Source organism: Sphaeramia orbicularis, chromosome 8, assembly GCF_902148855.1.
Source record: "Sphaeramia orbicularis chromosome 8, fSphaOr1.1, whole genome shotgun sequence".
Taxonomy (NCBI): domain Eukaryota; kingdom Metazoa; phylum Chordata; class Actinopteri; order Kurtiformes; family Apogonidae; genus Sphaeramia; species Sphaeramia orbicularis.
Genome location: NC_043964.1, coordinates 34,141,642 through 34,284,797, shown reverse-complemented (window position 1 = coordinate 34,284,797; position 143,156 = coordinate 34,141,642). Strand labels below are relative to the sequence as shown.

Here is a 143,156-nt window from a genome sequence, read left to right as displayed (position 1 = left end):
TTGCATGAAATGATGAGCAGACAATAATGAATAAAAACTGGTGTTAATGTGAATATTTTTGGTTTAAAAACAATAAACTATACCTTCCAAACAGTGCCATCAGTCATGTGTTTTTTTTCTGTTCTGGAGATTTTGATAGTAAAAAAAATTACATGCATTAACTGTGGCATACATTGGCAATAATAATAATAATAATTATTTATTTATTTATTTATTTATTTATTTATTTATTCAATTCCAGTCTGAGGTTTCAGTTTTGAGAATGGATTTTTCCTTTGAAGCTTCATGGTAATTTCCATATTTATGGCTTTAAAGCATCTGTAATTGCTGTCCAAATGTTTTAAATCTGTGCGTCTGCAGCAAAATCTTAGATGTAATAAATTAGAACCAAAAAATTAACATACATACACAATAATCCCACATAATTTAACACTGATGAATATAATCCATTAATTTCTTTCACTTCCATTTAAATAACATGAAATTATGAACTGAATGCATTTGAGCCATTTAAAATTTAGATTAAATTCATGGTAAGGCAAATTAAACATATTTTGATTTTCAGTTTAACCTTTGAATTTAATCTGCACCTTTATGAACTTCTACACAATCAGTAAATAAAATAAAAGAACATTTCTGAGAGTAATATAATGAACAGTGATAAAGGAAAAGTTAAATTTAGGAAGTCACAACAAAAATAGTTTTATGTCTTTAAGGGTAAATAATATTCTCACAACTTCTATTTACTGTGTTGGAGGTGAAAGTCTTTTTTATTTAATATTAAAATAACCTGATTATTATTCAGTAGGTTCACTATGAATCTGATGTAGGAGGAGCTACTGTAAACAAATTGTCCCCAGAGTCCAGTACAGATTCTATTTAAAGCAGAATCATGGATTTCAGCCTTAAACACACTGTAAACATGGCTGACAGAATGAGAACATTCTTGGTGTTTGCTGTATTGGTGTTAACAGGTGTTCAAGGCTGGAGCATAACACAGTCTGACCCAGTTGTGACCAGACCAGGAGAGTCTCACAGACTGACCTGTACAGCAACTGGACTAAGCTTTAGCAGCTACTGGATGGGTTGGATCAGACAGGCTCCTGGAAAAGGACTGGAGTGGATCGCAACTGATAGGCATGATGGTGGCACTAACTATTATTCGCAGTCAGTTCAAGGCCGTTTCACCACCTCTAGAGACAACAGCAAAGAGCAGATGTATCTGCAGATGAACAGTCTGAAAACTGAAGATTCTGCTGTTTATTATTGTGCACGAGAGCCACAGTGACTGGAGTTAGTGAAGCAGATGTACAAAATCTATACCCTGTATGCAGTATTATGAACTCATCCCTTTGTAACAGAAACATATACCTCTTTTTTCTTCAAATGATTTTCCATTTCAGTATTATTATCTGCATATCTCTCTGTGTATTTTTTCTGTATGTTTACTTTAACATCAAATGCAAACATCTTCAATTCATTCATAGTTTTTCATATAAAAAATACAAACCTCCAAGGAGTTACAATATCATGATTCAGTGATTCTTGGGTTAATATATTTTTGATGTGAAAGAAAAAGAAAGAATTCTGATAAAACTTATGAAATATAAACACATTTTCCACTCAATAGTTGACTATAGTTGGTCTTCATAAACTGATTCAGTTTATACAGACTTAAAGCAAATGATGCTTTAAACAATAAATTTATCTGGTCTTTTATGTTGATAAGGAAATGTGTGTGGAGAGACCTTTAGAAAAACACCACTAGGGTATTGGACTGCAGTATTTCACTTATATTCATCTCTTGTGAAATATAAAAGAACTGAAAAGTAACACTATACAATGAATGGCAGCATTTTAGAGATGCACAGATTATTAATGGATATTATCAATATAACAGTATAATTTTTGCCAATAGCTGCTACTGATGCCTGTGTTACTTTCTGTTTCTTTACTTTGCTTTTTTGTTATTTAACCCTCGTGAGAAAATTATTTTTAATATGTATATGTAACATTAGTTACTGTTTTAAAGTTTTTAAGTCTTCACTACTTCATCATTGAATTAATATAGAAATAAACATACACATTTATGAAAAAGAACTAAATAAAAACAAAACATTACACAACAGATAAAAATGCAATCAGTGAAAATATATTTAATGTGAAGATACTGATATTGGCTGATAGCAGGAATGTCAGCTAATACTGGTATGTACCCAATATATCACTGTATTTCAAAGCATTTTGATTATAAATTAAAATTTGAATGACACTGATTAACAAGATGAGGAGATTAAAAGATAAAATGAGAATGATATACAGATAAAGGCGTTAACTTTAGTGAATATTTTTATTTTGTACAAGTTGCTTGTTTACTTATATTTATAATTTTCTCCTCACTATTTGACATAAGGGAATAGACCTAAAAAAAAGATTCATTTGGCTGAATTCTGTGCTGATTTTTTAAGAACCAAATGTTTGTCTGTGAACAGTTTGTTTTTTAGGTGGAGTCGATGCAAAACTCAGAAGTCCTCCTCCTCTACTTATCTGACTGCAGGAGGCATGTGAGAACAGTTGAACATGATGGACTGTAGGACAGGACTGCTGCTCTTAACTATCTGCTGGGCAGGTCAAGATATTCACCAGTCTGAAGATCAGGTTCTTATTAAAAGACTAACAGCTTCTAAACATTTTCTGTTTTCTCATTTGTCTTCATAGGTGTTTGGGGTCAGACTCTGATAGAATCTGACCCGGCAGTAAAAAGACCTGGAGAATCCCACAGACTGACCTGTACAACATCTGGATTCTCCTTCAGTGGCTCTCACATGGCCTGGTTCAGACAGGCTCCTGGAAAAGGACTGGAGTGGATCGCTTGGATTCAGAGCGATAGTAGTAACATCTACTATTCCCAGTCAGTCCAAGGTCGTTTCACCATCTCCAGAGACAACGGCAGAAACCAGCTGTATCTGCAGATGAACAGTCTGAAAACTGAAGATTCTGCTGTTTATTATTGTGCACGAGAGACACAGTGACTGGAGTTAGTGAATCAGCTGTACAAAATCCTCAACAACGATGTTGTTGTTATTTTATATGAACACTAGTGGGTTGTGGATATCAAGTTGCTGTTTCCTGCATCCACAGATATTCTAATAAATCCCATTATCAGGAATTTATACTTGGATGAGTGATCTGTGAAAATAAATGATCAAATGTTCAAATTTATTTTGTGTGAAATTGTGATTAAAGTTAATGAGGACATTATACTGCATTAAAAGAGCCTGTAGTGTACCTAATTTTTTTTTTTTCTTTTTAGATATGAAGCACAGACCTGCAGAAAAACTCACAGTGAATGAAAATTTATTTTGAACCTTCAACAGTGACTGAACACAACTATAACATTTATATCAAAATTAGTTTTTATTTATTAAAAGTGCATGATTACCTTCAAAACGGTACTGAAGATGATGAAAACCCAGATCTTAATATTAATGAAGTACAATTAAAAACTGTAATACTTATGAAACATTTGCACATTTGTTTTTATTTACCAGTCAAGAAAAAGCTCTGCTAAAGGTAATTTAATATAAAAAATAAAAGTCATTTCCACTCTCACTGCTTATTTTACGCTTATTTTATACATATATATTGGTTTTTAATTATATAAAAGTTAACTCATGCAGTTTTTTGTTTCATGGATAGCTGTTCTGAGAGTTGTTTTTTCAAAATAACTTTATTATTTTGTTGGACTAAATTCTAACTCTGTTGTTCACATCTTAACATAAAACTACAGATGATGTTCAAAATCACTACAACAGTTCATTCTGTAATGGTTTATTATTGTCATTCATTATCATTTATCAGGTCAGTACTGTCAGTAGTGTGACAGTTTATTAGGTTACTCCTGTTGCTACAATTGCCTTTCACCTAGTATTTTTTCTTTCATTTGATAATGTTTTGCTTATTGTATTTTAGTACTGATGCTTGAATTGATCCTCTATTTTGTTTGTCACTTTGGAAAAAAGTGTCTGCTAAATGCAATATAATGTTAAAAAAAAAAGAAAAGAAAAAAAAGAAGCAAAGTAATTAGGTTGTAAATCAGACCATTTTGACTGAAATATTGGAAGTGAATGTACAATAAGAGGTTCAGTCACCAAATCCACAGAGTTAATTCAACCTTTTCACCTCTGTTTGATATAAAGTAAATACTACAACTCCTACTTTTACTACTAATAGTAGACATAATAATAGTACTAATAATAACAAACTAAAGACTGTCTTTGAAGCTTTTTATGCCCCTTCATGTGAAAACCAAAGGAGGAGTCGATGCAAATCTTAGATGTCCTCCACCTCTACTTATGTGAGTGCAGAGAGGACAACAGAGAACAGAGCAGTTGAACATGATGGACTATAGGACAGGACTGCTGCTTTTCATTATCTGCTGGGCAGGTGAAGATACCAAACAATTAATAACAGATCCATCTGGAGTCAAACTGTGATGCAGGTCTAATGCACTTTTTCTCCTTGAACAGGTGTTGATGGTCAGACTCTGACTGAATCTGAACCTGCAGTAAGAAGACCTGGAGAATCCACAGACTGACCTGTACAACATCTGGATTCACATTCAGCAACTATGAAATGGCCTGGGTCAGACAGGCTCCTGGAAAAGGACTGGAGTGGATCACTTGGATCAGCACTGGCAGTAGCAGCACTTACTATTCCCAGTCAGTCCAAGGTCGTTTCACCATCTCCAGAGACAACGGCAGAAACCAGCTGTATCTGCAGATGAACAGTCTGAAAACTGAAGATTCTGCTGTTTATTATTGTGCATGAGAGACACAGTGACTGGAGTTAGTGAATCAGCTGTACAAAATCTATACCCTGTATATAATGAACTTATTCCTTTGTTACAGAAACATACATCTCTTTTATCTTCAATTGATTCTCCCTTTCAATATCATTATCTGTGGAGCTCTTTAGCATCATATACAAACATCTTCAATTCATTTAGAATTGTCATGTATAAACTAAAAACATAAACCTAAAGAGTTACAATTTCATGATTTAAAAATGTTTGGCTCTCTTTACCTTTTGATGTGGAAAAAAATTTATTTTGAGCAAATGTATAAAATTTAAACACACAGATTCCACTCTTCACTGTGACCATAGTTTATATAAACTGATTCAGTTTATAAAAACTTAGAGTAAATGATGCTTTAAAGAACACATTTGGCTTAAACAGGTCAGTGTACAGTGACACCAACACCAACAGATCAAAAAAAATTTGAGCAAATTTTTCAAAACAAAAACACGACTGACATGTTGAACATGATAAACATGATTCCATTCTTCATCATGACCATAGTTAGTCTATATAAACTGATTCAGTTTATAAAGACTTAAAGCAAATGATGCTTTAAAGAACACATTTAGCTTAAACAGGTCAGTGCACAGTGACACCAACACCAACAGATCTGCACAAATATCCAAACCATCCAGACTTTAATGCACATGACCCCTGAAACAAATAAAGAGTACATATAAAGTAGAAAATTACAATGCTTTTTTTTTAAGATATCAGTTACATTTTAACTCAGGCCTAAAACAATTCTTAAATAATTAATTCTCTTCCTGTGTCGCCGTATTTTGTTTTTTTAAAGTGATATCAGTTCCCAAACCTTTGTTTTTGTTTTTTTCTTGTCTTGTTTTTTTTTCTCATTACATAATCAAGTAAAATGTTTCAGGACTCCTGAAGGAATCGATTACTTATGAGAACAAGTCAAGTTGTTCCCTTTTATACCAGTAGGGGGAGGTCTATGCAAAGTTTTATCGCTTATAAATGCAACACAATCAACTCTCACAGCATTTGTCAAAGAACAACTGGGAGAGTTTTTCATCTAAATAGAACTGATCATCATTCATAATGGAAAATACACTCACATGGACTGTATTTGTGTTTATACTTCACATACATGGTAAAAGGATCATCTACTTGAACACATTTAAATGACTCTGTGTTAAATATCGAACCTGTGATACAGTGTATTTGATTCATTTTTTCTTTGTTTACAGGAGTTTGGTGTGAGATCAAACTGGACCAGTCATCCTCTGAGGTGAAAAGACCTGGAGACACAGTGCAGATGTCATGTGTCATTTCTGGTTATAGCATGACGAGCAACAACATCCACTGGATACGACAGAGGCCGGGACAAGCTCTGGAATGGATTGGGAGAATGGACACAGGCAATAATTCTCCTCTCTATGGCAGCTCTTTCCAAAGACGTTTCACCATGACTGAAAATGTTCCCAGCAGCACTCAGTACCTGGAAATCACCAGTCTGACAACAGACGATTCTGCTGTTTACTTCTGTGTCAACACAGTGACTGAAGACAGTGGAGCAGCTGAATAAAAACCTGTACACACACACACATTAAGGGTTTGAGTCAAACAATATTATCTCAGAAGTACATGGATGAGTTTCACAACATATTTGTACAGTTTCCACTAAATATAATGTCCAGAAATGTTTAGAACTAAAGAGTCGACTTCACATGAAGAAAAAATAACAGGAGAAACATTTGACCAAAACATGACTTTGAGGTTTGTTGTCATTCTAAAATATATCCCAAATGCTAGTTTATTGTATGAAATGATGAGAAGACAATAATGAATAAAAACTGATATTAATAAATATTTTTTCATGGTTCAAACAAACAAACCATCTCTTTCAAACAGTGCTGTCACTGCAGTGTTTTTTTTTTCTCTTTTTGAGATTTTTAGTAAATGACTATATGCACTAACTGTGGTGCATTTGAGAATGTTTTTTTTCCTTGAAGCTTCATGATTTTTTGCATATTTATGACTTTAAAGCATCTGCAATTACTGTCCAAGTGTTTTAAATCTGTACGTCTGCAGAAAACTCTTGATGTAATAACAAAATATAATCAGATAATTAACATACATACACAATAATCTTGTATAATTCAGCACTGATGAATATCATTTATTAATTTATTTTACTTACTTTTCAATCACATGCAATTATGATGCATTTGAGTCAGTTAAAATTTTAATTAAATTCATGTCATATGTAGTGACCAAAAGCATCTATTGATCTAAAATGTTTCTCCTGTTAATACATGTAAATAATTGTTGTGAAATGCAGTTTCTCAGATTTTCATGAACATCAGATATGACCCATTTGGACGTTCACAGACTCTTTAGTGAATGTGGAAACACTTTCATCTGCTGCAGCATTGATTCACCAGTAAAACCCATGGAGTTTGACAAATAACAGTAGTTGTAGAAAGTTGTTTTTAGGTTAAGTTAATCATATATTTTAATTTTCAGTTTAACCATTGAATTTAATCTGCACCTTTATGAACATCTACACAACCAGTAGATGAAATAAAGGAAAATTGCTGAGAGAAATATTATAATAAACAGTGATAAAGGAATAGTTAAATATAGGAAGTCACAACAAAAATAGTTTCATGTCTTTGAGGGTAAATAATATTCTCACCACTTCTATTTACTGTGTTGGAGGTGAAAGTGTTTTTTATTTAATATTAAAATAACCTCATTATTATTCAGTAGGTTCACTATGAATCTGATGTAGGAGGAGCTACTGTAAACAAATTGTCCCCAGAGTCCAGTACAGATTCTATTTAAAGCAGAATCATGGATTTCAGCCTTAAACACACTGTAAACATGGCTGACAGAATGAGAACATTCTTGGTGTTTGCTGTGTTGGTGTTAACAGGTGTTCAAGGCTGGAGCATAACACAGTCTGACCCAGTTGTGACCAGACCAGGAGAGTCTCACAGACTGACCTGTACAGCAACTGGACTGTCCTTCAGCAGCTACTGGATGGGTTGGATCAGACAGGCTCCTGGAAAAGGACTGGAGTGGATTGCTGCTATAGATTATGACAGTAGCGAAATGTACTATTCCCAGTCAGTCCAAGGTCGTTTCACCATCTCCAGAGACAACAGCAAAGAGCAGCTGTATCTGCAGATGAACAGTCTGAAAACTGAAGATTCTGCTGTTTATTATTGTGCTCGAGAGCCACAGTGACTGGAGTTAGTGAAGCAGCTGTACAAAATCTGTACCCTGTATGTAATATAGTGAACTCATCATGAAACATTCCTCTCTTTTATCTTCAACTGATTCTCTCTTTGAAAATCATTATCTGTGGAGCTCTTTAGCATCATACACAAACATCTTTGATTCAGCTAGAATTTTTATGTATAAACTAAAAACATGCATCAAAAGAGTTACAATCTCATGATACAATGATTTTTTTGGTCACTTGAGCTTTTGATTTGGAAGAAAATGAATTTTGAGTAAATGTACAAAATTTAAACACGCAGATTCCACTCTTCATTGTGACCATAGTTAGTCTATAGAAACTGATCCAGTTTATAAAGGCTTAAAGCAAATGATGCTTTAAAGAACACATTTAGCTTAAACAGGTCAGTGCACAGTGACACCAACACCAGCAGATCTGCACAAATATCCAAACCATCCAGACTTTAATACACATGACCCCTGAAACAAATAAAGAGTACATATAAAGTAGAAAAGAACAATGTTTTTTTTAAAGATATCAGTTGATCTTTTTTTTTTTTTTAATTTAACATCAGTTCCCAAACATCTGTATTTTTTGTCTTTTTTTTTGTCTTTGCTTTTTTTTGCTTTTTTAACTGCTAACACTTATACAATAATTATCATATTTTTAGATGTGTATATTTACAAATGTCTGCACCTTTACTGAACAGTTTGAGACAAATCAGTGATTTCTCATCTCAAGTAATAATCACATTTGAAACATCAACAGTCAATGTACTTTTTTTTAAACAACTCTCAATCTTGATTTAATTACTGTTTGCTGCCAAATTATTAGTTTTTCCAGTTGTTTTGTTTTGTTTTGTTCATATGGCCTAGTCTTTTACCATTATGCAATCATCATTGTTAGATCAAAATTGTATTTGTATTGTAATTGAGAATGTTGTAGCCTAAAAAAAAAAAAAAGAGCAGCTTATAGACATTGACTGTTTTCTTGTTTGTCTTCTAAGGCAGGGCCGGACTGAGACTCATTTTCAGCCCTGGAGTTTCATACCTCAGACCGGCCCACTTTAGATCACGACCGATTATTATTAAAATCATGCAATTATAACCTTACATGTTAGGTCTACACACTGTTCTGCAAAGCCTTCTAATTCAGTGTATTTTCTAAAATATTTCCAATTCAGCGCAAGTAAAGGTTGCTTCACAATGTGGATTTATTTCAACAGTGAGTGCACATTGACTTCTCCAACATTATTATTCCTCACAACACAACAATAACAAAATCTATATTTTTTTTCTTATAAGTGTTAACATTTTTCAAACCTTTAAAATGTTTGAAATGAAATTAAAGTATAAAAATATTAAAAATTAAAAAAAAAAATAAATAAATTAAGCTTGCTGCACTTTCTAATAACTATTATTTTGGTATCCTCTGCAACAAAAGATTTCCATCACAACTTACTTGCGGTTTGTTCCATCGATGCTATTGAAAACTTTTGGTACAGTGATATTAGGGGTTTGATGAGGATGATAAGAAAAAAATATGTGTATCCTGTGACTGAGGGTGAGCAAAGCAATCAAAGCTAACAACAGACTCCTCTTCATCTGTGTCATTTGTGCCTAGTGGTTCAGGGTTGTGCTGCTGAGCTGCTCCTCTGTCATCAGTAGACTCTGCTCTCCCTTTCACTCTTCCTCTAGTTTCTCTAGCCTCGCCTGCACCTGGATCACAATAAAAAATAATATCTACAGACATTTTGACTTACTGAACCAGTTCAGATCTTTACACTGGCTAAATATGCAGGCTTATTTAATATGACTTTATACTATTGCCTTTCAGTTGTGGGCTTTGTGTATTTAATGTCTCACTTTTAATAATAAAAATTAAAATAGGTCAGGACTATGGTTTGGGTCTAGAAAGTGGTTTTACGGGAACTGATGCTTGTTCACACAGTCTGTTCCAACAGCTCACCTTTTCCTTCCATCCTGACAGGAACAATCCCCTCATCACTACTGGCTCCTGGCTCTGCTTCTGACACTAAAGCACAGTTTAAAAATGCTCATAATTCTCAACACAAATCTTCTATTTTCAAAGCCTTGGTGTCAGTTTCATTCATGTAGTGCTGAATCCTGGAGCATCTCAGAGCACCTTTCATACTGAACAGGCCTACACCATACTCTTCATTGGAGCCTATTTATTCTAATCCTCTTCCCTCTCTGAGCAGTCCTACCTGCCCACTCTGGACTTGTGGGCTCATGGCAGGTGCTGGATCTGGTTTCTGAATCTGAGGAGCTACAAGACAAAGTTTCCCACTTTCGTGGCGTCGCATCATACTATTATTTAAATGACATAACGTTATGTTCCACGTCACAATGCCACACAATTCACTGACTCGATAATTAACTAACTTGAAAGGTGGTTTACCCGGTTCATCGTCCTTATTAGTTGTTTCCAACCGGGAAGTCGTTTTTGTGAAAAAGTTGCCGATTTTGTCACATTTGGCTGCGTTTGCTTCCAGAGCTTTCCTCTTTTTAATTCTTGCTTCTCCACACCACCCTTGCTCTTTCTATTATCCATGTTTCAAACAGCAAACACAGCTGACCATCGACATAGCCTACAGAGCACAGATCGTAAAAGCTCCACAGCTACAGTACAGAGCTACTAACCGTATGCAAGGAGATGTTACGCCAGGTCACGGTGTGTCCGCAAAAAAAAACAGGAAGAAAACAGTTTACTTTTAGAGGGGGTGGGGCCCAGGAACAGCAGCTGCAGATTACGTGGTCAACTCAGTGCTATGACTTAACACCGGCCCCAAAAAAATAAATAAATAAAATATTAAATACATATTTAAAGTGAACTCCGGCCCTCGCGGCCCAAATATTATACCGGCCCACCGGGAATTGTCCCGGTCCTCCCGATTAGCCAGTCCGGGCCTGTTCACAGGTGTTGATGGTCAGACTCTGACTGAATCTGAACCTACATTGAAAAGACCTGGAGAATCCCACAGACTGACCTGTACAACATCTGGATTCACATTCAGCAGCTACTGGATGAACTGGATCAGACAGGCTCCTGGAAAAGGACTGGAGTGGATCGCTGTTATGTACAGTAGTAGCAGCATTTACTATTCCCAGTCAGTCCAAGGCCGTTTCACCATCTCCAGAGACAACGGCAGAAACAAGCTGTATCTGCAGATGAACAGTCTGAAAACTGAAGATTCTGCTGTTTATTATTGTGCACGAGAGCCACAGTGACTGGAGTTGGTGAATCAGCTGTACAAAAACCGACTTGCCAGTTATACAGAGATTAAAGGATATTTCATCTTCGCAAACCAGTCAACAACATATGTTGTAGTATATAATAGCAAGTAATATATTACAAAGTTGTCCATTGCACTATAAATTGCCCTTATAATATTATGATACAACATTTTCAGCAGTGATATCTTCACACATAGCAAATCAATGAGCAATAGTAATGTCAATAAGGCATATATTTTTAAATAAAATTCAAACTGCTTTAAGATTTAATACAAGTGACCATCAATAAATGGTGTATGTGTCTTCCATTTAAGTATGTGTTCAGTAATATGCAAATATAGAATGTGTCATCTATGTAAATGTGTAACTGTACTTTAGTTATAAGGAAGTGACGTGTGTTTGTGTCAGTCAGAGGAGATCCCTTCAGTTCATCTTCATCATCAGTCATGTTCTCTGTAGCTCTGATACTGCTGTTGGCATCTGGATCCTGTGAGAAACTGTGACTTTACTAAACACATGGTAAACATGTATCAGTCAGATGAATGATGGAGATAATGTTGGTTTGTGTTTCCACAGGTGTGTACAGTATAGACCTGATCCAGCCAGACTCAGTGGTCCTGCAGCCTGGACACACTTTGACCATCAACTGTCAGGTCTCTGGTTATTCTCTGACTGACGGCAGCTATGCAACAGGTTGGATCAGACAGTGTGAAGGAAAACCAATGGACTGGATTTTCTATCAGTGGGGAGGAAGTAGTGGCAGCTTTTATAAAAACAATGCATTTCAGAACAAGTTCAGCTTCAGCAGAGACATGTCTGCTGGAAGAGTGGCTATAAGTGGACAGAATCTGCAGCCTGAAGACATAGCTGTTTATCACTGTGTACGTTGCCCCACAGTGACACAAACACCAACAGACCTTCATAAATACCCAGCAGCCACTGCAATACCAGAGAAACTATGAACAATGTGAACTGTATAAATCATATAATATGAGTGCATGATGCTTTCACCTCAGCTTCAAGTTTGGGAAATGTGATAAAGACAATATATATTAGTAATGTGAAAATGATGTCATCAAAAAGAAAAAAATTGAATTACATTGTTTTATCTTTAAAAAAGTGAAATGTAATATTGAATGTGTTTTCTTTATATCTCTGAGGAATTCATACAGAAACATTTCCCAACAGTTTTAACATGGTATTCTTTTTTTGCAGCTCAAAAATTGAAAGACAAGACTAATAACAGCTGTTACCAAATGATAATGACTTTAAAAGTACAAAAAACCTAAATAAAATAAAATAAAATAAAATCATGTAAAAAAAAAAAAAAAAAAAAAGTACATATTATGCACCATATTTCCGCTTTTTCTAAATTGAAAAGATTAATGAATGGATCTTAATAACGGTACAAGTTCACTTAAGTTATTTCCTGCAAAAAGGAGGAGTCAATGCAAAACTCCAAAGCCCTCTACCTCTACTTATCTGACTGCAGGACTCATACCAGAGAACAGTTGAACATGATGGACTGTAGGACAGGACTGCTGCTCTTAACTATCTGCTGGGCAGGTCAGGATATTCAACAGTCGGAAGATAATGTTGTAGCTAAAAAAAAAAACAAAAAACAAGCAGCTCATAGACTTTTTTTTTTTTTTTTCTTTTTTGTCTTCACAGGTGTTGATGGTCAGACTCTGACTGAATCTGAACCTGCAGTAAAAAGACCTGGAGAATCCCACAGACTGACCTGTACAGCCTCTGGATTCACATTCAGCAGCTATGCCATGGCCTGGATCAGACAGGCTCCTGGAAAAGGACTGGAGTGGATCGCCAGGCTCAGTAGTAGTGGTGGCAACATTTACTATTCCCAGTCAGTCCAAGGCCGTTTCACCATCTCCAGAGACAACAGCAGAAACCAGCTGTATCTGCAGATGAACAGTCTGAAAACTGAAGATTCTGCTGTTTATTATTGTGCTCGACACCCACAGTGACTGGAGTTAGTGAAGCAGCTGTACAAAATCTATACCCTGTATGTAATATAATGAACTTATCCCTTTGCTACAGAAACATACATCTCTTTTATCTTCCATTGATTCTCCCTGTCAGTATCATTATCTGTGGAGCTCTTTAGTATCATACACAAACATCTTCAAATTATTTAGAATTTTCATGTATAAACTAAAAACATAAACCTAAAATGGTACCATTTTATGATTTAAAGATTTTGGATCACTTTAGCTTTTAATGTGGAAAAAAAAAATATTTTGAGAAAATGTATAAAATTTAAACACACAGATTCCACTCTTCATCGTGGCCAATGGAGTTGGTTTGATTCTGACCTTGGTGGGGACATAGAAGTGCTCCAAGGCAGCACTCCTGAAAGTTGATGTTTTTTTGCATTTGCGATCATAATTTAACGTCATGTAGAGCTGATCAAACAAGGAAACAATCATAGTAAGTTGGTTCTAACCATTTTGGCACCCTAGGCGAGATATGAATTTGGTGCCCCCCCTTAAAAAACACACATATGCACACATACATATGGGGGGGGCACAAAGAGGAGATACATGAAGCATGAGAGGAGATGCACAAAGCAGCCAGCAGAAAACCACATAGAAACACATATCAAACAGCCAACTAGCAGTAAACCATATAGAAACATAAATAAATCAGACAGAAACATTTATAAACCACCCAACCAGCAGTAAACCAGATCGAAACATATATAAACCACATAGAAACATATATAAACCAGTTCAGCAGTAAACCACGCACCTTAGCAGATATCTCATATCTTCATCATCTACAGTTCCATTATTAGCTAACTTTGCTTCATTTCAGATCAGCTAGCTTTTGCTAGAAACATGAAACGTTTTTTTTTAACATTATAAAAGGTTCCATACCTCTGTAATTGGATTATTTTTCTGCCTCCTCTTTTCTCCTCTTCTAAACTGTGCAGCTAAGGCCTTGGAAGGCCTTTTCATGCTGATAAACTCTCCATCCTTTACCTGGATGCTTAGTTCTACACCTGTCTGACTGTCATTCAGCTCCACTCTGTCTCTGTCACTGTCACACAGTGAGCACCGGTCTGGGAGAGCTCACCTGAGAAATTACAGGGGGGGTTGTTGTTTTGTTTTTTTTTTCCTCTCATGTCTTTATTTTTAAGACAGTTAATGAGAAATTATCACGTTATCAGTTATCAGCCTATGCCATGAACCGGCCCTGCACGCATGGACACGCATACCCACGCACATGCAGGCAAACAGACACATGTACAAATGTAAATGCAAATGACATCTCTGATATTACATCCGTCTAGCTGACGTGACCCAGGCAGAAAAAATGCAAACATGTTGAAAACTTACATTAAGCGGTTGGAGATATGAACTGTCTCCTGTCCAGTCCAACTTTTTTCTTTTTTCCTGTCCAACTAGCAGTAACTGTAGCTTTTACAAGTAGATGGAGTAACAGCGGGGACGGCCAATCACATGTACGATAGCAAAATGGCAGAGCCAATCGGAGAGTGATAATTAGGTTAAAGGCGGGACTTCTAGCAGAAACCGACTATTAACCCTTTGTGTGCCATAATTATTGACTAAACACTACGGACAGCGGTTGGATTGGTAGGGACAAAACAGCAGTAGCTGGATATTGGTGGGGAAGTGTCCCTAACGTCCCTACGCAATTCTATGCCCCTGATCGTGGCCATAGTTAGTCTATATAAGCTGATTCAGATTATAAAGACTTCAAGCAACTGATGCTTTAAAGAACACATTTAGCTTAAACAGGTCAGTGCACAGTGACACCAACAGATCTGCACAAATATCCAAACCATCCAGACTTTAATACACATGACCCCTGAAACAAATAAAGCATACATATAAAGTAGAAAAGAACAATGTTTTTTTTTTTTGTTTTTTTTTGTTTTTTTTGTTTTTTTTAAGTTATCAGATACATTTTAGCTCAGGCCTAAAACAATTCTTAAATAATTAATTATCTTTCCTTTTTTGTGTTTTATTTATTTATTTATTTTTTAATGTGATATCAGTTCCCAAACCTTTGTTTTTGTTTTGTTTTTTTCTTTTTTTCTTTTTTTTTTCTCATTACATAATGAATCAAGCAAAATGTTTCAGGACTCCTGAAGGAATCGATTACTTATGAGAATAAGCAGAGTTGTTCCCTTTTATACCAGTAGGGGGAGGTCTATGCAAAGTTTTATTGCTTATAAATGCAACACAATCAACTCTCACAGCATTTGTCAAAGAACAGCTGGGAGAGTTTTTCATCTAAATAGAACTGATCATCATTCATAATGGAAAATACACTCACATGGACTGTATTTGTGTTTATACTTCACATACATGGTAACAGGATCATCTACTTGAACACATTTAAATGACTCTGTGTTAAATATCTGACCTGTGATACAGTGTATTTGATTCCTTTTTTCTTTGTTTACAGGAGTTTGGTGTGAGATCAAACTGGACCAGTCATCCTCTGAGGTGAAAAGACCTGGAGACACAGTGCAGATGTCATGTGTCATTTCTGGTTATAGCATGACGAGCAGAAACATCCACTGGATACGACAGAGGCCGGGACAAGCTCTGGAATGGATTGGGAGAATGGACACAGGCAATAATTCTCCTCTCTATGGCAGCTCTTTCCAAAGACGTTTCACCATGACTGAAAATGTTCCCAGCAGCACTCAGTACCTGGAAATCACCAGTCTGACAACAGACGATTCTGCTGTTTACTTCTGTGCTCGTCAACAGAGTGACTGTAGACAGTGGAGCAGCTGAATAAAAACCTGTGCACACACACACATTAAGGGTTTGAGTCAAACAATATCATCTCAAAAGTACATGAACGAATTTCACAACACATTTGTACAGTTTCCACTAAATATAATGTCCAGAAATGTTTAGAACTAAAGTGGTGACTTCACGTGAAGAAAAAAAAAACAGGAGAAACATTTGACCAAAACATGACTTTGAGGATTGTTTTCAGTCTAAAATATATCCCAAATGTTGGTTTACTGTATGAAATGATGAGCAGACAATAATGAATAAAAACTGATATTAATTAAATAATTTTTCATGGTTCAAACAAACAAACCATCTCTTTCAAACAGTGCTGTCACTTGAGTGTTTTTTTTCTCTTTCTGAGATTTTTAGCTAATGACTATATGCACTAACTGTGGTGCATGTTGATGAGAATTAAAACATTTTCAATTCCAGTCTCACGTTTCAGTTTTGAGAATGGGTTTTCCCCTTGAAGCTCATGATTGTTTCCATATTTATGACTTTAAAGTATTTGCAATTACTGCTCAAGTGTTTTAACTCTGTACGTCTGCAGAAAACTCTTGATGTAATAACAAATATAATCAGATAATTAACAATCATACACAATAATCTTGTATAATTCAACACTGATGAAAATCATCCATTAATTTCTTTTACTTACTTTTCAATCACATGAAATTATGATGAATCTGAGTCATTTAAAATTTAGATTAAATTCATGTCATATGTAGTGACCAAAAGCATCTATTGATCGATGGGTTTTTTTCCTTGAAGCTTCAAGATTTTTTGCAAGTTTATGTCTTTAAAGCATCTGCAATTACTGTCCAAGTGTTTTAAATCTGTACGTCTGCAGAAAAGTCTTTGATGTAATGACAAAATATAATCAGATAATTAACATACATACACAGTAATCTTGCATAATTCATCACTGATGAATATCATCCATTAATTTCTTTTACGTACTTTTAAATCACATGAAATAATGAACTGAATGCATTTGAGTCAGTTAACATTTTTGTTTAAATTCATGTCATATGTAGTGACCAAAAGCATCTATTGATCTAAAATGTTTAATAACCACTGAACCAATTATCCTGTTAATACATGTAAATAATTGGTGTGAAATGCAGTTTCTCAGCTTTTCATTAACATCAGATATGACCCATTTGGACGTTCACAGACTCTTTAGTGAATGTGGAAACACTTTCATCTGCTGCAGCATTGATTCACCAGTAAAACCCATGGAGTTTGACAAATAACAGTAGTTGTAGAAGGTTGTTTTTAGGTTGAGTTAATAATATATTTTAATTTTCAATGTAACCATTGAATTTAATCTGCACCTTTATGAACATCTACACAATTAGTGAATGAAATAAAGGAAAATTGCTGAGAGAAATGTTATAATGAACAGTGATAAAGGAATAGTTAACTAGAAGCACTCGGAGAGCGCAGACCTCCGCCAAGGCTGATCAGTGCTCCCCCCCCCCCCGTGGGCCCCCTCACCCCCGATCACCACCAAAATTTAATCATTTCTTCCTTATCCCATTTCCAACAAACCCTGAAACTTTCATCAAAATCTGTCCATAACTTTTTGAGTTATGTTGCACACTAACGGACAGACAAACAAACAAACCCTGGCAAAAACATAACCTCCTTGGCGGAGGTAAATATAGTAAGTCACAACAAAAATAGTCGTATGTCTTTGAGGGTAAATAATATTCTCACAACTTCTGTTTACTGTGTTGGAGGTGAAAGTGTTTTTTATTTAATATTAAAATAACCTCATTATTTTTCAGTAGGTTCACTATGAATCTGATGTAGGAGGAGCTACTGTAAACAAATTGTCCCCAGAGTCCAGTACAGATTCTATTTAAAGCAGAATCATGGACTTAAGCCTTAAACACACTGTTGTGATGGCCCCGCACCTTTCGGGCACTAGGGGCACTGTCAGTTCTCTTTTACAGACGGCGATGGCATAATTGGTAACACCTGTGGCGGTCCAGGCGTGACTATATAAGCAGCTCGTCCATGATGATCATTGGCTCTCTGGTTCTCGGGCTCTCTGGTTGTCTCTCTCTGGTCCGGCCTGGTCTACATGCTCTCTGTCTGGTCTGGTCTCGGTGCTGCTGGCTGTCTGGTCTGGTCCTGCTCTGACCTGCTTTGCTCCTCCTGGCTGGCGTTTCTGCAGCATTCTGTGTTTTTGTTATTATTAATTTATTTAATAAATCTTTGTTACTTTTTCACCACCTCCGTCTCCATTCTGGTCACCACCTCAGAGCCGGGTTGTGACACTGTAAACATGGCTGACAGAATGAGAACATTCTTGGTGTTTGCTGTGTTGGTGTTAACAGGTGTTCAAGGCTGGAGCATAACACAGTCTGACCCAGTTGTGACCAGACCAGGAGAGTCTCACAGACTGACCTGTACAACAACTGGACTAAGCTTTAGCAGCCGCTGGATGGGTTGGATCAGACAGGCTCCTGGAAAAGGACTGGAGTGGATCGCTATTATCCGTTATGACAGTAGGGAAATTTACTATTCCCAGTCAGTCCAAGGTCGTTTCACCATCTCCAGAGACAACAGCAAAGAGCAGCTGTATCTGCAGATGAACAGTCTGAAAACGGAAGATTCTGCTGTTTATTATTGTGCTCGAGAGCCACAGTGACTGGAGTTAGTGAAGCAGCTGTACAAAATCTATACCCTGTATGTAATATAATGAACTCATCATGAAACATTCCTCTCTTTTATCCTCAACTGATTCTCTCTTTCAGAATCATTATGTGTGGAGCTCTTTAGCATCATACACAAACATCTTTGATTCAGCTAGAATTTTTATGTATAAACTAAAAACATGCATCAAAAGAGTTACAATCTCATGATACAATGATTTTTGGTCACTTTAGCTTTTGATTTGGAAGAAAATGAATTTTGAGTAAATGTATCAAATTTAAACACACAGATTCCACTCTTCATTGTGACCATAGTTAGTCTATATAAACTGATTCAGTTTATAAAGGCTTAAAGCAAATGATGCTTTCAAGACCAAATTTAGCTTAAACAGGTCAGTGCACAGTGACACCAACACCAACAGATCTGCACAAATATCTAAACCATCCAGACTTTAATACACATGACCCCTGAAACAAATGAAGAGTACATATAAAGTAGAAAAGAACAATGCTGTTTTAAGATATGAGTTGATTTTTTTTTTTTTTTTAATTTAACATCAGTTCCCAAACATCTGTTTGTTTGTTTTTTTTTTATTTTGGTTTTGTCTTTGTTTTTTTGCTTTCTTAACTGCTAACACTTATACAATAATTATCATATTTTTAGATGTGTATATTTACAAATGTCTGCACCTTTACTGAACAGTTTGAGACAAATCAGTGATTTCTCATCTCAAGTAATAATCACATTTGAAACATCAACAGTCAATGTACTTTTTTTTTTAAACAACTCTCAATCTTGATTTAATTACTGTTTGCTGCCAAATTATTAGTTTTTCCAGTTGTTTTGTTTTGTTCATAGGGCCTAGTCTTTTACCATTATGCAATCATCATTGTTAGATCAAAATTGTAATTTCACTCCTCGAAAAAAGACATAATTCACTGTAGACATGAACTGCATAGAAAGTATTTCTAAAATTTTAAGCTCTTACTCTTACTTTTAAAAAGACTCTAAACTCACTTGACTGTTGTTGTAACTCTTTTAACAATAGGTTCATGCACAGTTTTAGCAGTTTTGGTAACTACTTGTACAGTAAATATTCATGAGATGATCATTACCACACACATTACCCACAACATTATGTGTCCAAGTCAGATGTTTTGCAGATGTCCCACATTCAGACATGGAGGACTAAACACGATGCCTGTCGGTTCCTTCTGTGGGGAGGAGTCAATGTAAAACTCTGATGTCCTTCGCTTCTACTTATGTGACTGCAGAGAGGACGATAGAGAACAGCAGACCCACAGTTTAACATGATGGACTATAGGACAGGACTGTTGTTTTTAACTGTCTTCTGGACAGGTGAAGATATTCAACACTGTTGTGATAACATTTTCAATAAAAATGTACTAGTTTGTAGACACTGAGGCACTGTGTTTATGTCTTACAGGTGTTGATGGTCAGACTCTGACAGAATCTGGATCTGCAGTAAAAAGTCCTGGAGAATCCCACAGACTGACCTGTACAACATCTGGATTCACATTCAGTAGCCACTGGATGCACTGGGTCAGACAGGCTCCTGGAAAAGGACTAGAGTGGATCGCTGCTGTTGACTATGGTGGTAGTAGCAAATACTATTCCCAGTCAGTCCAAGGCCGTTTCACCATCTCCAGAGACAACGGCAGGAACCAGCTGTATCTGCAGATGAACAATCTGAAAACTGAAGATTCTGCTGTTTATTATTGTGCTCGTGACCCACAGTGAGTGGAGTTAGTGAAGCAGCTGTACAAAATCCTCAAAAATGCTAGTGTAGTAGTTACTTTATATAAACACTAGTGGGTTGTCAATATCAAGTTGCTGTCTCCTGCATCCACAGACATTACAATCAGTTCCATAATCATGAATTTCCACTAGAGTGAGTGATTAGTGAAAATAAATGATCAAATGTTAAATATTATTTTGCATGAGGTTGTGTTTGAGGTTAATGTACAAGTTATATTGTATTAAACAGAGCCTGTAGTGCTCCTCATTGAGTAAATATAGTTTTAAAACACCCTTACAATTTTACACAAGCTCAAATATTATCATGAAATACTTGTGGAAAAATCTTTTTTGCATTTTAAAATGTGTGGCTGCATCAGACAGGCACAAACAAAAGTAAATGCTTATTATTATTATTATTATTATTATTATTATTATTATTATTATTATTATTATTATTATTATTATTATTATTGTTAACATGAAAACATTTACAAAACTAAATTCTTAACAGTTTCAACATGTCATGACCTATCTGTGTTTCATTACGTTGCTGAAACATCCAGATCCCACCTATGGAACAGAGCATGTGCAGAAGGGAGCATGTGGGTTTGAAGAATGAAACAAAATGGACTTCGACATAAGAGTGACTGTTTGTGCAATATATCACAAATGCGTAGGTTATCCAAAACCCCTTTTCACTACTGTATATTGTACTTACAGGACGTGCAATACAACTCACAGTGAGTGAATGAGAACTTACTTTGATCCACACATCACACACTGTTACTGCCACTTTCTCACAAACATGCCCAAACTGGCTGATCACACTTAACCCTTAAAGACCCAAAGAGCCACTGGCAACCAAAAGCATCTACTGATCTGAAATGTTTAATACCTGTTGATCCACTAATCCTATCAATACATGTAAATATTGGTGGAAAATGCAGTTTATCATCTTTTCATGGTCATCAGATATGACCCATTTGAACGCTCAGAGCCTCTATAGTTACCGTGGAAACACCATCATTTTCTACAACATTGATTCACCAATAAAACCCATGAAGTTGGATCAATGACAATGGATGGAAATGCTTGTTTTTATACTCAGTTATTTATATCTTTGCTGAAAAAGTCACTTTTTCTTCAATTTTCTCTGTTTTTGTTATAATATTTTTAGTCTGGATTGAACCCATAAAGACCCAAACATCCACTAGTGACCAAACCACCTCTTGATCTAAACTGTTTAACACCTGTTGATCCACTAATCCTGTCAATACATGTAAATATTGGTGGAAAATGCAGTTTATCATCTTTTCATAGTCATCAGATATGACCTATTTGAATGTTCAGAGGCTCTGTAGTGAACCCTCAACTTTAATCTTAGTTTTAATGAACTACATGATCAGCAAATTAAATATAGGAAAATACCTGATACACACTTATAAAATGCAAAATACAGAGGATAAAAATATAATAATTGGTTTTAAATCACTTAAGAAAGGTTAAATAGAGAGAAAAAATAATTTGCCACATAAAAGTAGCACTGGGTCTTTTAATGCTCAGTTTTAGCTCTAATAATAAAGTACAAGTTACGACTACCTGATAGTGCTGCTTATTTTCAATTACACACATGCTAACGCCACAAGTCAAAAGTACACTCACAAGCCCTGGTGGGAAAGATGTGCAATGAGAAACAATAAACCTCTTTTCCACCGTTCTTTCAGCCTGTTTTACTTCTTATTCAGAGTCAAACACTTTGTTTCAATGACTGATGCTCTCATATCTTGGTCCTTCTAGTACTGCATATTCAAAACCTCTGGTAAAATGCAAATTCACTCACTGGTGCACACTCCCTTCCTATTCTACCAGCTCTATATGTATACTTCATGTTGACTTTTGCTGTTGCAGACTCAGTAAAGTCCCCACTATGACATTTGTACAGAGCGTCTTCATCCTGGCTCTTCTTTCAGGTGAGTGAAGTCGAGCTGAGGAAGAAGAAGGATGGATGTTGACTTCCCTTCATCTAAACTCTGTGTCTCTTTCAGCTGCTCAGGCCCAGACTCTGACCTCCTCAGAGCCGGTGGTCAGCAGACCTGGACAATCAGTCACATTGTCCTGTAGAGTCCAAGGACTTGCTCTAGCGTGGCTGCACTGGATTCGCCAGAAACCAGGAAGAGAACTGGAATGGATCGGACGCATCGACGATGGAACAGGCACTATATTTGCCTCAAGTCTCCAAGGCCAGTTTTCTATCACCAAAGACACTTCCCAAAATACTGTGTCTTTACTGGTGAAAAGTCTCAAACAAGAGGACACCGCTGTTTATTACTGTGCACGACAAGCACAGTAACACAGGAGTCCACAAGGCTGTACAAAAACTGATCTGTGTATGAGAAGCAATGAAGCATGTCAGGGCTTTGAAAACACATTTTTAGATAAACAAAAGCTGCTTTTGAGAGAAGCACATTATTTAAAGGGGTCATATTTAGGTAAACCCACTTTTATTAGTCTTTGCTACAATTATTTGTGTATTTCGACCCTAACAGTTCAAAAAGTTTGAATTTGAACCCTCCAGGTGCTGCAAAGCTATCTTTATATTAATTTTGGCAAAAATGGAGTGGATTTCCACAAACCATTTTAATTCCTTCTTAATTTGTTATGTCTGTAACTAGTTACGCCACAACATTTGCACATATAAGGACGAGACTTCCAATGAACATTTCTCAGAGTACGACATAATTGTTTGTCAGCAGCAGCAGTTGTAGTCCATACTGAAAATATGTCCAAACTTTGAGCAGATTACCTAAAATGTTCAGTTGTTGGTTGAACGGGACAGAGCAGCACAGTCAACAACCTGGAGGGGGTGGGGAGTGAAGTGGCTCGTGTGCATTTAAAGGACCAGCGCTCAAAACAACCTTTCTGGTGTCATTACTCAGTAATAGGGTTGAAGATTGACCTGTGGAGTTGAATTAATGAAGAATTCAGACCCAAGCATAGCATTTACAGTTCATGTAGACCACAGGGAAATATTTTAAAATGCTTAATTCCATTAAAAATAAACAAAATATCACTCCTTTAATTATGCAAAGTTAGTGATGTGTAGAAAAAGTAGCTATACCTGAAAAAAACATTAAGTATAAAGCAACATAATGGTGAAAAACTCTGATATGTAGAAAATAATGGGTAGCTCTCCTTGGATATACTGGATCTGTGGCCCTCGACCCTCCTTGATGGATGAACTTGTGGCTCTGGAAACATACACAAAACATAATTTATTTTGTCCTATAATTACACAGAAAGTAAAAGCCAGGTTCAGTGTTGGTTTTGCAAAACCAAAAGTCTGCACTTTTGCTTATCTGACTGCAGAGAGGACGACAGAGATAAAGCAAGTTCAACCCCATGGACATTTATTTTATTTCATTGTAATTTCTTCCTTTTTTTCTGCCCAGTTTACTCAGTTCTGGTTCTGGTTATTGTTACCTTTATAATTATCACCATGGTTGTTATTGTTCGTATAATTGATATTTTCTTGTGAGGGTCTTCGCTGTCTTCTCCTTCCTTTTTCTCCTCCTTCATTCTTTCTTTCTTTTTGCCCCCTTTCTTCTCCTTTCCCCTGTTCCTTCATGTCAGGTCCGGCATCGAAATGTGGCTCAATAAAACTCAAAATAAAGACCGCAGAATATCAAGGCAAGCCTCAAATACTTCATGAAGTTTCTCTTGGCAAAGCAAATTAGTTCTGTACCAAAAGGCAACCAGACTACCATTCTGCTGTTATGATGCTGGACAAGACAAGTTAAAAAAAAAACAAAAAAAAAACAAAAAAAACATGGACAGTAGGACTATGGGACATCTGATTTAAAATATCTAAAGGACATGTGAGGATTAACGTTTCATGTGAAAGTCACCTTCAAATATTGGTTAATGCTCAGTTTTAACTCTAATAATAAAGTACAAGTTACTACTACCTGATAGTGCTGCTTATTTTCAATTACACACATGCTAACGTCACTGTCTCAAAAGTACACTCACAAGCCCTGGTGGGAAAGATGTGCAATGAGAAACAATAAACCACTTTTCCACCGTTCTTTCAGCCTGTTTTACTTCTCATTCAGAGTCAAACACTTTGCTTCAAAGACTGATGTTCTCATTTCTTGGTCCTTCTACTACTGCATATTCAAAACCTCTGGTAAAATGTAAATTCACTCACTGGTGCATACTCCCCTCCTATTCTACCAGCTCTATATGTATACTTCATGTTGAGTTTTGCTGTTGCAGACTCAGTAAAGTCCCCACTATGACATTTGTACAGAGCGTCTTCATCCTGGCTCTTCTTTCTGGTGAGTGAAGTCGAGCTGAGGAAGAAGAAGGATGGATGTTGACTTCCCTTCATCTAAACTCTGTGTCTCTTTCAGCTGCTCAGGCCCAGACTCTGACCTCCTCAGAGCCGGTGGTCAGCAGACCTGGACAATCAGTCACATTGTCCTGTAGAGTCCAAGGACTTTCTCTAGCGTGGCTCAACTGGATTCGACAAAAACCAGGGAGAGAACTGGAATGGATCGGACGCATCGATGACAGAACGGGCACTAGATTTGCCTCAAGTCTCCAAGGCCAGTTTTCTATCACCAAAGATACTTCCCAAAATACTGTGTCTTTACTGGTGAAAAGTCTCAAACAAGAGGACACCGCTGTTTATTACTGTGCCAAAGCTACACAGTGACTCAAGAGACTATAAGGCTACACAGAAACTAAACACTGATCTGTGTATGAGAGGCACTGAAGCATGTAAAGGCTTTGAAAACACTTTACATGAAAAACATTCAACAAATGCACAAAAACATCCACATGAATATTTTGTACTCTGTGATTTAATGTGGTCACTTTCAGCAATATTACTCAATTTCAGTTCAATTACTGATTCACTTCATTGATGGACACATCTAAGATGCCCTCTTTTTGACATCTATAAGGGCACATAAATATATATATATGTCACAATGCCACTTTATTTCATTGTTTCATTGTTGCTGCTACATGCATCATCCCTTTAACCTATAGTTTTGCTGTTATTTTATTTATTTTTTTAATTTTGTTTGCGCATTTTATGGTAGTTTTTATTCTACCCTATTTGCCTTTTATATATTTTATTTTAGATTTTATCCCTTTATCCTCTATGCTACAAACCAAACTTGGGTAACTATATTTTGTTCTATCATGTACCACTGATAGAATGACAATGAAGCAGTCAGTCAGCATAATGATAATCTATAATAACAGTAGTATAATATAATAATCAGTATAAGGAAACCACTCTTTATCAGCTCTATAAATGAAAATAGTGACAGATAAAGGAAAAAAAATTAATGATATGGTCCATTTGAGTTGTTCCTTGTGAGGAGGAGTCAATCCAAAACTGATCTCATCCATCTCTACATATTTGACTGCAGACGACAGAGAACAGTGGGCACAGTTTCATCTGATGGACTATAGGACAGGAGTGCAGCTTTTATCAATCTGTGTTTGATGTATAAGTGTTCTACATTATTTCAAAGTAATTTGTCTTTGAAGCTCTTTATATACACACTGAGACCACTAATGATCATGAGTGTTTATGTGTATTTATACAGTATTGATTTTGATTTATTTTGCTTTTTTACATTTATTGTTGAAGCAAAATTAGTTTGAAGGGAAACATGATCAATACTGTATAAATACTGGATATTCTGACACAGTAAAAATGTCTTATGTCTTTATATTTCAGCCCTGCAGACATGTCCAGGCCATGACTGTTGTAAGGATTAAATGGTTCAGAAAATGGTCTGATGGAAAAAGGGATACAGGCCATTATTTGTTTATTGATAGGTCTGTATAGAAATGCCACTGACTTGTGAAGTGTGCACACCACCATGAATACACTTGATGCATGTTTCCCATATGAACCTGTAGGGGGAGGTCTATGCAAACTTTTGCTGCTTTATAAACACTGTTCCAGCAGCTGTGAATTCATTTGAGTCACAACAACCAGGAATTTTATTGTGAGCAGAAAATATTAACTTGCACTTTCTGCCACAATGGAAGCTACAGTTATCTGGGGTTTAATGATTATAATCAGCATTAATGGTACAGTAAAACTTTTTTTCTTTTTATTGTGTACAAGTTTGATGGGTTATGAACAATGTTTTGTTTTGTTTTGTTTTTTTGTTTTTTTGCTTTCAGGAGTTCAAAGTGAGATCAGAATGGATCAGTCGTCCCCTCAAGTGAAAAGACCTGGAGACACAGTCAGAATGTCCTGTACCATGTCTGGATTTACCATGACAGACTACTACATTCACTGGATACGCCAGAGGCCAGGACAAGCTCTGGAGTGGATCGGGAGGATGGACACAGGAAAAAATTCTCCTCACTACGGCAGCTCTTTCAAAAGTCGTTTCACTATGACTGAAAATGTTCCCAGCAGCACACAGTACCTGGAAATCACAAGTCTCACAACTGGAGATTCTGCTGTTTACTTCTGTGCTCGTGACCACAGTGTCTCAGAACAGTGGAGGAGCTGCATAAAAACCCTGACAGACCACAGTAGTGATGTGATGATCAGTTTACCAATGTACCATAACTCACAGTGTTCTGAATATTTATTTAGCACTACTAAATAGTTGAGTCTTGTGGTTCTGACATGTGATATGAAAATGTGAAAAAATAAAAATAATAAATAAATAACATAACACAAAATGAATCTTTTTTTTGGCAATTTTCTGGAAAATAGTGAATGAACTGGAAAAAAAGAGAAGATGTTTGAAAAATTTGTGACAATGATATCTAAATATAGGTCTGTACAAAATTAAGATTATGACATTGCTTACTAACATATTTTAATTTTTAAAAAAATCTGAAAGTGCAAGGACAGACAGACAGACAGACAGACAGACAGACAGATAGACAGATAGATAGATAGATAGATAGATAGACTTTACTGTCTGTCACAAGTGACACAAGAACCCTTAACACTACACAAAAACCAAACACTCATGTATGAGAGGCACTGAAGCATGTTAAGGCTTTGAAAACACTTTACAAGGAAAACATTAAACAAATGTACAAACTCATCCACATGGATATTTTGTCTGCATGAGAAGCAGATTGTATTACGTTAATAGCCTCTGATATGTATTTATTTCCGTTAAAATATGTCAGTATAATGAAACCAGTCTTCATGAGCTCTACGTATTAAATGAAAATAGTGACAGATTTAAAAAAACAAAAAAAGCTTAATGATATGGTCCATTTGAGTTGTTCCTTGTGAGGAGGAGTCAATCCAAAACTGATCTCATCCATCTCTACATATTTGACTGCAGACGACAGAGAACAGTGGACACAGTTTCATCTGATGGACTATAGGACAGGAGTGCAGCTTTTATCAGTCTGTGTTTTATGTATAAGTGTTCTACATTATTTCATAGTAATTTGACTTTGAAGCTCTTTACATACACAAATTGACCACTAATGATCATGAGTGTTTATGTGTATTTATACAGTATTGATTTTGATTTATTTTACTTTTTTACATTTGTTGTTGAAGCAAAAATAATTTGAAGGGAAACATGATCAATACTGTATAAATACTGGATATTCTGACACAGTAAAAATGTCTTATGTCTTTATATTTCAGCCCTGCAGACATGTCCAGGCCATGACTGTCGTGAGGATTAAATGGTTCAGAAAATGGTTGGATGGAAAACGGGATATAGGCCATTATTTGTTTATTGATAGGTCTGTATAGAAATGCCACTGACTTGTGAAGTGTGCACACCACCATGAATACACTTGATGCATGTTTCCCATATGAACCTGTAGGGGGAGGTCTATGCAAACTTTTGCTGCTTTATAAACACTGTTCCAGCAGCTGTGAATTCATTTGAGTCACAACAACCAGGAATTTTATTTTATTGTGAGCAGAAAGTATTAACCTGCACTTTCTGCCACAATGGAAGCTACAGTTATCTGGGGTTTAATGATTATAATCAGCATTAATGGTACAGTAGAATATTTTTTTTCTTTTTATTGTGTGCATGTTTGATGGGTTATGAACAATGTTTTGTTTTTTTGTTTTTTTTGTTTTTTGTTTTTTTTCTTTCAGGAGTTCAAAGTGAGATCAGAATGGATCAGTCGTCCCCTCAAGTGAAAAGACCTGGAGACACAGTCAGAATGTCCTGTACCATGTCTGGATTTGACATGACAGACTACTTCATTCACTGGATACGCCAGAGGCCAGGACAAGCTCTGGAGTGGATCGGGAGGATGGATGCAGGGTCAAACTCTGCTATCTACGCCAGCTCCTTTCAGAGTCGTTTCACCATGACTGAAAATGTTCCCAGCAGCACACAGTACCTGGAAATCACAAGTCTCACAACTGGAGATTCTGCTGTTTACTTCTGTGCTCGTGACCACAGTGTCTCAGAACAGTGGAGGAGCTGCATAAAAACCCTGACAGACCACAGTAGTGATGTGATGATCAGTTTACCAATGTACCATAGCTTACAGTGTTCTTAACATTTATTTAGCACTACTAAATAGTTTAGTCTTGTAGCTTTGAAATGTGATATGAAAATCTGAAAAATAAATACATAAATGGATAAACAAAAAAAAGGTTTTTTTTGCCATTTTCTGGAAAAAAAAAGTGCATAAACACAATGACAATGACATGCAAGTATAGTTCTGTACAAAATTAAGATTATGATTTTACTTACTATATTATATAATATGATCTTTTCAAAAAAATTCTGAAAGTATGTTTTGACTTTTTTTTTTTTTTTTTTGTTACAGTTAATTTTCACTCCATCATTCTACCAAATGCTATACTGGCCAAAAGTTTGAAAATGACAGAACTGGTTAAATGTAATTTATTTGTCATTAAATTTCTAAATTTTATTTCAATCTACCTCAGAATCATAGGGAAAAAAAGGAGGAAAAAAAGGAGCGCTGTATCATACAAACATATCTCATTCAGATTTACTTTGAAGTCCTTGATGTGACTGCATAGAAGAAGTCAGACCAGAAGACACAGTTCAACATGATGGACTAGTAGTAGTAGTAGTAGTAGTAGTAGTAGTAGTAGTAGTTTATTCAGTCATGACAACACCAAATATTGTACACAGTATTGACATTTCATGCAAAGGAAAGCAAAAGAATCACAGAATCACAAAATCAAGAATCTTGTGTTGAATAATGTGTTGAATAATGTGTTGAATAATGACTGAAAAGGTATAGGCAGAAGCAGACTGCTTATCAAGGCCTATCCTATATTACAACTTTTTAGGCTACCAACCTCCAAAGAAACAACAACAACAGATAATTAATCGTATTTATAAGCTTCAAAAATAGCTTTACAAACCATTTTCTTAAAAACCAAAAAAGAACTACATGTTTTTAAATTTATGTTGGCATCATTCCAAAATTTAACTCCAATAATGGACACACATCTCCTTTTCATACCTTTTTTAGCTTTTTGTACAGTAAATTTGCAAACACCTCTGAGATTATATGGAATGTCCTGAATTGAAAAGAACCTCTGTATTGGGTCAGGGAGCATTTTTGATTTTGCTCTGAATATAACTTGCATTATTTTATAATAAAAGAGATCATAAAATTTCATCACATGAGAACTTAGAAAAAGTGGCTCCGTGTGAGCATAATAATCAGCCTTATTGATAATACGTATAGCTCGTTTTTGCAGTTTTATTATTGAATTTATAGTGGTTTTGAAGGTGGATCCCCACAATTCCACACAGTAAGTTATATAGGGAACAATCAATGAGTAATAGATTAAATGCAAGGCCTTGGAATTCAATACATTTCTAGATTTATACAGGATTGCAAGTGATTTTGAGATTTTCCCTTTAATGTATTCAATGTGTTGTTTCCATGTTAGCTTTTGATCAACGACAACTCCAAGGAATTTAGTCTCAGAAACTCTTTCAATATCAACATTACAAATTTTTAATTTAACATCACAATCACTTGCATTTAGATTCCCAAAAACCATAAATTTTGTTTTCTTAATGTTTAAAGATAATTTATTGACATCAAACCAAGTCTTAAGATTTTCCAGCTCCATTTCTACACTACACAGAAGTTCCTTTAAATTCTTTCCAGAGCAAAATAAATTGGTATCATCAGCAAATATTAAAAATCTAAAAAAATCTGTTACATTTGTAGTGGTCGGGGTTTTACCGCCACCTTGTAGGGGTTATTTAATTGTTTCTATCTGGGGAGAACTGAGTGAGGCGGGATCTGGGTCCCCCTTACCCAATACTTAAAGCCTCAGTGCTCAAGAGTATGAGCAGGTTGTATCCTGTTCAGTAGTCTAGCCTTAGCGCAGCTTAGATTAGATGAGGAGAAGAGGGCTTCAGGATAAATCTAACATCCGGTGGCAGCCTGAAGGGTGTATGGTGTATGAGAGTTGGATGCTGAACTACTTTGACACCACCCCTATTTCCAAGATCTAACTGAACAGGCGAGGCGCCCCTACCCCCAGTTAGACAGAATATCATGAACAAGAAATGGTAACATTTATTACCACAGTAATGAATAAAATAATAGCAGTGTTTTAACCCATAATGACAAGGCTAAAGCAGTTTTTTTTTAAAATAATAATAATAACAATAAAAAACAATATTCTCTTCCACAAATAGTCAATGAGTTTCAATACACAACCCTACGTTCACTTAGAACAACCTTTGAATCGCTTTTCAAAATAAATTTCGCCGCGTGAGCTCTCATCTCTCTAAGACAGATAACATTCAGCTCCAATCACATTCACTTATGTCACCAAACATGTAACAACAAAGATAAAACATATTCCGTTCAAACTCTTTCAAACAGAAAAAAAAATAACATTCTGCTGAGCAATTAACACAATGACAGAGTGGGTTTGTTGTCCAATATGTGTGTGTGTAAATGGAGAATGCACATGAAAGCAGTTCTGGTCCTTTCTCCAAGCGCAAATGTATTTAAGTGTGTGAATGTAAGCAGCTTCAGTTCAGTTCAGTCAAACGCTGCGTGTGTGAACGTGTGAGTGTATGCGCTAGGTGGCAGTCCAGCGTCTATCCCAGCGCAACAAGGTGTGTATGTAAATGTGTATTTAGTGCGGCTTCAGTTCAGTTCAGTTCGGACCGCACTAATACACATGGATCAGTCAGTGTGAATGGTGGCGTGTGTGTGTGTGCGAGTTGATGTTACCCACAAACTGCCGAAGTCACGTCCAGAGTGTTGGGAGGATGGCAGGGTAATCCCCATCAAAGACTTAACCCCGGACTCACAGAACAGATGCCAGCTCCTCCACTGGTCGGAGGGACAACAGGAACTCAGGATAACAATGCCACTTGCAGCAGTCCAAGGGAAAGACGGTATTCCACTATCAGCGCTCCACGGAGTGATTACACACTTGACTAAACGGAATCACGCCGGAGTAAAACTTTTATACTATTTCAAGCGGTCTACGCGACAAACATGTGCACTAAACGCACTTCTTAACACTCTTCCAGATGTCCTCATCGTTGCAGTCCATTAGCGCGCCGCCATTGTAACTCCACATGGCCGTCGCAGCACATAGCTTAGCCTCTATTCACTTCAGTGTCCGAACTACCAAAGAAAACGGGGTTTAAACGTAACAGTCTTACTGACCTCTCACTTAGGTATCCACTAAGACGGTTCATTAAACCTTATTTTTTCTCCGGACTTTAGCACAGTGTAGCATTCACATCGCTATCACTCCGTTCGGCGCTCCATCACGTCTCTCTCTCTCTCCGTGCACGCCCCACTTCCTCGTTCACGAGGGCTCCCGTTCCTTAAAGGGACAGCGCAAATTTGCACCCGCTACACATTGCAGATGTCATTGATATAAAGAATAAACAGTTTTGGACCAATCACTGATCCTTGTGGTACACCGCATGTAATCCTTCTCAGTGCTGACATCGTATCATTAATTTGTACACACTGGTGTCTATTACCTAAATAACTCTCCAGGCAAGAAAGAACAACCCCTCGTATTCCATACATCTCTAATTTCTTCAATAGCTGACTGTGATTTATGGTGTCAAACGCCTTCTGTAGATCAATATACAGACCAATAGAACACTCACCATTTTCATTTGCATTTGCTATTTCTTCTACCATTTGCATTACTGCAAAAGCAGTAGTTCTGCTTTCTCTAAATCCATATTGATTTTCGCTTAGTAATTTATTTTTATGAATAAAGGAATTTAATTGTTTCACGAACAATTTCTCTAAAATTTTAGAGAATTGCGGCAAAAGTGATATTGGTCTGTAATTTTCCATACAGTGTTTATCTCCATTTTTATGAATTGGGATCACCTTTGCCAGCTTCATATTATTAGGAAAGATTCCTTTTTGGAAAGACAGATTACAAACATAGGTCAAGGGTCTAACAATATAATCAATAACATCTTTAATAATTACTGTATCAATGGAATGTATGTCACATGATCTCTTGTTTTTAAATTTTCTTACAATTTCAATAATATCAGTTTCATGTACCCCCGTTAGGAACATAGAACTAGCATTAGTGTTAATCAAATTATTAAACTTATTTTTGTTGTCATCAGATACAGTGATCTGTTTTGCCAAGGAAGCTCCAACATCTACAAAGTAGTCATTGAACTCATCAACAATATTTTTTAAATCATCCACTTTATTATTAACTTTATTTATAAAAAAATCTGGGAGTTCTGAATTATTACTTTTATTCTGAATAATACAATTGATTACTTTCCAAGTTTTTTGTACATTATTTTTACTGTCCTCCAACATTTTACTATAGTATTCCTTTTTTTGAGTCCTCATAATGGTAGTTAGTTTGTTCTTATAGCGCTTATATTTTTCCTCACTATCACTAGTTCTCTGCTGTAAAAACTTTTTGTACAGTTGATTTTTTGTATTACATGCCTTTTGCAGACCTTTTGTAATCCATGGTTTACCTTCATATTGATCTTTCACCCTACACATTTTTATAGGACAATGCTTATTATATAATTTTAAAAAGGCAGACAAAAATGCATCATATGCTAGGTCTGGATCATCAACATAAACCTCGTCCCAGTTACAATTCCAAAGATCCATTTACAGACTACAGGACAGGACTGCTGCTTTTACCTATCTGCTGGGCAGGTGAAGGTATACTTAACACTTGGGGAAAAATACATTTCATTGATGTAACTGTATGAATAAATGAATTTTTCAGTCTTTACAGGTGTTAATGGTCAGACTGATACAATCTCAACCTGCAGTAAAAAGACCTGGAGGATCCCACAGACTGACCTGTACAACATCTGGATTCACATTCAGCAGCTACGACATGCACTGGATCAGACTGGCTCTTGGAAAAAGGACCAGAGTGGATCACTTAAATCCGTGGTACTGATGGCACCACTGTCAATTCCCAGTCAGTCCAAGGCCGTTTCACCATCTCCAGAGACAACCACAGAAACCAGCTGGTTCTGCAGATGAACAGTCTGAAAACTGAAGGTTCTGCTGTTTATTATTATGTACAGCAGTCACACTGACTGAGGTTTATGTACCAGCAAAACAAAAAGATAACTGCAACACAAAACCTGCATTAATTAATTTTTATGATCAAATGTGATATACAGTCGTGGAAAAAATTATTAGACCATCAAAAGTCATCAAAGACAATGGTTTTGCAATCAGGTACTAACTCCTGTTTGTATCATGTGACTAAAACAGACAGAAAAGAAAGCATGGAATGAATAAAAGCACATTTTTTGTCAGTACAGTGCCATAGCTATTGATGTAAGAACCTAAGTGATTTTGGTTATTATCAAGAAAACATGGAAGATGGATAGATATTAACTCTTAAATTAAACTCTTATGAGCTTGTTTTTGTTATATTTGTCCAAACAAATGTACCTGTGGTCATATCAGGCATTAAAATGAACAAGAATTTGAAGAAAACAAAGGTGGTCTAATTTTTTTTTTTTTTTTCGCAACTGTATATTTATAAAAATAAACAATACCCGAGAAAAAACACTTCAAAATCTAACATATTTGTGGTTTAATTCATTCTCTTCATGTATTGCTCATAAATAAGACACAAAACCAATCTGCATAGAACTAATGAACCATCACATATAAATAATGTTCAATCAATATAACATCAAGATAGAACTTCACATGTGTGTCAATGACAAATTCCAAGACAGTTCATAGTATTGAAAATACTAACTGATATGTAGCTCCTTAGACAACAGTTAACATAACAAATATAATTTAACCAAATGTGATGACTACTGGGACTAAACTATGTGTCTGCACTGCATCAGAAAACATCACATCTCATGTCTGCTGAAGGTGGAGTCAATGCAAAAGCATTTTGTTTGTCACCCAGTTTTATTGGACTGTAGAGAAGATGCCAGAGAACAGTGGACACAGTTGAACATGATGGACTGTAGGACAGGACTGCTGCTCTTAACTATCTGCTGGACAGGTCAAGATATTCACCAGTCTGAAGAGAATTTTGTAGCTCAAAAAAAAGAGCAGCTTATAGACATTGACTGTTTTCTTGTTTGTCTTCACAGGTGTTGATGGTCAGACTCTGACTGAATCTGGACCTGCAGTGAAAAGACCTGGAGAATCCCACACACTGACCTGTACAACATCTGGATTCACATTCAGCAGCTACTGGATGGCCTGGATCAGACAGGCTCCTGGAAAAGGACTGGAGTGGATCGCTGCTATGGGTACTACTACCACTCGCTATTCCCAGTCAGTCCAAGGCCGTTTCACCATCTCCAGAGACGACGGCAGAAACCAGCTGTATCTGCAGATGAACATTCTGAAAACTGAAGATTCTGCTGTTTATTATTGTGCACGAGAGCCACAGTGACTGGAGTTGGTGAATCAGCTGTACAAAAACCGACTTGCCAGTTATACAGAGATTAAAGGATATTTCATATTAGCAAACCAGTTAACAACATATGTTGTAGTATATAATAGCAAGTAATATATTACAAAGTTGTCCATTGCACTATAAATTTCCCTTATAATATTATGATACAACATTTTCAGCAGTGATATCTTCACACATAACAAATAAATGAACAATAGTAAGAATGTGAATAAGGCATATATTTTTAAATAAAATTCAAACTGCTTTAAGATTTAATACAAGTGACCATCAATAAATGGTGTATGTGTCTTCCATTTAAGTATGTGTTCAGTAATATGCAAATATAGAATGTGTCATCTATGTAAATGTGTAACTGTACTTTAGTTATAAGGAAGTGACGTGTGTTTGTGTCAGTCAGAGGAGATCCCTTCAGTTCATCTTCATCATCAGTCATGTTCTCTGTAGCTCTGATACTGCTGTTGGCATCTGGATCCTGTGAGAAACTGTGATTTTACTAAACACATGGTAAACATGTATCAGTCAGATGAATGATGGAGATAATGTTGGTTTGTGTTTCCACAGGTGTGTACAGTATAGACCTGATCCAGCCAGACTCAGTGGTCCTGCAGCCTGGACACACTTTGACCATCAGCTGTCAGGTCTCTGGTTATTCTCTGACTGATGGCAGCTATGATACAGGTTGGATCAGACAGCGTGAAGGAAAACCAATGGACTGGATATTCGATCAATGGGGAGGAAGTAGTGGCAGCTTTTATAAAAACAATGCATTTCAGAACAAGTTCAGCTTCAGCAGAGACATGTCTGCTGGAAGAGTGACTATAAGTGGACAGAATCTGCAGCCTGAAGACACAGCTGTTTATTACTGTGTACGTCGCCCCACAGTGACACAAACACCAACAGACCTGCACAAATACCCAGCAGCCACTGCAATACCAGAGAAACTATGAACAATGTGAACTGTATAAATCATATAATATGAGTGCATGATGCTTTCACCTCAGCTTCAAGTTTGGGAAATGTGATGAAGACAATATATATTAGTAATGTGAAAATTATGTCATCAAAAAGAAAATAACTAAAAATATTGTTCTATCTTGAAAAAATTGACATGTAATATTGAATGTGTTTTCTTTATATCTCAGAGGAATTCCTACACAAACATTTCCCAACAGTTTGAACATGGCACTTGTTTTTTGTTTTTTTTTTTCAGCTCAGAAATGGAAAAGCAAAAACCAGTAACAGCTGTTACCAAATGATAATGACTTCAAAAGTGCAAAAAATAAAATACAATGAAATAAAATGAATCAAAATAAAATAAAATTAAATTAAATTAAGCTAAAGAAAAGAAAAGAAAAGAAAAACAAAGAAAAAAGAAAAGAAAAGAAAAGAAAAAAGAAATACATTTAGTTATGGGAGGAGTAATTTCAAACTCAGGTGTCCTCTCCCTCTACCTGCAGAGACAATGACAGAGGTCAGTTCACACACAGTTTAATATGATGGACTATAGGACAGGACTGCTGCTGTTAACCATCCACACACATGGATGGTTAGACTGACGCAACTGGACTCAGAAGGAAAAAAAAAAAAAAAAGACCAGGAGACTCCCACAGGCTGACGTGGACTCACATTATCCTAAAAACTACCTGATGACTCAGATCAGACAGGCTTCTGGAAAAGGACTGGAATGAGTTACTAATAACAGATCTGATAGTGCTTGTATTTACTCTCAGTCAGTCCAAAGTTGTTTCACCATCTCCACAGACAACAACAGAAATCCTACTTCACTAAGTTTACAGAAAACAGACCTAAAATATTCCACAGCTCAATTCTATGCTGAGTTTTATGCACCATATTTTTGCTTTTTTTTTTTTTTTTTTTAATTGAAATGATTAATGAATGGATCTTAATCAGGGAACAAGTTGACTCAAGTTTTTTATTTATTTTTTTTTTTTTTCATGCAAAAAGGAGGAGTCAATGCAAAACTCCAAAGCCCTCTACCTCTACTTATCTGACTGCAGGACTCATACCAGAGAACAGTTGAACATGATGGACTGTAGGACAGGACTGCTGCTCTTAACTATCTGCTGGGCAGGTCAAGATATTCACCAGTCTGAAGAGAATGTTGTAGCTCAAAAAAACAAGCAGTTTATAGACACTGATTTTTTTTTTTGTCTTCACAGGTGTTGATGGTCAGACTCTGATAGAATCTGGACCTGCAGTGAAAAGACCTGGAGAATCCCACACACTGACCTGTACAACATCTGGATTCACATTCAGTGAATACCGGATGAGTTGGATCAGACAGGCTCCTGGAAAAGGACTGGAGTGGATCGCTTATATCAGTCAGCCTAGTGGCAGCACTACTTACTATTCCCAGTCAGTCCAAGGTCGTTTCACCATCTCCAGAGACAACAGCAGAAACCAGCTGTATCTGCAGATGAACAGTCTGAAAACTGAAGATTCTGCTGTTTATTATTGTGCTCGACACCCACAGTGACGGGAGTTAGTGAAGCAGCTGTACAAAATCCTACATGTCAGTACAGCAGAGATTCCTTAAATGATGTTCCATATTAGCGAACCATTGCAGTCGACAACATGTGTTTATAATTGTACATAAACTGTGTAGAATATGTACAAAATCCAAATGTTGATAAGGAGAGAAATTGCACCAGAAACAGTCCTGAATTATTTATGAAATTAATACATTAAAGTTAAACTTGAAGCAGGACTGAGTTATGGAAGAGACAATCGCTGAATGAAATTTTCAGAGGCCAAGAGTCAACAGTAGAGAACATGAATGAAATGAAATCCTAATTACAGGGAAAATCAAAAATTGTAAATGTATATGTGTTTGTAAAATGAAAAAAAATAAATAAATAAAAGCTTTATATTTAGTTTATTTCAAACTATCAAGAATCTGATTAATCAATCAATCAATCAATCAATCAGTAATCAGTCTTTGAATAATCCTGTTCTGAGTTTTGTTTAGTGTTAGAAACAAGTGACAGACAAGGTTTCAGTCCTAAACCTTTGGGGTTTTTCATGTCATTTCTACAGTAAAACAGTTTCAGTTCCTGGTGTTAAACTCTAGAGGACACACAAACAACTGATTAGAACCTTTTCCCTGTTTGTGTCCATCTGTCTGTCTATTGGTCTGTCTGTCTGTATCTAAGTATGTTTGTTTGTCTGCTTATATTTCTGTTTGTCGACTTATTAAATTTTTCACAAGGTGTGTCTCTACCATATTATTGCCCTCAATGGGACAATGTTCTGTAGTTTGTGATCGTCTTGTTCACTGATGGGTAAAAGACAAGTGATGTTTCCACATGTAATTTTATTGCTTATCTTTCATATATTAACTGTTTATCTTATACTGATGTTATTTGTTGTATTTTTTCTGTCATTAAAAGACCAAAAATTTACCTCGATGTTTCTTGTCATCCATCACACCCCTGCTGAACAGATTAATTTAATAATAAATCCATTTAATACATATTCAGTCACATGACACAATTGTTTCTTGTATTATTGTTGCCATGGTTTTGAAATTTGATGCTGAAATTAAAGCATATGTGGACACTTTTAAAGTGCATGTAAAGAAATTCTTCCTGAAACGTTTTTGCTGATGTCACTAAACACTGAAGTGAACTTTCAAACTCTCAGGCCTGTGAGGAGGAGTCAATGCAAAACTCACACCTTCCACATCTACTTATCTGACGACAGAGAAGAAAACAGACAGAAGTGGACCCATAGTTTAACATGATGGACTACAGGACAGGACTGGTACTGTTAACCATCTACTGGGCAGGTGAACATATCTGCTTATAATAAACTAAAGGGTGTCCTTCAAATACTGGCAGCTTATTGTATTTACTTGGTTTTATTTACAGGTGTTGATGGTCAGACTCTGACAGAATCTGGACCTGCAGTGAAAAGACCTGGAGAATCCCACACACTGACCTGTACAACATCTGGATTCACATTCAGCAGCTATGGCATGCACTGGATCAGACAGGCTCCTGGAAAAGGACTGGAGTGGATTGCTTATATTAGTGGTGGTGGTGGCACTATCTACTATTCCCAAGCATTTCAAGGCCGTTTCACCATCTCCAGAGACAACAGCAGAAACCAGCTGTATCTGCAGATGAACAGTCTGAAAACTGAAGATTCTGCTGTTTATTATTGTGCACGACACCCACAGTGACTGGAGCTGTTGAAACAGCTGTACAAAATCCTACATGTCAGTAAAGCAGAGATTCCTTAAATGATGTTTCATATTAGTGAACCATTGCAATCGACAACGTACGTTTATAACTGGACATAAACTGTGTAGAATATGTACAAAATTCAAATGTTGATAAGGAGAGAAATTGCACCAGAAACAGTCCTGAAGTATTTATGAAATAAATTCATTACAGTTAAACTTGAAGCAGAACTGAGTTTTGGAAGAGACAATCATTGAACAAAATTTTCAGAGACCAAGAGTCAACAGTAGAGAACATGAATGAAATGAAATCCTAATTACAGGGAAAATCAAAAATTGTAAATATATATGTGTTTGCAAAATAAAAAAAAAAAAGCTTTAGGTTCAGTTTATTTCAAGCTATCAAGAATCGGCTAAATCAATCAATCAATCAATCAATCAATAGTCTTTGAATAATCCTGTTCTGAGTTTTGTTCAGTGTTAGAAACAAGTGACAGACAAGGTTTCAGTCCTAAACCTTTGGCGTTTTTCATGTCATTTCTACAGTAAAACAGTTTCAGTTCCTGGTGTTAAACTCTAGAGGACACACAAACAACTGATTAGAACCTTTTCCCTGTTTGTGTCCATCTGTCTGTCTATTGGTCTGTCTGTCTGTATCTAAGTATGTTTGTTTTTCTGCTTATATTTCTGTTTGTCAGGTTGTTGAATTTTTCACAAGGTGTGTCTCTACCATATCTTTGCCTTCAATGGGACAATGTTCTGTAGTTTGTGATCGTCTTATTCACTGATGAGTGAAAGACAAGTGATGTTTCCACATATGATTTTATTGCAGATTTTTCTTATATTAACTGTTTATCTTATATTGCTGTTATTTGTTTGATTTTTTCTGTTATTAAAAGACCAAAAATGAACCACAATATTCCTTGTCATCCATCACACCCCTGCTGAACAGATTCATTAAATAATTAAAGCTGCAAGCCACACTGGGCAGGACCTCGCACCGGGCGTTCCACCTACCCCGCGATCCGCCTCCCGTGACGGTCAACACCTCAGCTCCACTCACACCTCTCCATCCCCATACCAGTTCCCACCCTTTAGTGTCCGTCCTCCTTACATCTGTACAGAACACCAGCAACCCTCTGCTGAAACCACCATCACCTTTAAATGAGAGTTTTATTTTGGAAACCCTACTGTGTGTATGTGTATTTGTTTTGTATGTGAGAGAAAGAATCAGTTTGAAAAATGAATTGAAATTGTATGAATAATTGAGCATAAAAGTGATGATTTATCACATTTAAGGCTATTATTTTGGAAAAACCCTATTGTGTGAGGATGTGTGTCTGTGAGAAAGAGTACTTTTGAATGAAGAAACATTGTACAAACAGTTGAGCGTTTGGTCATAAAAATGAAAAGAAGTTATGTAATTGACATTATGTATTATTTTCAATAGGGGTTTTATTTTGAAAAAATTTACTCCGTGTACTTTGTAATTTGTGCAAAATGTCCAATATCCACAATACAATGTAGCAAAATGTGTTTTAAAATGTGAGAGGTGGGGGGGAAAAAAAAAAAAAAAAAAAAATCAGTGCCCTGCCTGGGTTTTGAAGTCATGCCTCCTGCTCAATAGACCAGCGCTCTGTCCACCGGTCTATTATCAAACATGTACCTGTTTGCACTGGTGAGCCTTATATAGGGATTTTGCCATTGTGAAAACTGAAACTAAACATAGTCTTCAAAAAATCACCATTATTCCATAACCGTAGGTCATGTCTGAAAAATTCTTTCACGTTTGGATTCTGCAGACTTGTGGGAATTTACTGAGGTATAACTTTTTTATCAAAAGCCTGAAATGAATAAGCAGTAATTGGAGAAACGTAGAGTAACTTTCAAAGGCAGATTGCCAACTTCCTGTTGGAGTTAGCTCATGAGTGTCAGTGTATGATTTGTCGGCTCAATCAGACCAACATTTTGGCATTTGTTTCATGTTTCTGTGACATTCCTACTGGCCGCTAGGGCAGATTTTGTGTGTTTTTTAGTACAAAGGTGGCGCTACAGAGTCCATTTTGGCACCCAAGGGGTTAATTTTGATATTGAATCAACGTGTTCAGCAGCCATGACAATGGCCATGGCAAATTTGGAGAGTTTTGGAGCATGTTAAGGGGGTCAAATGGCAGTCTAAAGTGGAAAAAGTATAAAAATAAACAAATTGCTATTAATCAATAACCGTACATCCTATCTCAAAAATTTTTGCATCTGAGCGTTGTGCTGAGTCCCCTGAACGTGTAGATGTCACATGTGGGGAAAAACTCCAAAGTGAAAAATGAGTTCCAAACATCGCAACTTTTCGGGCTTCTAAAAAAAAAACTAAGACAGTTAAGACTAAGTTACGAGATCACTTTTTTGAGGAGGGTTCACTCTATCTTTTGGTGCTATTTAGAAGTCAATACGAAAAACGGTGTAATCGGAGTTAGTTTTAAAAATTTTATTTTGAAAGGCATATTGCGAACTTCCTGTTGGAGATAGCTCATAGGTGTCAGCACGTGATTTGTTGGGCTCGATTAAATGAAGGTTATGGTGTTGGTTTCGTGTGTCTATGACATTCCTACTGGAAGTTTGCAATTTGAGCATTTTACTTTGAAAGGCAAATTCTGAACTTCCTGTTGGAGTTAGGTGATGAGTGTCAGCACATGATTTATTGGGCTCAATGAGACGAAAATTTTGGCGTTTGTTTCATGTTTCTAGGACATTCCTACTGGCTGCTAGGGCCATTTTTGTGTATCTAGGGGGCGCTAGAGAGCTCATTTTGGCACCTATGGGTTTAATTTTTACACTTTATCAAATTTTTCGCCAGACCTGAAATGTGTGCCAATTTTGGTAAGTTTTCGAGCATGTTTAGGGGGTCAAAATCCAGGTCAAAGTGATGTGTGAATAATAATAATACCATAACGAACGAAAAACAATAGGGCTTTACTTGCAGGCAAGGCCTCTCACTGTGTGAGAGGGCCTTACCTTTCGGCTCGGTCCCTAATAAACCCATTTAATACATATTCAAAATACATATTCACATGACAAAATTTTTTTCTGTATTATTGTTGACATGGTTTTGATAAATGCTGAAACTAAAGCATATGTGGAAACTTTTAAAGTGCATGTAAAGAAGTTATTCTTGGAACGTTTTTGCTGATGTCACTAAACACTGAAGTGAACTTTCAAACTCTCAAGCCTGTGAGGAGGAGTCAATGCAAAACTCACACCTTCCACATCTACTTATCTGACGACAGAGAAGAAAACAGACAGTAGTGGACCCATAGTTTAACATGATGGACTACAGGACAGGACTGGTACTGTTAACCATCTACTGGGCAGGTGAACATATCTGCTTATAATAAACTAAAGGCTGTCCTTCAAATACTGGCAGCTCATTGTATTTACTTGGTTTTATTTACAGGTGTTGATGGTCAGACTCTGACTGAATCTGGACCTGCAGTGAAAAGTCCTGGAGAATCCCACACACTGACCTGTACCACATCTGGATTCACATTCAGCAGCTACTGGATGGCCTGGATCAGACAGGCTCCTGGAAAAGGACTGGAGTGGATCGCTTGGATCAGTAGTGGTAGTGGCAGCACTACTTATTATTCCCAGTCTGTTCAAGGTCGTTTCACCATCTCCAGAGACAACGGCAGAAACCAGCTGTATCTGCAGATGAACAGTCTGAAAACTGAAGACTCTGCTGTTTATTATTGTGCACGAGAGACACAGTGACTTGAGTTATTTCAGAGGCTGTACAAAATCCTACAATACTCCTATCTTCAGTTTATTGAAAAATGACAGTTCAGTTGTTGATTATTGTGCTTATATTTTACATGAAGTTGTTTTCCTTCAGAGGCTAAAGGTTTCTCTTCATGTCTGAGGTTTTAAACATGTGCAAACACTAAACATATTAAAAACTCAAAAAAGCAAAACCTTAATTAAGGTGGTTATTCAGTTGTCACATAAAAGGAAACACACAAATAATACAAAAAAATATATATATATATTAAAATACTTTCATTTTAAGTTCAGTTCTAACAAATTTGTTAGGTCTCTGTCCATATATATTCAGACCAACAGTTAATTCACCAACAAATATAGTGACAATATATGAGAATACATTAAAAAAAAAAGTATGAGGCACATAAAATGAATAATAAAAGCAAATCAGAGCAATAAATATAACTGGGTAAATTTAATAATAATAAACATTTTCAGCAGTGATATCTTCGCACATAGCACATTAATGAACAGTATGAATAATGAGGATAAGGCATATATTTTTAAATAAAATTCAAACTACTGTAAGATTTAATACAAGTGATCATCAATAAATGGTGTATGTGTCTTCCATTTAAGTATGTGTTCAGTAATATGCAAATATAGAATGTGTCATCTATGTAAATGTGTAACTGTACTTTAGTTATAAGGAAGTGACGTGTGTTTGTGTCAGTCAGAGGAGATCCCTTCAGTTCATCTTCATCATCAGTCATGTTCTCTGTAGCTCTGATACTGCTGTTGGCATCTGGATCCTGTGAGAAACTGTGACTTTACTAAACACATGGTAAACATGTATCAGTCAGATGAATGATGGAGATAATGTTGGTTTGTGTTTCCACAGGTGTGTACAGTATAGACCTGATCCAGCCAGACTCAGTGGTCCTGCAGCCTGGACACACTTTGACCATCAGCTGTCAGGTCTCTGGTTATTCTCTGACTGACAGCAGCTATGCAACAGGTTGGATCAGACAGCGTGAAGGAAAACCAATGGACTGGATTTTCTATCAGTGGGGAGGAAGTAGTGGCAGCTTTTATCAAAACAATGCATTTCAAAACAAGTTCAGCTTCAGCAGAGACATGTCTGCTGGAAGAGCGACTATAAGTGGACAGAATCTGCAGCCTGAAGACACAGCTGTTTATTACTGTGTACGTCACCCCACAGTGACACAAACACCAACAGACCTGCACAAATACCCAGCAGCCACTGCAATACCAGAGAAACTATGAACAATGTGAACTGTATAAATCATATAATATGAGTGCATGATGCTTTCACCTCAGCTTCAAATTTGGGAAATGTGATGAAGAAAAAATATATTAGTAATGTGAAAATGATGTCATCAAAAAGAAAATAACTAAGAATATTGTTTTATCTTGAGAAAAATGACATGTAATATTGTATGTGTTTTCTTTATATCTCAGAGGAATTCATACAGAAACATGTCCCAACAGTTTTAACATGGTATTCTTTTCTTTTGCAGCTAAAAATTGAAAGACAAAGACTGATAAAAGTTGTTACCAAATAATAATGACTTCAAAAGTAAAAAAAAAAAAAAAAAGCATCAAAATAAAATTAAATTAAATTAAAGAAAAGAAAAGAAAAGAAAAAAAAAGAAAAAAGAAAAGAAAAGAAATACATTTGTTATGGGAGGAGTAATTTCAAACTCAGGTGTCCTCTCCCTCTACCTGCAGAGACAATGACAGAGGTCAGTTCACACATAGTTTAATATGATGGACTATAGGACAGGACTGCTGCTGTTAACCATCCACACACACGGATGTTTAGAATGACAGAACTGGACCCAGAAGTAAAAACAAAAAAAAAAAAAAAAAAAAAAAGACCAGGAGACTCCCACAGACTGACCTGGACTCACATTATCCTAAAAACTACCTGATGACTCAGATCAGACAGGCTTCTGGAAAAGGACTGGAATGAGTTACTAATAACAGATGTGATAGTGCTTGTATTTACTCTCAGTCAGTCCAAAGTTGTTTCACCATCTCCACAGACAACAACAGAAATCCTACTTCACTAAGTTTACAGAAAACAGACCTAAAATATTCCACAGCTCAGTTCTATGCTGAGTTCCATGCACCATATTTTTGCTCTGTTTCTAATTGAAAAGATTAATGAATGGATCTTAATCACAGAACAAGTTCACTTGAGTCTTTTTCCTGCAAAAAGGAGGAGTCAGTGCAAAACTCCAAAGCCCTCTACCTCTACTTATCTGACTGCAGGACTCATACCAGAGAACAGTTGAACATGATGGACTGTAGGACAGGACTGCTGCTCTTAACTATCTGCTGGGCAGGTCAAGATATTCACCAGTCTGAAGAGAATGTTGCAGCTCAAAAAACAAGTAGCTTATAGACACTGACTGTTTTCTTGTTTGTCTTCACAGGTGTTGATGGTCAGACTCTGACTGAATCTGGACCTGCAGTGAAAAGACCTGGAGAATCCCACAGACTGACCTGTACAACATCTGGATTCACATTCAGTGACTACTGGATGTATTGGATCAGACAGGCTCCTGGAAAAGGACTGGAGTGGATCGCTGAGATCAGTCCTGGTGGTGGCAGCACTACTCACTATTCCCAGTCAGTCCAAGGTCGTTTCACCATCTCCAGAGACAACAGCAGAAACCAGCTGTATCTGCAGATGAACAGTCTGAAAACTGAAGATTCTGCTGTTTATTATTGTGCTCGATGGCCACAGTGACTGGAGTTAGTGAAGCAGCTGTACAAAATCTATACCCTGTCTGTAATATATTGAACTTATCCCTTTGTAACAGAAACATACATCTCTTTTATTCTCAATTGATTCTCCCTTTCAATATCATTATCTGAGGAGTTCTTTAGCATCATACACAAACATCTTCTAATGATTTAGAGTTTTCATGTATAAACTAAAAACATAAACCTAAAGAGCTACAATTTCATGATTTATAGATTTTTGGATCACTTTAGCTTTTGATATGGAAAAAAAATGTTTTGAGCAAATGTTCTTAATTTAAACACACAGATTCCACTCTTCATCGTGACCATAGTTAGTCTATATAAACTGATTCAGTTTATAAAGGCTTAAAGCAGATGATGCTTTAAAGAAGATATTTAGCTTAAACAGGTCAGTGCACAGTGACACCAACACCAACAGATCTGCACAAATATCCAAACCATCCAGACTTTAATTCACATGACCCCTGAAACAAATAAAGAGTACATATAAAGTAGAAAAGAACAATGTATTTTTAAGATATCTGCTACATTTTGACTCAGGCCTAATACAATTTTGAAAGAATTTTATTCTTTCTCTTTTTTTTGTTTAGCATCAGTTCCCAAATCTCACTTTTGTTTTGTTTTGTTTTTTGTTTTTGTTTTTATTTTGCTTTTTCATTTCCTTATATAGTGAATTTTACAAAATATTTCAGGACTCTTGATGAAATCAATTACATAATAATTGTAATAATAATAAGAACAAACTAACTCCTGTCTTTGGGGCTTTTTATCCTCCCTCATGTGAAAACCAAAGGAGGAGTCAATGCAAAACTTAGATGTCCTCCACCTCTACTTATGTGAGTGCAGAGAGGACAACGGAGAACAGAGCAGTTGAACATGATGGACTATAGGACAGGACTGCTGCTTTTCATTATCTGCTGGGCAGGTGAAGATACCAAACAATTAATAACAAATCACCATATTTTTGCACCATATTTTTGCTTTTTTTTTTTTTTTTTTTAATTGAAATGATTAATGAATGGATCTTAATCACAGAACAAGTTGACTCAAGTTTTTTTTTTTTTTTTCCTGCAAAAAGGAGGAGTCAATGCAAAACTCCAAAGCCCTCTACCTCTACTTATCTGACTGCAGGACTCATACCAGAGAACAGTTGAACATGATGGACTGTAGGACAGGACTGCTGCTCTTAACTATCTGCTGGGCAGGTCAGGATATTCACCAGTCTGAAGAGAATGTTGTAGCCAAAAAAAACAAGCAGTTTATAGACACTGATTATTTTTTTTGTCTTCACAGGTGTTGATGGTCAGACTCTGACTGAATCTGAATCTGCAGTAAAAAGTCCTGGAGAATCCCACAGACTGACCTGTACAACATCTGGATTCACATTCCGAGACTACGCCATGCACTGGATCAGACAGGCTCCTGGAAAAGGACTGGAGCGGATCGCTTTTATCAGTCAGCCTAGTGGCACAGATACTTACTATTCCCAGTCAGTCCAAGGCCGTTTCACCATCTCCAGAGACAACGGCAGAAACCAGCTGTATCTGCAGATGAACAGTCTGAAAACTGAAGATTCTGCTGTTTATTATTGTGCACGACACCCACAGTGACTGGAGTTATTTGAGAGGCTGTACAAAATCCTACAATACTCCTATCTTCAGTTTATTGAAAAATGAGAATTCAGTTGTTGATTATTGTGCTTTAGAGTAAGAGTGACTGGAGTTTCTGCACCTCTGATACAAACACCTGTATCATTCATTCATTCTGACTGAACATAAAAGTAAAGAAAACATAAATTTCTCATATGGATCATAATTGTCATTTCCTCCTACCAGAAAACTAAGCAAAATAAATGCATAATATTAAAACAAAGAACACATGGACCTTCTCCAAAAGCATGTACTTCTCTTAATTTGTCTCTGAATTGAGATCACACATCATCTACTCAGTCACTCAACTTAACCACATTAAAGCAAAAGACTTTAAACACTGGACGTACAGTGAAATGTTCCACATACAGTGTTTATATTTTATATAGCTGCTATGACAAAGTTGTGGGTTTGCTTTAAGTAGTGCATCGATTTTTCCATATTTTGACATATGACTCATCAGGAACAGTGCTTCTATTTATTCACTTTGAATTCAACTTCTAAATATATCAATATGACATTATGATTAAAATCCAGCGAATTACTTGACAATACAATAATAAGTAAATGGATTAATTTTTTTTTTTCTTTATTCATTTATTCATTCGTTCAACACACTTGTATCCCAGAATGCAATAGGTAAAACAAATGATGAATCACATGACATTATTTACTGTATTGCCATTTAATTGTGTTAAATGAATGAAAACAAGGTGCAGTTGTCCATTTAAAACATTAGAGGGCAGAAAAGAACTGAGGAGGATAATTACACCAACATCAGTAAAGGACAACCACTGCATGTGATGGAAAGAAAGAATCAGTCATTTGTATCAGTTAAATTATGGATTTTTTATGTTTGATGGAAACTTAAACTGCAAATACAGTTCACATTAACAATAATTTAATGTTGAGAAGTTGATGTTGTACTTAAAATTTAAAACCTACACTAATAGAATAGAAAACATTATATCTTCTGCTTTGCATGTCATTATATTTTCCGTTAACTTATGTTCCTTCAGAGGCTAAAGGTTTCTCTTCATGTCTGGGGTTTTAAACATGTGCAAACAATAAATATATTAAAAACTCAAAAAAGTTAAACCTTCATTTGGGTGGTTATTCAGTCGTCACATAAAGGAAACACACAAATAATACAAAAAGCATTTACCAAAATATTATGATTTTCAATTTAGTTATGAACACTTTGTTTATTTGGTCTCTGTCCATATATGTTTACTCCAACTGTCAATTTACCAACAAATATAGTGAATATATCAGAGAATATATTAAAAAAAAGCATAAGGTAGGAAAATTGAATAAGAGTAGTAAATCAGAGCAATAAAAACAGTAAATAAAACTGGCTAAACATTTCTCAATATTTTTTCTATTCAACCATATGATTTCAATTGCATTTATAATATTATGATAAAATATTTTCAGCAGTGATATCTTCACACATAACACATTAATGAACAATAGTAAGAATGAAGATAAGGCTTTTTTTTTTTAACATAAAATTCAAACTGCTTTAAGATTTAATACAAGTGACCATCAATAAATGGTGTATGTGTCTTCCATTTAAGTATGTGTTCAGTAATATGCAAATATAGAATGTGTCATCTATGTAAATGTGTAACTGTACTTTAGTTATAAGGAAGTGACGTGTGTTTGTGTCAGTCAGAGGAGATCCCTTCAGTTCATCTTCATCATCAGTCATGTTCTCTGTAGCTCTGATACTGCTGTTGGCATCTGGATCCTGTGAGAAACTGTGACTTTACTAAACACATGGTAAACATGTATCAGTCAGATGAATGATGGAGATAATGTTGGTTTGTGTTTCCACAGGTGTGTACAGTATAGACCTGATCCAGCCAGACTCAGTGGTCCTGCAGCCTGGACACACTTTGACCATCAGCTGTCAGGTCTCTGGTTATTCTCTGACTGACAGCAGCTATGCAACAGGTTGGATCAGACAGTGTGAAGGAAAACCAATGGACTGGATTTTCCACATGTGGGGTGGAGGAAGCCTCTTCCAGAATGATGCTTTTAAGAACAAATTTAGCTTAAGCAGGGACACATCTGCCAGAACAGTAACTATTACAGCACAAAACCTACAGCCTGAAGACACAGCTGTTTATTACTGTGTACGTCGCCCCACAGTGACACAAACACCAACAGACCTGCACAAACACCCAGCAGCCACTGCAATACCAGAGAAACTATGAACAATCTGAATTGTATCAATCATATAATATGAGTGGATGATGCTTTCACCTCAGCTTCAAGTCTGGGAAATGTGATGAAAACTATATAAATTAGTAATGAGAAAATGATGTCATCAAAAGGAAAATAACTAATTATATTGTTTTATCTTTCAAAAAAAGTGACATGTAATATTGAATGTGTTATCTTTATATCTTAATGGAATTCATACAGAAACATGCCCCAGTAGTTTGAACAACATGGTGTTCTTTTTTTGCAGCTGAAAAATGGCAAAGTAAAGACCAGTAAGAGCTGTTACTAAATGATAATGACTTCAAAAGTGCAAAAAACCTAAATAAAATAGGAAAAAATAAAATAAAATCATGTTAAAAAAAAAACTGTACATATTACGCACCATATTTCTGCTTTTTCTAAATTGAAAAGATAAATGAATGGATCTTAATCAAAGAACAAGTTCACTTGAGTTTTTCCTGCAACAAGGAGGAGTCAATGCAAAACTCCAAAGCCCTCTACCTCTACTTATCTGACTGCAGGACTCATACCAGAGAACAGTTGAACATGATGGACTGTAGGACAGGACTGCTGCTCTTAACTATCTGCTGGGCAGGTCAAGATATTCACCAGTCTGAAGAGAATGTTGTAGCTCAAAAAAACAATCAGTTTATAGACATTGACTGTTTTCTTGTTTGTCTTCACAGGTGTTGATGGTCAGACTCTGACTGAATCTGAACCTGCAGTGAAAAGACCTGGAGAATCCCACAGACTGACCTGTACAGCCTCTGGATTCACATTCAGCAGCTTTGAAATGAACTGGGTCAGACAGGCTCCTGGAAAAAGAATGGAGTGGATCGCTGCTATCAGTGGTAGTGGTGGCAGCACTACCTATTCTCAATCATTTCAAGGCCGTTTCACCATCTCCAGAGACAACAACAGAAACCAGCTGTATCTGCAGATGAACAGTCTGAAAACTGAAGATTCTGCTGTTTATTATTGTGCTCGATACCCACAGTGACTGGAGTTATTTGAGAGGCTGTACAAAATCCTCCAATACTCCTATCTTCAGTTTACTGAAAAATGACAAGTCAGTTGTTACCTCCGCCAGGAGGTATTGTGATCACTTTGCTTTGTGTGTTTGTTTGTTTGTTTGCGTGTTTGTTTGTTTGTTTGTTTGTTTGTTTGTTAGCAACTTTACAGAAAAACTATTCCAACCATCTTTACCAAATTTTACCCACATATAGGCCTAGGCCCTGGGAAGAACCCATTAAATTTTGGGCCAAGTAGGCCAAAGTTCAAGGTCACAGCAAGGTCACAAAATCTCAAATTTTCCTATCTCCCATCATTGAGCAATTTTCGAAAATTCATAAAAAATTCAAAACGTCTCCAATTAGCCTCCAATTTGATACACCTGTAGGTTATAACAGTATCTTGTATCTGGCACAAAATTGTCCACATCCACTGTGGAATGTGGACTCTGTGGACATTTCAGTTTAACATTGAAAATCCCATTTACAACAAATTTTTCATTATAACTCAACACTTATTGATTGGAATTTCATATAATTTGACATACACATGACTGGTACAGAGCTTCAACTTTTTCTGCTGTATGGAACAACCTTGAAACTGTTTAATTTAAAAAGAAATAGTCAGTTCACACATGCACACCGTTTGGGGTGCTTGGTGGAGGTTTGCGTTCTATGAACACTTGTTGATTTTTGTGCTTTAGAGTAAGAGTGACTGATACAAACACCTGTATCATTCATTCTTTCTGACTAACTTCTCACTTCTTCATCTTTTCTGACTCTCTGACTACTTTTTCTCTGAAATGAATCACACATCATCTACTCAGTCACTCAACTTAACCACATTCAAGCAAAAGACTTTAAACACTAGACGTACAGTGAAATGTTCCACATACAGTGTTTATATTTTATATAGCTGCTATGACAAAGTTGTGGGTTTGCTTTAAGTAGTGCATCGATGTTTCCATATTTTGACATATGACTCATCAGGAACAGTCCTTCTATCTATTCACTTTGAATTCAACTTCTAAGTATATATCAATAACACATCATGGTTAAAATACAGAGAAAGACTTGACAGTGCATTTCTAAAATAAATAGAAAAATTATTTTTTGCTTCATTCATTCATTCATTCATTCAACACACTTGTATCCCAGAATGCAATGGGTGAAACCACAGATAAATCAGTTTACATTATTTACTGTATTGTCATTTAATTCTGTTAAATGAATGAAAACAAGGTGCAGTTGTCCATTTAAAACATTAGAGGGCAGAAAAGAACTGAGGAGGATAATTACACCAACATCAGTAAAGGACAACCACTGCATGTGATGGAAAGAAAGAATTATAATCATTTATATTATTTATACTTATGAGTTACAGATCTGATAGTGCTTGTATTTACTCTCAGTCAGTCCAAAGTTGTTTCACCATCTCCACAGACAACAACAGAAATCCTACTTCACTAAGTTCACAGAAAACAGACCTAAAATATTCCACAGCTCAATTCTATGCTGAGTTTTATGCACCATATTTTTGCTTTTTCAAAATTGAAAAGATTAATGAATGGATCCTAATCACAGAACAAGTTCACATAAGTTTTTTTCCTGCAAAAAGGAGGAGTCAATGCAAAACTCCAAAGCCCTCTACCTCTACTTATCTGACTGCAGGACTCATACCAGAGAACAGTTGAACATGATGGACTGTAGGACAGGACTGCTGCTCTTAACTATCTGCTGGGCAGGTCAGGATATTCACCAGTCTGAAGAGAATGTTGTAGCTCAAAAAACAAGCAGCTTATAGACATTGACTGTTTTGTTGTTTGTCTTCACAGGTGTTGATGGTCAGACTCTGACTGAATCTGGACCTGCAGTGAAAAGACCTGGAGAATCCCACAGACTGACCTGTACAACATCTGGATTCACATTCGGAGACTACAGCATGGACTGGATCAGACAGGCTCCTGGAAAAGGACTGGAGTGGATCGCTTATATTGCTACTACTACCACGTATTATTCCCAGTCAGTCCAAGGTCGTTTCACCATCTCCAGAGACAACAGCAGAAACCAGCTGTATCTGCAGATGAACAGTCTGAAAACTGAAGATTCTGCTGTTTATTATTGTGCACGACACCCACAGTGACTGGAGTTAGTGAAGCAGCTGTACAAAATCCTACATGTCAGTACAGCAGAGATTCCTTAAATGGTGTTTCATTTTAGCAAACCATTGCAATTGACAACGTATATTTACAATTGTACATAAACTGTGTAGAATATGTACAAAATCTAAATGTTGATAAGGAGAAAAAATGCACCAGAAACAGTCCTGAAGTATTTATGAAATTAATAAATTACAGTTAAACTTGAAGCAGGACTGAGTTATGGAAGAGACAATCACTGAACAAAATTTTCAGAGGACAAGAGTCAACAGTAGAATGAAATGAAATCCTAATTAGAGGGGAAATCAAAAATTGTAAATATATATGTGTTTGCAAAATAAAATAAAAAAAAAAGCTTGAGGTTCAGTTTATTTCAAACGATCAAGAATCGGCTAAATCAATCAATCAATCAATCAATCAATAGTCTTTGAATAATCCTGTTCTGAGTTTTGTTTAATGTTAGAAACAAGTGACAGACAAGGTTTCAGTCCTAAACCTTTGGGGTTTTTCATGTCATTTCTACAGTAAAACAGTTTCAGTTCCTGGTGTTAAACTCTAGAGGACACACAAACAACTGATTAGAACCTTTTCCCTGTTTGTGTCCATCTGTTTGTCTATTGGTCTGTCTGTCTGTATCTAAGTATGTTTGTTTGTCTGCTTATATTTCTATTTTTCAGATTGTTGAATTTTTCACAAGGTGTGTCTCTACCAGTGGTGATTTCTCATAGACTGCAAGGGAGGCCCAGCTTCCCCTAAAATTTCGAAAATTGAATGGTTAAATATGTTCGGTTGTGTTGACATTTTATTGACTACAAATGTGTTAGCACACGTTCATCTCACAGATGAGTTCGTTCAGAATCAGCTTTATCACAAATCAACGGACGCGATGTTGTTCACTTCTCATACATTCCCGTTGCGCTGTTTTCTCATTCGATCTCTGCTCAGTGCATTTGTCCATAGACGCCGGGCGTCTCTGGGCTTCAATGGGACTGAGTGGAACAGTTGTTTTCATTGCCTCAAAACTGGACGGTAATTGGATAAATGCCATGAGGTTGTCCCTCCCCCGGACGCCGGGCGTCTCTGGGGGGTGAATGGAGCTGTGGGCGGAGCTCAGCCGGGCTGGACGCATGAATCCCACGTGCTGATTGGAGGATTAGTCGAAAGGCTGAATCCCGTTTGATTGACAGCTATTTTGAGATCTACTCCTTCACTGACACAGTTCAGTTTAATACCGCCGCGCATTCTGCTGTGAAATCAAGAGAGAAACCACTCCGAAATTACTCGTTCATTTCTTGTACTGTAAATAAAACACACTCATTGTACTTCCTTGTTTCAATTTAACATAATTTCAGCGTTTTCTTGTTTCAGTTACATAATTTAATCATTTCTTGTTCGAGTTTAATATCGTTTTGTAGATAGTTAAATCAATCAAATTGTCGGCTAGGTCGCAGTGAAAGGAGCATCTGTAGTTTAAAAAGGCTGAAGTCTTACACCCACAACACACTGGGCCAAGGCAATCTAAGCAGCCCAGCTCTGATGGACATTGAGAGGACACTGGTCCAGTCCCTGGAAAAGACGCCTACTTGGTACGATAAGGTCACTGAGCATTTTCTTAAAAAGGAACGGAGGGCCAAATGTTTGTTTAAATAACTTGACTTTTTTGGGGGTTTTTTTGTTTTGTTTTGTTTTGTTTTGATGTAAGCCAACAATGAGCTTCCCCTTTCTGAAAGACGAGCAGCCGCCACTAGTCTCTACCATATCTTTGCCCTCAAAGGGACAGTGTTCTGGAGTTTGTGATCGTCTTGTTCACTGACGGGTAAAAGACAAGTGATGTTTCCACATATGATTTTATTGCTTATCTTTCATATATTAACTGTTTATTTTATATTGCTGTTATTTGTTAGATTTTTTCTGTCATTAAAAGACCAAAAAATTAAACACAATCTTCCTTGTCATCCATCACACCCCTGCTGAACAGATTGATTTAATAACGAATCCATTTAATACATATTCAGTCACATGACACAATTGTTTCTTGTATTATTGTTGCCATGATTTTGATAGATGCTGAAATTAAAGCATATGTGGAAACTTTTAAAGTGCATGTAAAGAAATAATTCTGAGAACATTTTTGCTGATGTCACTAAACACTGAAGTGAACTTTCAAACTCTCAGGCCTGTGAGGAGGAGTCAATGCAAAACTCACACCTTCCACATCTACTTATCTGACGACAGAGAAGAAAACAGGCAGTAGTGGACCCAAAGTTTAACATGATGGACTACAGGACAGGACTGGTACTGTTAACCATCTACTGGGCAGGTGAACATATCTGCTTATAATAAACTAAAGGCTGTCCTTCAAATACTGGAAGCTTATTGTATTTTCTTGGTTTTATTTACAGGTGTTGATGGTCAGACTCTGACTGAATCTGGACCTGCAGTAAAAAGACCTGGAGAATCCCACAGACTGATCTGTACAGCCTCTGGATTCACATTCAGCAGCAACTGGATGGCCTGGATCAGACAGGCTCCTGGAAAAGGACTGGAGTGGATCGCTTATATCAGTAGTGGTAGTGGCAGCACTACTTACTATTCCCAGTCAGTCCAAGGTCGTTTCACCATCTCCAGAGACAATGGCAGAAACCAGCTGTATCTGCAGATGAACAGTCTGAAAACTGAAGATTCTGCTGTTTATTATTGTGCACGAGACCCACAGTGACTGGAGTTATTTCAGAGGCTGTGCAAAATCCTACAATACTCCTATCTTCAGTTTATTGAAAAATGACAATTCAGTTGTTGATTATTGTGCTTATATTTTACGTTAAGTTGTTTTCCTTCAGAGGCTAAAGGTTTCTCTTCATGTCTGAGGTTTTAAACATGTGCAAACCAAGGCTATTATCGTTAACGAAAACGAACGAAATGACGAAAACTAAAATTGAAATAACATTTTCGTTAACTGAAATAAATAAAAACTCTAATTAAAAGAAAAAAAACGATAACTAACTGAAACTGTATTGTGAGCTTACAAAACTAACTAAAACGTATACAAATTATGGATAGAATTCCCTTCGTTTTCGTCTTTGTCAATGTCGGATTGATATGAAATTAATTTATTTCGCTCCAGCAGTTTGAGCTGGTGACACCATACGACACTTCCCAGTCTGTCATGTCTGGTCACTGGTGGTTCCCAGTGGTCTTCTGGTCCCCACTGTACCTGGAACATACAGACTAAAGCTGGGACACAGCAGCACAGTCCTGTCTGGGGTTTACTTTAGTCATACATGGGTCAGGTTTTTTTTTTTTTTTTTTTGGCGTACCGTGTGTGTGCGCATGAGTGACAGAGACAGAGCAGAGCTAAAGGACAGAGTCAAACAGGACTAGCATCCAGGTTAAAACTGGAGAGTTTATCACCATGAAAAGGCCTTCCAAGCCCTGAACTGCACAGTTTAGAAGAGGAGGAAAGAGGAGGATGAAAACTAATCCAATTACAGAGGTATGGAACCTGTTAGAATGTTAAGAAACGTTTGATGTTACTAGCAACAGCTAGCTGAACTAAACTGAAGCAAAGTTGGCTAATAATGGAACTGGAGATGATTAAGAGGTGAGAGATCTGCTAAGGTGTGGTTTACTGATGAGGAACTGGGTTATATATGTTTATAAGTGGTTTATATATGTTTCTATCTGCTTTAACTGCTGGTTAGCTGGTTATATATGTTTCTGTCTGCTTTAACTGCTGGCTGCTTTGTGCATCTCCTCTCATGCTTTGCACATCTTCGCTTTGTTTCACGTAAGTGACGTTGTGTATGGATTGCACCCCCCCTCAACCTGCTATAGGGAATTTATACATTGTACGGTACATTGTGTCTCTGCTCAGTCCATGAGCCGCCCTAACCCGACCCCCAAATAAAGTGTCCAGGGTAACCCATATCCACGCCTCACTAATTTCTTTGAATAGGATGATGAGGAAGATAAAATATATGAAATAACTAAAACTAATACTAAAACTAAACTAAACTAAAACTAAGCATTCAGAAAAAAAACGATAACTAATAAAAACTAACAAACCTGCTCTAAAAACGAATTAAAACTAACTGAATAAGAGAAAAAAAAGTCAAAACTAATTAAAACTAAACTATAATTAAAAATCCAAAACTATTATAACCTTGGTGCAAACACTAAACATATTAAAAACTCAAAAAAGCAAAACCTTCATTTGAGTGGTTATTCGGTTGTCACATAAAAGGAAACACACAAATAATACAAAAAATATGTATTAAAATACTTTCATTTTAAGTTCAGTTCTAACAAATGCGTTAGGTCTCTGTCCATATATATTCAGACCAACAGTTAATTCACCAACAAATATACTGACAATATATGAGAATACATAAAAAAAAAGTATGAGGCAGATAAAATGAATAACAGTAATAAATCAGAGCAATAAATCAATAAATATAACTGGGTAAATTTTTCTCAACATTTTCTCTACTCAACCATAGGATTTAAATTCCACTTATAATATTGTAAAAAAAAAAAAAAAAAAAAAAACATTTTCAGTAGTGATATCTTCACACATAGCACATCAATGAACAATAGGAATAATGAGAATAAGGCATATATTTTTAAATAAAATTCAAACTGCTTTAAGATTTTATACAAGTGACCATCAATAAATGGTGTATGTGTCTTCCATTTAAGTATGTGTTCAGTAATATGCAAATATAGAATGTGTCATCTATGTAAATGTGTAACTGTACTTTAGTTATAAGGAAGTGACGTGTGTTTGTGTCAGTCAGAGGAGATCCCTTCAGTTCATCTTCATCATCAGTCATGTTCTCTGTAGCTCTGATACTGCTGTTGGCATCTGGATCCTGTGAGAAACTGTGACTTTACTAAACACATGGTAAACATGCGTCAGTCAGATGAATGATGGAGATAATGTTGGTTTGTGTTTCCACAGGTGTGTACAGTATAGACCTGATCCAGCCAGATTCAGTGGTCCTGCAGCCTGGACACACTTTGACCATCAGCTGTCAGGTCTCTGGTTATTCTCTGACTGACAACAGCTATGCAACAGGTTGGATCAGACAGCGTGAAGGAAAACCAATGGACTGGATTTTCCACATGTGGGGTGGAGGAACCCTTCGCCAGAATGACGCTTTTAAAAATAAATTTAGCTTCAGCAGGGACACATCTGCCAGAACAGTAACTGTTACAGCACAAAACCTACAGCCTGAAGACACAGCTGTTTATTACTGTGTACGTCAGCCCACACTAACACAAACACCAACAGACCTGCACAAATACCCAGCAGCCACTGCAATACCAGAGAAACTATGTGTGGCGAGTGAGAGAGTACAGGGAAGTCGGGTGACAACGCCACCTGGGGAATTGCACCCCAGGAAATTAGTAAGAGGGCTCACAGGTTCAAATTTCAAAAATACCACAGGGGCATAGACGGTTTCGATTTAAAACAATTTATTGTACAAAATATTATTAAAATACGGAGCCCGGGAGGGGACATGCAAAAAATAAAAATTATTGCGTTATAACGCAAAGAGTATTGCGTTATAACGCAAAAACTATTGCTAAACTAAAATCATATATGCTCTCTCTTGATTGAGGTCCGTACATAATACATTGTAATCCAGTTCGAGTCCGACCGTGCCAGGTCTGACACGCCCCCCTGTCCTGTGTAGTATGACCGTAACTCTTTCATTATTAGTCCGATCGGAAAAATTCCAACGGTTTTTGAATTAAATTCCTATTTGCCCAGCTTCACGTCTGTGTGCAGCTTCATGGATACAGATGTATGTGCGCCAAGTGTGAATGATCTGCGCATGAGAAGGAGGATGTGCGCATTGTATTAAAATCCTTTACACTCCTGAGCCTCAGATGGTCCACCTGGACTGGTTTTCTTATTTTGATCATAAAAAGGTCGGAAAATATGCTTTGAGTCGTTTTGTCAATTTTTGCAGACCACTTCGAACGTTCAATATTGCAATCACTATTTGTTTTAATACTGTAATAACAATTTAAAATGACAAAAAACACAAAAACGGAATTAGTTTTTTTTTTTTTTTAGTTTTAGCAGAAAAACACCGAAATTAGACATGGATACAACATTTGAAAGTTAAATATGAACTTTAAAAGTATAAAAACTGTTTAAAACAAACTGTGTGAGTATTTGCCTTTTATTGTGCAGAAACAAGGTAAAAATCCAAACTCTACAGGTGTGTCCCCCCCCACACATACACACACACCACACACACACACACACACACACACACACACACACACACACACACACAGGGCATTTGTCCGTTCTGTGTCTGCAGAGTTCCTTCATGTTCGTGGTTCTGCAGAAACAGTTGTGTCAGTTCACTGCTCTGATCCAGGCAGTGCTCCTATGGCACAGTCTGCACATGGAAAATAGTCTGTTGAAACGAAAAGTCCGTCCTCCTGTGGAAGTGTTGAATGTCTGTGGTATTTGGACTGATCATCATCAGTCTCTTCCTCCGTTCTGCATCTGTGTGTGGACTGTCTTCAGTCTCTGCTCTCATCACCAGAGCCTTTGCGCATCACCGTGACTTCTCTCTCTTCATCCTTGAATGTAACTACCGGTGGACACATGGAAAAAATAACACACATAGAACAATGTATTAGACAAACAAAACAAGGTCAAATTGTACTATTGAAGAAAAAAAGTCACCGAACATCAGCGTATGCGCTCTTATTTTGGAGAGCGTCATGCGCACTTTTACGCACAGAAAGTCCAACATACTCCAAACTAACACATACTCTACACGGTTCGTACTTTATTCTATAAAACCACGATGCAGTATAAGCGTCAGTTTACACATATACTAAAGTGAAACAAGTAAAAACTCCATAGAAAAAAAACAGACAGTGCTTCAGTCATGTAGAAAATCCACTAAATGGAACTGGGTGAACTTTACCTTTCTTCTTCAGATGTTGCTCCATCAGTCGCTCCTTCGGTCACAAATCCATCCGTAAACCTCCAGGGGGGTCATGGGACTTGGGATATCCGTCTTGCCTACATTTTCCAAAACTAGATCTAATCCGTTATCCACTCTGTTATGCGCTCCGGTTCTTCGCTCCATGAATCCGCTCTGCTGTGTGCGTCCCCAGTCACCGAATGGCTAATTTTGCGTCTTCTAGGACAGGTGCCCGTGAAATTTTCGCACTGACCCGAGAATGTCCATAAAGCACAGAGTCTCAGGTTTCAGAAACTGTTGGAATTTTTCTGATCGGACAAATAATGACAGAGTTACGGTCATCTGAACTACATATGCATAGGGCACAGGACTGCAGGTACAGGTGTGTCTGACCTGACGACCTGTCCGATCCCGAATGCAGATCCCAATGCAAAAACTATTGCGTTATAACGCAATACTTTTGCGTTTAAACGCAATACTTTTGCATTATAACGCAAAAACTATTGCATTATAACGCAATACGTTTGCGTTATAACGCAATACTTTTGCGTTATAAGGCAAAAACTAATGCATTATAACGCAATACTTTTGAACTATTGCGTTATAACGCAATAAATTTTTTTCTCTTCATGTCCCTTCCCGGGCTCCGTAATAGTTTGAATAACATGGTACTCTTTTTTTTGCAGCTCAAAAATGGCAAAGTAAACACCAGTAACAGCTGTTACCAAATGATTCAAAAGTACAAAAAAACAAAATAAAATGAAATAAAATAAAATAAAATCATGTTAAAAAAAAACCTGTACATATTATGCACCATATTTCTGCTTTTTTCAAAACTGAAAAGATTAATGAATGGATCTTAATCACAGAACAAGTTCACTTCAGTGTTTTTTCCTGCAAAAAGGAGGAGTCAATGCAAAACTCCAAAGCCCTCTACCTTTACTTATCTGACTGCAGGACTCATACCAGAGAACAGTTGAACATGATGGACTGTAGGACAGGACTGCTGCTCTTAACTATCTGCTGGGCAGGTCAAGATATTCACCAGTCTGATGTTGTAGCTCAAAAAACAAGCAGCTAATAGACATTGACTGTTTTCTTGTTTGTCTTCACAGGTGTTGATGGTCAGACTCTGACTGAATCTGGACCTGCAGTGAAAAGACCTGGAGAATCCCACAGACTGACCTGTACAACATCTGGATTCACATTCAGGGACTACGGGATGAGTTGGATCAGACAGGCTCCTGGAAAAGGACTGGAGTGGATCGCTGCTATCCGTTATGACAGTAGCACTTACTATTCCCAGTCAGTTCAAGGTCGTTTCACCATCTCCAGAGACAACGGCAGAAACCAGCTGTATCTGCAGATGAACAGTCTGAAAACTGAAGATTCTGCTGTTTATTATTGTGCTCGACACCCACTGTAAGACACAGTAACAAGACAGTCATACAAAAACAGCCACAACTACCAGTAACACTGAGATCAGGATATAAAACCATATTAACCTTGCATTGATCATTTTAAAACTGCATTTCAATAACTAGGCAGTCATTCAAATCTCAACTTTAAAAACACACAATTAGGCTGAATAAGTTATAAAATACACTAGGGAACAAAATTCAAAGTTTGATGAAGCCTTCACAACAATGTGCAGCATTAACATAAAAAAGTGATCCTGAGTTGAATAAAGGTGATACTCATTTAATATAGCAGCAAGAAAAAACCTAAACAACTCCAATCAATAAACAAAATGACACCACTACTGAAAATGTCAACAGAGTAATCAGTTTTCCAAACGGATTTGAACTATTTAGATCTATTTTGCTTTCATTTTTACACATTTTAATACAGAGGAGATGTTATGATTGTCAGTCACCACAGAAAAATAAATAGTGCCCTATGTAATTATTCATATGTCTTAGTCTTGCTCAGTTTTATACAACGTTGCATTTTACGGTGTATGCTTCTGCAAAATCCAATGAAAATAACATTTTCGTATTTTAACAACTGTCAGTTATGATCAGTTGACACAACTAACGTCTGTAACAGTGATGCCAGATCAATGTCTGACCTTCACCTGCAGGTCAAGGTTATACAGCTACTACATAGAGAGGCTGCAGGAAAAGAACTTGAGTCTAGTATGACCCCAGAACAGTTACTGCACATACTATGAAGATTATCGAACCCTGGAAAGCCTGAGCCATTAAATCCCTGCCAGAAAATTCCAGTTCTTTGAAATTTGAGACTTTACTGGTCCTTCTGAACAACTAAAAAATGTTGTTTTCAAATATTAATTTCCATATATGAGTTTCAATTTTGTATTATATTTGATACATCAGGTCTCAATGCTCAAATATTTTTATTTTTGAGCAAACAAAAACATAATACTAGAAAATGCCCCCCCAAATTTAATAATTTGTTCCTTGTGTCACTATCAAGGTTATAATAGTTTTGGATTTTAAATTATAGTTTAGTTTTAATTAGTTTTGACTTTTTTTTCTCTTATTCAGTTAGTTTTAATTAGTTTTTAGAGCAGGTTTGTTAGTTTTTATTAGTTATCGTTTTTTTTCTGAATGCTTAGTTTTAGTTTAGTTTAGTTTTAGTATTAGTTTTAGTTATTTCATATATTTTATCTTCCTCATCATCCTATTCAAAGAAATTAGTGAGGCGTGGATATGGGTTACCCTGGACACTTTATTTGGGGGTCGGGTTAGGGCGGCTCATGGACTGAGCAGAGACACAATGTACCGTACAATGTATAAATTCCCTATAGCAGGTTGAGGGGGGGTGCAATCCATACACAACGTCACTTACGTGAAACAAAGCGAAGATGTGCAAAGCATGAGAGGAGATGCACAAAGCAGCCAGCAGTTAAAGCAGACAGAAACATATATAAACCACTTATAAACATATATAACCCAGTTCCTCATCAGTAAACCACACCTTAGCAGATCTCTCACCTCTTAATCATCTCCAGTTCCATTATTAGCCAACTTTGCTTCAGTTTAGTTCAGCTAGCTGTTGCTAGTAACATCAAACGTTTCTTAACATTATAACAGGTTCCATACCTCTGTAATTGGATTAGTTTTCATCCTCCTCTTTTCTCCTCTTCTAAACTGTGCAGTTCAGGGCTTGGAAGGCCTTTTCATGGTGATAAACTCTCCAGTTTTAACCTGGATGCTAGTCCTGTTTGACTCTGTCCTTTAGCTCTGCTCTGTCTCTGTCACTCACGCGCACACACACGGTACGCCAAAAAAAAAAAAAAAAACCTGACCCATGTATCACTAAAGTAAACCCCAGACAGGACTGTGCTGCTTTGTCCCAGCTTTAGTCTGTATGTTCCAGGTAGAGTGGGGACCAGAAGACCACTGGGAACCACCAGTGACCAGACATGACAGACTGGGAAGTGTCGTATGGTGTCACCAGCTCAAACTGCTGGAGCGAAATAAATTAATTTCATATCAATCCGACATTGACAAAGACGAAAACGAAGGGAATTGTATCCATAATTTGTATACGTTTTAGTTAGTTTTGTAAGCTCACAATACAGTTTCAGTTAGTTATCGTTTTTTTCTTTTAATTAGAGTTTTTATTTATTTCAGTTAACGAAAATGTTATTTCAATTTTAGTTTTCGTCATTTCGTTCGTTTTCGTTAACGATAATAGCCTTGGTCACTATCAACATTTCCTGAAAATTTCATCCAAATCCATCTATAACTTTTTGAGCTATCTTGCTAACAGACAAACAAACAGACAAACCCCTTGGTGGAGGTAATAACACAAACATGTCTAACAAATTGGGAATTCCTTTTCAAAATTACTGTTGGACTAGTAAGTATCCATTCTTCTATAAAATCTTCTGCATTTAAGCTTACTGTGTTTCAGGTTGTGTTTTTGAAATCATATCCTTCTGTTTATGCCTATACATCAAGTTATTCAAGCAGCAGCCTTCCGCAGTTTCATTCAGCTGGTAGCTAATGTGCGGAATGTTTTTTGTTTCTGATATTTTAAAAAATAAAACTCTAATGTTTGTATAAAATGCTGTAAGGCTACTATACCTGGCCTGAAGACATGATTGAACACACATTAACAGTCTTTCCTCAGGAAGTTTGCCGTCATCAATGGCTTGTCAACAAATGCGCGAGTATTACAGGATACAGATTTTACGACAGTTGTTACAGACAATACCATTTCTTGACTTTAGGGGGACCCCACGAGCAAAAGTTCCATGGTGTTTCTTTAAGCATTAGTTCAAACTGAACTGAAGATGAAGGTTTTTAAAGAGTTATAAAAGGTTTTAGAATTTTTTTATTTTTTTTTGTAATTATATATCATCAAAAACTAGACTGTATCAATCACCACATACTTAAAAGCTCCATTCATAAGACAGATCTTCTGTTGTATGTCAGTGATGGAAAACACCTTTTGGCAAATGCAATGAGCTAAGCTACTGGTAATTTTTATATTGAGACAAGCTGATATTAAATCAGAGCTCAGTGTCTATTGTGAGCTCATGTCTTGGTTTCATTATCAGTGTCACTTACAGTGTTTTGTGAAATATCAAAAGTATGTCATCATCTAACTGCAAAACAAATATACCTACAGGTAAAAATAAGATAATCTGAACCTGATCTTTTTAAAGACGCTGCAATAACTACAGTAGGGTCTTTTAATACTGTTTATGTTCACTGTTTATGCTTTGTACAGATTATATATATATTTTTTAGGCTACATTGTTATTATTGTATGTAAAGCTTTATATTATATTGTCGTACTTGTATCTATGCTTTGTTTTTAAATTATCTGTCAATTGTTTTATGTAATGTCTTGGTTTATATTCTGTATTAAGTGTCGTCTGTTTACCTGCCCAGGGATTGCAGATGCAAATTAGCTCTTAGCTAACTCTGGTGCAATCATGTGACCGCACAATGTCCCTGTCAAATAAAGAATAAACTAAACCTGAACCTGCACCTGAGTGATTCATAAAAATAAGGAATAAATAGTTGGTCCAATTGTTTTTATTTATATTACAAACTCTCAACAACAGGGGTACCAAAACCATCGACAAATCCACAGACTGTATCACTCACCAAGGCTCTGAGCAGTATTTCATGTCAGTAGCACATTTAAAAAAACTGTTGGTGAATGTCGGAAAAAACAAAAAAAAACACTATGGAACTAAATCCCACTTAACTAACAAAGGAAATGGAGACAAAATACAACCCTTTACCCACCTAAACTAAACTAAACAAGGAGAAAACGTGTCATCTAACAAAATATCTTTTTGCCCCTGTCAAATTTATGTGTGTATAATTTACAAATATTTACAACTAAATCTGAACAGAAATCACAAGCTATGGAAACATGTGGATGACAGTGTTTAGGTTTGGTGACAGGCGAGGCCTCCAGCTGTGGCATGTGTTATCAGTCCTCACCCAATCCACTGCAGCTTCTGGAACCACAAGCAAACTAAAGCAAAGTTAGGGCTCCTCCTGCAGGTAGAGAGGAGAAAAACACACATGAACAGCAAAATACACAACTCACTGTTATTCATACATAGAAACTGTACACTGTGGATGTGGACACCTCCCACAGCTAAAAAGCTTTCACTTCTGTTTTTTCCCCTTTTCCTTTACTGGTATTTTTGACATCACTGATGGGATTCTACAAAGACTTTACTGATCCCACTGTGGGGAAACTTCAGTGTTTAAGCAAAACCGTTTTCAATTTCAGACACTGTTTGAGACACTATTAGGTTTTAATCCAGTGTTTTTCAACCTTGGGGTCCAGACCCCACATGGGGTCACCTGAAATTTCTAGTAACTGATAAAAAATATAAAATATAAACTTACTAATAAAAATGTATGGTGAGTTGAGGGAGACAATCACAATACATAAAAGACAAAACTAACTGAAGCTGAAACTGAAGCACTGTGGTACTGTTTATCTTTCAAATGTTCATTGTGGTCGGTTTCAGATGCTGCAGCTCTTTCATAATTCATAGTTTGAGTTCTTGTTTGTTCAGTATTAATTGTCAGCCTTTTAAATCCAAGCTGGACTGACTGTACATATCCTGACCAAGGAAAATAAAAATCTCACTTTGTGCAGTAATCTACACCTGGCTTTTCTGCCTCGTCCATAATAATATACATTATATAGACTAAATGTCATCTAAAATTCATGTTTATTTGCAACATAGTATAGTTGTGTTTTTCAACCTTGGCATCAGGACCCCACATGGGGTCGCCTGGAATTCAAATGGGGTCGCCTGAAATTTCTAGTAATTGATAAAAAATTAAAAGTTACAAATAAAAATGTACATTATATAGCCTAAATGTTGCCTAAAAGTAATGTTTATTTGCAACATATTATAGCAAACTATTACACAATCAAAAACAAATTAATTTTAGCCAAAAAAAATGTCTCCATTTTGAATGTCTGGGGTCACCTGAAATTTCTAATAATTTATTTAAAAAAAAATTTAGAAATTAAAACGTACTGTCACAACCCGGCTCTGAGGTGGTGACCAGAATGGAGACGGAGGTGGTGAAAAAGTAACAAAGATTTATTAAATAAATTAATAATAACAAAAACATAGAATGCTGCAGAAACGCCAGCCAGGAGGAGCAAAGCAGGGCAGAGCAGGACCAGACCAGACAGCCAGCAGCACCGAGACCAGACCCGACAGAGAGCGTGTAGACCAGGCCGGACCAGAGAGAGCCAACCAGAGAGCCAGCCAGAGAGCCAGCCAGAGAGCCAGCCAGAGAGCCAATGATCATCACGGGCGAGCTGCCTATATAGTCAGGGCTGGACCGCCACAGGTGTCATCAATTATGCCGTCGCCATCTGCAACGGAAACTGACAGCGCCTCTAGTGCCCGGAAGGTGCGGGGCCGCACACCCCCCCCAAAAAAGAAAGGGCCTCTCTCCAAGAGGACCGTCTGAAAGAAAATACGTTAAACAAAACATTCAAAACACGCAAGTTTGATTTTATGCTTACCTCTGTCTCTTAAAACCAGCACCTGCCTACCATCCCTATCCGGCCACCCAGCACCTCCGGCGCCTGGAGAAGCCATTTAAGAGTGAGGAGGAAAGGATGGAAGCAAGCGGGTTAAGAGAGATGGGGAATGAAATAAAAAAAAAAAAAAAAAAATCAGGCTCGAGACAGAGCATCCGCCACAACATTTTCAGAGCCTTTAATATAGCGAATGTCTAAACTATACGCCTGTAAAAACAGGAACCACCGCATCAGTCTACGGTTCGGACAGATCAAAGAGTTCAAGAATGTGATTGGGTTATGATCAGTGTAAATGATCAGTGGGACACTACAGTCCAGATAGACTTCAAAATGCTGGAGAGCCCACACCAGAGCCAGAGTTTCTTTCTCTATGACTGAATAGTTAATCTGGTACCCATTGAACTTCTTTGAAAAAAAACTAACAGGATGGTCAATGCCATCACTTCCTGTCTGAAGCAGCACAGCACCTGCTCCGACGTCACTCGCATCCACGTGCAGCTGAAAGGGCTGATCCAAACGGGGAGCCGCGAGGACCGGAGGAGAACACAGAACAGTCTTTACGCTGTCAAAAGCCTGCTGACAGGAGTTAGACCAGATGAATTTTGCCCTCGCCTTTAACAGGTCTGTCAAGGGAGCAACTATGGTGGAAAAATTTACAAAAACAACGGTAATAACCGACTAACCCAAGGAAACGCATGAGTTCCTTTTTGGTGGTCGGCACAGGATAGTGGGAAATAGCCTTCACCTGGTGACCCAGTGAAAGATTATTATTATTCAGTGTTTCAGAATTTTTCAGTCTGCCACACAACATACTTTCATCAGGTGCACGGACTTCATCATTCTGTACCACAGGTGTGACATTTACTGAACACACATCAGCGGCAGCAACAGCAAGCGCAGGTGTTGCGTCCTGCTGTTGCGCACACCCCCCGCCCCCAAAAGACTGGAACTCACGGGGGTGGTACGGCTTCAGCAGGTTAACATGACACAGCTGTTTTTCCTTCCTGCGACCTGGAGTGGACAGTAAATAACTGACATCTGAAGTCCGCTGCAAAACTGAAAATGGACCCTGAAAGTTAGCCTGGAACGGTGAGTTCACCAGCGGTAATAAAGCCAGAACCTGATCACCAGGAGAAAATACCCGAATTTCAGATTTCCTGTCATATAATCTTTTCATTTTACTTTGTGCACAGGCTAGATTTCCCCTAGCCATCTCCACAGCCAAAACTAAACGACGTCGAAACCCCTGCACATAATCAACGAGAGACTGAGGAGGTTCAGACGGAACCACAGAGTCACGGAGGAGAGTCAATGGGCCGCGAACTGCGTGACCAAACACCAGGTCATTCGGACTAAAACCAGTGCTCTCCTGCACCACCCCTCTGGCAGCTAACAATAACCACGGCAACCCCTCATCCCAGTCCTGATCCAACTCTACGCAATAACTGCGCAACAGAGACTTAAGGGTTTGATGGAATCGTTCTAATGCACCTTGGCTCTGTGCATGAAATGCAGAAGCTTTATTATGTTTCACGCCTAGCTGTTTAAGAACCTGTGAGAATAAATTTGAGGAGAAATTTGTACCCTGGTCACTCTGAATTATTTTAGGTATTCCAAACACTGAAATAAACTGTGTTAAAGCTTTAACCACAGCCTTCGCTGTTATTGTGCGAAGCGGATAAGCAGCTGGATACCTCGTTGTTTGACACATCACGGTGAGTAAATAACAGTTACCTGATTTGGAACGTGGTAATGGGCCAACACAATCAATAATCAGGTGCTCAAAAGGTTGAGCCGCAACTGGAATCTGAGCTAAAGGAGCTGGTTTAATTTGGTTTACCTGTAATTTGACAGGTGTGACACGATTTGATGTAGTTTGACACATCTTTTTTCATACGGGGCCAAAAAAAAATACTTAAGAATGTAATTATAAGTTTTATGAACCCCTAAATGTCCTGACTGATCATGAGAAGTCCTAAGCACCTCCTCCCTGAATTTTGAGGGAACAACAACTTGAAACACCGGTTCGCCAAAGAAACTGTCACAGTGGGGCGTCCATTTACGCACCAACAGGTCATCCAGCAGTAAATAACACTGAGCCGCACTGTTACCTTCAGTAGCTGATAGCACCTTATGCACAAGCTCACAGAGAGTCGGATCAGCACGCTGTTCTGTGATCAGCTCACTACGGGAAACAGACAGAAGGGAGTCAGGTACAGACAAAGCACATGTGTCACGGACATCCTCACAATGCTCCGCCTCAGACTGATTTTTACTCTGAGCGCGAGTAACCGCACATGCCGGGTACACATCAGATTCGTCCTGGACAGACTGTTCAGGCATTTTGGGGACAGATGGAGAAAACGTCACAACCGGGTAAAGCGGAGCATCAACCCATACCCTGCTACCAGCCAGGTCATTACCCAGGATAACATGTACTCCGGGAACAGGCAGGGCAGGACGCACCCCCATAACCACCTCACCTGTCACCAGCCCACAACTAAGATGGAGTTTATGAATGGGAGCAGGTATGACCGTCAACCCCATTCCTCGGACCAGAACGAAATCTCCAGTGGCCGTGCTGTCAGAAAACGGTAACACAGAACCCAGAATAAAAGAATGGAATGCACCTGTGTCACGCAGGATTTTCACTGGAGTGGAAACATCAGCGCCCACTAAAGACACATGACCATCTGAAATGAACGCAGAAAAATCAGATTGTGCCAAACCACAATCATTCATAGATTTAACGTCGCTACAGGGCACACAGGAATTAGTCTGAACAGGATTGATTTTGACCCCACAGGTGTCCACAGAAACAGAGTGTGTCACAGGAGCAGCCAGAACCACGGGCTTAACCTGCGCATTCTTACCAGATCTGCGTGGACATTCTGCTTTCCAATGGCCCCTGCCTCTGCAATAATTACATATTTTAGAGTTATTTGAAAAACGGGGTGATGCGTCCTGCTTCCAGGACCCAGACCCAGCCTCCCGTTGTCTACCAGACGAACGGAACCTGCTGTCCTCAGGGTCTACACCACCACTAAACTGATGGCCTCTGTGCGTCAGCACGTACTCATCCGCGAGCGCAGCCGCTTCGGTCACAGTTTTCACTTTGCGCTCGTCAATATGAACAGCTATGTGTGGAGGAACGGTGTTTTTAAATTGCTCCAACACTATCAACTCACATAGTGCTTCATAAGACTCAACACCCAGTGACAAACACCAGCGATTAAAGTGTGTAATTAAGTCTCTAGCAAACTCCATATGAGTCTGCCCACTGTGTTTCTGCCAGGTGCGGAACCGCTGACGGTATGCCTCAGGCACCAGCTCATATGCTTTTAACACAGCCTTTTTGACAGATCCGTAAACTTTACTCTCGGCCAGACTCAGAGCAGAATATGCTTCCTGCGCCTTCCCTGTCAGGACGCACTGGAGCAGCAGCGTGCGCTCTGCGTCAGACCAGTTCCGGCTGTCGGCCACGCGCTCGAACAGAGAAAAAAAATGTGTCTGGGTCCCGTTCACAAAACTGAGGGACCAGACGTAAGTTAGTAACCACATCGAAACGCGGAACCTCAGAGGACTGAGTAGAACCGGGTCCACGACCCTGACTTAAACTCAGTCTTCGTTCATCCAGATCTAACCGTTTAAGCTCCAGCTGCAGTAAAAGCAATTCCCTGCGATGTTCAAACGTTAAGCCTGTGTCTCCCACATCAGAGACCAACGCAGCACCAGAATCTACGGTCAAGCCAACCTGAGGCTTAGACCGAAGAACTCCGCTCTCTAACAGACTGCCTTTGATAATCTGTCTCATAACGACTTTCTGCCGCTTATCACCGACATCCAAATCAAAATGTTCAGCTACTTTAACCAGTTGCTCTCTGGAACAGCTGTCTAACCACTCCTCTGAAGGAGCAGACAGGAAATCCTCTACCGAGGCCATTTTAACACTAAAACTCACCTGAAACTCCTGAGCCAAAAGCCAGAACACACCCCACAGCCACCGCAGCCAGTCCCTCTATCTGCCTAGCAGAAACTTCTCTAAGCTCCTCCCTAGTCTTCAGGTGTCTACTGGTGGTGGGTATTTATGCACTGAATCCCGCATGCATAGTGAAGCAACCGGATAAACGGCGACTTCAACTAAAACATCGGACGTGCTCCCGAGACAACTGCTCTACCCACGGTCAACACCACCTACGAAAGAGCCCCCCCAGCGAATTCCAAAGGGGAAGACGCTCTGAGCCTACAGGGACCAGACAGCAGCGACACACCAGTGTGAAATGACATGAACAGAGCTCAGAGTTTAAACTCAGCTGAACATGAACAAAACACACATCTGGCTCGCTCTACACACAAACAGACTCACCTCAAGTCTCCAAAAGCAGACAGATTGCGCACACATGCACAATGAAAAAACACACCCGACCGCCACGTCACGTGGACACTACTACAACCAGTCATTCACAAAATCATGTAGTCCCCGCCCACACGGCTGAGACTACCGCTAATGAAAAAAATGAATGAATCAAACAAACCTCCGCTTGTCACATGGACCAAGGACCGGACAGCCTCCACTTGTCATGTGATCAAGGAAACTGAACGGACGAGCCCCCACTTGTCACATGATCAAGGAAACCAAACGGACGAGCCCCCACTTGTCACAACCCGGCTCTGAGGTGGTGACCAGAATGGAGACGGAGGTGGTGAAAAAGTAACAAAGATTTATTAAATAAATTAATAATAACAAAAACATAGAATGCTGCAGAAACGCCAGCCAGGAGGAGCAAAGCAGGGCAGAGCAGGACCAGACCAGACAGCCAGCAGCACCGAGACCAGACCCGACAGAGAGCGTGTAGACCAGGCCGGACCAGAGAGCCCGAGAACCAGAGAGCCAGTCAGAGAGCCAGAGAGCCAGCCAGAGAGCCAATGATCATCACGGGCGAGCTGCCTATATAGTCAGGGCTGGACCGCCACAGGTGTCATCAATTATGCCGTCGCCATCTGCAACGGAAACTGACAGCGCCTCTAGTGCCCGGAAGGTGCGGGGCCGTCACAGTACTAATAAAAAATTACGTTATATAGTCTAAATGTCCTCTAAAATTAATGTTTACTTGTAACATATTATAGCAAACTATTACACAATCAAAAACAAATTAATTTTAGCCAAAAAAAAAAAGTCTCTATTTTGAATGTCTAGGGTCTTCAGAAATTTGTGATGTTAAAATGGGGTTACGAGCCCAAAAAGACTGGGAACCACTGCAGTATAGCAAACTATTACATGATCAAAAACAAGTTAATTTTTGCAAAACATTCTGGGGTCACCAAAAATGTATGTCGTTAGAATGGGGTTATGAGCCAAAAAAGGTTGGGAACTACTGTTTTAATCTCTGGTCTTTTTTTAATCACTGTGTATTGTGTCTGTATCGTGTGTTTTATGCAGATTTATGGTATTTGACTAAAGTGTTTCTATCTTATAATTTAATCCTGCTTTTAGATGTAAAGCACTTTGGTCTTCATGTTGTTGTAAAGTGCTATATAAATAAATTTTGATTGACTGATTGAATTTCAGATTTCAACTCATCAGACCCAAGAACAGTTTTCTGCTTTGTCTCAGTCCATTTTAAATGAATACCAATGGAATAAAGGGATATGACACTTGTTGGATCAATAATGTCTGTGAATATACGTTACTCATTTTTATTTTTATTTTTATTTTTTTATTTATTTATTTTTTGCTGTTACCAGAAATCCCACATATAAGAGAAGACTTCCATCTAATCACTCAACCCCTATATTATAAGTATCAGTCCATAAAACCATTATTATAAGGAAAAAAAATGCAGAATTACACACAGTAACCTTTAACACACTGAACACACTTAACCATTGTGGACCCCCCCCCCTGCCCTGTCCAGAGGCATGAATGAGGATCTGAGGGAGATTTCTTTATGGCGATTTGCAAAAGTAATTTTTTTTTTTTTTTTTTTTTTTTTTTTTTTTTTTTTTTATGTGCCTTTGTTTTATTTGTCATTTTAAACTTTGTTACTTGTTTTATCAATTCTCTTTAATTTATTTTTCAGTTTAACTTCACTGTTGTATTTTTATGTGTATGTGTATTTTGTGAATATTAAATGCACACAACTGTACTGTACTGTAGAGTAATGATTTTGGGTGCACATAAATAAAGTTAGATTTCTGCATTTCCGCTCAGTTTTCCTTGTAAGAGTCATCCAAAGAGGCCTTGTTAGCCTCACTGCTGGATAACAATCAGTGGAAAGGAAAAGAAAAAGTAATGGAAAACTACTGCATTTACCTGGTCTGTAAACCTGTTGTATGAATTAGATAGATAGATAGATAGATAGATAGATAGATAGATAGATAGATAGATAGATAGATAGATAGATAGATAGATAGATAGATAGATAGATAGATAGATAGATAATTTATTAATCCCGAGGGAAATTCAAGTATTCAGCAGCACAAGAAGACAAAAAACAGACAAACCAAACCAAAACAAAACAGTAGGTTAGTAACCAGGTTTATAATATATATAATAATTATTATAATTAAATACAAGTATAGCTTCTCTAGGACAATATAGCATTTACAATGTATGTACGCAAAGCATTCATATTCTTATTCATCAAGCTAAAATGGCTAAAAAAAAAAAAAAAGAAAAGAAAAATGACAGAAACATTGAAACCATACTGACAAATGCCAGTGATGTGAAATGTTATGGAAAAATAGGTGAAGACTTCCATCTAGTGGCAAAGTGGGAAAGTAGTTACCTTCTGTATGATTCATGTCTTCAGTGTCTTTAGTTGAACATTTACAATCATTGTAAAAGTAAAATACATAAATGGTAAAAGGAGTTTTACAGAATATAAAATGTCAGAATGTAAAATAAGTTTAATCTTAATTTTTATCTGACTGTATAACTGTGTAAAAGATGAGGAGTAAATGCTATGTCTCGATGTCTTTCATTTATATTTACTTCAGTTCAACCTTTAGAGGACAGACCAAACAACAGACAAATAATACTGAATATGACCAAATGTGTAACTTTTCTAATGCTTTCACTGCTTTCTGGTAAATACAACACAAACTTAGTTCTGTATTCTACTTTCATTTTGCTTTTGGATGTGCTTTGACATACACATGCTTTTGTGTCCAGGTTTATACAGACAGACTGTGAGTGAGTCTGAGGCAGTGGTAAAACAACATGCTCTGACTCAGTGAGTGTAGTCAGAGTTGTTCAGATCCGTCTTATCTCTTACCTATTTTTCTGTTTCTAACGCATTAGCTTTAAGGGTTACATGTTCAGTTACTGCTTAATATATACAACCCACTGACAGCTAACATTAAATATGTGCCTATTCTCCAATTACAGACTAATTTCTCTGCTTCCATGGTTCTCAAACAAGCTTTGCTCCTTGGTTTAATAATTTTTTCACTGAAAATGAATGAATTAATTAACCTCTTGAGACCCAGGAAAGTACAAGTTTTGGCTTTTTAATTGCCTATATTGTAAACATCACAATGCAACAGTTTTGTTTTGTTTTGTTTGTTTTGTTTTGTTTTGTTTTGGATGCATTTTTTTTTTTTTTTTTTAGTTTTGTTTTGTTTTTTTTGTTTTGTTTTTTTGTCTTTATGGCATGACCTTTGTGGTGGACAGTTTTTTTTTTTTGTTTTTTTTGTTTTTGTTTTTTTTTTATAAAGCTGTGAAACTCTTGCACAGAAAACCCATAGCTTGGTCTTAGTATAGCTTCATATTAAACAGGAAAACCTCAATACAAGGATGGATAGGTTATATAATGTACATTTTTATTAGTAAGTTTTAATTTTTTTTTCAATTACTAGAAATTTCAGGCGACCACATTTAAATTTCAGGCGACCCCATGTGGGGTCCCTACCCCAAGGTTGAAAAACACTACTATACAATGTTGCTAATAAACATTAATTTTAGACAACATTTAGTCTATATAATGTATATTATTATGGGCAGAGGCAGAAAAGCCAGGTGTAGATTATTGCACAAAGTGAGAATTTGATTTTCCTTGGTCAGGATATGTACAGTCAGTCCAGCTTGGATTTACAAGGCTGACAATTAATACTGAACAAACAAGAACTCAAACTATGAATTATGAAAGAGCTGCAGCATCTGAAACTGACCACAATGAACATTTGAAAGATAAACAGTACCACAGTGCTTCAGTTTCAGCTTCACAGTTTGTCATGTCTTTTATGTATTGAGATTGTCTCTGTCAACTCACCATATATTTTTTATTCATAAGTTTTTATTTTACTTTATTTTATTTTATTTTTATTTTTATCAATTACTAGAAATGTCAGCTGACCCCATTTGGACTATACTAACTATCCTTTCTCTATATGAAAATTTGTTACTCCAAACACCTTTATATTCACATAAAAAGGCACAACGTAAAAAGCAAAGTGTGTACTGTTGTAACTCACAAACCAAACAAAAACTGTGCTGACACAATAATGTATAATACTCAAAATTATGAATGATTAAAAGGGTTTTGGACATGAACAATGTTTCCATTCCTCCTAAAAGTCATGCTGTGTAGAGGAAGATCCAACTTCTCAGTATTAAGCAGCCATGCCTCTGTTTGGTTGGTTTTAAAACTGGAAATCTGTCAGTGTGGACCACTCGTGTTAAAATATGATTCTTGTAATGAAATCTGTTCATAAGGTCTAGGGTAGGTGGGAGCAGGGTGTATGTAATATCATATCAGTTAAAAAAAATACCATAAAACATTAAATAAATTTAGAATTAGTTTAGTTACTTTAACCCATAAAGACTCAAACAGCCACCGATGACCAAAAACATCTACTGATCTAAACTGTTTAATACATGTTGATCCACTAATCCTATCAATCCATGCAAATAATTGGTGTAAAATACAGTTTGTCATCTTTTCATGGTTTCATGGTTTTCATGGTAATCAGATATGACCCATTTGGATGTTCAGAGGCTCCATAGTTACTGTGGAAACACTGTCATCTTCTACAACATTGATTCACCAGTAAAACCCATGGAGTTGGATCAATGACAGTGGATGGACACCTTTGGTTTATGTTGAATTAATGATATGTTTTGCTGAAAGAGTTGCTTTTTATTTTTTTTTCTGTTTTTACTGTAATAACCCTCAACTTTAATCTGAGCTATAATGAACTATATGATTAGTAAATTTAATATTGGAAAACACCTGATTTTCACTGAAAAAAATACAAAATAAAGAAGATCATATTACAATTAAATGGTGATTAAGCATTTAAGAAACGTTAAATATGGAGGAAAAATCCATTTGAGAACTGCCACAAAAGTAACACTGGGTCTTTATGGGTTCATAGCTAATGTCATACAGATTCAATTAAGAATATGCAAAATTCCGATGTGTTTTTTTTTTTTTCATAATTGATTCATTTAATGACAGATCGTTATTCTTATACAGTGTAAAGTGGGTTAATCACAGTATATTACATATATGCAGTTTTACGCGTCATTGATGGATCATATTCAAACCCTTATTATTATTCCTTCCATTGAATATAACAAAAAAGCTACATTTACACATTTTTTTTTTTTTTTACAGTAATTACAACTAAATTTATTTTGACTTTGAGTGAAAGCACCTCTGGTTGTGATGTTATGTATTATGGTGGTTTTGGCTATTCCACTGTATGTTTTCCAAAAATCTGTCAGCAACGATTCACAGCACATTAACATAAACCACCGCTTTGATTTAAGTCTGAACATTTTCTAGACTTGGTAAACAGACAGGATAGTGTTTATATATCACTCATATTACTGTACAATGGACTTTTTAATTAGAGGACCAAATCAGAGAATTAAAATAAGACCTTTTTTTTTAATTGCATTTTCCAGGTTGTTAAAAACACCAACTATTAACTGTATTTTACAAAAACACAATAAAACCTGAAATGGTTAAACTGTAAAATAAAATAGAGGATAAAAAGATTTTCATGTCATAATTTTAAGAAATTACACAAATATGAAACCAGTTTTCCTATTGAGTGAAAACTCACATGACACATTAAATATGAGTTTTTGTATTGGTATTTGCCAGTGTGGCTGGAGTGGGATGGGGTAGTCACAGTGATATATGGTACAACAAAAACCTGTGCTGAACTGAAGCACAAACAACACTGATGATGATTCACAAAGTAAATTTAATTTTACTACAAAAGAAATGACAAAGTGATCTGTCAAACCATGTCATGTAAACTAAAGTTAATGTTACTTGTTATATTATGGTGTTTATATTATATGTTTGTGTGTCCTGACAGTCAGTGTGCAGGGGGAAGTTTTTGTCTAGCATTGTGCTGGTGTGTACAACAACTACCACAGTGATACAATCTGCCACAAAAACCTGCCATCGATTCCACTGCTTCTTGTATTCCAAAAGAGTTCTCCTCAAGAGAGCAGGGATTAAAAAAAGGATGGCATTAATTAATTAATTAATTCATTCATTCATTCATTCATTCATTCATTCTTTCATTCATTTTCCGAAAGTTTGATGATAATGGATTATAATATCCAGTATGCAGCATGCATTTCATTGCATGATTCAGTAAACATTCACTCTTTTGATGTTTATTTTGATGCCAAATTTCATTAGTTTTAGTTATTAGATGGTAAATGTGTTTGAGGAATCGGCATTTTAAGAACAGAGATAAGGGTTTAATATGAGTAAAAATGAATTTTCTGTAACTACACACACATATTAACACAGTTGTTTCAACCATTGTTTAAAAAGTCTCATTTTCTAATGCACAGTAAATTGCAAATGCTAAAATTATAAAGAAAATACATATTAAAATTAGTTATCTAGAGACATTTGTTTCTTTATTCATCAATCAAATCTATAAGCAATTTTTTTTTTTTTTTTTATTGTTACATACTGTCTTTTGCTCTCAAATCTCTTTTTTGGTGCAAATCTGTTCCATTTGATTGATGAATAAAGAAACAAATGTCTCTCCATTATCACTGGGATAACCCCCCCCCCCCAAAAAAAAAACAAAAAAAAAAGTAGTTTTAATGAAACTTAAATGCACCTAAAATTAAACCAGTTTTTAAACCTATAACGACCCAGTGTTACTTTTGTGTCAGTTCCCAAATTAATTTTTCTGTGTATTTAACCTTTCTTTCTTTTATTACGTATTATTCATCACCATTTATTATAATTTTATCCTCTGTATTTTACATGGTTCTGTGTAAATTGTGGATTTTCCTGTGTTCAATTTCTTACATTAATTTAGATGTTCATGTACACTCAAAGTAAGTTTAAAGTTTATTATATCAAAACAGAGAAACCTGAAAAAAGTGACTTTTTTAAATAAAATCTCTCATTAACTGAACATAAACCCAGTGTGTCCATCCACTGTCATTGATCCAACTCCATGGGTTTTACTGGCGAATCAGTGTTGTAGAAGATGACAGTGTTTCTACGTTCACTACGGAGCCTCTGAACGTCCAAATGGGTCATATCTGATGACCACGAAAAGATGACAAACTGCATTTTACATAAATTATTTACATGTATTGATAGGATCAGTGGATCAGCAGGTATTAAACAGTTTACATCAGTAGATGCTTTTGGTCATCAGTGGATGTTTGGGTCTTTATGGGTTCAATCCACACTAAAAATATTTCTATTCACATGCCCATGATAGTTGTAAAACTATTCTTATTACACTGTAAGTCTGTTTCCTATTCTGACGATCATTTTAATAATTAATTAAATATCCAGTGACTTCATTTAATAACTGCAACCATTAACTCAGTGCTTTTAATCTAATTACAGTTTTCACGGCTTTAATGTCTAATCATTTTGTTTTTATTGTAGTCCTTATGTTGTTTTTCATCATGTAAAGTACACTTTATACCATAAATAAACCTTTTCTTACCTTGCCTTGCTAGAGAAAGATTAACCGTGTATGAGATGAGAGGTTTTTGGCTGAGGACTCACTACTGTGTATGACTGGGGTCACAGTGATATAAGGCGATACAAAAATCCTGAACTGAAATGAGCGGAACTGAAACCAAAAGTCACTCATTTTGAAAACATACTCAAAATGTTAGTTGACTGAAGAGGATTTGATGACTTTAGATTAATTGGCTTAGAGCATGAACAGTTCTTTTACAGAAATGATACTTAACACAGTGTAAGATTCAATCTTTGTATGTCCTGGCAGTCAAATTTCAGGGTTCAGTTTTTGTTCCGGGTTATACTACAGTGCAGTACAGCGGCCACAGCGATATATGCTACGACAAAAACCGTCCAATTTAAAGGAAATGGTGTGAATGATGTTGACAGAAAATAAATAAACACTGGGTCTCATAAGCCATGTGTAGGTTGTATGTAGTGTGTCATGAAAACTAGGTGAATGTCATAAGTTAAGTTAAAGTCATCTTTTACCAGACATACAAAGGAACTGGCCAAATGTTTCTCCTAGTCCACACATAATATCAAAAAAGGTAAACAATAATTATCCTGTATATACAAGTTTATTCATATACATACATGTACACATACATAATATGTATAGATATACATGTATGAAATAATGAATTATATTTTAAATGTACTTCTTAACCCTAAAAGACCAACAACTACTACTATACCTACAACTATTTTATTTCTCTACAACAAGCCTCTCCAAAGCAATTTGCTGTCATTCATTATTTTACAATCCTCTGCATTTTACATTTTTCAGTGAAAATCATGTGTTTTCATATATTTAATTTACAGATCAAATTGTTTTTCATAAATGCTCGGAGCAAATGTAAAGGTTATTATATCCAAACAGACAAAACCTAAAATATATTGTGAAATAAATGTAAAAACAACTGTCTCTAAGAGTCTATAGAGCCTCTGACTGTCTTCTAGAAAAGCTAACAAATGGCATTTTACTTGCATTATTTTAACCCTTTCATGCATACTGGTCACTACAGTGGACAGCTATTCTACAGATGTTCTCTTGTATATTCATGGGTTTTGTTGTTTTAGTTGCATATCAGCACCATCCCATAACACTGACATTCATACCGTGACTGTAACTCTATGTTCTTGATAAACCTGATCTGCAGTAACATGACTGAGTGTAAATCAATTGGTAATTGTTATTGTTTTCTTAAATAAAAAGTGTTTTTTTTTTCTTATATTATCTCCATGAAGTGAGTAAGAACTAGTATTAGAGTATGATAAAAGGTGAGAAAACATCAGATTAGCTGCATCAAAAATGTTTTTGTTTCATTTTTTTCACACAGTATAGGGTCAAAACACAGTAATGTCCCGTCAGAGAGCGAACTTTAATTGATTGCCATTCCAACATTTATTTCAATATAAAGTAGCTCCTTGTTTTGGATAATCATTTATGGACCACCTAAAGCAAAAATGAATTTAAAAGTAAAAATGTGGGTCATTTAGCAACACTAATCTGTCAAATTGTTTCTAAAAATGTCCCGTCAGAGAGATTTCAAATACTGTGTTTTGACCCTGTATCACTTTCTGATATTGTTTTTAAATACCTGTTTCTTCACTTCAAAATTTAAACACATGGTTTCCAAATGAGTGGACATTTTTGTAACTCCATGAAAAATAGGTTAATTAAAAAAACAAAACAAAAAAACAAACAATCAATCTCGTTTTTTTCATGCCTGACGAGGAATAAAAACACTCAGGAAAAAAATCTTAACTAAGGTTCTCATAATTCATGTATCAAAGGGTTAACGTAGTGACTGGATTAACCCATAAAGACCCAAACATCCACCATCAACCAAAATAATTTACTGATCTAAACTGTTTAATACCCATTGATTCACCAATCCTATCAACATATGTAAATAATTGGTGTAAAATGCAGTTTGCCATCTTTTCATGGTCATCAGATATGACCCATTTGGACGTTCAGAGGCTCCGTAGTGAATGTGGAAACACTGTCATCTTCTACAACATTTATTTACCATCAATGACAGTGGATGGAAACACTGGATTTATGTTCAGTTAATGATAGATTTTGCTGCAAAAGGTCATTTTTTTCTTCTGTTTTTTCCTTTTTGATGTAATAGCCCTTAAATTTAGTCTGAGTTTTCATGAACATCTATATCAGGGGTGTCAAACTCATTTTAGTTCAGGGGCCACATTCACCCAAATATGATCTCAAATTGGTCGGACCGGTAAAATAATACCAGTGAAAAAAGTTAAATTACATTATGATAAGGTTTATATCTACATCGTTTCTTTAAAAATCTGAATAACATGAACAACTTGAAATGTCTTAAGAAAAACAAGTGCAGTTTTAACAATATTCTGCCTCAGTTTACCAGTTTATCATTTACACATGTGCATTACAACTTACATTACAATTACAAATATACAAAACATTTAGTAACAGGTATAATATTAATGAAATTGCATTTACTTTTCTGAAGACATTTCATTGTTCATATTTCTTCAGGTTATTTGCATTTTTTGTAAAAGGATAGTTTGTTAATGTAAACATTTTCATGTAATTTTATTGTTTTAAACTAAAACAAAGATAAAATCTGCAGTTGTCATTATTTATAGGTTATTATGACAGTATTTTTCTGGTCAGACCCACTTGAGATCTAATTGGTTTATATGTGTATGTATGGAACCTGAAATAACATGATTTTTACACTACTGATTAATATCTTCAGTGTAATTTTTACATTTCACAAATTCATCCTATGGGCCAGATTGGACCCTTTGGCGGGCCGGATTTGGCCCTTGGGCCGCATGTTTGACGCCTGTAATCTATATGATCAGTAAATTAAATATGTTAAAATACATGAGTTACACTGAAAAATGCAAAATACAGAAGATGATATTTTAATAGATGGTGATGAATCAATTAGGACAAGGTTAAATGGAGAGAAAAACTGATCCATAAAAGTAGCACTGGATCTTTATGGGTTAATAGCTCAACAATTAAGCATTTAAAAATTTTGATCACTAGGTGCTTTTGGTTTCAGTTGGTTGAGCCTTTGCATTAAACACTGTTGCCTATAAAGTTAGAATAAACATTTTTACCTCTTCTCATAGACTCAAGTGTAACTGGGACTCAGTATGTAATCATTACACCAGGTTAAAGGTGATTTCCGATGTGTATAAATAGGAATAAAAGCAGGAATGTGTCTGCAAATAAAATCATTCGAACTTAATGGGTAACTGTATATTGTGTGCATAAAATCATCTCATATTGCATGAGCTAGAGTAGTATCTGTCTACTAAATAAAGAATACAAATTACACAAATTAATACTTATATATAACAGTCCATTTTGAGGGTGGAGTTTTTGTTTGGAGCTGAATCATTGTGGAAACTATAACTACCACAGTGACTTACACCACAACAAAAACCTTCCCCTGAAAAGGAAACGCTGCATCGTTCAAACGCCGGTACAGAAAATAAACACCCCTCCTTGTTATTCCTGAGTTTGTCTTAAAAAATACAGATATGCAGTATAAAGAAATGAAACATATAGAAATGTACTGTACAACTTAGTTCTGCATGGAGATTTATTACCTCATTTGAATTTCATCCTTTTTTATGATTTTTATAGATTCTCACAGCTCTCATAGTGGTAAAATGTTACACACAATACAATAATTATCAACTTAAGTGCAGATAATGACTCAAAATGCATTACATTAACCATAAGTGATTTTTAAAAGCACAAATCAAAGTCATGTTGCAAATGTAAATACGAACCACGTCATGTAAAGGTTTTTGTATGAATGAGAATTACTGTGTGGCGGGGGGGTGGTCACAATGATATATTGTAATACAAAAACTGAACTGCATCAAGAAAGGGAGAACTTCCTCAAAAAAATCAAGCAATTCCCACAGTTTGTAGAGTTGTGTTTTCCTTTCTCACCAGTTTATTTGTATTTTTTTTATATGGGTATTATTGTTATGCAATGGACATAGTTTTTTTTTTTTTTATTTTCTATATGGGTATTATTGTTATGAAATGGACAGAGTTTATCTTCATTTTGATACGTGCACCATTACTGCTATGGAAAGGACAGAGTTTATTTAAATGTAAAATGCTGCTGCAAAATGGACAGTCTATAGTCTATATGTATAACAATTTTGTGTTTTATGCATAGTCAGAATTTAGTCTGATATGTGAGGAATTTTGAGTTACTTAGGGAATCTGACACAGGAAGTTAGGGGAGGTGAAGGATGGAGTAAGGGGGCGGGAAATTAAAAGTTAAACTTCTTCCCGCTCCTTTTTGAATGGTTTATTTTCTTTTTGTAAAATTATTTTGTTGTTTGATTTTCTTGCAATATTTAAAAAAATAAATTAACTAAACAAACAAACAAACAAACAAACAAACAAACAAATAAATAAATAAATAAATGAAATTAATACCTAACAACAGATAATACATACTTTTCATACAAATTATCAATTCAAACGTTCCAAATTTAGATATTAACGTATAACACAAACTACTAAATAAATGGAGGAAATTACTCTTTTGTATTAGGTCCTTCAGTGTTTGCTTCATTTAAGTCTCAAATAAATTAAAATAAATAAATAACATTATCTCATGTTAATTTTAACTTTGATCATGTGTATTTCGTTTACTAAATAATGGTTTCTGGTTTGCAAAATATGAAAACATTAAAACTCAAGTTACTCTTAACCCATAAAGACCCAGTGTTACTTTTCTGGCAGTTCCCAAATGAATTTTTGTATCTATTTAACCATTCGTAAGTGATATATCAAATTTATTATAATATCCTCTGTATTTTTGCATTTATTACTGTAAATCATGTATTATTCTATATTTAATTTCCTATATTTAATTTAGATGTTCAAATTGTTTTTCATAAATGCTGTGATCTATGTGATCAGTAAATTAAATATGTTAAAATACATGACTTACACTGAAAAATGCAAAATACAGAAGATGATATTTTAATAAATGGTAATGAATCAATCAGGACAAGGTTAAATGGAGAGAAAAATTGATCCATAAAAGTAGCACTGGGTCTTTATGGGTTAATAGCTCAACAATTAAGCATTTAAAAATTTTGATCAGTAGATGCTTTTGGTTTCAGGTGGTTGAGACTTTGCATTAAACACTGTTGCCTATAAAGTTAGAATAAACATTTTTACCTCTTCTCATAGACTCAAGTGTAACTGGGACTCAGTATGTAATCATTACACCAGGTTAAAGGTGATTATTGTGTATATCTAGGAATAAAAGGAAGAATGTGCCTGCAAACAAAATTAGTTAACTGCCCAACTTAATGGGCAACTGTATATTGTGTGCATAAAATCATCTCACATTGCATGAGCTAGAGTAGTATCTGTCTACTAAATAAAGTACACAAATTACACAAATTAATACATATATAATAATTATATTTCAGATAGAATCTGTGTGTCCTGACAGTCCATTTTCAGGGTGGAGTTTTTGTTTAGAGCTGAGTCACTGTGGAAGCTATAACTACCACAGTGACTCACGCCGCAACAAAAACCTTCCCCTGAAAAGGAAACGCTGCACCGCTCGAACACCGGTACAGAGAATAAACACCCCTCCTTGTTACCTCCGCCAAGGAGGTTATGTTTTTGCCAGGGTTTGTTTGTTTGTTTGTTTGCTTGTTTGTCTGTCTGTCTGTTTGTCTGTCCGTTAGTGTGCAACATAACTCAAAAAGTTATGGACAGATTTTGATGAAATTTTCAGGGTTTGTTGGAAATGGGATAAGGAAGAAATGATAAAATTTTGGTGGTGATCGGGGGTGGGGGGGCCCACAGGGGGGCCCATTTCCAAAAAACCCTGAAAATTTCATCAAAATCTGTCCATAACTTTTTGAGTTATGTTGCACACTAACGGACAGACAAACAGACAGACAAACAAACAAACAAACAAACAAACCCTGGCAAAAACATAACCTCCTTGGCGTGGGGGGGGGGGCCCACAGGGGGGGCCACTGATCAGCCTTGGCGGAGGTCTGCGCTCTCCGAGTGCTTCTAGTTATTCCTGAGTTTGTCTTAAAAAATACAGATATGCAGCGTAAAGAAATGAAACATGTAGAAATGTACTGTACAACTTAGTTCTGCATGGAGCTTTTATTTCCTCATTTGAATTTCATCCTTCGTTGCAATTTTAGTGTTTTTATAGATTCTCACAGCTCTCATAGTGGTAAAATGTTACACACAATACAACAATTATCAACTTAAGTGCAGATAATGACTCAAAATGCATTACATTAACCATAAGTGATTTTTAAAAGCACAAATCAAAGTCATGTTGCAAATGTAAACACGAACCACGTCATGTAAAGGTTTTTGTATGAGTGAGAATTACTGTGTGGTGGGGGGGGTCACAATGATATATTGTAATACAAAAACTGAACTGCATCAAGAAAGGGAGAACTTCCTCAAAAAAAAATCGAGCAATTCCCACAATTTGTAGAGTTCTGTTTTTCTTTCTCACCAGTTTATTTGTGTTTTTTAATATGGGTATTATTGTTATGAAATGGACAGGGTTTATTTTTGTTTTTTTACATGGGTATTATTGACATGAAATGGACATAGTATATTTTTTGTTTTTTATACAGGTATGGTTAGGAATTGGACATAGTTTATTTTTTGATAAGTACGTTACCGCTAAGAAATGACAGTTTATTTTTGTGCATTATTGTTGTGAAATGGATAGTGTACTTTTGTTTCTAATATGTGTATTATTGTCATGAAAAGGACAGAGTTTATTTTTGTTTTTTTTAATATGTATTTTTGCTACGAAATGCACAGAGTTTATTTTTGTTTTGATATGTGCACCATTACTGTTATGGAAAGGACAGAGTTTATTTTAATGTGAAATGCAGCTGCAAAAAGGACAGGCTATCTTTGATGTGAACAGCAATTTTGTGTTTTATCCATAGTCAGAATTTAGTCTGATATGTGAGGATTTTTGAGTTACTTAGGGAATCTGACACAGGAATTTAGGGGAGGTGAAGGATGGAGTAAGGGGCCGGGAAATTAAAAGTTAAACTTCTTCCTTTTTGAATGATTTACTTTCTTTTTACATAATTCTTTTGTTGTTTAATTTTATTGCAATATTCGAAATAAATAAATAAATAAAATAATAAAATAAATATATAAATATCATTAACACCTAACAATAGATAATATATACTTTTCATACAAATTATCAATTAGAAATGTTCCAAATTTAGATGTTAAAGTATAACACAAACTACTAAATAAAAGGAGGAAATTACTCTTTGTATTAGGTCTTTCAGTGTTTGTTTCATTTGTAACAATGCAAAGTCTCAAATAAATTAAAGTAAATAAATCACATTATCTTATGTTGATTTTAACTTTGATCATGTGTATTTCATTTTACTAAATAATGGTTTCTGGTTTGCAAAATATGAAAACATACAAACTCAAGTTACTCTGAACTCATAAAGACCCAGTGTTACTTTCCTGGCAGTTCCCAAATGAATTTTTGTATCTATTTAACCTTTTGTAAGGGATTTATCAAAATTTATTATAATATTATCCTCTGTATTATTGTATTTTTTCCTGTAAATCATGTATTATTCTATATTAAATCTCCTATATTTAATTTAGATGTTCATGAAAACTCAGGAAATTCAAAGGTTATATCAAAACAGAGAAAACTGAAGAAAAAGTGACTTCTTAAGCAAATACATCATTAACTGAACATAAACTCAGTGTGTCTATCCACTGTCATTGATCCAACTCCATGGGTTTTACTGGTGAATCAATGTTGTAGAAGATGACGGTGTTTCCACATTCACTAATGAGCCTCTGAACGTCCAAATAGGTCATATCTGATGACCATGAAAAGATGACAAACTGTATTTTACACCAATTATTTGATAGAATTAGTGGATCAACAGGTATTAAACAGTTTAAATCAGTAGATGCTGTTGGTTGCCAGTGGTGGTTTGGGTCTTTATGGGTTAAATGAAGTCAGTTTGGAAGAAGAAGTTTTTGTTCGGCTTTTCATCAGTGTGTGGGGTGGTAGCCACGTTGACACACGCCAAGACAAAAACCTACCTCTGAAAAGGAAACGGTGCAAAACAAGCACATAAGCCAACAGACTTCCTACAGAGAAAAGCAGAGACGCTGAAATGTCCACAGTAACTGGTTTAAATGTGACTATGAGTATCAGAGGACAAAATTGTGTTATTCAGAGTATTTAACTGACTCTCATAGGTGTCATAGTGATATTAAGATGAAGATGGTGTGTAGAGGGTGAATAGGGAGTGGTCATCAAAAAACAAAACAAAACAGAAAATAATAGAGAATACTAGGACTAATGTAGATGTGAAAAAGGGCATGGAACTCCATCCACTGGCCTTGAGCCATACATGACTTTTTTCCATCCATCCATCCATCCATCCATCCATCCATCCATCCACAGGGTTCCTACAGGTTTCTACAAGTTAAATTTAAGACTTTTTAAGACCTTTTTAAGACTACTTAGATCACAGGTGTCAAATATGCGGCCCAGGGGCCAAATCCGGCCCACCGAAGGGTCCAATCTGGCCCATAGGATGAATTTGTGAAAAGCAAAAATTACACTGAAGATATTAATCAATAGTGTAAAAATCGTGTTATTTCTGGTTCCATACATACACATATAAACCAATTAGATCTCATTTGGGTCAGACCAGAAAAATACTGTCATAATAACCTATAAATAATGACAACTGTAGATTTTATCTTTTTTTTTAGTGTAAAAAAATAAAATTACATGAAAATGTTTACATTAACGAACTACCCTTTTACAAAAAATGCAAATAACCTGAAGAAATATGAACAACGTGAAATGTCTCCAGAAAGTAAATGCAATTTTATCAATATTATACTTGTTACTAAATGTTTTGTATATTTGTAATTGTAATGTAAGTTGTAATGCACATGTGTAAATGACAAATTGATAAACTGAGGCAGAATATTGTTAAAACTGCACTTGTTTTTCTTAAGACATTTCAAGTTGTTCATGTTATTCAGATGTTTAAGGAAACGATGTAGATACAAACATTATCATAATGTAATTTTACTTTTTTTACTGGTATTATTTTACTGGTCCGGCCCACTTGAGATCATATTAGGGTGAATGTGGCCCCTGAACTAAAATGAGTTTGACACCTCTGACTTAGAACATAATTTAACGTCCATTTCACAGCCTAATTCACAGCCATACTGGCAAAAACTCACGACTCCTAGAATTTGGGAATATATATTTATTTACTTTATTCCCACCGTTCAGCTTAGGAAAAAAATGGTGATAAATCATGTAAGAAAGGTTAAATAAAGAGAAAAATTAATTTGTGAACTGCCACAAAAGTAACACTGGGTTTTTATGGGTTAAAAAGACTAAATGATGGATTGCCGTGCAGAGTTTAATACAAAGATGATCATGAAAGCAAACACAAAGCAAATTACTAAAGATAAGTCAACATTATTTTTGAAATGACATTTATAATTAAGCATCAAATGATTAAAAAAAATTAAGTATAATCTCTTGTAATTATTGACTAAATGAACTATTAAGAAATGGACCAAGGACCTGGGAGTGTTTTTGTCTTAGAGTGTGCTGTTGTGTATACTATAGCAACCACAGTGATAAGTGCTAATACAAAAACAAAGCTGAAGCACAAAGTGAGTGTGAAGAAAAAAAACGAATGTCAGTGAGTAAAGTTAACACGTTTCACATATGGTTAAGGCATAAGGCTACAGTCAAATCAATTAGTTACGAGTTTCTTCATATATTTAAGCACATACAGCCTGTACATGTTTAAGTACAATTGAATATTATGAATATTATCATACAATATCAATATGTGTGTTGTGTGTGTGTGTGTGTGTGTGTATGTGTGTGTGTGTGTGTGTGTGTGTGTGTGTGTGTGTGTGTGTGTGTGTGTGTGTGTGTGTGTGTGTGGTAGAGTTGATATTGTAATACTGATATTGATTTTGTAAATTAAAGAGTACTGTTAAATTCCTAAAACGTGCCTTTTGCTGGTTCACTGTACAGTTAGTGTGATTTGGGGTAATAGAGAAAACCCATCAGTCTCCCTCCAGCACTGAAGTACAGCTGCTCTGAAAAGGATAAATATAATGTACATGTTCCCTCACCAAGACACCAACAGTGCTACAAATTCCATAACATGGCTGAAATTAAATGAAAACATGTCAAAGTATGAAAACATGACTTTTTTTGTTAGCAGGTGGGTCCACAACATTAGTACCAATACATTACAGTAATCGGCTTTTCTTTTAACCCTTAAAGACCTCAAATTATTTTTGTAGTTGCTTCCAAATGTATTTTTCCTCAACATTTTAACGTTCAGAGACTTCGTAGTGAATGTGGAAACATCTTCATCTTCTACAACACTGATTCACCAGTAAAACCCATGGAGTTGGATCAATGACAATGGATGAACACACTGGGTTATGCTCAGATAATGATAGATTTGACTGAAAAAACGTCACTTTTTCATCAATTTTCTCTGTTTTTGATATAAAAACCCTTAACTTTAATGGGAGCTTTCATGAACTTCTACATGATCAGTGAATTAAATATAGGGAAATATGTTATTTTCACTGAAAAAATGTAAATCACAAAGGAAAATGTCACGATAAATGGTGATAAATCATGTAAGAAAGGTTAAATAGAGACAAAAATTAATTTGTAAACTGCCACAAAGTAACACTGGGTTTTTATGGGTTAAAGGGGCTAAATGATGGATTGCCGTGCAGAGTTTAACACAAAGATAATCATCCGATTATACACAAAGCAAATTACTAAAGACAACTCAACATTATTTTTGAAATGACATTTATAATTAAGCATCAAATAATTAAAAAAAAATAAGTATAATCTCTTGTAATTATTGACTAAATGAACTATTAAAAAATGGACCAAAGACTTGGGAGTGTTTTTGTCTTAGAGTGTGCTGTTGTGTATACTATAGCAGCTACCACAGTGATAAGTGCTAATGCAAAAAATGAGCTGAAGCACAAAGTCAGCAGGAAGAAAATAAACTGAGTGTCAGTGAGTAAAGTTAACACTTTTCACATATGGTTAAGGCATAAGGCTATAGTCAAATTAGTTAGTTATGAGTTTCTTCATATATTTAAGCACATACAGCCTGTACATGTTTAAGTACTATTGAATATATTAAAAACTATTATATTAATAACATCAGTATTAACCACTATCCATATAATAATTAAACCTTTTTTTATAAAAATAAATAAATAATAAATATAATAAATATCTATATGAGGGCGAAATAGTGGTGCAGAGAATAGCACTCATGCCTCACAGGTAGAAGGTCTTGGGTTTGATTCCTACTCCAGTCGATGGGGGTGGGACCTTTCTGTGTGGAGTTCTCTCCAAGTGTATGTTCTCCCCATGTCTACATGGGTTCTCACCGGGTACTCCAGCTTCCTCCCACCCACTGATAGGTTAATCGGTTAATCTACACTGCCCATAGGTGTGAATGTGAGTGAGTGGTTGTTCGACTCTGTATGTCAGCCTGTGATGAACTAGTGACATGTCCAGGGTGTACCCCGCCTTCCCCCAAAAGTAGCTAGGATAGCTAGATATCTAGATAGAGTCTAAAATGTGATATACGTAAGGATACATGAGAGTTCTAGTACACAGGAGCAAAACTGGCCACAGTGTAAATGAAAGCTGAAACTGTCCAAAAGTATCAGGTTCATATTGAATTTGTGCTTTGAGAAGTCTTCCAAAATATATGCATGTGTGTGTGTGTGTGTGTGTGTGTGTGTGTAGGTGTGTGTGTGTGTGTGTGTGTGTGTGTGTGTGTGTGGTAGAGTTGATATTGTAATATTGACATTGATATTGTAAACTAAATAGTAATAAAATGGAAAGTGTATGAATAATTTAGAGGATGACCATATACAGGGTGGGGAAGCAAAACTTACAATATTTTGAAGCAGGGATTGAAAGACAGTGTATGACCAATTAGTTTATTGAAAGTCATGAGAATTTATTTGCCACAAGAATATTTACATAATAGAAAATGTTTTTATTCTATGTGTCCTCCTTCTTTCTCAATAACTGCCTTCACACGCTTCCTGAAACTTGTGCAAGTGTTCCTCAAATATTCGGGTGACAACTTCTCCCATTCTTCTTTAATAGTATCTTCCAGACTTTCTCGTAATAGTTTTGCTCATAGTCATTCTCTTCTTTCCATTATAAACAGTCTTTATGGACACTCCAACTATTTTTGAAATCTCCTTTGGTGTGACGAGTGCATTCAGCAAATCACACACTCTTTGACGTTTGCTTTCCTGATTACTCATATGGGCAAAAGTTTCTGAAAAGGTATGGATAATAGTGTTAGGTATGATTATGACATCAATATATGTTTGGTTTCAAAACAATTGACATAGTGCCTGCTGAGAAAAAAAACAACTAAATGTTCATTGTAAATTTTGCTTCCCCACCCTGTATATATATGTGTGTGTGTGTATGTGTGTGTGTGTGTGTGTGTGTGTGTGGTAGAGTTGATATTGTAATATTGACATTGATATTGTAAACTAAATAGTACTGTTAAATTCCTAAAATGTGCCTTTTGCTGGTTCACTGTACAGTTAGTGTGATTCAGGCTAAAAGAGAAAACCCATCAGTCTCCCTCCTACACTGAAGTACAGCTGCTCTGAAAAGGACAAATATAATGTACATGTTCCCTCACCAAGACACCAACAGTGATATATATTCCATAACATGGGTGAAAAAATGCATATTCATGAAATGCATGAAATGCATATTCAACAATGTAAATTGTTATGATGACCCAATATTTACTTTAAATGGCATTACCTATATTTTATATAGTATATTTTATTGTTTGAGAAGTACACATCTCTGGAATTGTTTTGTTTTATTCCATTTAAAGCCTTTGTTACTTGATACTTTTGGACAGTTTCAACTTCTGTTTACACTGTGGCCATTTTTGCTCCTGTGTACTAGAACTGTCATATATCTTTACTAGAATCACGCTTTAGACTCTATATATTTTTATGATTTTTTAAAATTTATTTATTATGCCGTTTGACCTAGAAAAGATGTAGATTTAAACAATTAAGTAGATTTTAACGTTTAATTATGACATGAATAGAGGTTAATATTAATATCAATATAATAATATTTAATATATTGAATAGTAATTAAACATGTACAGGTTGTATGTTCTTAAATATATGAAGAAACTCATAACTAAATGATTTGACTATAGCCTTATGCCTTAACCATATGTGAAACATGTTAACTTTACTCACTGACACTTAGTATTTTTCTTCCTGCTGACTTTATGCTTCAGTTCAGTTTTTGTATTAGCACTTATCACTGTGGTAGTTGCCATAGTATACACAACAGCACACTCTAAGACAAAAACTTTGCCAAGCCCTCTGTCCATTCTTTAATGGCTAATTCAGTCAATAATTACAAGAGATTATACTTAAAATTATCATATTATGCTTAATTATAATGTCATTTTAAAAATGATGTTGGCTTATCTTTGGTAATTTGTTTTGTGCTTTTTTTTTAATATATATATTTTGTGCTTGTTTTGATGATCATCTTTGTTTAAACCTCTGCAGGTTAACCATAATTTAGTCTCTTTAACCCATTAAGACCCAGTGTTACTTTTGTGGCAGTTTGCAAATTAATTTTTCTTTCTATTTAACCTTTCTTAAGTGATTTATCACCATTCATTATAACATTTACCTCTGTGATTTGCATTTTTCTTACCAGACCCAGTTGGAGGCTTTGGCTCAGGAAGAGTGGACCACCATCCCACAGGAGACATAAAAGAGCCTGTGGACACTAACAGGAACCATTATCCAGACCAAAGGCTACTCTCTTGACTGTTAAGAAAAGACATTGGACTTAATAAACCAACGGGCTGAATAATTTAGAATGTGGTGTTTTTTGGAAATCCGTTAATAAAATACTCCTGAAATAAAATATTTTTTCAAGTATCATTTGTTGTTATTCCTTCACTTGTGTATCACATATGTCACAAACAAACTTGACGAAGCTCATTCATTTCATCACAAAATCAAAAAATCACAAAAAATGGAAAGTGTATGAATAATTTAGAGGATGACCATATACAGGGTGGGGAAGCAAAACTTACAATATTTTGAAGCAGGGATTGAAAGACAGTGTATGACCAATTGGTTTATTGAAAGTCATGAGAATTTATTTGCCACAAGAATATTTACATAATAGAAAATGTTTTTATTCTATGTGTCCTCCTTCTTTCTCAATAACTGCCTTCACACGCTTCCTGAAACTTGCGCAAGTGTTCCTCAAATATTCGGGTGACAACTTCTCCCATTCTTCTTTAATAGTATCTTCCAGACTTTCTCGTAATAGTTTTGCTCATAGTCATTCTCTTCTTTCCATTATAAACAGTCTTTATGGACACTCCAACTATTTTTGAAATCTCCTTTGGTGTGACGAGTGCATTCAGCAAATCACACACTCTTTGACGTTTGCTTTCCTGATTACTCATATGGGCAAAAGTTTCTGAAAAGGTATGGATAATAGTGTTAGGTATGATTATGACATCAATATATGTTTGGTTTCAAAACAATTGACATAGTGCCTGCTGAGAAAAAAAACAACTAAATGTTCATTGTAAATTTTGCTTCCCCACCCTGTATATATATGTGTGTGTGTGTATGTGTGTGTGTGTGTGTGTGTGTGTGTGTGGTAGAGTTGATATTGTAATATTGACATTGATATTGTAAACTAAATAGTACTGTTAAATTCCTAAAATGTGCCTTTTGCTGGTTCACTGTACAGTTAGTGTGATTCAGGCTAAAAGAGAAAACCCATCAGTCTCCCTCCTACACTGAAGTACAGCTGCTCTGAAAAGGACAAATATAATGTACATGTTCCCTCACCAAGACACCAACAGTGATATATATTCCATAACATGGGTGAAAAAATGCATATTCATGAGGCAAAAAAATGAATAATTAGTTTCCAGGACAAAGGCTTCACATGGAATAAAACAGAACAATTCCAGAGATTTGTAATTCTCAAAAAATAAAATAAAAATATAGGTAATGCCATTTAAAATAAATATCGGGTCATGATAACAATTTACGTTGTAAGCCATTTATATTTTTTACAATTATGTTAGTTGCATAGAATTAGGAAAAGAGAAAAAAGTCTAATGATGGATTGCCGTGCAGAGTTTAATACAAAGATGATCATCAAAACAAAAACAAAGCAAATTACTAAAGATAAGCCAACATTATTTTTAAAATGACATTTATAATTAAGCATCATATGATAACAAATTTAAGTATAATTTCTTGGAATTATTGGGTGAATGAACCATTAAAAAATGGACCAAGGACTAGGTCATGTTTTTGTCTAAGAGTGTGCTGTTGTGTAGACTACTCATACACTGATAGTTGGGTGCTTTAGAGATTACAGAGGTGTTTCTCAACCTTGGGGTCGGGACCCCACGTGGGGTTGCCTGGAATTCAAATGGGGTCACCTGAAATTTCTAGAAATTGATAAAAAAAAAAAAAAAATAAAAATTACTAATGAAAAATATATGGTGAGTTCAAAGAGACAATCACAATACCTAAAATACATGACAAACCCTGAAACTGAAACTAAAGCACTGTGGTACTGTTTATCTGTCAAATGTTCATTGTGGTCAGTTTCAGATGCTGCAGCTCTTTCATAATTCATAGTTTGAGTTATTGTTTGTTCAGTATTAATTGTCAGCCTTGTAAATCCAAGCTGGACTGACTGTACATATCCTGACCAAGGAAAATCAAATTCTCACTTTGTGCAGTAATCTACACCTGGCTTTCCTGCCTCTGTCCATAATAATATACATTATATAGACTAAATGTCATCTAAAATTAACGTTTATTTACAACATAGTATAGGAAACTATTACATGATCAAAAACAAATTAACTTTAGCACAAAACTGAATGTCTGGGGTCGCCAGAAATGTGTGATGTTAAAATGGGGTCACGTGCCAAAAAAGGTTGGGAACCACTGGACTACAGCCTTTAAGCCATGTACTTAACATATTACATGATAGAGAAACTACAATGAATCTCCAGATAAAAGCAGCTCTGTACTTTATATGAATATCAATGATTAGAAGTCAATGCAAGACTTGATACAAATGGACATAATCTGTGCAGAACAGGATTTTTGTCATTTCTTTTTCCATATTTAGCATGTGAACTGAGTTGTTTTACTGGGAAAATGTGAAAATGACTGGTCATCTTTTTCTGCTTACCCATGTGGTGGGAGCACTAACCCAGGACTTTGAAAAAAATGACACATGCTTTTATCTGTAAGTTCTCATTTACCCAGGACCTTGTTCTTCTTGGTAGTTTTTCTAGATTCAACTGGACTAGTTCTGCTCTTTGGAAAAAGTAGTCCAGCAAAACTAGTCCAGTGGAACCCAGAGGTGGAAAAAGTATTAAAATATTCTACTTAAGTAAAAGTAACTTTACTTTTGTCAAATTATACTTAAGTACAAGTTACCCATCTAAAAGTCTATTTAAGTAAAGTAAAACATTGGTCATTTAAAATAGTTACTTAGTTACTTTTAACAACTTAATGAAGGTGAGTCCTACGTAGTGTAAAAACAAGGGGCCAAAAATCCAAGCCAAGCTTTTTTTAATCAAAGAAAAACAGCCACCCTAGAGCTACTTCGATAGGCTACATGAACTAAACTGAGATTTTAAAGAGATCAAATGCAACTGCAATCACACATTCATTCTATTATTCTTGATTATCTTCTGATAAAAACCAATATACAAATGTGAGGTTAGGTGATTCATGCTGTCTATTTATTTGTTGAAGACACTGGCAATTGAGGTAGTTTATAAACAGCAACTTACCAAAATTATGATACCGCTAAAGACACATTTTGCTTAATGGTGGACAGTTTGAATTACACAACATCATTTGAGGTGCACATGCCAAGGCTTTACTCACTGTCACATACTTTTGCAGATTTGATGTAGAAGTTTTAAAAGCCGAAATACATACATAAGTATACATACATACACACATACATACACACACACACACACACACACACACCTACACACACACACACACACATACACACACACACATATATATACAGGGTGGGGAAGCAAAATTTACAATGAACATTTAGTTGTTTTTTTTCTCAGCAGGCACTATGTCAATTGTTTTGAAACCAAACATATATTGATGTCATAATCATACCTAACACTATTATCCATACCTTTTCAGAAACTTTTGCCCATATGAGTAATCAGGAAAGCAAACGTCAAAGAGTGTGTGATTTGCTGAATGCACTCGTCACACCAAAGGAGATTTCAAAAATAGTTGGAGTGTCCATATAGACTGTTTATAATGGAAAGAAGAGAATGACTATGAGCAAAACTATTACGAGAAAGTCTGGAAGATACTATTAAAGAAGAATGGGAGAAGTTGTCACCCGAATATTTGAGGAACACTTGCACAAGTTTCAGGAAGCGTGTGAAGGCAGTTATTGAGAAAGAAGGAGGACACATAGAATAAAAACATTTTCTATTATGTAAATATTCTTGTGGCAAATAAATTCTCATGACTTTCAATAAACCAATTGGTCATACACTGTCTTTCAATCCCTGCTTCAAAATATTGTAAGTTTTGCTTCCCCACCCTGTATATGGTCATCCTCTAAATTATTCATACACTTTCCATTTTTTGTGATTTTTTGATTTTGTGATGAAATGAATGAGCTTCGTCAAGTTTGTTTGTGACATATGTGATACACAAGTGAAGGAATAACAACAAATGATACTTGAAAAAATATTTTATTTCAGGAGTATTTTATTAACGGATTTCCAAAAAACACCACATTCTAAATTATTCAGCCCCTTGGTTTATTAAGTCCAATGTCTTTTCTTAACAGTCAAGAGAGTAGCCTTTGGTCTGGATAACAGTTCCTGTTAGTGTCCACAGGCTCTTTTATGTCTCCTGTGGGATGGTGGTCCACTCTTCCTGAGCCAAAGCCTCCAACTGGGTCTGGTTAGAAAAATGCAAATCACAGAGGTAAATGTTATAATGAATGGTGATAAATCACTTAAGAAAGGTTAAATAGAAAGAAAAATTAATTTGCAAACTGCCACAAAAGTAACACTGGGTCTTAATGGGTTAAAGAGACTAAATTATGGTTAACCTGCAGAGTTTTAAACAAAAATGATCATCAAAACAAGCACAAAATATATATATTAAAAAAAAAGCACAAAACAAATTACCAAAGATAAGCCAACATCATTTTTAAAATGACATTATAATTAAGCATAATATGATAATTTTAAGTATAATCTCTTGTAATTATTGACTGAATTAGCCATTAAAGAATGGACAGAGGGCTTGGCAAAGTTTTTGTCTTAGAGTGTGCTGTTGTGTATACTATGGCAGCTACCACAGTGATAAGTGCTAATACAAAAACTGAACTGAAGCACAAAGTCAGCAGGAAGAAAAATACTGAGTGTCAGTGAGTAAAGTTAACATGTTTCACATATGGTTAAGGCATAAGGCTATAGTCAAATCATTTAGTTATGAGTTTCTTCATATATTTAAGAACATACAACCTGTACATGTTTAATTACTATTCAATATATTAAATATTATTATATTGATATTAATATTAACCTCTATTCATGTCATAATTAAACGTTAAAATCTACTTAATTGTTTAAATCTACATCTTTTCTAGGTCAAACGGCATAATAAATAAATTTTAAAAAATCATAAAAATATATAGAGTCTAAAGCGTGATTCTAGTAAAGATATATGACAGTTCTAGTACACAGGAGCAAAAATGGCCACAGTGTAAACAGAAGTTGAAACTGTCCAAAAGTATCAAGTAACAAAGGCTTTAAATGGAATAAAACAAAACAATTCCAGAGATGTGTACTTCTCAAACAATAAAATATACTATATAAAATATAGGTAATGCCATTTAAAGTAAATATTGGGTCATCATAACAATTTACATTGTAAACCATCTATATTTTTTAACAATTATATTAGCTGCATAGAATTGGGAAAAGAGAAAAAAGTCTTAAATTGCAGAAGCAGTTTAGTTATAGGCTTATATTAATGCTAAACATGTTTGGGTGAATAAGGAATTGGCACATAAAGAACCACAACTTTTCTTCGGAAAGAACTTGAGGCCAAAAATTAAATTATAGAGACTAAATGACAGAGTAAAGAGTTTAATACAAAGATGATCATCAAACAGACACAAAGCAAATTACATTACTCAACATTATTTCTGAAATGACACTTAAAATTAACCATCAAATGATAACAATTTTAAGTATAATCTCTTGTAATAAATAACTGAATGAACCATTAACCGGCACAAAAAACAGACAAGGGATATGGCAATGTTTTTGTCTTAGAGTGTGCTGTTGTGTGTGTATAGCGGCTACTACCACAGTGATAAGTGCTAATACAAAAACTGAGCTGAAGCACAAAGTCAGCAGGAAGAAAAAAACTGAGTAAAGTTAACATGTTTCACATATGGTTAAGGCATAAGGCTATAGTCAAATCAGTTAGTTATGAGTTTCTTCATATATTTAAGCACATACAGCCTGTACATGTATAAGTACTATTCAATATATTAAACATTATTATATTAATAATAATGTTAATATAATCATTATTTTATTACACGTTATTAAATGCACATCTTTTCCAGGACAGTGTATAATACTGAATTCAATTAATAAGATACAGTCTGATTTTAAGTTGTCATTTCACCAAAAGTGAAATTCAAACATTCTTAGTGGTTAGTATTCCCATTCTAGTTAATATTTATGTAACACACAGGAAACAGTCCACAACCACAACAGGTGTTTCCTCATCTACTTTAGAAACTACAGCCTTTAAGCCAAAGACCAGTGTAACATATTACATGATAGAGAAACTACAGTGAATCTCCAGATAAAAGCAGCTCTGTACTTTATATGAATATGAATGATTAGAAGTCAGTGCAAGACATGATACAAATGAACATAATCTGTGCAGAACAGGATTTTTGTCATTTCTTTTTCCATTTTCAGCATGTAAACTGAATTAGTTTTACTGGGAAAATGTGAAAATGACTGGTCATCTTTTTCTGCTTACCCATGTGGTGGGAGCACTAACCCAGGACTTTGAAAAAAATGACACATGCTTTTATCTGTAAGTTCTCATTTACCCAGGTCCCTGTTCGTCTTGGTAGTTTTTCTAAATTCAACTGGACTAGTTCTGCTCTTTTGAAAAAGTAGTCCAGCAAAACTAGTCCAGTTGAACCCAGAGGTGGAAAAAGTACTGAAATATTCTACTTAAGTCAAAGTACCTTTACTTTGTTAAATTATACTTAAGTACAAGTAAAGTTACCCATCTAAAAGTCTATTTAAGTTAAGTAAAAAAAAAAGAAAAAAAAAAAGTTCATATACTTTATGTAGAAGTTATTTACCGTAGTTACTTTTAACAACTTAATGAAGGTCATTCCTACTTAGTGTAAAAACAAGAGGCCAAAAATCCAAGCCAACACTTGTTTTTAATGAAAGGAAAATGGCCACCCTAGAGCTAGTTCAATAGGCTACATGAACTAAACTGAGATTTTATTTTTACGGGCAAGTCACTATTTTTGGTCATTCCCATACACATTACAAGTGAGAACAGTGAGTCCACAATCTCAGGTCCAATGTGGTCTACAGGGTCTGTAAGGTCCACCTCTGCATGAACATTGAGAGGACCTGCTTTGTTAGGTACCATGTAGTAATGGTACTAATGTAAGGAATGATGTTCAAAGGGATAATGTGGATGTGGACAGGTGTCTGGACCAGCACTTATGTTGGTCTAATGTTCTAAACGTGATGTTCTAATGTTCTAAAATACATGTTTGTTTTTATGTACTTTTTTTTTTTTTTAAATATAATCTTCTTGGATTTTTCTTTCCTTGCCACATATGAGCACGGAACCAAACATGGTAACTTCATTGACCTTGATTTTCTACATGACAATAAAAAATGTTGAAAAATTTCACAAAAGTAATAAAGTCTTGTTAGCTCCTCCTATAACACACTAAGGTTGATAGTTGGAATTTCATGGTATTTCTATGGGTGCCTTATAAAGGGTCAAAGAGACTAAATGCAACTACAATCACAAATTCATTCTATTATTTTTGATTATCCTCTGACAAAAACCAATATGTAAATGCGGGGTTAGGTGATTCATGCCATCTATTTATTTTTTGAAGACACTAGCAATCGTGGTATTTGCTTGTCGGCTACTTGCCAAAATTATGATATTGCAAAAGACACATTTTGCTTAATGGTGGACAGTTTGAATTAGACTACATCATTTGAGTTACACATGCCAAGGCTTTACTCACTGTCACATGCTTTCGGCCGTGGCTCAGGAGGTAGAGCAGATCGTCCAATAACAGAAGGGTCGGCGATTTGAATCAGGTCCTTGTCATGTGCTGTTGTGTCCTTGGGCAAGACACTTCACCCTCCTTGCCTCCAGTGCTGCCACACACGCTGGTGTATGAATGCGTATGAATCGGAGGGGCTGTAGGCGCGAATTGGCAGCCACGCCTGCTCCAGGGTACCTGTGGCTACATATGTAGTTTACCACCACCAGAGTGTGAATGTGTGAGTGAGTGAATGAATAATGGATTCACTGGACACGCTTTGAGCATGCATTCATAGAAAAGTGCTATATAAATTTAATCCACTATTATTATTATTATTATTATTATTATTATTATTATTATTATTATTATTATTATTATTATTATTATTATTATTTGATGTTGAAGTTTTAAAAGCAGGAAGTTCTGTTCAGGGAGCAGACAGAGCCTACACTGCATAATAAAACTGTTGCCTCCTTTATATTTGAAAGCCAAAAGCTCATAAAAATGTGGCCAAGGGTTCTCTTCACTTTTGACTTGCTGAGAGGTCGATGCCTCCACTTGCATGTCATCAGCATCACAAACACCGATACCAAGCTCCTCCATCTCTGTCTTGCAGCCTGCTTGAAGTCCATCATCCAATTCAGCAGTGGGAATTCTGTGCACATGCAATGTCCTTTTGTTTATTTCATTTCATTTTTTACTCAATAAGGAGGGATTACAATGTAGTGAAGTACAATACTTATTTCAAAATGTATTTGAGTAAAAGTAAAATTACCACTTTCAAAAACTACTTCAAAAATTACAAAGTACAGAAAAAAGCTACTCAGTTACAATAATGTGAGTAGATGTAATTTGTTACTTTCCACCTCTACTAACAACGCACAAGTGTCCACAGCTATGAGGACATTCAGCCTGGATGTGATCATTTGTTTGCACTTTTATCTCATGTATGTGTTTTTCTTTCTATATGTAGTTTATTAGTTTATTGGTTTTGATCCCCATTAGTGGCTACTCTTCCTGGGGTCATTAAAAACATAAAAACAAAGATGTACAGGATGTACATACACTCCACACAACACGAAAACCAAAATTTGACAACAAGCACACAATGCAAAACAATTACAATAACAATAATAATACCAACAACAACAGAAAAAAAGAATAAATAAATAAACCCAAAAAACAGAAACAAAAAACAGCTCCACAACAAACAAAAGTAAAACAAACCATCTAGATGATGTCACTATAGGATGTGCAATAGCTCAGGCAGTTATTCTTGGGTGAATATGAAAAATCATCAACCTTTTAGAAAAACTAACTGCTTGAATTTTGTTTGATTCATAAATGATTCATGTGGCGTTATGGGAATTTGGAAAGGCAAGGTATTAAAATATATCCTTAAAAAAATTAGAGGCTAAAAAGGGAGAGAAACCTGTTAAAGTGGCACACAATGCCTGAAGAGCCTTCTCCTCGATGGAAACATTCAATAAGTAAGTCATCATAAAACTCCAAAACATTTAACATGTATCACAATTGCACTGACACTGACACTCCTCCCCCCATCTAGATGATGTCACTATAGGATGTGCAATAGCTCAGACAGTTATTCTTGGATAAATATGAAAAATCATCAACCTTTTAGAAAAACTAACTGCTTGAATTTCTGAAATTAAAAATTGTGGCAGTGTATTCCATCCATGCCACCATTGCCCTATATTGCACACTTCCCTGTATGTGATTCATCCTACAGGCAGGCAACAGGAAACATCATGGCCAAGTGGTGTATGAGTTCACTTTAACCTGGTCTGGTCCCTCTGCTCCTGCACCCACTGATGTCAATGTCAACAAGTGAGTTTTGGTCCGATAATGGGACAGATTCAGGATCTGTGGTGTCCACTCCACTGTTCTATTCTTATACTTCTACACAGATGGAAGCTCTGCTCTAAACTTTTATTTTCTTGTATTTCTGCAGAAAAAGAAAAGTGAAAACCAGCAGAATGACATTGCACCTTATGTGTAGAAGCCACAAAATGCCTTTATGTTGTTCAGAAAAGGACAAAAAAAATGTGTCAGCTGAACTCAACAGTAACATCTGTTCTGTGATAAACCAGGTTCTTGGACAGAGGGTTAGTGGACTTATGTATAATAAAAAGGATCTATTTATGTATGAAGGAGAATTTAAGTCTGTTAGAATATTTTAACATCCACTCTTTTCATGGACAGTTTTAGGGTGTTAAATGTAAGACCATCATGTATATATTAGACAACATTTTAAAGGGAACATCTTCTAGTTTCTGTATTTAACATGTGGCTAAAGCACAAAACTACATCAGGTTCAATGAGAAGTCCTACCCTAACCCTAAACTGGTGACCTGGTGGATGTTAAGAGTGTTAAGTTTTATGTCACTAACAGTGTGTTGTTGCTTCTCCACATTGGAAATCAATGTCCCCACAGGAGAAGGGAAAGCATTTCGATCAGGCCAACAAAGAGAGACTGGAACACGAGAAGCAGCATCCAGACTGGTCTCCCAAAGATAATTAAGTAAGAACAACCTGCTCACTCACTACTCAGACTTCCTTAAAGCTGATGAAATCCTCTCATGCAGAGATTTTGTGTGTTTATCAGTTGATGCTCAATAGATGTTTTGATTTGTTTTAAGGGAAAGAAAAGGAAGAGGGAGAGGTATAAGGCTCCCACCGGCTAAATCCAGTGAGTGTGTCTGTGCATATAGTAAATAATTACCAGTCAATTAAAACCATCCAAATTAAAGATCGTGTGTTCAGTTTGCTTAAATTACACAATGCTATTATAATATTACTACTATGTGATACATGGGGACCCACGGGTTGTAGATGTGGGGGGGTAGCGGTCCATGATTGTTGGGGGGTATGTGTGTCAGAGCAGTGCAAACTGAAGATGCTTTACTATTCCTCTAAGTCTCCAGGCCCACTCTACTGCTGTATGGACCCCCCAGGAATGCTGTGTCCCATGAATTTGTCATGTTTACCCCCCTTAACGGTGGCCCAGGCTGCAGGCGCCAATGTTAATACCGATATGTCAGGACTGTGGGAGTAAATGCGGCGTTCCTGTTTTTAACTTCATTTCCCATCATGCAACGTGGTACTGCGCTTCCGTGATTATAAGGCAGCTGTATTCCAAAGTGACTAATATCGCTGAAAATATTGGTCCTATCAACTTGCCAAGATATTTAATGTGGAGACTGGACTATTCCTCAACTGTAGCTACCAAATGGGCTCTATGCACAACCCCACTACTTCCTGAACTTCAGGTGGGTCCTTTATTTCCTGTCTTTCATTACTGGACACACTGATTAATCCAGGTATGCCTAATCAATCAGTTGTCCCAACAAGTAGCAGACACACCTGGATTAATCAGTGTGTCCAATAATGAAAGACAGGAAATAAAGGACCCACCTGAAGTTCAGGAAGTAGTGGGGCTGTGCATAGAGCCCATTGGCCTGGTAAAAACATCTCAATTTGTCAGAATCATGCCAATACACACAGATGCACACACACACCAAGGTTATAATCGTTAACGAAAACGAACAAAATGATGAAAACTAAAACTGAAAAGACATTTTCGTTAACTGAAATAAATAAAAACTCTAATTTAAAAAAAAAAAAAAAAAAAAAGATATCTAACTGAAACTGTATTGTGTGCTCACAAAACTAACTAAAACGTATAAAAATTATGTATAAAATTCCCTTAGTTTTCATCTTTGTCAATGTTGGATTGATATCAAATTGATTTATTTCGCTCCAGCAATTTGAGCTGGTGTCACCATACGTCACTTCACAGTCTGTCATGTCTGGTCACTGGTGGTTTCCAGTCGTCTTCTGGTCCCCACTCTACCTGGAACATACAGACTAAAGCTGGGACAAAGCAGCAGAGTCTTGTATGCGATTTACTTTAGTGACGCGTGGGTTGTTTTTTTTTTTTTTTTGCTCACTGTGTGTGTGTGAGTGACAGAGCAGAGCTGAATGACAGCATCAGAAAGGTGTTGAACTAAGCATCCAGGTAAAAGTTGGAGAATTTATCACCATGAAAAGGCCTTCCAAGCCCTTAGCTGCACAGTTTAGAAGCAGAGAAAAGAGGAGGATGAAAAGTAATCCAATTACAGAGGTATGTAACCTTTTATTGACCCTTTGCACGTTACGTCACGCTCTGTTCGCGCCGCAAAAGAGCGCCATGACAGACGGCGAAAGTGCCGGACTGCACACTGGACGGCAAACCAGCTAATATAGAATTTGATCTGAACGTTCTCGTTTTTGGTCGTTTTTAACCCTACTTTCCACATACAGTGGTCGCACACAACAGTTCCATCCTTCTTAAAAGCCACCCATGGTTTCAGCTGGTTCCAGACAGAGCCTGGATCTGATGGACCTGATATTACAGATAGAACAGCCTCTGTTTGTGTCCATAGCATATTAGCGCCACCTAGCTAAATGGCTAGACTGGGTTAACTACTATATGTTCCAATGGCTGTCATAAGTACCCTTCAATATTAGCTCTTGTTTTAGTGGCTGCCTTTTTTTTTTTTACCAGCTACACTACGTTGTATGTCCTACTGTTACTGTCCTTATGCTGTTCCATATGTTCTAGTGGTGGAACTGTACATATGACTGTGTGTAGATAGTAGAAAGGCAGACACTTCAACAACAGAGCTAACACTGTAGGATACTTATGACAGCCACTAACATTATTACACAATGTTAGTTCATTAGAGCTGCTTTTGGTTACAGTATTTGAGTTTTGATGGCATGCTGGGGAAACATGTTAAAAACAAACACAGCTAGCTAGCTAACGTTAGCTGTATCTTTCCTTTACCATTATGAGATACATTCCTCTGCCGTGAGTGCAGTACAGCGACTCTGTAATCTAACCTGAGACTAAGAACTGGTATCATCCAGACTTTTGTATACTTTTAGATCAGTACCTGTGTATGGGGACACTCCATTTATAACAGAATGGTACAGATCGTGTTCTTTAAACTCTGGTAGACTGGAGGATTTTGCTAGATCCGTAAACACATCAGGAGGGAGAAAGGTCGGTAGCTAGCCCTGCTATTGCAAGCTGCTCCAAATAGTGTTCTTTGTGCCGTCCAGTAAGGTGAGTCACTTCGCAGGACAACTCCAAAACTTTATTTTCAGTGCTGGTAGACATAATCCGTCGCTCATTGGTTTGTTTGTTGTGTTGCTTTTGCCATCCACCACGGCGCTGAACCCCTAGTCACGTGATAACTGTGATGTTGGAGCAAAGGATCAATAATGTTAAAAAACATATGATGTTACTAGCTACAGCTAGCTGAATTGAAAGGAAGCAAAGTTGGCTAATTATGGTACTGTAGATGAATAAGATATGAGATATCTGCTAAGGTGTGTGGTTTACTGCTGCTGACCTGGCTTACATATGTTTCTATATGACTTATATTTCTACCTGGTTTACTGCTGGTTGGCTGGTTTCTATATGTTTCTTTCTGGTTTATATGGTAAATAGACTGAACTTACATAGCGCATTTTCTACACCTTCATGGTGCCCAAGTGCTTTACAATTCCTCACATTCACCCATTCACACACACACTCATACACCAGTGGCCAACTGCTGCCATGCAAGGTGCTGCCTGGCCCTACTGGGAGCAATTTGGGGTTCAGTGTCTTGCCCAAGGACACTTCGACATGTGGATAGTCGGAGCCAGGATATATATGTTTCTATCTGGTTTCTATATGTTTCTATGCGGTTTACTGCTGGTTGGCTGGTTTCTATATGTTTCTATCTGGTTTCTATATGGTTTACATGTTTCTATACGGTTTACTGCTGGTTAGCTAGTTTGTATATGTTTCTATCTGGTTTATATATATTTCTATGTGGTTTACTGCTGGTTGGCTGGTTTCTATATGTTTCTATCTGGTTTCTATATGTTTCTATGCAGTTTACTGCTGGTTAGCTGGTTTCTATATGTTTCTATCTGGTTTATATATGTTTCTATGTGGTTTACTGCTGGCTGCTTTGTGCATCTACTCTCACACTTTGTACATCTTCACATTGTTTCCAGGTAAGTGACGCTGTGTATGGATCACACACCCCCAATCTGCTATAGGAAGTTTATACATCGTACTGTACATGTGTTTGTGTCTCTGCTCTGTCAATGAGCCGCCCTAACCCGACCCCCAAATAAAGTATCCAGGGTAACCTGCTGATCTGCGCCTCACTATTTTCTTTGAATAGGATGGTGAGGAAGATAAAATATATGAAATAACTAAAACTAATTCTAAAACTAAACTAAACTAAAACTAAACATTCAGAAAAAAATGATAACTAATAAAAACTAGCAAACGTGCTCTAAAAACTAATTAAAACTAACTGAATTAGAGAAAAAAAGTCAAAACTAAATAAAACTAAAATATAATTAAAAATCCATAACTATTATAACCTTGACACACACACACACACACAGACGCTCTGTGTAACATATGGTCATGGCCATAGTATTTGGACGGTGACACAAATTTTGTAGTTTTTCCTCTGTACGCCAGCATAGTGAATCTGAAATGAAGTAGCCGAGATGTGGTTGTAGACTTTCAGCTTTATTTCAAGGGGTTTGACAAAATTATTACATGTACTGTTCAGGAATTCCAACCATTCATGGCTGTGTCAGTCCACAGCCGCATTATGACGTGGGCATGTATGGCCTAGCTTGGCCAGCCATCCTTCTTTGTCAATGACAAATCCATCTGGAATCGCTTGAATCCAAATATAAAGGCGGGACTAACAGGTGGTGACTAAACCAATCACAGATAAGATGGACGTGACACATTTGTCAGAGAAATTTAAGAATACAGGGTGTAAGCTATAAATCGATCCTTATTTTTGAATCAAGCAACCGACAACAATTGGAAAGAGATTTGCGCACTTGGAACTGACTTTGACTCGTGACAAAAAGAAGCCGGGTGTGTATGACGCATTGTGAAACACCCACCCCCCAAACTTGTGATTGGTCGGTATAGAATAGATCATGCATATTTCACAGCGATGGGCCTGATTCCAGACATTTTTTCAGTACTTAATACACTGAGAAAACCAGACGGCTGGTCAAGCTATGTATGGCCACCAGTGGAGCAGGCTGAAATCTGAAGTATACACGGCTGTCCTCTCCCCTCAGATTTTCAAAAATAATGCAAAATGACTTTTTTGGGTTTCACATTCAGATGGATCATGACCCAAAATATACTGCAAAAATAACCCAAGAGCTTTTGAACATAAAGAAATGGAATGTTCTTCAATGTCCAAGTCAGTCACCTGATCTCAACCCGATAGAGCTGCTTTACATATACTGAAGACTCAGCTGAGGGAAAAAAAAAAACACAAACAGGCAGAAACTGAGGACAGCTATAGTAAAGGCCTGGAAAAGTGTCTGCAGGAATGAAATGAAAATCAGTGTTTGGTAATGTCCATGGGTTCCAGACTTCAATCAGAATTTGACTGCAACTGTCGTCAGATTTACAATGACCATAACTTCAGATGTTAATGAATGATTTATTTATTTTTAAAATGGGACAGTTTGTAGTAATGAACATTTACACATAAATATGAGAGATTATAGCCATATGGCTAATTTCCACCTCGAGTCCCATTGGCAGGTAAAAGGAAAAAAAAAAAAAAAAAAAAACAGCTTTCAGATAACATAATACCATAACTGAAGTAAGATATATAAAAAGAAAATCTAGCAACAACACACAGTGCATACAAACAGACAAAAACAGGGACCAAGGCAGCCACCAAGCAAAAACTGATTAAAGTTTGCTCATGAATTATATTATAAATATCCCTTTGTTACTATTGCACGACAATATGCATTTAAAGTGGTTGTAATTCCTAAATGTTTAATGCAAAGATGTTTCAACCCATTGATTTAAAGCAAAAGTCCACGTTTCAATCACATCTTGATTGTTTCATTTCAGATAGTGGTGGTATACAGTGTATACCACCACAATATGATTGTATACTGTAAAGGAGCAAAATAGCAAAACCTGAGTCATGGTCCAAATACTTATGGACCTGAATGTAAACAGCTGTGTCCTGGGAGAGGAGATAAGCTAAGAGCTAAGTTAAGGTGGTTAGCAGTTTGCTTAAGACACTGAAATTATTGCAAGAACTGTTAATACACTGCTATAATACGAGAGCAGGTGAGATATATGAGGCCTCACACAGCAGGAAATGTAGCTGACAAGAAAGTTGAGAAAAAGAGGAAGTTATTGTAACCGTTGCTAATCACATATAATTTTATGTAACTAGGAAGGAAATTTATATCTCAAGGGAAACAGTAAATAAATAGCACATTGGGAAAAGCTTTTCTTCGTTTAAAGTTTGGTATTTGTGTGAGTTGCAGGTTATGATGTATGACTGTGTGGCTACTTTGACTACTGGGGAAAAGGGACACAAGTCACCGTAACTTCTGGTAAGTAATGATCTGTTTCATCACAAATTCATTTCAATTATTTTTCTGTGTTTTATTGTTACATTATTGTTCAAATACAGTCAACTTACTCAACTGAACTATACTGAAACATAATCTGTTCCAAGAAGCAAAACGATCAGGGTAAATAGGTGTTGTATTGAGTTGCATATAAAATAATTGCACGTTTGTTAGAAAGTTGTAAGATACTTTTTGCACTGAAGTGCCATTGAAAGCTGTCACTGTGATGACTACTTTGACTACTGGGGAAAAGGAACAACGGTGACTGTAACATCAGGTAAAAGCAGCTTTTTATGGTATATTTAGACCTTGGTATCTACGTTATGTGAAAATTGGTGGTTTTTGTATGTTGGATATGTTGACATAATGCACAGTGACAATGCTTTTGACTACTGGGGGAAAGGAACAACGGTGACCGTCACATCAGGTAAAAACTGCATATTTTGGATGTTCAAAGAAGATTTAAGTCATTAAGTTGTTTTTCACGGTATCCTTAGACTTCAGTATGAATGGTGTGTTTGAGGTCCTGGTTTTTGTATGTTGGATGTGTTGACATAATGCACAGTGACGATGCTTTTGACTACTGGGGGAAAGGAACAATGGTGACCGTCACATCAGGTAAAAACTGCATATTTTGGATGTTTATGGGAGATTTAAGTAATTAAGTTATTTTTACAGTATCTTTAGACTTCAGTATGAATGGTGTGTTTGAGGTCCTGGTTTTTGTATGTTGGATGTGTTGACATAATGCACAGTGACAGTATTTTTGACTACTGGGGGAAAGGAACAACAGTGACTGTAACATCAGGTAAAAGCAGCATTTTTTTCCATCGTATACGCAAGATTTTAATATTTATTTTATATTTTACGGTATCTTTAGACTTCAGTATGAATGGTGTGTTTGAGGTCCTGGTTTTTGTATGTTGGATGTGTTGACATAATGCACAGTGACGGTGCTTTTGACTACTGGGGGAAAGGAACAACAGTGACCGTAACATCAGGTAAAAGCAGCATTTTTTTCCATCGTATACGCTAGATTTTAATATTTTTGTTATATTTTACGGTATCTTTAGACTTTAGTGTGAACGGTGTGTTTGAGGTGCTGGTTTTTGTACGTTGGATATATTGATATAATGCACAGTGACGCTGCTTTTGACTACTGGGGGAAAGGAACGATGGTTACGGTAACATCAGGTAAGTCAATGATTTTTCATTGTGTTGTGTTAATTTGGAATTAAATTTAACACAAATTTTGTACTGAATTTAATGTGCTTGAAATTTGTAATGTCATGTCATGTTTAGTGGAAAAAAGTAGTGTTTATCGCAAATGACAAAAAAAATATTCAGTAGGGTGAATTGATGGTGTCGATATGGAGACATATGTAGTGTTTAATAAATTATTACACCGATTTTGTTTACTGGGGAAAAGGTACCGTACAGTCACCGTCACCTCAGGTATGTAATCTTACTGTCTCTGATGAGAAAAATGCATTTCATTTCAAATGAAGTAGTAAAGTAGTCCCAGTTACTGGGAGATAAGGCAACCTCAGCCTGAAAAGACCTTCTCACATTTGTAAATATCCTTGCCTTTTTTTTTCTTTTTTTTTAAATAATAATATTAGTGGTTGAATTAATGCAATAGTCAGGAGTTTTTGTGAGGGGCATTAATGGACTCTCTCAACTGTGATGGCTGGGCTTTCGACTACTGGGGAAAAGGAACAACGGTAACTGTAACATCAGGTAAGATTTAAACCTTTTAAATTTTACGGCATTATATTGAAATGAAATTATTGTAATTTTTTAGCTTGTAAAATCAGACTTAACATACGAAAAGCAATATATTTGACAGGACAGCGCCTGTGTATTTTGGGTCATTCAAGTGCATTTGTGGCACAGTCATAAATAAATTCATCAGGATCTAGAAGTAGATGTAATGTTTTTATACTAAGAGTTAAAAAGATTCAACGCTGTGTTACTATGAGGCTTTCGACTACTGGGGAAAAGGAACAACGGTAACTGTAACATCAGGTAAGATTTAAACCTTTTAAATGTTATGGCATGATATTGAAATGAAATTATTGCAATTTTTTAGCTTGTAAAATCAGACTTAACAACTTTAAAAAAAAAGCAATATATTTGACAGGACAGCAGTGTGTTGCCTGTATATTCCGGGTCATTCAAGTGCATTTGTAGCACAGTCATAAATAAATTAATCAGGATCTAGAAGTAGATGTAATGTTTTTATACTAAAAGTTAAAAAGATTCATCACTGTGTTACTATGGTGATGCTTTTGACTACTGGGGAAAAGGAACAACGGTAACTGTAACATCAGGTAAGCTTTAAACCTTTTAAATGTTACGGCATTATATTGAAATTAAATTCTTGTAATTTTTTAGCTTGTAAAATCAGACATAACGTAAAAAAAAGCATTATATTTGACAGGACAGCGCTGTGTTGTCTGTGTATTTTGGGTCATTCAAGTGCATTTGTGGCACAGTCATAAATAAATTAAGTCAGGATCTAGGAGTAGATGTAATGTTTTTATACTAAGAGTTAAAAAGATTCAACACTGTGTTACTATGGTGCTGCTTTTGACTACTGGGGAAAAGGCACTACGGTAACAGTGACATCAGGTAAGATTTAAACCTTTTAAATGTTACGGCACAATATTGAAATGAAATTATTGTAATTTTTTAGCTTGTAAAATCAGACTTAACAACATGAAAAAAGCTAAATATTTGACATTACAATGCTGTTTCGCTTGTGTATTTTGGGTCATTCAAATGCATTTGTGGCACAGTCATAAATAAATTAAGTCAGGATCCAGAAGTAGATGTAATGTTTTCATACTAAGAGTTAAAAAAATTCAACACTGTGTAACTACGGTGATGCTTTTGACTACTGGGGAAAAGGCACTACGGTAACAGTGACATCAGGTAAGATTTAAACCTTTTAAATGTTACGGCACAATATTGAAATGAAATTATTTTAATTTCTTAGCTTGTAAAATCAGACTTAACAACATAAAAAGAACCTAAATATTTGACATTACAATGCTGTGTCGCTTGTGTATTTGGGTCATTCAAGTGCATTTGTAGCACAGTCATGAATAAATTAATCAGGATCTAGAAGTAGATGTAATGTTTTCATACTAAGAGTTAAAAAGATTCATCACTGTGTTACTATGCTGGTGCTTTTGACTACTGGGGAAAAGGAACAACAGTAACTGTAACGTCAGGTAAGAACAGACTTAAACCTCTTAAATCATCACAAATTTAAACAAAAGGAAGAATTTTGTGACAGATTGGGATGTTTTGTTCCACTTGGTTTCTATAATATGTCTGCGTGACTGCATCTTTGTACCGTATATGTGCTGATCTTATGTTTGTGGTTATTTTGTGAAAAGGCACAAATAATATTACAGGGGGATTATCTTGTGCAACACCAAAAGCGATAACTGTGAAAATCTGTTAAAGAAGATGTATTCAATTGTTTAATAAGAATGTTGTGTTTTCTCTTTGTTGAAACCAGGACCTCATGAAAAATGTCTAAATGTTGAATTGAATTGTTATTTATCCAGGCATATTTTTTACCCTCTCTGTTATATATTTGTTTGTCTTTTCCAGCCACAGTGACCAGGCCGACAGTGTTTCCTCTACAACCATGTGACATGCAGGATGGGACAGGAATGATCTCTTACGCCTGCCTTGCCACCGGCTTCACTCCGTCGGCACTGACCTACACATGGACCGTAAATGACCGTCCTTTTGCCGACTCCATCCAGTATCCTCCAGTCCTGAAAAACAACTTTTATACTGGAGTCAGTCAGATCCAAGTGAGGAGACAGGACTGGAACAACACCCAACTCTACAAATGCCGTGTGGAACATCAAGGGGAAAATAGAGAGGTGATAATAAAGCCCGCAGGTAAGATGAACCTGATTCACATATCATTATTAATACTCCTTGAGTTGACATTTTACAGGGTTAAATGTTTATTATGTGTTTTGTGAGTGGCTCTACCCTTTATTACAACAGCATCAATTTTATGTCTTTTAATTATATTTAGTTTTTACATCAAAATGTACCATTATTAAAGAGTAAAAAATGTGCTATCACCAGAAAACAAAGTAATATTTAGTATTAAACAGAATATTATTTTTACAAAGAAACATTTTTACAATACTATCACAAAGCTAATGCTTACTACGGCATTATACCAAATTAAATTGCAACATGCTTTATAATAATAATAATAATAATAATAATAATAATAATAATAATAACAATAATAAACTATTGTCGCTATTTTTTTTACATTTCTTTTTATTATAATTTTGTTGTTCAGTATTTAAAAAACATATTTTCATAGTACAATTCATCAAATATGCATAAAAAAACAACAGCAAATGAATCCTTATTGTTGATGAAATGACAAAAAAATGTAGATCATATCCATTGTTTTGTGTGGTGTGTTTTCTGGAGACATGTTTTTAAAAGACTTGTGAATTTAGCATGATCTGAATATACTGTAACTGATTTAACTGCTTTAGAAACATTTCGGGATTAAAATAGAATTAACCGTATGACATAGCTGTAAATGTATGTAGTCTCATCTTTATTAGACCATGTAAGGTATCCAAACCATGAGGTGGAATGAAAGGGCTGATGCTTGCTCATGCATGCTCATCTGCTGACTCAGAGTATTTTATTTTATTTACTAATATGTGACATTTGCACCTCACTTTAAGAACATATTGCAGTGTGTTCTCTTCCTTTCAGTCTGTCTCAAATCTTTACAATTTGTCTGTTAATTTCTTCTTGATCTTTATCTGCCTCCACTTTCACTCTATGTTCTTATTTCACATCGAGTGTTTGCTTGCTTAAACTGTTAATGTATATGCAGAAGGGAGAAATGATGCTCAGAAATTAATACTGTTTAGTGTATTTCCAGTGTATGAAACATGTTCCTGAACATTTGAGTAATAAGTGTTAGTATAATATAAGAAAAAAAAATCACTATATGTCCATGCATGTTGCATAGCTGGAAACTAACCACAGCAGATATTAAACATTATCTGTGTGACATATAAAAGCCTATAACAGATTAAATGGACATTGCAAATATAAAACAGAACATCCTCTGCTTCTGCATATATGCATATAATTCCCTGCTTCTGCTTACCTATATATATATATATATGTGTGTATGTTTCTTTTCTTTCAGAGACAATCTATGAGTTGCCAACTCTTACAGTCTCGGCCTCAGACGGTGAAAACGATGTTACCTTTTTCCTGCCTTGCCAAAGAGTTTTCTCCCAAAACTCATGAGTTCAAATGGCTGAAAAATAATCAAGAAATTACCGGCAACAAACATGAGATTACAACAACTTCTGAGGGCAAACAAGTAAATGGAACTACAATGTACAGTGCAGCGAGTTTCCTCACAGTAGCTAGTCAGGACTTGGAAAGAGACGCTGAATATATGTGCCAGTTTAAGGGGAAGGGTGAAGGAGGAGCAGCAACATTTCTGGAATTCAACTGTGACCTACAGACCTACAAGTGATCCGCCATGTGAGTGAACTTGCATTTTAAATTTTCTTCAAGAAATGTCTTTACGAATTTCAGTTCCTCCAATAACTGTTGATTTTTTTTATCTCTCAGGTGAGGGAAATCTTGGGGAAAGCGTGAAAGTAAATATCATTCACCCTCTTTAGAGGACATGTTTCTAAACGGCAGAGGACCAAGTACTATGTGACGTCTCTTCAACCCCTTGTTCCAGTCTACAAAATTTACTGGCTGAACCATGACGGTAAAGAAATGTCAGATGGTGCCATTGAACCCGGACTAAAGAAAGGCAAATTCACAGCCCCTCTGCTCGTCTCATATGACGAATGGAACAATGGGATTCAGTGCGAATGCCGTGTTGAACTTGATGGTGTGATAGAGCCGATAATTAGACCCTACAGAAGGGCTTCTGGTAAGACAACTATCCTGTAATTTGATTAAATGTCATGAAACAGACAAACTTTTAAACATCTCTTGCTTGTTTTTTCAAATGTCTTGCAGCAGAAATGTCTATTCTAAACTGTTCTTTTTTGTAGCAAGAAACCTAATGTGTCTTCCATGTTTCAGGAGGAAATCCTCAGCGTCCATCAGTGTTTATGCTGCCACCAATAGAACACACTAAAAAGAAAGTGTGACCCTGACTTGCTATGTGAAAGACTTCTTCCCTGCGGACATTTTGGTGTCTTGGCTCATTGACGATGAGCAACTAGAGTCAAACTCAGAGTATGAGTATAACACCACAAACCCTGTAGAAAACAGCGGTACCTATTATGCCTATGCCCACTTATCAGTCACTGCTGATAAGTGGAAAGAGACGGACACAGTGTATAGCTGTGTAGTTTACCACGAATCTGTGATCAACACAACTAAAACCATCGTCAGGTCCATGGGCACAGATCGCTTGAAACCACCAACTGGTCAACCCTCAACATGAACATCCCTGAAACGTGCAAGAGCCAGTAGATGTTATGTTGTGTCGCTGTGTGTTCTGCTGTTTGATGTTTGTTGCCTGTGATATGATATTGTGTTTGTCTTCTTAATGCATATTCACATTGAAAATAAAAAAAAAACACTTTGCAACTTTGTTGATGTATGTCGCCTTCAGTTCATGTCTTTTGAGCTATATGTTTTAATGTTGTTGTGTCACAATGCTACACTAATACACAAATTACTTTTAGATGGAAGCACATTTTACTCCAACATAGTATAGCTAATTTCACTTTATATTGTAGCAACAGGAATAAGAAAATGGCTTTACTAAATAGGAAAAATATTTACTAAATAATATGTCTGTTGTTTCATTGTAGCCAGTGCCATAACACTATTTCTGTGACTTGTCTTCATGTATTCTGTGTATTCTACTGGATCTTGCACCACCAACACATGAATGATGATTGAATCAGGCCAGTCAAATATATGATGGACTTAGACATGCAAATAAGGTCTTTTCACAAGCAATTCAGGAATTCTAATGGTTTCTTATATTGTTTAGTTAGACTTAATGAGCTGAGAAGTTAAAATATGGCTAAATATTCTGCTGTGGAATTGAAAGGGTATAAATCTTACCTGATGCACTGTATCATAGTGTCTTTTCCCCCAGAGTAGTAATTTAGAGGATGTATACCATAAACTATAAATTATAAAGCACAGATTTGATTATGATGATCATGATTATTGTTGGGTTGGAAAGCCCCTGTTTTAAACCACATTATTAATTAATAATATGCTCAAGATTTTCCGGATTGACATGTTTTACCAAGAGAACAGTGACCAGCTGAAAGAAGGCGATAATCTGCAGAGCACCGCCCTCACCTTCATCCTTCTCTTCCTCATCACTCTGGTGTTCACCATCGGAACCACTGCTTTCAAGGTAATGAGGATTTTAAAAAACAAAATAAATAAATACGTAAATAATAATGCTGTTGAGCTTAGTGCATAGGTATTTCTGAGTGTTCAGACAACTCAAACACTGGAAGAACATACAAAATTCACGCATGATAATAATCATGTTACATTGTGATACATGTCTCTCTTCTTAACATTATTTACCAGTAAAAATGCTATTTATTTGACTTTGAACTTAAATTCTAAAGTAATTTGCAGCCACACTGCACATTAATACACTCAAACACTTTGAATGTAAATTTATATTTAACCTTCCTCTTGTGTTAGTTTTCTGTTACCATCTCTTATGTTAGCAGGTCGGTTTTGACTTAAATCAGCTGTAAAATACACTAAAAACAATTATCTATCTTCCAATTTGTTTCTCATCTCTTGGTTACCTTGTTAGGCTTCCTTATACATGAAAATATTGGTTTTCATATTTTTGGTGTGAGCCTCTGGGCCTTTTTTTGTCACTATACTCCTTGATGTGCACTCTATAAATCACCAACTCTAAACTGAACTGACCTCACATGTGTGGACATGCTCGTCTTTGCTTGTTTTGTTTTTGTGCAGGTAAACTGGATAACAAGGCAAAATGAAAATCCCCAAAAGTTCACGATTGTTAGAGGAGCTGGCTGTCAGTGTGTTGACTGACAGTGCACTTATGATTTTAGTTTTGGCTCTAATTATTGCTTTAAAATCTAATTTTATTACTGGGTTGAAAAGGACCCTAACAACATAAGGCAAGGCAAGTTTATTTGTATAGCACATTTTAGCAACAAGGCAATTCAAGGTGCTTCACACAGGACATTGAAATACAATGACAGAGAAAAAGAAACACATTTAAAACATTATAAAGAAACATGTAAAAGGTGATTAAAAACAGCAAGTAAGAAAACAACACATAAAATCCAAAAATGTAAAAAACACACACATATTAAGTAAGAGTTGCAGTGCAGAGTTTTGAAAGAGAATATAAAATTTAAAAAGTAGCCTTTTAGTCAAAAGCAGCAGTGAACAGGTGAGTCTTTAACCTGGACTTAAAAGAACTCAGATTCTCAGCAGACCTGATATTTTCTGGTAGTTTGTTCCAGATATATGGAGCATAGAAACTGAACGCTGATTCTCCATGTTTAGTTCTGACTTTTGGAACACAGAGCAGACCTGCACCAGACCACCTGAGTGGTCTGGATGGTTCATACTGGACTAGAAGGTCTCTGATGTATTTTGGGCCTAAACCATTCAGTGCTTTATATGCTAGCAAGAGAATTTTAAAGTCTATTCTCTGAGAGACAGGGAGCCAGTGTAGAGACCTCAGAACTGGACTGATGTGGTCCACTCTGTTGGTCTTAGTGAGGACTCGAGCAGCAGCATTCTGGATCAGCTGCAGCTGTCTGAACATAAAGATCATAATTTCAACCAGAGCATTTTAATAATTTAGTGAAGAAAAAAATTGTATTATTTTGTTGAAATAGAGGTTCGTGACAAAGTCAAAAAGCCTTGATGCAATACACAAATTTTATATGGTTCATTTATGCATTTAAAATATAAAATGGGTTGGTGCCAACCCTAACACAAGAGGAAGGTTAAGATCTATGTCTTAACCAACATTACTTTATGTCAGAAAAGCATTATAAACATTAACATTTCTATATATAATATGTATATTATTCCCAGATTCTTTCAAATATTGTTACTATAGCGACGTGTACAATAAACAGAATTATGATAGATAGATGAAAAATACTTGCGGTACTGGACTTTAAGGAAAACTTGTTTTAGCAGTAAAACATGATTATACATCGCATTAATGATTAATAAATAAACTAATATACTAATAATGACAAATTTAAGTGACAACTGTAGGAAATGGATCTTTCTTTCTGGCATGTTATTAATCTGCGTCTTTGTTTTTGTCGTTTCAGGTCAAATGAAATGAAGCAAACTTTCTTTAAAAACAAAATGTACTTTCCACATTGTTCTTATAACCTCAAAGTAGCATGTAAGTAATTGCAACTGTTCTTTTTCATTTAAATTACAAAGCTTTGCATTTTTGAAAATAATGTTATGTGATAACATTAATGTTTTTGTGACATCTTCTTTTGCCCTTTGTTTGTGTAGAAAAATGTTCATATTATTATTATATACCTTTAACATTGTTGGAGTTAATTATTTAGTGAGTATAAACCATCAGTTTTATCTATTTTCCCCTCAGCACCTGCAACCAACAGCATGTCTAACCCAAAATGCAAATTATGAGGTGTCAGACTCTGGTAGTTTTTGTCTATTTATAATAGAATCAAGAACTAAAACTTTTAGCTAAATCATGAGAAGCCGTGTAAAATGTTCCTGATAACACATGTAAAGTGATATGAGATATGTAAATGTGCATTGTGTTTCGTTTACTGAATAACCACCCCTCACACCTGGTATCTGTGATGCACCGTGCTCTTTGCTATGTTTCACTTCTGCATTTTGGTCCTTTTTTTGGGACCTGGGTGTTACTCAGTGCTTCCGCTCGCTGCTCGCCCTGTTCACTCTGCCCTGTCAAGCTGCAACATCTGTATAACTGACTTTCAGCCCTATCTCCACCTGATTTGAATACACCAGTCACTGTAAAAGCACAATTCTGCCATCTAGCCAAAATTCAATCTATTACATGTAGAGCTGAGACAACACTGTTGACTGTTGATCACTTGTTCAGAATTTACAGGTATGTATGATTCAACTGATCAATGAGTTCAACATTGAAAGAATAATGTTTACATACAACAGTACAAACAAAGACAGCCGAAATAAAATTACCCCTTTTTTTTTCATTTCAGAAGAGAAGATTGTCTCTCCAAACATCACAGTATACCCTATCTGGGAAAGAAAAAACACACTTTCAACACTCAAGCTCATCTGTTCCTTAAGTGACTTTATCCAAGTGGACCTGACTGTAACATGGGAAAAGAACGACCAGCTTCTAAACGTAAGACAAAACCAAGAAAGCAGAAGAGTGCGGAGAACCACATTCAGTTTCAGCAGTGAGATTGAGCCAAATAGTGCTGACTGGAATGGTGGCTCAAAGTTCACATGCAAATCCATCCACAAAGGCACGGAGCAGAAAGCGTCTACAAGTATTTGTAATGGTAAGTATATGCAACTGATGTCTCTAATTAAAGTATGACTGCTGCATGTGAAAAGAATAAATGTTTCTAGTAGAAATTGCAAGTTGAAATTAACTGGTAGTTATAATATGATTTCAATGGTGAATGCAGAAATGAAAACAGAATTAATGTTTTCTGTCAGTTCTTCCAAACAGTCCCCCATTGGTTCATGTGGAGATTCCCAGCTTTGAGGCAGTGATGAGCTCAACGTCTACAGTGAAGGCTAGATGTACTGTGCACAGTGCCTTTGCTGCCACAGTGAAGTGGTTGATAGATGGGAGTTCTGCACTGAGTAACACTGTGATGCAGGTCCCCAGCACAACTTATATAATCAGCGATTTGACACTTTCCCCAAATAAATGGAGAAGACCGATACCGAGTAACATGCAGAGCAGAACATCCATGCTTCACACCTACTCATACTGAGAAGACAGTGAACGTTGCAGGTGAGTGGACGGCATTAGATCTAAAGGCAGGTGTCTTCTTATTGAAAGGGCATAAATCGACTCAACTTTGTTTTCTTGTTCATATCATCCAGGGCCTGCAGTTACCGATCCAGTGGTGGAGATCAGAAGATCATTCCCGATTTCCTGAAGGGAGACAGTGCTGTCCTGGTGTGTGATGTCACAAAACTCTCCTCCACTGATCTGTTTGTCACCTTTGAGGCCAACGGTGTTAAGATTTCTCCTAAACAGTATGTGGATCTCCCTGAAGCACCAGGTCCATATTCAATCAGTAGAAGTTTTCCTGTCCCTTCAAATCACCTGAGGAAAGGCAAGAGTTTTCACCTGCAAAGTGACCCAAGGTTTCTCCAGGACATTTCCATCAGTATCCACAGTCAATATTTTGGTAAAACTATTTCTTTCTTCTTTTATTCTGACAAATACGATGGATACTGTTGTTCTACATTTCATTTATACTAAATACACTGAATAATGCACTGGTTCCTGTCTATTTAGTGGGCCAGTGATGGAGCTCCTTCTGGCCCCAGTGCAGAGTCAGGACAACAGATGTTGTTGTGCACTGGTCAAGGCTTCGACCCTCAAATAAAATGGTCTTCTGAATCTCGGAATACTGTGAGTCAAAAAGTGACATCAGCATGGATGCAAATGGACGTGTGACTGTGATCAGTCAACTAAAAGTCTCTGAAGCAGAGTGGAAAACAGGGAAGGTCTACAACTGTGAAGTATCTGACAAGACTCTCAAAGACCAGATCAATCGGGAAATCAGCATCTGTTCAGGTAGAAATAATTCAAGGTAGACGACCTCAGGCTATTGAGTGCTTACAAACTGCCATTTATGTTTATTATTTGGATTGAATTTGAAGCATAATATCAACATAGTCTTTACCATACAGCATAAAATAATACTGATGATCTAGTTTGCATGTGAATTAGTCTTCCTTCAAACTGATGTTCTTCATACTTTTCATTGTCAGGACAAGAGAAGGTTCCTCCTTTCATTCACGTGGAGACTCCAACCTTTGAGACAATGATGAGTGCAACCTCTGATGTGAAAGCAACATGTTCAGTCCGCACAGTATTTGCTGCCACAGTGACCTGGTTAATAGATAATTCTCCACAGATTAACCCTGAGAGGCAGGGTCACCAACACAACTCATATAATCAGTTATTTGCACGCTCCCCAAATACGTGGAGAGGACTCAACCACGTAACATGCAGAGCAGAACATCCATGCCTCACACCAACTGAGAAGACAGTGAACGTTGCAGGTGAGTGGACGGCATTAGATCTAAAGCAGGTGTCTTCTTATTGAAAGGGCATAAAATCGACTCAACTTTGTTTCTTGTTCATTATCATCCAGGCCTGCAGTACAGATCCAGTGGTGGAGATCAGAAGATCATTCCCAGATTTCCTGAAGGGAGACGTGCTGTCCTGGTGTGTGATGTCACAGAACTCTCCTCCACTGATCTGTTTGTCACCTTTATGGCCAACGGTGTTGAGATTTCTCCTAAACAGTATGTGGATCTCCCTGAAGCACCAGGTCCATATTCAATCAGTAGAAGTTTTCCTGTCCCTTCAGATCACCTGGAAAAGACAAGAGTTCACCTGCAAAGTGACTCAAGGTTTCTCCAGGACATTTCCATCAGTATCCACAGTCAATATTTTTGGTAAAACTATTTCTTTCTTCTTTTTATTCTGACAAATACGATGGATAATGTTGTTCTACATTTCATTTATACTAAATACACTGAATAATGCACTGGTTCCTGTCTTATTTAGTGGAGCCAGTGATGGAGCTCCTTCTGGCCCCCAGTGCAGAGTCAGGACAACAGATGTTGTTGTGCACTGGTCAAGGCTTCGACCCTCAAATAAAATGGTCTTCTGAATCTCGGCAAATACGTGAGTCAAAAAGTGACATCAGCATGGATGCAAATGGACGTGTGACTGTGATCAGTCAACTAAAGTCTCTGAAGCAGAGTGGAAAACAGGGAAGGTCTACAACTGTGAAGTATCTGACAAGACTCTCAAAGACCAGATCAATCGGGAAATCAGCATCTGTTCAGGTAGAAATAATTCAAGGTAGACGACCTCAGGCTATTGAGTGCTTACAAACTGCCATTTATGTTTATTATTGGATTGAATTTGAAGCATAATATCAACATAGTCTTACCATACAGCATAAAATAATACTGATGATCTAGTTTGCATGTGAATTAGTCTTCCTTCAAACTGATGTTCTTCATACTTTTCATTGTCAGGACAAGAGAAGGTTCCTCCTTTCATTCACGTGGAGACTCCAACCTTTGAGACAATGATGAGTGCAACCTCTGATGTGGAAAGCACATGTTCAGGTCCGCACAGTATTTGCTGCCACAGTGACCTGGTTAATAGATAATTCTCCACAGATTAACCCTGAGAGGCAGGTCACCAACACAACTCATATAATCAGTTATTTGACACGCTCCCCAAATACGTGGAGAGGACTCAACCAAGTAACATGCAGAGCAGAACATCCATGCCTCACACAAACTGAGAAGACAGTGAACGTTGCAGGTGAGTGGACGGCATTAGATCTAAAGCAGGTGTCTTCTTATTGAAAGGGCATAAATCGACTCAACTTTGTTTCTTGTTCATTATCATCCAGGGCCTGCAGTTACAGATCCAGTGGTGGAGATCAGAAGATCATTCCCAGATTTCCTGAAGGGAGACAGTGCTGTCCTGGTGTGTGATGTCACAGAACTCTCCTCCACTGATCTGTTTGTCACCTTTATGGCCAACGGTGTTGAGATTTCTCCTAAACAGTTGTCTCCCTGAAGCACCAGGTCCATATTCAATCAGTAGAAGTTTTCCTGTCCCTTCAGATCACTGGAAAAAAGACAAGAGTTTCACCTGCAAAGTGACTCAAGGTTTCTCCAGGACATTTCCATCAGTATCCACAGTCAATATTTTTGGTAAAACTATTTCTTTCTTCTTTTTATTCTGACAAATACGATGGATAATGTTGTTCTACATTTCATTTATACTAAATACACTGAATAATGCACTGGTTCCTGTCTTATTTAGTGGAGCCAGTGATGGAGCTCCTTCTGGCCCCCAGTGCAGAGTCAGAACAACAGATGTTGTTGTGCACTGGTCAAGGCTTCGACCCTCAAATAAAATGGTCTTCTGAATCTCGGCAAATACGTGAGTCAAAAAGTGACATCAGCATGGATGCAAATGGACGTGTGACTGTGATCAGTCAACTAAAAGTCTCTGAAGCAGAGTGGAAAACAGGGAAGGTCTACAACTGTGAAGTATCTGACAAGACTCTCAAAGACCAGATCAATCGGGAAATCAGCATCTGTTCAGGTAGAAATAATTCAAGGTAGACGACCTCAGGCTATTGAGTGCTTACAAACTGCCATTTATGTTATTATTGGATTGAATTTGAAGCATAATATCAACATAGTCTTTACCATACAGCATAAAATAATACTGATGATCTAGTTTGCATGTGAATTAGTCTTCCTTCAAACTGATGTTCTTCATACTTTTCATTGTCAGGACAAGAGAAGGTTCCTCCTTTCATTCACGTGGAGACTCCAACCTTTGAGACAGTGATGAGTGCAACCTCTGATGTGAAAGCAACATGTTCAGTCCGCACAGTATTTGCTGCCACAGTGACCTGGTTAATAGATAATTCTCCACAGATTAACCCTGAGAGGCAGGTCACCAACACAACTCATATAATCAGTTATTTGACACGCTCCCCAAATACGTGGAGAGGACTCAACCAAGTAACATGCAGAGCAGAACATCCATGCCTCACACAAACTGAGAAGACAGTGAACGTTGCAGGTGAGTGGACGGCATTAGATCTAAAGCAGGTGTCTTCTTATTGAAAGGGCATAAAATCGACTCAACTTTGTTTCTTGTTCATTATCATCCAGGGCCTGCAGTTACAGATCCAGTGGTGGAGATCAGAAGATCATTCCCAGATTTCCTGAAGGGAGACAGTGCTGTCCTGGTGTGTGATGTCACAAAACTCTCCTCCACTGATCTGTTTGTCACCTTTATGGCCAACGGTGTTGAGATTTCTCCTAAACAGTATGTGGATCTCCCTGAAGCACCAGGTCCATATTCAATCAGTAGAAGTTTTCCTGTCCCTTCAGATCACTGGAAAAAAGACAAGAGTTTCACCTGCAAAGTGACTCAAGGTTTCTCCAGGACATTTCCATCAGTATCCACAGTCAATATTTTTGGTAAAACTATTTCTTTCTTCTTTTTATTCTGACAAATACGATGGATAATGTTGTTCTACATTTCATTTATACTAAATACACTGAATAATGCACTGGTTCCTGTCTTATTTAGTGGAGCCAGTGATGAGCTCCTTCTGGCCCCCAGTGCAGAGTCAGGACAACAGATGTTGTTGTGCACTGGTCAAGGCTTCGACCCTCAAATAAAATGGTCTTCTGAATCTCGGCAAATACGTGAGTCAAAAAGTGACATCAGCATGGATGCAAATGGACGTGTGACTGTGATCAGTCAACTAAAAGTCTCTGAAGCAGAGTGGAAAACAGGGAAGGTCTACAACTGTGAAGTATCTGACAAGACTCTCAAAGACATCAAAAACAAGACCAAACAGGAAATCAGCATCTGTTCAGGTGATATAAAACTTGAAAATATTGCTCTTGCTCTCCAATACATTTTACTCCAATTCTAAATCAACAGGTTTTTCAGCGGGGATTGCATTTTCTCCATTTAACATCATATTTCTTTTTTTTTTGTTTGTTTTTTTAAGTAACTCCACCGTCATCTCAGATTGTTGGCGTATACATTCAGGGACCACCTCTCCAGGAGATTCAGCATAAGGGACAGATGACTATCACTTGTCTTCTGGTCGGCCCTCATCTTAATGATTTCACCATTACTTGGAGGGTGGATGAAAACATACAATCTCCTCAAAACATCCGTATGGAGGCACCAGTAAGTCACAACAATGGGACAGAGACGAAGCGGAGTTTCCTCACAGTGTCAGCGCAGGACTGGGATGCATACAAACAAGTGTCCTGTGAGGGAAAGCATATATGTTCTAAACAGGGCTACAAGGACCATACAAACAAAAGCAGAGGTATTATTACATACATATAAAAAGCAAGTTGATAATGTTCTTTAACTTCTGACTTTAAAGATAAAAAATGTACGTTATCCCTTATGTATTGTCTCTGTCATTTCTCCAGAGTTACATGTACCGACAGTACAGGTAGTAACTGTGTCTGAGCCGTCACTATCAGACACCGCCACTCTTGTCTGCTTAGTTTCTGGATTTTTCCCACCTGACATCATAGTGAACTGGAAGAAAAATGGCCTCAACTTCCATCATCTAATCACGTCAACAGTCCTCCATGGAAAGATGCAGAGAGTGGCACTTATTCAATGAGCAGAATGAGCATATCTCAAACCGAGGACCAAGAAGCCACTTATTCCTGCGTCGTCAGCCATGAATCATCTGATAACCTTTAGAAAGCACCACAAAGGATGTTTTTGGTAAGAACTGACAGTTATTTTTGTTTCTTCATTAGCTCCTGTCAAGTATCAAACAAAGTCATGAAATTCTATGTATTTTTATATATATATATTATGTCTCTGACTTTACTCTCCAGCCACTGTGACCCCAACTCAGCCGTCAGCCATGTTGCTCCAGGGCTCAAATGAACTCGTGTGCCTGGCTTTTGGCTTCAGCCCGGCGTCTATTAACATCACTTGGTTTCTCGATGAAGACAAGGAACTTTCAGATTATAACACCAGCGAGCCCCATAGAGGTCCAAATGGAAAGTTTAGCATCCAAAGCCGTCTCCGTCTGTCCCCGTCAACATGTTACCAGGGGCGGTCCACACCTGCAGGGTGGCCCATACAACCATTACCATAGATGTGAACATATCTCAACCAGGTGTCCATTCAGCCTTTGATTCCCATTTCTTTTCTATATATCAGAGACTTTAGTCGCTTTTTCATTGACCCTGGAATTGCGCAAATATAACTTGCACATAAAATTTTACCTAATGGAAAAAGGAAAATTTCACCAAAAGTCTCATTTTTCGATTAAAAGTTTTTGCGCTGGCAAGAGGTGGTTTTTCGGGCATAGCATAAATGGTATATCACGCAAAACTGCAATGGAAAGACCTTTTTTCACAACTAGAGTCAAATGAATTTAAAAAATGGATGTTGACGTACGTTACAACAAGCGAAGAAGAAGAAGCATGTCGCAGTATGTGTGGATGCACCAGGAAACCCAATCATTTTTTTAATTTAGTATGAGATAGAGGAGTAATATATAATAATAATGAATATATCTGTAAATCAACACCATATTTACATTCGTCGCCATGTTTATAGAATGACTTCTCGTGTCATCTCGCAATAATAAATAAATAAATCATCACATTTGTGATTTAATGGAAAAACAGACATTACTCACTTCTGTTTTTTCCACATTTAGTAAATATCAATAAAGTTTTGCGCAGATGTCCAATGGAAAAGCGACTTATGTTTACTTACTTATCTGCAACTTAAAATATAATATCTTTTTGCTGTCAACAAAATAATGTTTGACTGATCATCACATTGTAATTGTTTCACAGAAAACCTGGATGGGTGTAACCTCTTTGATGACATCATGCATGTAGATACAAACCAAGACATGGGTGTGGAAAGCTGGTATATGGCTTGCTCATTCCTTCTTTGTTTTCTCATCTCGATTGTCTACGGTCTATGTGCTACTCTGGTCAAGGTGAGATACAGACATACTGTGGCAAAAGTGGTATTTCAAAGTAATCTTTTCCTTGGTATAATTGAGTGTCATTGTTCATTCATAACCTAGACCAGGGGTGTCCAATCTTGGTCCTCGAGAGCTACTATCCTGCATGTTTTAGATGTATCCCTCTTCCAATACACCTGATTCAAATGATAAAGCTATCATCAAGCCATTCGAAGCCTGATAACGACCATCCGGTGTGCTGGAAAAGGGAAACATCTAAAACATACAGGACAGTAGCTCTCGAGGACCAGAGGATTGGACACCCCTGACCTAGATGGATAGTTTCGAAGCTTCTTTCCCTCCTACACTTGTATCTAAAACCAACAGAGCCCATGCACAAGAATACACACCATTCATTATTAGATCCAACCTACCTTTGGTTAATAAAGAATAAGTTAATCCATTCCATATATAACAACAAATTAACACCTCACACCCCCTTCGAGGAGCTGAGAGTGAGCGAAGACTTTTATTTGTTCATTAAGCATGTGTCATGGTTTTGAGGAACATATTTAACACACAACTTAAGCAGCAGACTACACCACTCTCACTCACCCTTCCTGTGATCTTTGGTGCCCCCTAGTGGACAGTTCTAGGTTTGGGGAGAACCATGCATCCAAGACAGCTTTTTGCATTGAAACTGTTTTATATACGACACAAGACTGATTTATTTTTGTTTTTTCCTCCGACAGAAATGATGTCAGCCAGAAAATCCCAGCGTTACTTTTATAAATGATGGATGCTGCTGCCTGACTTGTTCAAAATGTAATGCATTTTGGATATAGATGTTTGTTTTAATCTTAGATTTACATGATTACATAATTCCTTAATGTGTAAATTTCTGGAGGTTTTGTGCTGTGTGTGTGTGTGGGGGGGGGGGGTTTGTTTTTTTGTTTTTGTTTTTTTTTTTCATTTATAGGTGGTCATGTTTGCATGAAGAAAAAAGACAATAAAAAAAAGCAAATAAGAACATAAAACATGAGTGTCACAATTATTTCGCTGTAAAATCTACATTTAAAACAGGGGAGCTTCAAGTAGTCATCTACATATATATATATATCTTTAAAAAGAAATAATTATTAAAAGGTTTTTATTCTATACAGTGTGATAGGCGTTGTGTTACTTTTTTTTTTTCTTCAACTTTACTGAAAATATATAAGTATACAAAAAAGAGAAATTTTGAACAAAAATCAAGATGTCAAAAGGAAAAAAGCATCCAAGCAAATAAAATAATGCAAAGACTTGGAGACACAAGAAGAATAGACAATAATAATAAAAACTTAAATATAAAGATCTAAGAAAAATAAATACATCAGAGAGTAAGTTCAGTCCATTTTAAAGAATTCTTTATATATTGCCAGAGTGTTAGTGCTTTTTTATTAAAGATAAATTCCATGATTAATATATTTTTGAGACTCAATCAGAAGACTTTAAAATTTATGTGTGTTTTGGCATATTTATTTTGTGTATGTGAAATTTTCCACATAAAATGGTCAGATTAACAACAATTCTAAATTATGAATGTTCATATCAGTGTTACATCTTGTTACTGCTGTATGTCACACTTGGTTGTAGTTCTCTGTTTTTTCCACAAGAGTGTGACAAAGCTCCACATTCAGCAGCTTAGTTTCACTGTGAAACTAATGTTAGAGTAATTTGAGGATGCTGATGTCTCTGTACTGGATTGCATTATATGATATAGATGCATTTGCTGAATAGCACACATCAGTTCTTTGCATCTCTTCTTTCTATGTACGTACATGCACACTGTAAATGAGTGTCATAAATGTATGCACACTCTTTTGACATAGAGCTGTATGTTTGTGTCTGCATTTGTATACCTGTGGGTTTAAAGGAATTCACATTTGGGAGGGATGACACTAAGCACATCCAGCCATACTATTGGCTGCCTCTGGAGTGATCTAGCAGTGTGTGCAATCTGATTGGCTAGGGAGCTGTGGCAGCCAGCCCAAATCTGTGACGCTGTTGCTGGGATGGAGTCACAGCATGCTGCTGCCAGTCGAAGTGCCAAGGGGCCAACAACAGGGAAGCAGGGCACCGTGCCAGCGGGCTGCCTGAGACCGTTCTACCAGCCCCTTACCCTCCCACCTTCACTGTGCCAGGCCTCCTACCAGGTCCTTGCTTGACCTCATTGGTATCCATAAAACCCGAGACAAGTAACAGTGAAAAAGCTTCAAGTGTATTAGAAATCCTCTGTCTCACTTCAACTTCTGCTGAGGCACCACTGAGCAAGGTACTCAACCAGAAAAGTGTCCAGTGGGCAACAATAAAGAACTGTGGTTTTATTGAGCAGCTCTTGGATTGGAATGTGTTGAACTAGATGTGAGGCCGGTGTTGTGTGGAGAGAACTTAAATGTTCAGTCAGTTTTAAATAAAATATCTGAGCCCAGACTAGATATACTGGCGTATGTGTAGATGTGTCTAAATTCAGTTATCAAACTGGAACAATAAACTACATCACAGGTGTCAAACATGCGGCCCGGGGAGCAAATCCGGCCCCGCCAAAAGGGTCCAATCCGGCCCCTGGGATGAATTTGTGAAATATAAAAATTACACTGAAGATATTAACAATCAAGGATGTTAAAATAATTTTAGGTCTATTCAATCTAAAAATGATCAGACCATTAAAACACTATCGTAATAACCTAGAAATAATCAAAACTGTAATGGTTTCTCTTTGTTTTAGTGTAAAAAAAAAAGTAAAAATACATAAATGTTTACATTTACAGACTAGCCTTTTATTAAAAAAAAAAAAAAAAAAAAAAAAAAAAAACGTGAATAACCTGAAATTTCTTAAGAGAAGTATGTAGAATTTTAATAATATTCTGCCTGTTTAATGTTTTGTGTATTTTTAGATCCACTGTGATCTCTAAGTTGTATAAATGATACATTAAGGGTAAAATTGTTAATATTGCACTATTTTACTTAAGAATGTTCAGGTTGTTCATGTTTGTTCATGTTAAGTTTGAGTACAATTCCTAGATGTAAACATTTCCATTACAGAATTTTACTTTTTTCACTCAAAAGTTATTATCCTATTATTTATATTATTATACTGGTCCGGCCTACTTTATGTCATATTAGGCTGTATGTGGCGCCTGAACTAAAATGAGTTTGACATCCCTGAACTACATAGTTTATCCTCTGCCTTAACCTCCTGCAATTTTGTCCTCTGTAGGGGACAAGAGTTTCACACTTTACTTAAAAAAATGTTCCATTATGCTGTTTCCATTAAGACAATTATTTAAAGTAAAAAAAATAAAAAGCCAAAACTTTTACTTTCCTGGGTCTCAGGAGGTTGAAGTGTAAGCAAGTATTGTTACTGCTTTAATAGCAAGAAATGGGATAAACTCAATGAGGAATACACTAAAGACTCTTAATAATACTGAACTGGGAGGGAATGATCCAAGTACAAACTGCAGTCCCACTGTGTAACTAAATACTAAACATACACAAACAGACTGATATTGTCTTCATGTTGAACAAAGAGATACTGAACAGAAACTCTTGTTTTTCAGGTCATGTTTTAGAAAAGGACAATACGTGTGAAGACGTGCTTTGCTTATAATGTAAATGACGCAAACAGCATTTTAAGTTATTCTAAACAATTAAGATTTGTACACAGACAGCTTTGTGCTCACTCTTGTCACTTATCTACTCTGATACACAACATGTACCTTTTCTTAGGACTGGTAAAGTGTTTGGTGATTTTGTTTTTTAATTCTTCAATCTTTGTCACAAAACAATGACACTGACCTTTACAATGGTAAGCACAATGTAAAAAACAAGAGGAAAAAAAAAAAAATCCAGAATTCAACTTTTTTTTTTACCTGTTTTTTAGCTGGTTTAACTGGCTTTTCCTTGCCCACACCTTCCACTTCCACTAAGTTTCATTAAAATTAGTTAGGTACTTGCATATTCTCTCTGCTGACAAACAAAATTTAACAAAACTAAACCTCCTTGGCAGATGCAATTACAGCAGAGGGCATGAAGAGTTTCAAGGGTTTAAAGATTTCCAGCAGGTGGCAACATTTCACCAAAGTCAATTTGAAATGCACAGTATGGAAACCACAAATGATGAGATGAATAACACTTAAATGTCATGTCCATTCTTTTTCTACATTTTCTTGTTTACTTAATAAAATGCACACTGGCATTTGACATTTTTACACACAGCTATTTTCTCACACACTTAGGAAGACATATGTATGTATAATTACTTGCACCTTCAGGTCCATTCCACTTTGGCTCATTTACTTTATTTAAATTATGCAGAGGTGTTGTTCATTTGCCTTTTAATGATCCTCTAGATGGTAGTACCAGCTCCCACTCTGACTATCAACAGAAAAGACTTTCGAGTATTGGCTTGTCAACTAATGATATTCTTATACACTGGTTAAACAGTCAGCTGGGGTGAATAGCATATATAATGCATTTTCTTTGGAGTTTCTTTGTATGGTTTTCATCTTGTCTGATGACACAACTTTATTGCATTCATCTGACCCATAGAGTGTGTGCTGCATTGACTGTAGTATGTAATATAGTAGAATCAGTCATTTATCTTGAACACTTAATATATTTTACAAAAGCTTTCACAACTATCATGTAAATGTAGGAACAGGATGTGAGCTTAATTTATTATTTCTTTAAATGCATCCAATAAAACCGCAATGGTATATTTATGTACTATATTTGTTGAAAGAGGTTTTTTAAAGGTGCGGGAGACTTTTGTGAGCAATTTTTCATCAAATCTGTAAAACCTCAGTCATATCCTCAGTATCAGGAATCTGTAAGTCTTTCTGTGATTACTCACCTGAAACTCTTGCATTACGGTGAACAATTTCCAAGTACCATCCACCATAAACAAACCATGTGTTTACATTCAGAGCCAGGAGGTAACTTGGGCATCTTCAAAATTTTGTTGCAAAGCGCATTGTGGGAAACAGAGGTTCGCACAGCCACCTGAGTGTGGCAGCTGCTAAAGACACGACACGGAAACGGCAGGAGCTCCCTTCCCTCTATACATATTCCTCCAGCCGTTTCCACGTTTCAGACATTTCCACATGTTTGTTTCATCCATACAGTGGTGGCTGCTTGTCTTTCAGAAAGGGGAAGCTCATTGTTGGCTTACATCAAAAAAAATGTCAAGTTATTTAAACATAAATTCGGCCCTCCGTAGGGCTGCTCGATTATAGGAAAAAAAAATAATCACGATTATTTTAGCAATAATTGAAATCACGATTATTAAAAACGATTATTTGTTAACCTTAAAGTTGTTTATTTTTTTCTAGCAAAACAATGTAAATATACTCTTTAAACATAAATAAAGCTTTTAACCACTAAAACAAAGTATGTTCACTTTTGTACGAAACAAAAAAATCTTTGAATGCAAATAAGTGTACTGTAAATTCAAGTATGTTTCCTTTTGTAAATAAATAGTGCACTGTAATTAAACTGCTATAGACTTGCCATAGAACTGTAGCAATAAAAAAAAAAAAACCTCACGTAAAGTGCAAATTATAAATTCAAGTATGTTCAATGTAGTATGAAACAGTAAATTCAGTGGCGTGCTGTGAGGTTTCAGTTCAGGCCTTCTGTATACATCAGCCATCTAGAATACGCACGCTAGGGTTATACGGGTTAGGTTAGGTTAATACGGAGTTGCAGCGTAAAAGAGATTCGGAGACTGAAGATTGCATTGCGGGCGAAGTTGTAACGGAGTTGTTTTTATGTGTTTTAGTTTTTCGTAAGATTATGATAACGGTGGCGGTGGTTAAACTTTAGATGGTTTAAAAAGGTTTGTGTGTTAGTGGTCGGTGCGGACCATAACTACGAAACACTTTTTGCACGTGATGTGTTTTTGCTCTTCGTCTTCTTCATCAAACCCAAAGTGATTCCATACAATGAATTTGACGTGCCTTTTTTTGTTTACCAAGCACTTCTGCTGTGATTCTCTTGCCGGTTTTCCAGGTCGCTACGTACAACTTTCCTCTTGGGTGGACCTGCCGGCTAGCAGGCAGCAGTAGCTTATAGGGGGGCGGGGCAGAGCAGCTCATGGGAGCTTGCGTGCGCGTGAATTAAACAACTCAAATCAATAATCGTTTTTTCTCGATTATATAATTTTTGTAATCGTTGCGTGTAATAATCGAAATCGTAATCGAATTTCGATTAATGCACAGCCTAGCCCTCCGTTACTTTTTAAGAAAATGGTCAGTAACCTTATCGTACCAAGGTAAACAAGAAAATGCTGAAATTATGTTAAATTGAAACAAGGAAGTACAATGAGTGTGTTTTATTTACAGTGCAAGAAATGAACAAGTAATTTCGTAGTGGTTTCTCTCTTGATTTCACAGCAGAATGTGCAACGGTATTAAACTGAACTGTGTCAACGTGAAGGAGTAGATCTCACAATAGCTGTCAATCAATGGATTCAGCCTTTTCAACTGATCCTCCAATCAGCACGTGGAATCCCAGCATCCAGCCCAGCGAGCTCCGCCCACAGCTCCATTCACCCCCAGAGACACCGAGCGTCCGGGGGCGGGACAACATCGTGGCATTTATCCAATTACCATCCAGTTTTGAGGCAATGAAAAAAAACTGTTCCACTCAGTCCCATTGAAGTGCATGGACGCTGAGCTTCTATGGGCAAATGCACTGAGCAGAGATTGTATGAGAAAACAGCGCAACGGAATGTATGAGAAGTGAACAACATCGAGTCTGTTGATTTGTGATAAAGCTGATTCTGAACGAACTCATCTGTGAGATGAACGTGTTCTAACACATTTGTAGTCAATGAAATGTCAACACAACCGTACATATTTAACCATTTAATTTTTGTAATTTAGGGGAAGCCGGGCTTCCCTTGCAGTCTATGAGAAATCACCACTGCATCCATATAATATCAAATGGTCATGCTGCTGCTTGCCGATTGCAAGTGGCTGCACGAACCTCCCTTTCCCACAATGCACATCGCGACAAAATTCCGAAGATGCCTGAGTTACCTCCCGGCTCTGTTTGTAAACACACATTTTGTTTATGGTGGATGGCACTTCGAAATTGTTCACCATAATGCAAGAGATTCAGGTGAGTAATCACAGAAAGACTTACAGATTCCTGATACTTAGGCTATGACTGAAGTTTTACAGATTTGATGAAAAATTGCTCACGAAAGTCTCCCGCACCTTTAAGGTTAGGGTTAGAGTTTGTCAAAAATGCATGTGTGATTGATGAATAGCTAGGACAACATCATAACCAAGCAGCAGCTGAAAAGAGAATGCAACGAAGGTGTTAAATTCTGCAGTAACTATAACGTCTCCTAGAGGCTAGATCAGGGGTCTGCAACCCTGGTCCTAGAGAGCCACTATCCTGCATATTTTAGATGTTTCCCTCTTCCAGCACACCTGACGGTCGTTATCAGGCTTCTGCAGAGCTTGATGATAGGCTGATCATTTGAAGCAGGTGTGTTGGAAGAAGGATACATCTAAAACATGCAGGATAGTGGCTCTCTAGGACCAGGGTTGCTGACCCCTGGGCTAGATCCAAAGCAGGTAAATCCCCATAGATCCCCATGTTAATATATTTAACTTTACAGCAAAAATAAATAGGTTTACTATGGCGTCAATATGAGGCCAGATAACATTGTACATGTACGTGCAGGAGGCTATTGTAAGCGCAAGTGAAGTTTTGTAAACCAAAAATATATATTTCTTTTTAAAAATGCACCTACAAAACTTATTTTGTTCCTACAAACACATTTTTGACCAGGTTTGTGGAGCTTGGTGCCCGGCTTGGTTCCAAATTCTGCAAATGAAACTGGTTCTGTTTACAGATCTCAGAACTGGTTTCGAGAACGAAACCAACTTCACTCTGCCGTATAATAATAAGTAGTGTTATTACCTCCGCCAAGGAGGTTATGTTTTTGCCAGGGTTTGTTTGTCTGTCTGTCTGTTTGTTTGTTTGTCTGTCCGTTAGTGTGCAACATAACTCAAAAAGTTATGGACAGATTTTGATGAAATTTTCAGGGTTTGTTGGAAATGGGATAAGGAAGAAATGATTAAATTTTGGTGGTGATCGGGGGTGGGGGGGCCCATGGGGGGGCCACTGATCAGCCTTGGCGGAGGTCTGCGCTCTCAGAGTGCTTCTAGTTTAAGGTGTAATGAGGCGCTATCTGTCCATCACCACTAATATTGCTTCCTGTCTAGGCCAGGTCTGGAAATGCCTCTCATCTAACCACACCCCCACATCAAAAAGAGGCCACAGTGTTTTGTAACCACAGAAAAATTTTGTGAACAGAAAAGTGTTTTGTAACCGCAGAAAAGTTTTGTAAATGCACACAAAGTTTTAGAAAAGAAAGCATATGGAAACACAAAAAACAGGTTTGTTGGAGCATTCTTAAAAAGAAATATATATTTTTGGTTGACACAATTTACATATCTGTACAATGTTATCTGACCTCATCTTGATGCCGTAGTTTACAGTCTGGTACAAAATAGATAATAAAAAAATACATTTTCTGAAGTCATTTCCTGCTCCACAGCAACTGCACATGGGGGGAATTTTAATATAACTCACACATAAAGCCAAGAAGTTCTGCATAATTAAAAGAGCGGCCACTGTGGTTGACAGGTGAGTTTGCTTGGTGTGCTGGGTGTGCTTTGATTTAGCTCAGCTATACTAAACAAAAATGTATTTTATCCCTGACAAGCGTTGTGTTTAAGGAATTACACTAACAACACCATCAGAGGATCCTGTCATGAAGGTTATAATTTTTGATTACAACAACAGTGTAACTTGGCTGCATGGCTTCTGTTAGCATTAATTTTGTATTGAATTATATGGTCTGTCAGCTAGCCTGCTAATTAGCTCAGGTAGTAGTAATGGACTATTTGCACAGCCACACTACTTCCTGAACTTCAGGTGGGTCCTTTATTCCTGTCTTTCATTATGGACACACTGACTAATCAGGTGTGTCTAATTAATCAGTGGTCACAACAAGAAGTAGCAGACACGCCTGGGATTAATCAGTGTGTCCAATAATGAAGATAGGAAACAATGGGCACACCTGAAGCTCAGGAAGTAGTGTGGCTGTGCATAGAGTCCATTAGTATATTTATATATTTTGTAACTTGTACGTTGGTGATTGAGGACAACTGTATGTGTTCACATTTATTAAAGTGGAACTGTGTAAGATTTTACTATTTTGGTTCTTCTTGCTGTTTTGTAGCATTTTTCTCCATGGAGTTCCCCCTACAGTTTCAATGTACATATTTCCTGTCATAAAACCCACACTTAACCCCCCCCCCCCCCCCCCCCGACCATCTGCATTTGTTCTGTCGAGTTGAGCTGCTCCGTCGAAACACCATTAACACCCACCTGACCCACGTACTTAACACTAATATCATACAATAAGAACTTCTTTACATTATTATCATATCACGTCAATATTCTACATCTGTCTTTCGTGCATATGTAATTGCTTCCATGCTTACTGCTCAAAAGGCACTATAAAAGAAATATACTTACAAAATATGACACACTTCTGCCTGGGGTAGCACAAATCGATGGGCATAACTGTGAAAATGCTTAGGGGTCATGCGCATGCGTATGCTTACTCAGTAGCGCTAGGGAGCTCCACTCAACAGGTAGGGTGGCTCGACAGGACACCTGTTATGGAAAAATAAAAATGGTGATCAAATACACGACTGGAGTGGAGCGGACTGGGAAACTTCAGCCGCTCATTGAAGTTTTGGATATTTGTTATCACTTCTCAGAGGAGATCATGGAACCGGAGCTGCAGCAGGGGGACATGTGGACAGGAACCCCCTGGCCATCCAGGTGGACGGGTCACACTGACACACTGGTTGTGGGTGCAGAGACTGCCAGTCTGAGGCTCAATCTAGCCACTAGCACCATGCTGCTAATGTTAGCCACATAGCTTAAATAGCTAACAGGCTAACAAGTATCTGCAGCTCCCACCTGTACCAGCCCCCATTACCAGTTAGCGCACTGTGATCCCAGGGCTAACATTTGTAACAACAACAATCATCTAGATTCTAGACCTTCACCTGGACAAGTATCGTACAACACCAGCTAAGATCCAACAGCAAGGCTAATTGTTATGCTAGTCATTATTCAGACGAAACCAATTAGACATGGGTCATATAATGAACTACATATATCTAAAAAAAAAAAAAAACTAGATTCAACTGACAAAATTCTGTGGTTAGTAGTAAAAACGCACTCCTGAGGTGAACAAAGGGTGATGTAGTAAATGACACAAACATATGCCTACATGACACAAACAACCATGATTACTAGTGAGTATGCTAACATCTCTGTTGGCCAACAAGCATCCAGGCATCATTCATTAAATAAGTTCATGAACAAGCAAACACCATTACAACCAATATCATCAAGAGCACAAATCCACTGAAATACATAGAATATAGAGAATTTTTCTCAGTGATACTTACAAGAGCAACAGCAACAATGCCAAGTCTGCATCTGTTTTGATGCTTCTTCTTCTTTCATCTCTCAAAATTCTCCAAAAGCTGGACCGAGGCAGACTCTGACAACAGCCACCTCTTCCTTTTCTCTGCTGGCTCTTCCATGGTGAAGGCCTGTGAAATGGAGGCAAGGCTCACACCTTTACAACTAGCTGGCTGTACCTGGCTGGGGGTGTGTTTGTGTCGTGGTGCCATAAACTGCATTTCTTGCGGGAGATGAGATCTAGGACCACGGGGACGGTGTAGAGAAGTTGCAAGAAGCATATTTGGCCCTACAGACCTCAGTGGAAAGGGGGAGGGCTTCTGTTCTCCCCCTAACAAGCCATTTAACCATCCCAATTACTTTGAAGCTGTTTAATTAAGGTAAAAATTTTGCACAGTTTCACCTTAAGTAGCCAAAATGACTTATTGGCCCTTATGGTACACTGTCACTGAGTGTGATCTGTGTTTTTAGTATGTTTCGGTTTCATCCCTCACTCTTCTCCAACTCCTTCCACATGTTTCCATTAAAAAAAATGCATGACAACAGCCATGTAACACATCTCCAGTCTTCAAAATCACAGTTCACAAAGCAATGGGTGATATCATGGAGGGTTCACACGCTACTTACCTACACCATTTACTGACAGAAAAAACGTTTTTGGACACCCAGTGCATTTGTGATATATCACATTAAGAATCACTCTCATGTCATTGAACTCTGCCAAGTATAGTTCCATTCTCAAGGCCCACACACTCCCTTGTACATGTACACTGTTCTGTCGAGGTCAGAACTGGATGTTTCAGCAAAATAATGAAACACATCCAGGGTATGACATGTTGAAACTGTCAAGAATTTAGTTTTGCTGTTTTTTCTTGTTAAACTAAAAAAATAAAGAGAAAAACATTTGTGTTTGTTTGCAACTGCCTTTTGAAACATAAAATGTTTTTTCTGCAGATATTTAATGATAATATCTGATATTGAGTAAAATGTTAGCCTTTCCTCCACTACAGTGTAGTCTTTGGTTTTGACACAGATACTGTGTGAAAGGGATGAACAACATGATGAAGGTGATTATAAAAGTGGTTTGGACATGGCCTTGCTTTGTAAACCTCAGTTCAACATTATCATCACCATGTTTCTGTGAGTCTACTGAACTCTGCAGAAGAAGCTTTCTGAGGCACAACACTGAGTATCAGCAGGATAGTTCTGTCCTGAATATGTTCTGGTTAATTTTTTCAAAAGATTTTCAAATAAAGCTTCTTTTTAAGATGGTGCCACAGTGGAAAAAAAAAAGTTAATATACATAAACTGAAAAGAAACCAAAGAGATGTGGGTTGATTCTGTAAAAAGACCAATGTCAGTTTTAAAATCATAGATGCAGATAACTACAACAAATTATTTACTGCACATTTTCATTTGCCCTCTGATGTATTTGTATTGACAAAAGGGTGACAAGTGTATAGCACAATGAAATGTTGCACTTTGACTTTAAATATTAATGGATTTAAAGTTTACACTAGTTAATTATGTACTACACCATGACCAAATACAACATAGGATTATGAACAACTCCAGCCAATTGTGTGCTTTCCCTCTTTAATTATTAAATTATCGGTAACATATTGTGACATATCATCTGCAACTGCACGACAGTAAATAATGAAATCATTATCCCATTTTACTGTTTTTTTCTGGGTTCTATTTTACATATTGGTTCAATACCACACACTTTATCATTAGGTGTAGTAAGTGTTATGTTTTCTAGTCAAAATATTAACCTTTTTGTCAATTTGACAGAATAATTTGACAGTACAGATATGTTTTTGTGGAATAATTTGGAGGATTCTTTCACAAATCCACCCATAACATGATAAATAGGAACATTCTTGTGGTATTTGTATTTAGGAACTGTATGCATCGACAAAATCTTTTAAAATGAATTTTCCTCCTTAACTCTTTGCCCCCCTTTTCTTTGGGATTAAAAAAATGGGTGGAAGTTATTGGTGCATATGGTTACTTCTTTCCCTGTCCCTGTTCAAGTCCAGGTTAGAGACACACCTGTTCAGACTTGACCCTCAGCACTGAGACACTATTAGGTTTTAAATCTGTAGTCTTTTTTATCACTGTGTGTTGTGTCTTATTGTTTTATGCATTTTTATAGTATTTGATTAAACTGTTGCTGTCTTGTAATTTAATCATGCTTTTAGATGTAAAGCACTTTGGTCTTCTTTATGTTGTTGTAAAGTGCTATATACATTCATTCATTCATTCATTCATTCATTTATTCCAGAGGTCTCAAACTCATTTTCTTTCAGGGGCCACATTCAGCCCAATTTGATCTCCAGTGGGCCGGACCAGTAAAATAATAGCATAATAACCTATAAATAATGACAACTCCAAATTTTTGTGTTTGTTTTAGTGCAAAAAAAACCCCATTAAACTATGAAAATACTTACTTTTATAAACTATCTAAATAAAAAAAGATGTGAATAACCTGAAAAAAAACAAAATTTCTTAAGAAAAACAAGTGCAATTTTAACAGTATTCTGCCTCAACTTATCATTTCTACATGTGCATTATGGATCGGATCTACAAAGACACTAAACACTTAGTAACAGGCAGAAAATTGTTAAAATTGTGCTTAACTTTCTTTAGACATTTCAGGTTGTTCATATTTCTTCAGGTTATTCACATTTTATTGTTACAGGATAGTTTGTAAATGTAAATATTTGTATAATTTAATGTTATTTTTTGCACTAAAACAAAGACAAAAATTTGAAGTTGTTACGATTCACAAGCAAAATGTAATATTGTTTTTTTTGGGGGTTTTTTTTTTACATCAAACTAGAAAAAAATATGGAGTCAATATTTTTTGTAGGTTATTCTGCTGTTATTATTTTACTGTAGATCATATTGGTCTGTATGTGGAACCTGAACTAAAATGAGTTCCACAGCCTTGACTGTGGAATTTTGGCACTTTGCAAATTCATCCCAGGGGCCGAATTGGAACCTTTGGCGGGCCGCATTTGGCCTCTGGGACGCATGTTTGAGACACCTGATTTATTCACACATTTATATTAAAAGATCCAAGTATAAGAACATTACATTTTGCATTTATATTATGTGAAAAGGGACACTCTGGGAAGCTGATGAGCTTTTGAGAGGGGCACAGACACAAAGAATAAATACCACATGTAACAATAACGCAACACATTTTACAGTAAGACAAAACCCCCCCCCCCCCCCCCCCCCCCCGGCTTTTCAACCATCCACAGTCTCACACAGTACAGGTTTACATGATAAGCACATTGATCCACAGTCTCACTCACACACACACTCACATACACAAAATAAAATAATGTTAATATTAATAATAATATTAATTCCCCTAACCTAAAACTAATCAAGGCCCTACCCCTAACAAGGTCCAAGTGGTCTAGTCACAGACAGTCTTAAAACAAATTACATATAAGCAAAGAAAAGGATTACAGCATTAATTCATATTTGAGGATATTCCAGTGGCAGTTGCCTCCTAAATCTCTTTTTAAAAACATGTACAGTTGGAGACATCTTTATATCAGTTAAAATTTACTTAGGGGGTCAAATGAGTGGCCATTTTTGTCAAAAAAAAAAAAAAAAAGTTGTAAGAATTGCATAGAACTGTGTTGAAATAATGCTAATACATTTGTGTACAGACTACTGATATTATTTGACAGTGGAAGCTATATTTTCAGATATATTGGATTTTGAATAGCACGTGTATGTGAAAACTTTTGCTGGTGGACATGACATTACCCATGATGATCTGGTCAGTACCAGTACTTTATTAGTAATAAACTTATATACTTACTATTGCTAATTCTCCTCTTATTCATAAATGTTAGTACTGTGGATCTAAAACAATAACAGCTGACACAAAAACACAAAATGTAGCAGTGGACGGATTAAAACGCATGGTTGTTACAGATCCCATCATACTGATGCTCGGCAGCCATGTCACCGTTTCCACAAATGATCCCTGTGCAAAAACTAGTATCAGAATTATTTATTGTACAGTTTATCATCATACTAAAGAGTAAATAACAATATAGAATTGTTATTTCTTTATAAAAATGCTTATTATTAGAAAACTGTTGATTTAAAAAGTGATGTGTGACATTCTTAATGCATGTATTGGCGTAACATAAGCAGGATGGATCAGCACTATACTCCATATTGAACCTGTAAAAATAAAACGTGATATGTAGTATATAATCTTGTAAGAAAAATTGGGGAATCTAATAGAATAGAATATTTGTTTTTCAGGTAAATTCAGTTAAAATATTAACTTGGCCATTTGTGACATGAAAATATAGCATTAATTGTGATGAAATTGGACATTTTTGACCTGAAAACATAGTTCATATGACCATCAACATGTTGCAACAGAACTGAAATCCTGTAAATTTGCAGAACTTGCATTTACCAACACAAAGTTCCTTTGGGGATTCACTTATATTGATTTCTTATGCACAAGGACATAAATAAGACCTCTAAGCAAATTTTAGCCGAAATATACTGTATTATTCCATATCTGCGGACCTTTGCAAACTATACTGAGATTAGTACAGTTGAGTTTCCATTTTATTCCCTTAATATGATGCTTTTTCCTAGTCTGATAGGCGTGTGAAGGAAGAGAAATTGGGATTAGGTCACAAAGTCTGTAAATAAACTTTGATTGATTGATTCTTTATTCCTCTTTTGTATGACAAAGTAAAAAAAGTAAAAACATATGGTCTGTATTAAAATCTGCTGTACTGTCACGACTATCATAGATTTACATAAAAACAAAAAAGTCTATATTCCTCTTTGTTGTGAGCACAATAATCCCACTAGTGTGCACGTGGCTACATCCTGTGACAGATACATTTTGTTATACCACAGGTGTCAAACATGTGGCCCGGGGGCCAAATCCGGCCCGCCAAAGGGTCCAATCCGGCCTGCGGGATGAATTTGTGAAATGCAAAAATTACACTTTAGATATTAACAATCAATGGTGTCAAAATCATTTTAATTCAGGTTCCACATACAGACACATACAGTCCAATTAGATTTGAAGTGGGTCAGACTAGTAAAATATTATCATAATAACCTATAAATAATGACAACCCCAAATTTTGTCTTTGTTTTTTTGGTGTTAAAAAAGTAAAATTACATGAAAATATTTACATTACCAAACTATACTTTTATAAAAAATGCGAATAACCTGAACAAATATGAACAAACGGAAATGTCTTAAGTAAAGTTAATCCAATTTTACCTATATTCTGTCTGTTACTACAGGTTTTTTGTGATTGCAGTGCATATGTGGAAACAATAAACTGATAAACTGAGTGGGTCAGACCAATAAAATATTATCATAATAACCTATCAATAATGACAACCCCAAATTTTCTCTTTGTTTTTTTGGTGTAAA

The 143,156-nt window shown here is 36.4% G+C and overlaps 2 protein-coding genes, 1 pseudogene and 7 gene segments (V, D, J or C); all 10 read left to right on the top strand.

Moving 5' to 3' along the window:
• LOC115424821 (uncharacterized) overlaps positions 1-2,568 on the top strand; it is a 4,963-nt gene extending 2,395 nt beyond the window's left edge. Inside the window, exons 3-4 of the mRNA XM_030142236.1 lie at positions 975-1,235; positions 2,558-2,568. Coding sequence (XP_029998096.1) covers positions 975-1,235; positions 2,558-2,568 — 272 coding nt within the window. The remainder of the gene's footprint in view (positions 1-974; positions 1,236-2,557) is intronic.
• Positions 2,569-2,574: 6 nt separating this feature from the next.
• LOC115423878 (immunoglobulin heavy variable 3-21-like) lies at positions 2,575-3,020 on the top strand (the record flags this gene model as incomplete). The annotated part of the segment is given in 2 exon segments: positions 2,575-2,629; positions 2,719-3,020. Coding segments are annotated over 2 exon segments (351 nt in total), but the record flags the coding sequence as incomplete, so codon positions are not given.
• Positions 3,021-4,368: 1,348 nt separating this feature from the next.
• On the top strand, positions 4,369-4,830 carry LOC115423879 (Ig heavy chain V region 914-like; annotated as a pseudogene).
• A 1,033-nt stretch (positions 4,831-5,863) lies between these two features.
• LOC115424820 (immunoglobulin heavy variable 1-24-like) lies at positions 5,864-6,407 on the top strand. The segment is given in 2 exon segments: positions 5,864-5,972; positions 6,070-6,407. Coding segments are annotated over 2 exon segments (390 nt in total).
• A 6,356-nt stretch (positions 6,408-12,763) lies between these two features.
• Positions 12,764-13,296, top strand: LOC115423855 (immunoglobulin heavy variable 3-23-like; the record flags this gene model as incomplete). The annotated part of the segment is given in 2 exon segments: positions 12,764-12,892; positions 12,998-13,296. Coding segments are annotated over 2 exon segments (417 nt in total), but the record flags the coding sequence as incomplete, so codon positions are not given.
• A 2,293-nt stretch (positions 13,297-15,589) lies between these two features.
• On the top strand, positions 15,590-16,119 carry LOC115424819 (immunoglobulin heavy variable 1-3-like). The segment is given in 2 exon segments: positions 15,590-15,684; positions 15,782-16,119. Coding segments are annotated over 2 exon segments (390 nt in total).
• Positions 16,120-35,004: 18,885 nt separating this feature from the next.
• Positions 35,005-127,330, top strand: LOC115423891 (uncharacterized). The gene is given in 34 exon segments (XM_075353490.1): positions 35,005-35,068; positions 45,911-46,223; positions 77,397-77,405; positions 110,087-110,133; positions 112,953-113,252; positions 119,606-119,911; positions 120,072-120,298; positions 120,300-120,375; positions 120,468-120,509; positions 120,512-120,711; positions 120,713-120,807; positions 120,915-121,005; positions 121,008-121,170; positions 121,368-121,665; positions 121,762-121,814; positions 121,817-121,985; positions 121,987-122,060; positions 122,173-122,352; positions 122,355-122,456; positions 122,652-122,740; positions 122,742-122,946; positions 123,038-123,197; positions 123,199-123,344; positions 123,457-123,741; positions 123,937-124,230; positions 124,323-124,634; positions 124,752-125,039; positions 125,177-125,506; positions 125,616-125,741; positions 125,744-125,887; positions 125,890-125,922; positions 126,039-126,239; positions 126,242-126,325; positions 127,017-127,330. Coding segments are annotated over 34 exon segments (5,730 nt in total). The 5' UTR covers positions 35,005-35,019; the 3' UTR covers positions 127,256-127,330.
• Positions 35,854-36,453, top strand: LOC115423854 (Ig heavy chain V region MC101-like). The segment is given in 2 exon segments: positions 35,854-35,965; positions 36,053-36,453. Coding segments are annotated over 2 exon segments (429 nt in total).
• Positions 39,225-39,708, top strand: LOC115423867 (immunoglobulin heavy variable 3-30-like). The segment is given in 2 exon segments: positions 39,225-39,299; positions 39,382-39,708. Coding segments are annotated over 2 exon segments (363 nt in total).
• LOC115423866 (Ig heavy chain V region 914-like) lies at positions 42,937-43,460 on the top strand. The segment is given in 2 exon segments: positions 42,937-43,061; positions 43,144-43,460. Coding segments are annotated over 2 exon segments (366 nt in total).
• Positions 127,331-143,156: the final 15,826 nt, after the last annotated feature.